This window comes from Gorilla gorilla, chromosome 13 (genome assembly GCF_029281585.2).
Source record: "Gorilla gorilla gorilla isolate KB3781 chromosome 13, NHGRI_mGorGor1-v2.1_pri, whole genome shotgun sequence".
NCBI classification, from domain to species: Eukaryota; Metazoa; Chordata; class Mammalia; order Primates; family Hominidae; genus Gorilla; species Gorilla gorilla.
In genome coordinates, this window is record NC_073237.2 from 22,471,050 (window position 1) to 22,615,228 (window position 144,179).

A 144,179-nucleotide genomic window follows, 5' to 3' on the forward strand; every position below is an offset into this window, starting at 1 on the left:
AGACAGAAGCACTGTCAGAAACTACTTTGTGATATCTGCATTCAAGTCTCAGAGCTGAACATTCCCTTTCGTAGACCAGGTTTGAAACACTCTTTCTGCAGTATGTGGAAGTGGACATTTCGAGCTCTTTCAGGCCTACGGGGAAAAAGGAAGTATCTTCCCATAAAAACGAGAGAGAGGCTTTCTCAGAAACTTCTTTGGGATGTGTGTCCTCAACTAAGACAGTTGAACCTTTCTTTTGATACAGCAGTTTGGAAACACACTTTTTGTAGAATCTGCAAGTGGATATATGGAAAGCTGTGAAGATTTCGTAGGAAACGGGAATATCTTCATGTAAAATCTAGACACAAGCATTCTCAGAAACTTCTTTGGGATGTGTTTCCTCAACTAACAGAGTTAATCCTTTCTTTTGATACAGCAGCTTGGAAAAACTCTTTTTGTAGAATCCTCAGGTGGATATTTGGATAACTCTTAAGATTTCGTTGGAAACGGGAATATCTTCATATAAAATCTAGACACAAGCATTCTCAGAAACTTCTTTGTGATGAGTGTCCTCAAGTAACAGTGTTGAACCCTTCTTTTGATAGAGCAGTTTGGAAACACTCCTTTTGTAGAATCTGCAAGTCGATGTTTGGATAACAGTGAAGATTTCGTTGGAAACGGAATATCTTCATATAAAATGTCGACAGGAGCATTCTCAGAAACTTCTTTGTGATGAGTGTCCTCAATTAACAGAGTTGAACCATTCTATTAGTAGAGCACTTTGGAAACACTTTTTTTGTAGAATCTTCAAGTGGATATTTGGATGACTGTGAAGATTTCATTGGAAACGGTAATATCTTCATATAAAATCTGGACAGAAGCATTCTCAGAAACTTCTTTGTGATGTGTGTCCTCAACTAACAGAGTTCAACATTTCGTTTGCTACAGCAGTTTGGAAACACTCTTTTTGTAGAATCATCAAGTGGATATTTCGATAACTGTGAAGATTTCGTTGGAAATGGGAATATCTTCATATAAAATCTAGGCACAAGCATTCGCAGAAACATCTTTGTGATGAGTGTCCTCAACTAACACAGTTGAAACTTTCTTCTGATAGAGCAGTTTGAAAACACTCTTTTTGTGGAATCTGTAAGTGGATATCTAGATAGTCCTAATGATTTTGTTGGAAACGGGAATATCTTCATCTAAAATCTAGACGGAAGCACTGTCAGAAACTACTTTGCGATATCTGCATTCAAGTCTCAGAGCTGAACATTCCGTTTCATAGAGCAGGTTTGAAACACTCTTTCTGCTGTATCTGATAGTGGACATTTCGAGCGCTCTCAGGCCTACTGTGAAAAAGGTAGTGTCTTCCCGTAAAAACGAAACAGAGGCTTTCTCAGAAACTTATTTGGGATGTGTGTTCTCAACTAAGAGAGCTGAACCTTTCTTTTGATACAGCAGTTTGGAAACAATCTTTTTGTAGAATCTGCAAGTGGATATTTGGAAAGCTGTGAAGATTTCGTAGGAAACGGGAATATCTTCAAGTAAAATCTAGACAGAAACATTCTCAGAAACTTCTTTGTGATGTGTGTCCTCAACTTACAGAATTCAACCTTTCTTCTGATACAGCTATTTGGAAACACTCTTTTTGTAGAATCTGTAAGTGGATATTGGGATAGCTCTGAGGATTTCGTTGTAAACGGGAATATATTCATCTAAAATCTAGACAGAAGAGCTGTCAGAAACCACTTTGTGATATCTGCATTCAAGTCACAGAGTTGAACATTCCCATTCATAGAGTAGGTTTCAAACAGTCTTTCTGTAGTATCCAGAAGTGGACATTTCGAGCGGTTTCCGGCCTATGGTGAAAAAGGAAATATCATCCCATAAAATCTAGACAGAAGCATTCTCAGAAACTTATTTGGGATGTGTTTCCTCAGCTAACAGAGTTGATGCTTTCTTTTGATATAGCGGTTTGGAAACACTCTTTTGTAGAATCTTCAAGTGGATATTTGGATAACTGTGAAGATGTCTTTGGAAAAGGTAATATCTTCATATAAAATCTAGACAGAAGCATTCTCAGCAACTTCTTTGTGATGTGTGTCCTCAACTAACAGAGTTAAACATTTCTTTCACTACAGCAGTTTGGAAACACACTTTTTGTAGAATCTTCAAGTGGATATTTCGATAACAGTGAAGATTTCGGTGGAAACGGGAATATCTTTATATAAAATATAGACAGAAGCATTCTCAGAAACTTCTTTGTGATGACTGCCCTCAACTAACAGAGTTGAACCTTTCTTTTGACTGAGCACTTTGGAAACACTCTTTTTGTACAATCTGTAAGCCCATATCTAGATAGATCTAACGATATCGTTGGAAACGGGAATATCTTCATCTGAAATCTAGACAGAAGCACTCTCAGAAAGCACTTTGTGATATCTGCATTCAATTCACAGAGCTGAACATTCCCTTTCATACAGCAGGTTTGAAACACTCTTTCTGTAGTATCTGGAAGTGGACATTTGGAGCGCTTTCGGGCCTATGGTGAAAAGCGAAATATCTTCCCATAAAATCTAGACAGAAGCAATCTCAGAAACTTATTTGGGATGTGTGTCCTCAACTAACAGAGTTGAACCTTTCTTTTGATAGAGCAGTTTTGAAACACTCTTTCTGTACAATCTGCAAATCGATGTTTGGATAACTGTGAAGATTTCGTTGGAAACGGGAATATCTTCATATAAAATCTCGACAGAAGCATTCTCAGAAAGGTCTTTGTGATGAGTGTCCTCAACTAACAGAGTTGAAACATTCTATTAATAGAGCACTTTGGAAACACTCTTTTTGTAGAATCTTCAAGTGGATATTTGGATAACTGTGAAGATTTCGTTGGAAAAGGTAATATCTTCATATAAAATCTAGACAGAAGCATTCTCAGAAACTTCTTTGTGATGTGTGTCCTCAACTAACAGATTTCAACATTTCTTTTGCTACAGCAGTTTGGAACCACTCTTTTTGTAGAATCTTCAAATGGATATTTAGATAACTGTGAAGATTTCATTGGAAACGGGAATATCTTCATATAAAATCTAGACAGAAGCATTCGCAGAAACTTCTTTGTGATGAGTGTCCTCAACTAACACAGTTGAAACTTTCTCCTGATAGAGCAGTTTGGAAACACTCTTTTTGTGGAATCTGTAAGTGGATATCTAGATAGTCCTAACGATTTCGTTGGAAACGGGAATATCTTCATCTAATATCTAGACAGAAGCACTGTCAGAAACTACTTTGCGATATCTGCATTCAAGTCTCAGAGCTGAACATTCCGTTTCGTAGTGCAGGTCTGAAACACTCTTTCTGCAGAATCTGGAAGTGGACATTTCGAGCGTTTTCAGGCCTACGGTCTAAAAGGTATTATCTTCCCATACAAACCAGACAGAGGCTTTCTCAGAAACTTATTTGGGATGTGTGTCCTCAACTAAGCGAGTTGAAACTTTCTTTTGATAGAGCAGTTTGGAAACACTCTTTTTGTAGAATCTGCAAGTGGATATTTGGAAAGCTGTGAAGATTTCGTAGGAAATGGGAATATCTTCATGTAAAATCTAGACAGAAGCATTCTCAGAAACTTCTTTGTGATGTGTGTCCTCAACTAACAGAGTTCAACCTTTCTTTTGATACAGCAGTTTGGAAACACTTTTTGTAGTATATGTAAGTGGATATTGGGATAGCTCTGAGGATTTCATTGGAAACGGGAATATATTCATTTATAATCTAGACAGAAGCACTGTCAGAAACTAGTTTGCGATATCTGCATTCAAGTCACAGAGTTGAACATTCCCATTCATAGAGTAGGTTTCAAACAGTCTTTCTGTAGTATCTGGAAGTGGACATTTCGAGCGATTTCAGGCCTATGGTGAAAAAGGAAATATCATCCCATAAAATCCATACAGAAGCATTCTCAGAAACTTATTTGGGATGTGCATCCTCAACTAACAGATTTGAACCTTTCTTTTGATAGAGCAGTTTGGAAACACTCTTTTTGTAGAGTCTGCAAATCGATGTTTGAATAACTGTGAAGATTTCATTGGATACGGGAATATCTTCATATAAAATCTCGACAGCAGCATTCTCAGAAACGTCTTTGTGATGAGAGTCCTCAACTAAAAGCGTTGAACCATTCTATTAATAGAGATCTTTGGAAACACTCTTTTTGTAGAATCTGCAAGTGGATATTTGGATAACTGTGAAGATTTCGTTGGAAACGGGAATATCTTCATATAAATTCTAGACAGAAGCATTCTCAGAAACTTCTTTGTGATGTCTGCATTCAAGTCACAGAGCTGAACATTCCCTTTCATAGAGCAGGTTTGAAACACTCTTTCTGTAGTATATGGAAGTGGACATTTGCAGCGCTTTCGGGCCTATGGTGAAAAACGAAATATCTTCCCATAAAATCTAGACAGAAGCATTCTCAGAAACTTATATGGGATGTGTGTCCTCAACTAACAGAGTTGTACCTTTCTTTTGATAGAGCAGTTTGGAAACACTCTTTCTGTAGAATCTGCAATTCGATCTTTGGATAACTGAGAAGATTTCGTTGGAAACGGGAGTATCTTCATATAAAATCTCGACAGAAGCATTCTCAGAAACGTCTTTGTGATGAGTGTCCTCAACTAAGAGAGTTGAAACATTCTATTGATAGAGCACTTTGGAAACACTCTTTTTGTAGAATCTTCCAGTGGATATTTGGACAACTGTGAAGATGTCTTTGGAAAAGGTAATATCTTCATATAAAATCTAGACAGAAGCATTCTCAGCAACTTCTTCGTGATGTGTGTCCTCAACTAACAGAGTTCAACATTTCTTTCACTACAGCAGTTTGGAAACACACTTTTTGTACAATCTTCAAGTGGATATTTCGATAATAGTGAAGATTTCTTTGGAAACGGGAATATCTTCATATAAAATATAGACAGAAGCATTCTCAGAAACTTCTTTGTGATGAGTGCCCTCAACTAACAGAGTGGAACCTTTCTTTTGACAGAGCACTTTGGAAACACTCTTTTTGTAGAATCTGTAAGCCCATATCTAGATAGTTCTAAGGATATCATTGAAAACGGGAATATCTTCATTTGAAATCTAGACAGAAGCACTCTCAGAACCTACTTTGTGATATCTGCATTCAAGTCACAGAGCTGAACATTCCCTTTCATACAGCAGGTTTGAAACAGTGTTTCTGTAGTATCTGGAAGTGGACATTTGGAGCGCATTCGGGCCTATGGTGAAAAGCGAAATATCTTCCCATAAAATCTAGACAGAAGCAATCTCAGAAACTTATTTGGGATGTGTGTCCTCAACTAACAGAGTTGAACCTTTCTTTTGATAGAGCAGTTTTGAAACACACTTTCTGTACAATCTGCAAATCAATGTTTGGATAACTGTGAAGATTTCGTTGGAAACGGGAATATCTTCATATAAAATCTCGAGAGAAGCATTCTCAGTAAGGTCTTTGTGATGAGTGTCCTCAACTAACACAGTTGAAACATTCTATTAATAGAGCACTTTGGAAACACTCTTTTTGTAGAATCTGCAAGTGGATATTTGGATAACTGTGAAGATTTCGTTGGAAACGGGAATATCTTCATATAAAATCTAGACAGAAGCATTCTCAGAAACTTCTTTGTGATGACTGTCCCCAAGTAACAGAGTTGAACCTTTCTTTTGAAAGAGCAGTTTGGAAACACTCCTTTTGTAGATTCTGCAAGTCGATGTTTGGATAACTGTGAAGATTTCGTTGGAAAAGGAATATCTTCATATGAAATGTCTACATAAGCATTCTCAGAAACGTCTTTGTGATGAGTGTCCTTAACTAACAGAGTTGAACCATTCTATTAGTAGAGCACTTTGGAAACACTCTTTCTGTAGAATCTTCAAATGGATATTTGGATAACTGTGAAGATTTCATTGGAAACGGGAATATCTTCATATAAAATATAGACAGAAGCATTCTCAGAAACTTCTTTGTGATGAGTGCCCTCAACTAACAGAGTTGAACCTTTCTTTTGACAGAGCACTTTGGAAACACTCTTTGTGTAGAATCTGTAAGCCCATATCTAGATAGCTCTAAGGATATCGTTGGAAACGGGAACATCTTCATCTGAAATCTAGGCAGAAGCACTCTCAGAACCTACTTTGTGATATCTGCATTCAAGTCACAGAGCTGAACATTCCCTTTCATACAGCAGGTTTGAAACACTCTTTCTGTAGTATCTGGAAGTGGACATTTGGAGCGCTTTCGGGCCTATGGTGAAAAGCGAAATATCTTCCCATAAAATCTAGACAGAAGCAATCTCAGAAACTTATTTGGGATGTGTGTCCTCAACTAACAGAGTTGAACCTTTCTTTTGATAGAGCAGTTTTGAAACACTCTTTCTGTACAATCTGCAAATCGATGTTTGGATAACTGTGAAGATTTCGTTGGAAACGGGAATATCTTCATATAAAATTTCGACAGAAGCATTCTCAGTAAGGTCTTTGTGATGAGTGTCCTCAACTAACACAGTTGAAACATTCTATTAATAGAGCACTTTGGAAACACTCTTTTTGTAGAATCTGCAAGTGGATATTTGGATAACTGTGAAGATTTCGTTGGAAACGGGAATATCTTCATATAAAATCTAGACAGAAGCATTCTCAGAAACTTCTTTGTGATGACTGTCCCCAAGTAACAGAGTTGAACCTTTCTTTTGAAAGAGCAGTTTGGAAACACTCCTTTTGTAGATTCTGCAAGTCGATGTTTGGATAACTGTGAAGATTTCGTTGGAAAAGGAATATCTTCATATGAAATGTCTACATAAGCATTCTCAGAAACGTCTTTGTGATGAGTGTCCTTAACTAACAGAGTTGAACCATTCTATTAGTAGAGCACTTTGGAAACACTCTTTCTGTAGAATCTTCAAGTGGATATTTGGATAACTGTGAAGATTTCATTGGAAACGGGAATATCTTCATATAAAATCTAGACAGAAGCATTCTCAGAAACTTTTTGTGATGACTGTCCTCAACTAACACAGTTGAACTTTTCCTTTCATAGAGCAGTTTCAAAACACTCTTTTTGTGGAATCTGTAAGTGGATATCAAGATAGTCCTAACGATTTCATTGGAAACGGGAATATCTTCATCTGAAATCTAGACAGAAGCACTCTCAGAACCTACTTTGTGATATCTGCATTCAAGTCACAGAGGTGAACATTCCCTTTGATACAGCAGGTTTGAAACACACTTTCTGTAGTATCTGGAAGTGGACATTTCGAGCGCTTTCGGGCCTATGGTGAAAAACGAAATATCTTCCCATAAAATCTAGAGAGAAGCATTCTCGGAAACTTATTTAGGATGTTTGTCCTCAACTGACAGAGTTGAACATTTATTTTGATAGAGCAGTTTGGAAACACACTTTCTGTAGAATCTGCAAATCGATGTTTGGATAACTGTGAAGATTTCGTTGGATACGGAATGTCTTCATATAAAATCTCGACAGAAGCATTCTCAGAAACTTCTTTGTGATGAGAGTCCTCAACTAACAGAGCTGAACCATTCTATTAATAGAGAACTTGGAAACATTCTTTTTGTAGAATCTGCAAGTGGATAATTGGATAACTGTGAAGATTTCATTGGAAACGGGAATATCTTCATATAAAATCTAGACAGAAGCACTCTCAGAAACTTCTTTGTGAAATCTGCATTCAAGTCACAGAGCTGAACATTCCCTATCATAGAGCAGGTTTGAAACACTCTTTCTGTAGTATCTGGAAGTGGACATTTGAAGCGCTTTCGGGCCTATGGTGAAAAATGAAATATCTTCCCATAAAATCTAGACAGAAGCAATCTCAGAAACTTATTTGTGATGTGTGTCCTCAACTAACAGAGGTGCAGCTTTCTTTTGATAGAGCAGTTTGGAAACACTCTTTTTGTAGAATATGCAAGTGGATATTTGGATAACTGTGAAGATTTCGTTGGAAACGGGAATATATTCATATAAAATCTAGACAGAAACATTCTCAGAAACTTCTTTGTGATGTGTGTCCTGAACTTGCAGAGTTCAACATTTCTTTTGCTACTGCAGTTTGCAAACACTCTTTTTGTAGAATCTTCAAGTGGATATTTGGATAACGGTGGAGATTTCGTTGGAAACGGGAATATCTTCATATAAAATCTAGACAGAAGCATTCTCAGAAACTTCTTTGTGATGAGTGTCCTCAACTAACAGAGTTGAACCTTTCTTTTGACAGAGCACTTTGGAAACACTCTTTTTGTAGAATCTGTAAAGCGATATCTAGATTGTTCTAACGATATCGTTGGAAACGGGAATATCTTCATCTGAAATCTAGACAGAAGCACTCTCAGAACCTACTTTGTGATATCTGCATTCAAGTCGCAGAGCTGAACATTCCCTTTCATACAGCAGGTTTGAAACACTCTTTCTGCAGTATCTGGAAGTGGAGATTTCGAGCACTTTCGGTCCTATGGTGAAAAACGAAATATCTTCCCATAAAATCTAGACAGAAGCATTCTCAGAAACTTATTTGGGATGTGTGTCCTCAACTCACAGAGTTGAACATTTCTTTTGATAGAGCAGTTTGGAAACACTCTTTTTGTAGAATCTGTAGGTGGATATCAAGATAGTTCTAACGATTTCTTTGGAAACGGGAATATCTTCAACTAAAATCTAGACAGAAGCACTGTCAGAAACTGCTTTGTGATATCTGCGCTCAAGTCTCAGAGCTGAACATTCCGTTTCATAGAGCAGGTTTGAAACACTCTTTCTGCCGTATCTGGAAGTGGATATGTCAAGCGCTTTCAGGCCTACGGGGAAAAAGGAAGCATCTTCCCATAAAAACGAGAGAGAGGCTTTCTCAGAAACTTCTTTGGGATGTGTGTCCTCAACTCACAGAGTTGAACCTTTCTTTTGATACAGCAGTTTGGAAACACACTTTTTGTACAATCTGCAAGTGGATATATTGAAAGCTGTGAAGATTTCGTAGGAAACGGGAATATCTTCATGTAAAATCTAGACAGAAGCATTCTCAGAAAATTCTTAGTGATGTGTGTCCTCAACTAACAGAGTTCAACCTTTCTTTGGATACAGCTATTTGGAAACACTCTTTCTGTAGAATCTGTAAGTGGATATTGGGATAGCTCTGAGGATTTCGTTGGAAACGGGAATATCTTCATTTAAAATCTAGACAGAAGCATTCTCAGAAACTTCTTTGGATTGTGTGTCCTCAACTAACAGAGTTCAACATTTCTTTCACTTCAGCAGTTTGGCAACACTCTTTTTGTAGAATCTTCAATTGGATATTTTGACAACTGTAAAGATTTCATTGGAAACGGGAATATCTTCATATAAAATATAGACAGAAGCATTCTCAGAATCTTCTTTGTGATGAGTGTCCTCAACTAACAGAGTTGAACCTTTCTTTTGACAGAGCACTTTGGAAACACTCTTCTTGTAAAATCTGTAAGAGGATTTCTAGATAGTTCTAACGATATCATTGGAAACGGGAATATCTTCATCTAAAATCTCGACAGATGCATTCTCAGAAACGTCTTTGTTATGAGTGTCCTCAACTAACAGAGTTGATACATTCTATTAATAGAGCACTTTGGAAACACTCTTTTTGTAGAATCTGCAAGTGGATATTTGGATACCTGTGAAGATTTCGTCGGAAAAGGTAATATCGTCACATAAAATCTATACGGAAGCATTCTCAGAAACTTCTTTGTGATGTGTGTCCTCAAATAACAGAGTTCAACATTTCTTTCACTACAGCAGTTTGGAAACACTCTTTTTGTACAATCTTCAAGTGGATATTTCGATAATAGTGAAGATTTTGTTGGAAATGGGAATATCTTCATATAAAATATAGACAGAAGCATTCTCAGTAACTTCTTTGTGATGAGTGTCCTCAACTTACAGAGTTGAACCTTTCTTTTGACAGAGCACTTTGGAAACAATAATTTTGTAGAATCTGTAAGCCGATATCTAGATATTTCTAACGATATCGTTGGAAACGGGAATATCTTCATCTGAAATCAAGACAGAAGCACTCTCAGAACCTACTTTGTGATATCTGTATTCCAGTTTCAGAGCTGAACATTCCCTTTGATAGAGCAGGCTTAAAACACTCTTTCTGTACTATCTGGAAGTGGACATTTGGTGCGCTTTCTGGCCTATGGTGAAAAGCGAAATATCTTCCCATAAAATCTTGACAGAAGCATTCTCAGAAACTTATTTGGGATGTGTGTCCTCAACTAATAGAGTTGAACCTTTCTTTTGATAGAGCAGTTTGGAAACACTCTTTTTGAAGAATCTGCAAGTCGATGTTTGGATAACTGTGAAGATTTCATTGGATACGGGAATATCTTCATATAAAATCTCGACAGAAGCATTCTCAGAAACTTCTTTGTGATGAGAGTCCTCAACTAACAGCGCTGAACCTTTCTATTAATAGAGATCTTTGGAAACACTCTTTTTGTAGAATCTGCAATGGGATATTTGGATAACTGTGAAGATTTCATTGGAAAAGGTAATATCTTCATATAAAATCTAGACAGAAGCATTCTCTGAAACTTCTTTGTGATGTGTGTCCTCAACTAACTAACGGGAATATCTTCATCTAAAATCCAGACAGAAGCACTGTCAGAAACTACTTTGAGATATCTGCATTCAAGTCACAGAGCTGAACATTCCCTTTCGTAGAGTAGGTTTGAAACAGTCTTTCTGTAGTATCTGGAAGTGGACATTTCAAGCGATTTCAGGCCTATGGTGAAAAAGAAAATATCCCATGAAATCTAGACAGAAGCATTCTCAGAAACTTATTTGGGATGTGTTTCCTCAACTAACAGAGATGATCATTTCTTTTGATATAGCAGTTTGGAAACAATCTTTTTGTAGAATCTGCAAGTGGATATTTGGATAACTGTGAAGATTTCATTGGAAACGGTAATATCTTCATATAAAATCTAGACAGAAGCATTCTCAGAAACTTCTTTGTGATGTGTGTCCTCAACTAACGGAGTTCAACCTTTCTTTTGTTAGAGCAATTTGGAATCACTCTTTTTGTTGAATCTGTAAGTTTATGTTGGGATAGCACTGAGGATTTCGTTGGAAACGGGAATATATTCATGTAAAATCTAGACAGAAGCATGCTGAGAAACTTCTTTCTGATGTGTGTCCTCAACTAACAGAGTTGAACCTTTCTTTGGATAGAGCAGTTTGGAAACATTCTTTTTTGCATAAAGTGTAAGTGGATATCTTGATAGTTCTAATGATATCGTTGGAAACGGGAATATCTTCATCTCAAATCTAGACAGAAGCACTGTCAGAAACTACTCTGTGATATCTGCATTCAAGTCACAGAGCTGGACATTCCCTTTCATAGAGCAAGTTTGAAACCCTCTTTCTGTAGTATCTGGAAGTGGACATTTCGAGCGATTTCGGACCTAAGGTGAAAAACGAAATATCTTCCCACAAAATCTAGACAGAAGCATTCTCAGAAAGTTATTTCAGATGTGTGTCCTCAACTAACGGAGTTGAACCTTTCTTTTGATAGAGCAGTTTGGAAACACTCTTTTTGTAGACTCTGCAAGTCGATGTTTGGATAACTGTGAAGATTTCGTTGGAAACGGGAATATCTTCATATAAAATCTAGACAGAAGCATTCTCAGAAACGTCTTTGTGATTAGTGTCCTCAACTAACAGAGTTGAACCATTCTATTAATAGAGCCGTTTGGAAACACTCTTTTTGTAGAATCTTCAAGTGGATATTTGGATAACAGAGAAGATTTCGTTGGAAACGGGAATATCTTCATATAAAATCTAGACAGAAGCATTCTCAGAAACTTCTTTGTGATGAGTGTCCTCAACTAACAGAGTTGAACCTTTCTTTTTATAAAGGAGTTTGGAAACACTCTTTTTGTAGAATCTGAATGTGGATATCAACATAGTTCTAATGATTTTGTTGGAAACGGGAATATCTTCATCTAAAATCTAGACAGAAGCGCTGTCAGAAACTACTTTGTGATATCTGCATTCAAGTCTCAGAGCTGAACATTCCGTTTCATAGAGCAGGTTTGAAACACTCTTTCTGCAGTATCTGGAAGTGGACATTTCGAGCGCTTTCAGGCCTACGGTGAAAAAGGAAGTATCTTCCCATAAAAACGAGACAGAGTCTTTCTCAGAAACTTATTTGGGATGTGTGTCCTCAACTAAGAGAGTTGAACCTTTCTTTTGATACAGGAGTTTGGCAACACTCTTTTTGTAGAATCTGCAAGTGGTTATTTGGAAAGCTGTGAAGATTTCATAGTAAGCGGGAATATCTTCATGTAAAATCTAGACAGAAGCATTCTTAGAAGCTTCTTTGTGATGTGTGTCATCAACTAACAGAGTTCAACATTTCTTTTGCTACAGCAGTTTCGAAACACTCCTTTTGTAGAATCTTCAAGTGGATATTTGGATAACTGTGAAGATTTCGTTGGAAACGGGAATATCTTCATATAAAATCTAGACAGAAGCATTCTCAGAAAATTCTTTGTGATGTGTGTCCTCAACTAACAGAGGTGAACCATTCTTTAGATAGAGCAGTTTGAAAACACTCTTTTTGTAGAATCTGTAAGTGGATATCTAGATAGTTCTAACGATATCGTTGGAGACTGGAATATCTTCACCTGAAATCTAGACAGAAGCACTGTCAGAAACTACTTTGTGACATCTGCATTCAAGTCACAGAGGTGAACTTTCCCTTTCATAGAGCAGGATTGAAACCCTCTTTCTGTAGTATCTGGAAGTGGATATTTCGAACGCTTTCGGGCCTAAGGTGAAAAACGTAATATCTTCCCACAAAATCTAGACAGAAGCATTCTCAGAAAGTTATTTCAGATGTGTGGCCTCAACTAACAGAGTTGAACCTTTCTTTTGATAGAGCAGTTTGGAAACACACTTTTTGTAGAATCTGCAAGTCGATGATTGGATAACTGTGAATATTTCGTTGGAAACGGGAATATCTTCATCTAAAATCTAGACAGAAGCATTCTCAGAAACTTCTTTGTGATGAGTGTCCTCAACTAACAGAGTTGAACCTTTCTTTAGATAGAGCAGTTTGGAAACACTCTTTTTGTAGAATCTGTATGTGGATATTTGGATAGCTGTGATGATTTCTTTGGAAACGGGAATATCTTCATCTAAAATCTAGACAGAAGCGCTGTCAGAAACTACTTTGTGATATCTGCAATCAAGTCTCATAGCTGAACATTCCGTTTCATAGAGCAGGTTTGAAACACTCTTTCTGCAGTATCTGGAATTGGACATTTCGAGCGCTTTCAGGCCTACGGTGAAAAACGAAGTATCTTCCCATAAAAACGAGACAGAGGGTTTCTCAGAAATTTATTTGGGATGTGTGTCCTCAACTAAGAGAGGTGAACCTTTCTTTTGAAACAGCAGTTTGGAAACACTCTTTTTGAAGAATCTGCAAGTGGATATTTGGAAAGCTATGAAGATTTCATAGTAAACGGGAATATCTTCATGTAAAATCAAGACAGAAGCATTCTCAGAAACTTCTTTGCGATGTGTGTTCTCAACTAACAGAGTTCAACATTTCTTTTGATACAGCAATTTGGAAACACTCTTTTTGTAGAATCTGCAACTCTATGTTTGGATTACTCTGAAGATTTCGTTGGAAACGGGAATATCTTCATATGAAATCTAGACAGAAGCATTCTCAGAAACGTCTTTGTGATGAGCGTCCTCAAGTAACAGAGTTGAACCATTCTGTTAATAGAGCAGTTTGGAAACACTGTTTTTGTAGAATCTTCAAGTGGATATTGGGATAACAGAGAAGATTTCGTTGGAAACGGGAATATGTTCATATAAAATCTAGACAGAAGCATTCTCAGAAACTTCTTTGTGATGAGTGTCCTCAACTAACACAGTTGAACCTTTCTCTTGATAGAGCAGTTTGGAAACACTCTTTTTGTGGAATCTGTAAGTGGATATCTAGATAGTCCTAACCATTTCGTTGGAAACGGGAATATCTTCATCTAAAATCTAGACAGAAGAACTGTCAGAAACTAATTTGCGATATCTGCATTCAAGTCACAGAGCTGAACATTCTCTTTCATAGAGTGGGTTTGAAACAGTCTTTCTGTAGTGTCTGGAAGTGGACTTTTCAAGCGATTTCAGGCCTATGGTGAAAAAGGAAATATCATCCAATAAAATCTAGAGAGAAGCATTCTCAGAAACTTATTTGGGATGTGTTTCCTCAACTAACAGAGTTGATCCTTTCTTTAGATAAAGCAGTTTGGAAGCACTCTTTTTGTGGAATCTGCAAGTGGATATTTGGATAACTGAAGATTTTGCTGCAAACGGGAATATCTTAATATAAAATCTAGACAGAAGCATTCTCAGAAACTTCTTTGTGATGAGTGTCCTCAACTAACGCAGTTGCACCTTTCTTTTGACAGAGCACTTTGGAAACACTCTTTTTGTAGAATCTGTAAGCCAATATCTAGGTAGTTCTAACGATATCGTTGGAAACGGGAATACCTTCATCTGAAATCTAGACAGAAGCACTCTCTGAACCTAGTTTGTGATATCTGCCTTCAAGTCACAGAGCTGAACATTCCCTTTCATAGAGCAGGTTTGAAACACTCTTTCTGTAGTATCTGGAAGTGGACATTTGGAGCGCTTTCGCGCCTTTGGGGAAAACGAAATATCTTCCGATAAAATCTAGACAGAAGCATTCTCAGAAACTTATTTGGGATGTGTGTCCTCAACTAACAGAGTAGAACCTTTCTTTTGATAGAGCATTTTTGAAACAACCTTTTTGTAGAATCTGCAAGTGGATATTTGGGTAACTGTGAAGATTTCGTTGGAAACGGGAATATCTTCATATAAAATCTAGACAGAAGCATTCTCAGAATCTTCTTTGTGATGAGTGTCCTCAACCAACACAGTTGAACCTTTCTATTGATAGAGCAGTTTGGAAACACTCTTTTTGTGGAATCTGTAAGTGAATATCTAGATAGACCTAACGATTTCGTTGGAAATGGGAATATCTTCATCTAAAATCTAGACAGAAGCACTGTCAAAAACTACATTGTGATATCTGCATTCAAGTCACAGAGCTGAACATTTCCTTTCATACAGTAGGTTTGTAACAGTCTTTCTGTGGTGTCTGGAAGTGGACATTTCGCACGATTTCACGCCTACGGAGTAAAAGGAAATATCATCCCATAAAATTTAGAAAGAAGCATTCTCAGAAACTTATTGGGGATGTGTTTCCTCAACTAACAGAGTTGATCCTTTCCTTTGATAGAGCAGCTTGGAAACAATCTTTTTGTAGAATCTGCAAGTGGATATTTGGATAACTGTGAAGATTTCATTGGAAAGAGAAATATCTTCATATAAAATCTAGACAGAAACATTATCAGAAACTTCTTTGTGATGTGTGTCCTCAACTAACAGAGTTCAACATTTCTTTTGCTACAGCAGTTTGGAAACCCTCTTTTTGTAGAATCTTTAAGTGGATATTTGGATAACTGTGAAGATTTCGTTGCAAACGGGAATATCTTCATATAAAATCTAGACAGAAGCATTCTCAGAAACTTCTTTGTGATGAGTGTCCTCAACTAACACAGTTGAACCTTTCTTTTGATAGAGCAGTTTGGAAACACTCTTTTTGTGGAATCTGTAAGTGGATATCTAGATTGTCCTTACGATTTCATTGGAAACGGGAATATCTTCATCTAAAATCTAGACAGAAGCACTGTCAGAAACTACTTTGTGATATCTGCATTCAAGTCTCAGAGCTGAACAATCCGTTTCATAGAGCAGGTTTGAAACACTCTTTCTGCAGTATCTGGAAGTGGACATTTCGTGAACTTTCTGTCCTACGGGGAAAAAGGAAGTATCTTCCCATAAAAACGAGACACAGGCTTTCTCAGAAACTTATTTGGGATGTGTGTCCTCAACTAAGAGAGTTGAAACTTTCTTTTGATAGAGCAGTTTGGAAACAATCCTTTTGTAGAATCTGTAAGTGGATATTGGGATAGATCTGAGGATTTTGTTGGAAACTGGAATATCTTCATATAAAATCTACGCAGAAGCATTCTCAGAAACTTCTTTGTGATGGGTGTCCTCAACTAACAGAGTTCAACCATTCTTTTGATACACCAATTTGGAAACGCTATTTTTGTAGAATCTGAAAGTGGATATTTGGATAGCTCTGAGGATTTCGTTGGAAACGGGAATATCTTCATATAAAATCTAGGCAGAAGCATTCTCAGAAACTTCTTTGTGATGTGTGTCCTCAACTAACAGAGTTGAACCTTTCTTTGGATAGAGCAGTTTGAAAACACACTTTTTGTAGAATCTGTAGGTGGATATTTGGATAACTGAGATGATTTCGTTGGAAACGGGAATATCATCGTGTAAAATCTAGACAGAAGTGCTGTCAGAATCTACTTTGTGATATCTGCATTCAAGTCACAGAGCTGAACATTCCCATTCATAGAGTAGGTTTGAAACACTCTTTCTGTAGTATCTGGAAGTGGACATTTCGAGCGATTTCAGTTCCCTGGTGAAAAAGGAAATATCATCCCATAAAATCTAGACAGAAGCATTCTCAGAAACTTATTTGGGATGTGTTTCCTCTGCTAACAGAGTTGATGCTTTCTTTTGATATAGCAGGTTGGAAACACTCTTTTTGTAGAATCTGCAAGTGGATATTCGGATAAATGTGAAGATTTCCTTGGAAGCGGTAATATCTTCATATAAAATCTAGACAGAAGCATTCTCAGAAACTTCTTTGTGAGAAGTGTCCTCAACTAGCAGAGTTCAACATTTCTTTTGCTACAGCAGTTTGGAAACACTCTTTTTGTAGAATCTTCAAGTGGATATTTGGATAACTGTGAAGATTTCAATGGAAACGGGAATATCTTCATATAAAATCTAGACAGAAGCATTCTAAGAAACTTCTTTGTGATGTGTGTCCTCAACTAACAGAGCTCAACATTTCTTTTGCTACAGCAGTTTGGAAACACTCTTTTTGAAGAATCTTCAAGTGGATATTTGGATAACTGTGAAGATTTCATTGGAAACGGGAATATCTTCATATAAAATCTAGACAGAAGCATTCTCAGAAACTTCTTTGTGATGAGTGTCCTCAACTAACACAGTTGAACCTTTCTTTTGATAGAGCAGTTTGGAAACACTCTTTTTGTGGAATCTGTAAGTGGATATCTGGATTGTCCTAACGATTTCGTTGGAAACGGGAATATCTTCATCTAAAATGTAGACAGAAGCACTGTCAGAAACTACTTTGTGATATCTGCATTCAAGTCTCAGAGCTGAACATTCCGTTTCATAGAGCAGGTTTGAAACACTCTTTCTGCAGTATCTGGAAGTGGACATTTCGAGCGCTTTCAGGCCTACGCGGAAAAAGGAAGTATCTTCCCATAAAAACGAGACAGAGGCTTTCTCAGACACTTATTTGGGATGTGTGTCCTCAACTAAGAGACTTGAACCTTTCTTTTGATACAGCAGTTTGGAAACACTCGTTCGGTAGAATCTGCAAGTGGATATTTGGAAATCTGTGAAGATTACATCGGAAACGGGAATATCTTCATGTAAAATCTAGACAGAAGCATTCTCAGAAACTTCTTTGTGGTGTGTGTCCTCAACTAACAGAGTTCAACCTTTCTTTTGATACAGCAATTTGGAAACACTGTTTTTGAAGAATCTGTAAGTGGATATTGGGATAGCTGTAAGGATTTCGTTGGAAACGGGAATATCTTCATATAAAATCTAGGCAGAAGCATTCTCAGAAACTTCTTTGTGATGTGTGTCCTCAACTAACAGAGTTGAACCTTTCTTTGGATAGAGCAGTTTGGAAACACTCTTTTTGTAGAATCTGTAAGTGGATATTTGGATAGCTCAAATGATTTCGTTGCAAACGTGAATATCTTCATATAAAATCTAGACAGAAGCATTCTGGGAAAGTCTTTTGTGATGAGTGTCCTCAACTAACAGTGTTGAAGCTTTCTTTTGACAGAGCACTTCGGAAACACTCTTTTTGTAGAATCTGTAAGCCGATATCTAGATAGTTCTAACGATATCTTTGGAAACGGGAATATCTTCATCTAAAATCTAGACAGAAGCTCTGACAGAGACTACTTTGTGATATCTGCATTCAAGTCACGGAGGTGAACCTTCCCTTTCATAGCGCAGCTTTGAAACACTCTTTCTGTAGTATCTGGAAGTGGACATTTCGAGCACTTTCAGGCCAACAGTGAAAAAGTATGTATCTTAACAGAAAAAAAGAGACATCAGCATTCTCAGAAACTTATTTGGGATGTGTTTCCTCAACTAAGACACTTGAACCTTTCTTTTGATACAGCAGTTTGGAAACACACTTTTTGTAGAATCTGCAAGTGGATATTTGGAAAGCTGTGAAGATTTCGTAGGAAACGGGAATATCTTCATGTAAAATCTAGACAGAAGCATTCTCAGAAACTTCTTTGTGATGTGTGTCCTCAACTAACAGAGTTCAACCTTTCTTTTGATACAGCAGTTTGGCAACACTCTTTTTGTATAATATGTAAGTGGATGTTGGGATAGCTCTGAGGATTTCATTGGAAACGGGAATATATTCATCCAAAATCTAGACAGAAGCGCTGTTAGAAACTACTTTGCGATATCTGCATTCAAGTCACAGAGTTGAACATTCCCATTCATAGAGGAGGTTTCAAACAGTCTTTCTGTAGTATCTGGAAGTGGACATTTCGAGCGATTTCAGGCCTATGGTGAAAAAGGAAATATCATCCCACAAAATCTAGACAGAAGCATTCTCAGAAACTTATTTGGGATGTGTTTCCTCTACTAACAGAGTTGATCCTTTCTTTTGATATAGCGGATTGGAAACACCCTTTTTGTAGAATCTTCAAGTGGATATTTGGATAACTGTGAAGATTTCGTTGGAAACGGTAATATCTTCATATAAAATCTAGACAGAAGCATGCTCAGAAACTTGTTTGTGATGTGTGTCCTCAACTAACAGAATTCAACATTTCTTTTGCTACCGCAGTTTGGAAACACACTTTTTGTAGAATCTTCAAGAGGATATTTTGATAACTGTGAAGATTTCGTTGGAAACGGGAATATCTTCATATAAAATCTAGACAGAAGCATTCTCATAAACTTCTTTGTGATGAGTGTCCTCAGCTAACAGAGTTGAACCTTTCTTTGGATAGAGCAGTTTGGAAACACTCTTTTTGTATAATGTGTAAGTGAATATTTGGATGACTGTGATGATTTCGTTGGAAACGGGAATATTTTCATCTAAAATCTAGACTGAAGCGCTGTCAGAAACTACTTTGTGATATCTGCATTCAAGTCAGAGCTGAATATTCCCATTCATAGAGCAGGTTTGAAACAGTCTTTCTGTAGTATCTGGAATTGGACATTTCGAGCGATTTCAGGCCTACGGTGAAAAAGGAAATATCATCCCATAAAATCTAGACAGAAGCATTCTCAGAAACTTATTTGGGATGTGTTTCCTCAACTAACGGAGTTGATCCTTTCTTTTGATACAGCAGTTTGGAAACACTCTTTTTGTAGAATCTTCAAGTGGATATTTGGATAACTGTGAAGATTTCGTTGGAAACGGGAATATCTTCATATAAAATCTAGACAGAAGCATTCTCAGAAACTTCTTTGTGATGTGTGTCCTCAACTTGTAGATTTCAACATTTCTTTTGCTACAGCAGTTTGCAAACTCTCTTTTTGTAGAATCTTCAAGTGGATATTTGGATAACTGTGAAGATTTCGTTGGAAACGGGAATATCTTCATATAAAATCTAGACAGAAGCATTCGCAGAAACTTCTTTGTGATGAGTGTCCTCAACTAACACAGTTGAATCTTTCTTCTGATAGAGCAGTTTGGAAACACTCTTTTTGTGGAATCTGTAAGTGGATATCTAGATAGTCCTAACGATTTCGTTGGAAATGGGAATATCTTCATCTAATATCTAGACAGAAGCACTGCCAGAAACTACTTTGCGATATCTGCATTCAAGTCTCAGAGCTGAACATTCCGTTTCATAGAGCAGGTCTGAACCACTCTTTCTGCAGTATCTGGAAGTGGACATTTCGAGCGTTTTCAGGCCTACGGTCTAAAAGGTAGTATCTTCCCGTAAAAACCAGACAGAGGCTTTCTCAGAAACTTATTTGGGATGTGTGTCCTCAACTAAGCGAGTTGAACCTTTCTTTTGATAGAGCAGTTTGGAAAAACTCTTTTTGTAGAATCTGCAAGTGGATATTTGGAAAGCTGTGAAGATTTCGTAGGAAATGGGAATATCTTCATGTAAAATCTAGACAGAAGCATTCTCAGAAACTTCTTTGTGATGTGTGTCCTCAACTAACAGAGTTCAACCTTTCTTTTGATACAGCAGTTTGGAAACACTTTTTGTAGTATATGTAAGTGGATATTGGGATAGCTCTGAGGATTTCATTGGAAACGGGAATATATTCATTTATAATCTAGACAGAAGCGCTGTCAGAAACTAGTTTGCGATATCTGCATTCAAGTCACAGAGTTGAACATTCCCATTCATAGAGTAGGTTTCAAACAGTCTTTCTGTAGTATCTGGAAGTGGACATTTCGAGCGATTTCAGGCCTATGGTGAAAAAGGAAATATCATCCCATAAAATCCATACAGAAGCATTCTCAGAAACTTATTTGGGGTGTGCATCCTCAACTAACAGATTTGAACCTTTCTTTTGATACAGCAGTTTGCAAACACTCTTTTTGTAGAGTCTGCAAATCGATGTTTGAATAACTGTGAAGATTTCCTTGGATACGGGAATATCTTCATATAAAATCTCGACAGCAGCATTCTCAGAAACGTCTTTGTGATGAGAGTCCTCAACTAACAGCGTTGAACCATTCTATTAATAGAGATCTTTGGAAACACTCTTTTTGTAGAATCTGCAAGTGGATATTTGGATAACTGTGAAGATTTCGTTGGAAACGGGAATATCTTCATATAAATTCTAGACAGAAGCATTCTCAGAAACTTCTTTGTGATGTCTGCATTCAAGTCACAGAGCTGAACATTCCCTTTCATAGAGCAGGTTTGAAACACTCTTTCTGTAGTATATGGAAGTGGACATTTGCAGCGCTTTCGGGCCTATGGTGAAAAACGAAATATCTTCCCATAAAATCTAGACAGAAGCATTCTCAGAAACTTATATGGGATGTGTGTCCTCAACTAACAGAGTTGTACCTTTCTTTTGATAGAGCAGTTTGGAAACACTCTTTCTGTAGAATCTGCAATTCGATCTTTGGATAACTGAGAAGATTTCGTTGGAAACGGGAGTATCTTCATATAAAATCTCGACAGAAGCATTCTCAGAAACGTCTTTGTGATGAGTGTCCTCAACTAAGAGAGTTGAAACATTCTATTGATAGAGCACTTTGGAAACACTCTTTTTGTAGAATCTTCAAGTGGATATTTGGATAACTATTAAGATGTCTTTGGAAAAGGTAATATCTTCATATAAAATCTAGACAGAAGCCTTCTCAGCAACTTCTTCGTGATGTGTGTCCTCAACTAACAGAGTTCAACATTTCTTTCACTACAGCAGTTTGGAAACACACTTTTTGTAGAATCTTCAAGTGGATATTTCGATAATAGTGAAGATTTCTTTGGAAACGGGAATATCTTCATATAAAATATAGACAGAAGCATTCTCAGTAACTTCTTTGTGATGAGTGTCCTCAACTTACAGAGTAGAACCTTTCTTTTGACAGAGCACTTTGGAAACAATAATTTTGTAGAATCTGTAAGCCGATATCTAGATATTTCTAACGATATCGTTGGAAACGGGAATATCTTCATCTGAAATCAAGACAGAAGCACTCTCAGAACCTACTTTGTGATATCTGTATTCCAGTTTCAGAGCTGAACCTTCCCTTTGATAGAGCAGGTTTAAAACACTCTTTCTGTACTATCTGGAAGTGGACATTTGGAGCGCTTTCTGGCCTATGGTGAAAAGCGAAATATCTTCCCATAAAATCTTGACAGAAGCATTCTCAGAAACTTATTTGGGATGTGTGTCCTCAACTAATAGAGTTGAACCTTTCTTTTGATAGAGCAGTTTGGAAACACTCTTTTTGAAGAATCTGCAAGTCGATGTTTGGATAACTGTGAAGATTTCATTGGATACGGGAATATCTTCATATAAAATCTCGACAGAAGCATTCTCAGAAACGTCTTTGTGATGAGAGTCCTCAACTAACAGCGCTGAACCTTTCTATTAATAGAGATCTTTGGAAACACTCTTTTTGTAGAATCTGCAATTGGATATTTGGATAACTGTGAAGATTTCATGGGAAAAGGTAATATCTTCATATAAAATCTAGACAGAAGCATTCTCTGAAACTTCTTTGTGATGTGTGTCCTCAACTAACTAACGGGAATATCTTCATCTAAAATCTAGACAGAAGCACTGTCAGAAACTACTTTGCGATATCTGCATTCAAGTCACAGAGCTGAACATTCCCTTTCATAGAGTAGGTTTGAAACAGTCTTTCTGTAGTATCTGGAAGTGGACATTTCAAGCGATTTCAGGCCAATGGTGAAAAAGAATATATCATCCCATGAAATCTAGACAGAAGCATTCTCAGAAACTTATTTGGGATGTGTTTCCTCAACTAACAGAGATGATCCTTTCTTTTGATATAGCAGTTTGGAAACAATCTTTTTGTAGAATCTGCAAGTGGATATTTGGATAACTGTGAAGATTTCGTTGGAAACGGGAATATCTTCAAATAAAATCTCGACAGAATCATTCTCAGAAACTTCTTTGTGATGTGTGTCCTCAACTAACAGAGTTCAACATTTGTTTTGCTACAGCAGTTTGGAAACACTCTTTTTGTAGAATCTGCAAGTCGATGTTTGGATAACTGTGAAGATTTCATTGGAAACGGGATTATCTTCATATAAAATCTACACAGAAGCATTCTCAGAAACGTCTTTGTGATGAGTGTCCTCAACTAACAGAGTTGAACCATTCTATTAATAGAGCACTTTGGAAACACTCTTTTTGTAGAATCTTCAAGTGCATATTTGGATAACAGTGAACATTTCTTTGGAAACGGGAATATCTTCATATAAAATATAGACAGAAGCATTCTCAGAAACTTCTTTGTGATGAGTGTCCTCAACTAACACAGTTGAACCTTTCTCTTGATAGAGCAGTTTGGAAACACTCTTTTTGTGGAATCTGTAAGTGGATATCCAGATAGTCCTAACGATTTCATTGGAAACGGGAATATCTTCATCGAAAATCTAGACTGAAGCGCTGTCAGAAACTACTTTATGATATCTGCATTGAAGTCACAGAGTGGAACATTCCCTTCCATAGAGTAGGTTTGAAACAGTCTTTCTGTAGTATCTGGAAGTGGACATTTCAAGCGATTTCTGGCCTGTGGTGAAAAAGGAAATATCATCCAATAAAATCTAGAGAGAAGTATTCTCAGAAACTTATTTGGGATGTGTTTCCTCAACTAACAGAGTTGATCCTTTCTTTAGATATAGCAGTTTGGAAGCGCTCTTTTTGTAGAATCTGCAAGTGGATATTTGGATAACTGAAGATTTCGTTGGAAACGGGAATATCTTCATATAAAACCTAGACAGAAGCATTCTCAGAAACTTCTTTGTGATGAGTGTCCCCAACTTACAGAGTTGAACCTTTCTGTTTATAGAGCAGTTTGGAAACACTTTTTCTGTAGAATCTGTATGTTGTTATCAAGATAGTTCTAAGGATTTCGTTGGAAACGGGAATATCTTCATCTAAAATCTAGACAGAAGCACTGTCAGAAACTACTTTGTGATATCTACATTCAACTCACGGAGCTGAACATTCCCTTTCATTGAGCAGGTTGGAAACCCTCTTTCTGTAGTGTCTGGAAGTGGACATTTCGAGTGCTCTCAGGCCTATGGTGAAGAAGGAAATATCATCCCATAAAATCTAGACAGAAGCATTCTCAGAAACTTATTTGGGATGTGTTTCCTCAACTAACAGAATTGATCCTGTCTTTTGATACAGCAGTTGGGAAACACTGTGTTTGTAGAATTTGCAACTCGATGTTTAGATAACTGTGAAGATTTCATTGGAAACGGGAATATCTTCATATGAAATCTAGACAGAAGCATTCTGAGAAACGTCTTTGTGATGAGTGTCCTCAACTAACAGAGGTGAACCATTCTATTAAAAGAGCAGTTTGGAAACACTCTTTTTGTAGAATCTTCAAGTGGATGTTTGGATAACAGAGAAGATTTCGTTGGAAACGGGAATACCTTCATATAAAATCTAGACAGAAGCATTCTCAGAAACGTCTTTGTGATGAGTGTCCTCAACTAACACAGTTGAACCTTTCTCTTGATAGAGCAGTTTGGAAAAACTCTTTTTGTGGAATCTGTAGGTGGATATCTAGATTGTCCTAACCATTTCGTTGGAAACGGGAATATCTTCATCTAAAATCTAGACAGAAGCACTGTCAGAAACCTCTTTGCGATATCTTCATTCCAGTCACAGAGCTGAACATTCTCTTTCATAGAGTAGGTTTCAAACAGGCTTTCTGTAGTATCTGGAAGTGAATATTTCAAGCGATTTCAGGCCTATGGTGAAAAAGGAAATATCATCCCGTAAAATTTAGAGAGAAGCATTCTCAAAAACTTATTTGGGATGTGTTTCCTCAACTAACAGGATTGATCCTTTCTTTAGATATAGCAGTTTTGAAACACTCTTTTTGTAGAATCTGCAAGTGGATATTTGGAAAGCTGTGAAGATTTCATAGTAAACGGGAATATCTTCATGTAAAATCTAGACAGAAGCATTCTCAGAAACTTCTTTGTGATGTGAGTCCTCAACTAACAGAGTTCAACCTTTCTTTTGATACAGAAATTTGGAAACACTATTTTTGTAGAATCTGTAAGTGGATATTGGGATAGCTCTTAGGATTTCTTTGGAAACTGGAATATCTTCATATAAAATCTAGGCAGAAGCATTCTCAGAAACCTCTTTGTGATGTGTGTCCTCAACTAACAGAGTTGAACCATTCTTTTGATAGAGCAGTTTGGAAACACTCTTTTTGTAGTATCTGCAAATCGATGTTTGGATAACTGTGAGGATTTCGTTGAATACTGGAATATCTTCCTATAAAATCTCGACAGAAGCATTCTCAGAAACGTCTTTGTGATGAGAGTCCTCAACTAAAAGAGTTGAACCATTCTATTAATAGAGAACTTGGGACACACTCTTTTTGTAGAATCTGCAATTGGATATTTGGATAACTGTGAAGATTTAGTTGGAAACGGGAATATCTTCTTATAAAATCTACACAGAAGCATTCTCAGAAACTTCTTTGTGATGTGTGTCCTGAACTTGCAGAGTTCAACATTTCTCTTGCTATAGCAGTTTGGAAACACTCTTTTTGTAGAATCTTCAAGTGGATATTTGGATAACTGTGAAGATTTCATTGGAAACGGGAATATCTTCATATAAAATCTAGACAGAAGCATTCTCAGAAACTCCTTTGTGATGAGTGTCCTCAATTAACAGAGTTGAACCTTTCTTTTGATAGAGCAGTTTGGAAACACTCTTTTTGTAGAATCTGCAAGTGGATAGTTGAATAACTGTGAAGATTTCGTTGGAAACAGGAATATCTTCATATAAAATATAGTCAGAAGCATTCTCAGAAACTTCTTTGTGATGTGTGTCCTCAACTATCAGAGTTGAACTTTTCTTTTGATAGAGCAGTTTGGAAACACACTTTTTGTAGAATCTGTAAGTGGATATTTGGATAACTGTTATGATTTCGTTGGAAACGGAAATATCTTCATCTAAAATCTAGACAGAAGCACTGTGAGAAACCACTTGGCGATATCTGCATTCAAGTCACAGAGGTGAACCTTCCCTTTCATAGGGCAGGTTTGAAACACCCTTTCTGTAGTATCTGGAGGTGGACATTTTGAGCGCTTTCAGGCCTAAGGTGAAAAAGGTTATATATTCCCATAAAATTTAGACAGAAGCATACTCAAACTTATTTGGGATGAGTTTAGTCAACTAACGGAGTTGATCCTTTCTTTTGATAAAGCAGTTTGTAAACACTCTTTTTGTGGAGTCTGCAAGTGGATATTTGGATAACTGTGAAGATTTCATTGGAAACGGGAATATCTTCATATAAAATCTAGACAGAAGCATTCTCAGAAACTTCTTTGTGATGTGTTTCCTCAACTAACAGAGTTCAACATTTCTTTTGCTAGTGCAGATTGGAAACACTCTTTTGGTAGAATCCGCAAATGGATATTTGAATAACTGTGAAGATTTCGTTGGAAACAGGAATATCTTCATATAAAATCTAAACAGAAGCACTGTCAGAAACTACTTTGTGATATGTGCATTCAAGTCACAGAGCCGAACATTCCCTTCCATAGAGTAGGTTTGAAACACTCTTTCTGCAGTATCTGGAAGTGGACATTTTGAGCGCTTTCAGGCCTATGGTGAAAAAGGAAATATCTTCCCATAAAACCGAGTCAGAGGCTTTCTCAGAAGCTTATTTAGGATGTGTGTCCTCAACTAACAGAGTTGAATGCCTTCTTTTGATACAGCAATTTGGAAACACTCTTTTTGTAGAATCTGTAAGTGGATATTGGGGTAGCTCTTACGATTTCGTTGGAAACGGGAATATCTTCATTTAAAATCTATACAGAAGCATTTTCAGAAACTTCTTTGTGAAGTGTGTCGTAAACTAACAGAGTTCAACCTTTCTTATGATACAGCAGTTTGGAAACACACTTTTTGTAGAATCTGCAAGTGGATATTTGGATAACTGTGAAGATTTCATTGGAAACGGGAATATCTTCATACAAACTCTGGACGGAAGCATTCTCAGAAACTTCTTTCTCATGTGTGTCCTCAACTGACAGAGTTCAACCATTCTTTTGATAGAGCAGTTTGGAAACACTCTTTTTGTAGAATCTGTAAGAGGACATTTGGACAGCTCTAAAGATTTCGTTGCAAACGGGAATATCTTCATGTAAAATCTAGACAGAAGCATTCTGAGAAACTTCTTTGTGATATGTGTCCTCAACTAACAGAGTACAGCCATTCTTTTGATAGAGCAGTTTGGAAAGGCACTTTTCATAGAATCTGTAAGTGGATATTTGAATAGCTCTAACGATTTCATTGGAAACGGGAATATATTCATCTAACATCTAGACAGAAGCACTCTCAGAAACTACTATGTGATATCCGCATTCAAGCCACAGAGGTGAACCTTCCCTTGCATAGGGCAGGTTTGAAACGCTCTTTCTGTAGTATCTGGAAGTGGGCATTTCGAGAGCTTTCAGGCCTTTGGTGAAAAAAGAAATATCATCCGATAAAATCTAGAGAGAAGCATACTCAAACTTATTTGGGATGTTTTTACTCAACTGACAGAGTTCAATATTTCTTTTGATACAGCAGTTTGGAAACACTCTTTTGGTAGAATCTGCAAGTGGATATTTGGAAATCTGCGAAGATTTCGTTGGAAACGGGAGTATCTTCATGTAAAATCTAGACAGAAGCATTCTCAGAAACTCCTTTGTGATGTGTGTAATCAACTAACGGAGTTCAACCTTTCTTTTGATAGAGCAGTTTGGAAACACTCTTTTTGTAGAATCTGTAAGAGGATATTTGGATAGCTCTAATGATCTCTTTGCAAACGGGAATAACTTCACATAAAATCCAGACAGAAGCATTCTCAGAAACTTCTTTGTGATGTGTGCCCTGAGCTAACAGAGTTGCACCTTTCTTTTGATACACCAGTTTGGAAACATTCTTTTTGTAGAATCTGGAAGTGGATATTTGGATAACTGCGAAGATTTCATTGGAAACGGGAATATCTTCATATAAAATCTAGAAAGAAACACTCTCAGAAACTCTTTTGTGATGGGTGTCCTCAACTAACAGAGTTGAACCTTTCTTTTGAGAGAGCAGTTTGGAAACACTCTTTTTGTAGAATCTGTAAGTGGATATTTGGATAGCTCTAACGATTTCGTTGGAAACGGGAATATCTTCATCTAAAATCTAGACAGAAACTCTGTCAGAAACTACTTTGCGATATCTGCATTCATGTCACAGAGGTGAACCTTCCCTTTCATAGGGCAGGTATGAAACACTCTTTCTGTAGTATCTGGAAGTGGACATTTCGAGCGTTTTCAGGCCTATGGTGAAAAAGGAAGTATCTTCCCAGAAAAACGAGACAGAAGTATTCTCAGAAGCTTATTTGGAATGTGGGTCCTCAACTAAGAGAGTTGAACTTCTCTTTTGATAGAACAGTTTGGAAACACTCTTTTTTAGAATCTGCAAGTGGATATTAGAACAACTGTGAAGATTTCATTGGAAACGGGAATATCCTCATATAAAATCTAGACAGAAGCATTCTCAGAAACTTCTTTGTGATGTGTGTCCTCAACTAACAGAGTTCAGCCTTTCTTTTGATAGAGCAGTCTGGAACCACCCTTTTTGTAGAATCTGTACGTGGATATTTGGATAACTGGGATGATTTCGTGGGAAACGGGAATATCTTCATCTAAAATATAGAGAGAAGCACTGTCAGAAACTACCTTGCGATATCTGCATTCAAGTCACAGAGGTGAACCTTCCCTTTCATTGGGCAGGTTTGAAACACTCTTTCTGTAGTGTCTGGAAGTGGACATTTCGAGTGCTCTCAGGCCTATGGTGAAGAAGGAAATATCATCCCATAAAATCTAGACAGAAGCATACTTAGAAACTTATTTGGGATGCGTTTCCTCAACTAACAGAGTTGATCCTTTCTTTTGATATAGCAGTTTGGAAACACTCTTTTTGTAGAACCTGCAAGTGGATATTTGGATAACTGTGAAGATTTCGTTGGAAACGGTAATATCTTCATGTAAAATCTAGACGGAAGCATTCTCAGAAACTCCTTTGTGATGAGTGTCCTCAACTAACAGAGTTGAACCTTTCTTTTGATAGAGCAGTTTGGAAACACTCTTTTTATAGAATCTGTAAGAGGATATTTGGATAGGTCTAATGATTTCGTTGCAAACGGGAATAACTTCACATAAAATCTAGACAGAAGATTTCTCAGAAACTTCTTTGTGATGTGTGCCCTCAACTAACAGAGTTGAACCTTTCTTTTGATACACCAGTTTGGAAACACTCTTTTTGCAGAATCTGGAAGTGGATATTTGGATAACTGTGAAGATTTCATTGGAAACGGGCATATCTTCATATAAAATCTAGACAGAAGCATTCTCAGAAACTCCTTTGTGATGAGTGTCCTCAATTAACAGAGTTGAACCTTTCTTTTGATAGAGCAGTTTGGAAACACTCTTTTTGTAGAATCTGCAAGTGGATAGTTGAATAACTGTGAAGATTTCGTTGGAAACAGGAATATCTTCATATAAAATATAGTCAGAAGCATTCTCAGAAACTTCTTTGTGATGTGTGTCCTCAACTAACAGAGTTGAACTTTTCTTTTGATAGAGCAGTTTGGAAACACACTTTTTGTAGAATCTGTAAGTGGATATTTGGATAACTGTTATGATTTCGTTGGAAACGGAAATATCTTCATCTAAAATCTAGACAGAACACTGTGAGAAACTACTTGGCGATATCTGCATTCAAGTCACAAAGGTGAACCTTCCCTTTCATAGGGTAGGTTCGAAACACCCTTTCTGTAGTATCTGGAAGTGGACATTTCGAGCGCTTTCAGGCCTAAGGTGAAAAAGGATATATATTCCCATAAAATTTAGACAGAAGCATACTCAAACTTATTTAGGATGAGTTTAGTCAACTAACAGAGTTGATCCTTTCTTTTGATAAAGCAGTTTGTAAACACTCTTTTTGTGGAGTCTGCAAGTGGATATTTGGATAACTGTGAAGATTTCATTGGAAACGGGAATATCTTCATATAAAATCTAGACAGAAGCATTCTCAGAAACTTCTTTGTGATGTGTTTCCTCAACTAACAGAGTTCAACATTTCTTTTGCTAGTGCAGATTGGAAACACTCTTTTGGTAGAATCCGCAAATGGATATTTGAATAACTGTGAAGATTTCGTTGGAAACAGGAATATCTTCATATAAAATCTAGACAGAAGCACTGTCAGAAACTACTTTGTGATATCTGCATTCAAGTCACAGAGCTGAACATTCCCTTCCATAGAGCAGGCTTGAAACACTCTTTCTGCAGTATCTGGAAGTGGACATTTTGAGCGCTTTCAGGCCTATGGTGAAAAAGGAAATATCTTCCCATAAAACCGAGTCAGAGGCTTTCTCAGAAGCTTATTTAGGATGTGTGTCCTCAACTAACAGAGTTGAATGCCTTCTTTTGATACAGCAATTTGGAAACACTCTTTTTGTAGAATCTGTAAGTGGATATTGGGGTAGCTCTTACGATTTCATTGGAAACGGGAATATCTTCATTTAAAATCTAGACAGAAGCATTCTCAGAAACTTCTTTGTGAAGTGTGCCGTAAACTAACAGAGTTCAACCTTTCTTATGATACAGCAGTCTGGAAACACACTTTTTGTAGAATCTGCAAGTGGATATTTGGATAACTGTGAAGATTTCATTGGAAACGGGAATGTCTTCATACAAACTCTGGACAGAAGCATTCTCAGAAACTTCTTTCTCATGTGTGTCCTCAACTGACAGAGTTCAACCATTCTTTTGATAGAGCAGTTTGGAAACACTCTTTTTGTAGAATCTGTAAGAGGACATTTGGACAGCTCTAAAGATTTCGTTGCAAACGGGAATATATTCATCTAACATCTAGACAGAAGCACTCTCAGAAACTACTATGTGATATCTGCATTCAAGCCACAGAGGTGAAACTTCCCTTGCATAGGGCAGGTTTGAAACACTCTTTCTGTAGTATCTGGAAGTGGGCATTTCGAGCGCTTTCAGGACTTTGGTGAAAAAAGAAATATCATCCCATAAAATCTAGAGAGAAGCATACTCAAACTTATTTGGGATGTGTTTACTCAACTGACAGAGTTCAATATTTCTTTTCATAAAGCAGTTTGGAAACACTCTTTCTGTAGAATCTGCAAGTGGATATTTGGAAATCTGTGAAGATTTCGTTGGAAATGGGAATATCTTCATGTAAAATCTAGACAGAGGCATTCTCAGAAACTTCTTTGTGATGTGTGTCGTCAACTAACAGAGTTCAACTTTTCTTTTGATACAGCAGGTTGGAAACACTCTTTTTGTAGAATCTGCAAGTGGATATTTGGATAACTGTGAAGATTTCGTTGGAAACGGGAGTATCTTCATATAAAATCTAGACAGAAGCATTCTCAGAAACTCCTTTGTGATGTGTGTAATCAACTAACGGAGTTCAACCTTTCTTTTGATAGAGCAGTTTGGAAACACTCTTTTTGTAGAATCTGTAAGAGGATATTTGGATAGCTCTAATGATTTCATTGCAAACGGGAATAACTTCACATAAAATCTAGACAGAAGCATTCTCAGAAACTTCTTTGTGATGTGTGCCCTGAGCTAACAGAGTTGCACCTTTCTTTTGATACACCAGTTTGGAAACACTCTTTTTGTAGAATCTGGAAGTGGATACTTGGATAACTGTGAGATTTCATTGGAAACGGGAATATCTTCATATAAAATCTAGAAAGAAACATTCTCAGAAACTCTTTTGTGATGGGTGTCCTCAACTAACAGAGTTGAACCTTTCTTTTGAGAGAGCAGTTTGGAAACACTCTTTTTGTAGAATCTGTAAGTGGATATTTGGATAGCTCTAACGATTTCGTTGGAAACGGGAATATCTTCATCTAAAATCTAGACAGAAACTCTGTCAGAAACTACTTTGCGATATCTGCATTCATGTCACAGAGGTGAACCTTCCCTTTCATAGGGCAGGTATGAAACACTCTTTCTGTAGTATCTGGAAGTGGACATTTCGAGCGTTTTCAGGCCTATGGTGAAAAAGGAAGTATCTTCCCAGAAAAACGAGACAGAAGTATTCTCAGAAGCTTATTTGGAATGTGGGTCCTCAACTAAGAGAGTTGAACTTCTCTTTTGATAGAACAGTTTGGAAACACTCTTTTTTAGAATCTGCAAGTGGATATTAGAACAACTGTGAAGATTTCATTGGAAACGGGAATATCCTCATATAAAATCTAGACAGAAGCATTCTCAGAAACTTCTTTGTGATGTGTGTCCTCAACTAACAGAGTTCAGCCTTTCTTTTGATAGAGCAGTCTGGAACCACCCTTTTTGTAGAATCTGTACGTGGATATTTGGATAACTGGGATGATTTCGTGGGAAACGGGAATATCTTCATTTAAAATATAGAGAGAAGCACTGTCAGAAACTACCTTGCGATATCTGCATTCAAGTCACAGAGGTGAACCTTCCCTTTCATTGGGCAGGTTTGAAACACTCTTTCTGTAGTGTCTGGAAGTGGACATTTCGAGTGCTCTCAGGCCTATGGTGAAGAAGGAAATATCATCCCATAAAATCTAGACAGAAGCATACTTAGAAACTTATTTGGGATGCGTTTCCTCAACTAACAGAGTTGATCCTTTCTTTTGATATAGCAGTTTGGAAACACTCTTTTTGTAGAACCTGCAAGTGGATATTTGGATAACTGTGAAGATTTTGTTGGAAACGGTAATATCTTCATGTAAAATCTAGACGGAAGCATTCTCAGAAACTCCTTTGTGATGAGTGTCCTCAACTAACAGAGTTGAACCTTTCTTTTGATAGAGCAGTTTGGAAACACTCTTTTTATAGAATCTGTAAGAGGATATTTGGATAGGTCTAATGATTTCGTTGCAAACGGGAATAACTTCACATAAAATCTAGACAGAAGATTTCTCAGAAACTTCTTTGTGATGTGTGCCCTCAACTAACAGAGTTGAACCTTTCTTTTGATACACCAGTTTGGAAACACTCTTTTTGCAGAATCTGGAAGTGGATATTTGGATAACTGTGAAGATTTCATTGGAAACGGGCATATCTTCATATAAAATCTAGACAGAAGCATTCTCAGAAACTCCTTTGTGATGAGTGTCCTCAATTAACAGAGTTGAACCTTTCTTTTGATAGAGCAGTTTGGAAACACTCTTTTTGTAGAATCTGCAAGTGGATAGTTGAATAACTGTGAAGATTTCGTTGGAAACAGGAATATCTTCATATAAAATATAGTCAGAAGCATTCTCAGAAACTTCTTTGTGATGTGTGTCCTCAACTAACAGAGTTGAACTTTTCTTTTGATAGAGCAGTTTGGAAACACACTTTTTGTAGAATCTGTAAGTGGATATTTGGATAACTGTTATGATTTCGTTGGAAACGGAAATATCTTCATCTAAAATCTAGACAGAACGCTGTGAGAAACTACTTGGCGATATCTGCATTCAAGTCACAAAGGTGAACCTTCCCTTTCATAGGGTAGGTTCGAAACACCCTTTCTGTAGTATCTGGAAGTGGACATTTCGAGCGCTTTCAGGCCTAAGGTGAAAAAGGATATATATTCCCATAAAATTTAGACAGAAGCATACTCAAACTTATTTAGGATGAGTTTAGTCAACTAACAGAGTTGATCCTTTTTTTGATAAAGCAGTTTGTAAACACTCTTTTTGTGGAGTCTGCAAGTGGATATTTGGATAACTGTGAAGATTTCATTGGAAACGGGAATATCTTCATATAAAATCTAGACAGAAGCATTCTCATAAACTTCTTTGTGATGTGTTTCCTCAACTAACAGAGTTCAACATTTCTTTTGCTAGTGCAGATTGGAAACACTCTTTTGGTAGAATCCGCAAATGGATATTTGAATAACTGTGAAGATTTCGTTGGAAACAGGAATATCTTCATATAAAATCTAGACAGAAGCACTGTCAGAAGCTACTTTGTGATATCTGCATTCAAGTCACAGAGCTGAACATTCCCTTCCATAGAGCAGGCTTGAAACACTCTTTCTGCAGTATCTGGAAGTGGACATTTTGAGCGCTTTCAGGCCTATGGTGAAAAAGGAAATATCTTCCCATAAAACCGAGTCAGAGGCTTTCTCAGAAGCTTATTTAGGATGTGTGTCCTCAACTAACAGAGTTGAATGCCTTCTTTTGATACAGCAATTTGGAAACACTCTTTTTGTAGAATCTGTAAGTGGATATTGGGGTAGCTCTTACGATTTCGTTGGAAACGGGAATATCTTCATTTAAAATCTAGACAGAAGCATTCTCAGAAACTTCTTTGTGAAGTGTGCCGTAAACTAACAGAGTTCAACCTTTCTTATGATACAGCAGTCTGGAAACACACTTTTTGTAGAATCTGCAAGTGGATATTTGGATAACTGTGAAGATTTCATTGGAAACGGGAATATCTTCATACAAACTCTGGACAGAAGCATTCTCAGAAACTTCTTTCTCATGTGTGTCCTCAACTGACAGAGTTCAACCATTCTTTTGATAGAGCAGTTTGGAAACACTCTTTTTGTAGAATCTGTAAGAGGACATTTGGACAGCTCTAAAGATTTCGTTGCAAACGGGAATATATTCATCTAACATCTAGACAGAAGCACTCTCAGAAACTACTATGTGATATCTGCATTCAAGCCACAGAGGTGAAACTTCCCTTGCATAGGGCAGGTTTGAAACACTCTTTCTGTAGTATCTGGAAGTGGGCATTTCGAGCGCTTTCAGGCCTTTGGTGAAAAAAGAAATATCATCCCATAAAATCTAGAGAGAAGCATACTCAAACTTATTTGGGATGTGTTTACTCAACTGACAGAGTTCAATATTTCTTTTCATAAAGCAGTTTGGAAACACTCTTTCTGTAGAATCTGCAAGTGGATATTTGGAAATCTGCGAAGATTTCGTTGGAAATGGGAATATCTTCATGTAAAATCTAGACAGAGGCATTCTCAGAAACTTCTTTGTGATGTGTGTCGTCAACTAACAGAGTTCAACTTTTCTTTTGATACAGCAGGTTGGAAACACTCTTTTTGTAGAATCTGCAAGTGGATATTTGGATAACTGTGAAGATTTCGTTGGAAACGGGAGTATCTTCATATAAAATCTAGACAGAAGCATTCTCAGAAACTCCTTTGTGATGTGTGTAATCAACTAACGGAGTTCAACCTTTCTTTTGATAGAGCAGTTTGGAAACACTCTTTTTGTAGAATCTGTAAGAGGATATTTGGATAGCTCTAATGATTTCATTGCAAACGGGAATAACTTCACATAAAATCTAGACAGAAGCATTCTCAGAAACTTCTTTGTGATGTGTGCCCTGAGCTAACAGAGTTGCACCTTTCTTTTGATACACCAGTTTGGAAACACTCTTTTTGTAGAATCTGGAAGTGGATACTTGGATAACTGTGAAGATTTCATTGGAAACGGGAATATCTTCATATAAAATCTAGAAAGAAACATTCTCAGAAACTCTTTTGTGATGGGTGTCCTCAACTAACAGAGTTGAACCTTTCTTTTGAGAGAGCAGTTTGGAAACACTCTTTTTGTGGAATCTGTAAGTGGATATTTGGATAGCTCTAATGATTTCGTTGGATACGGGAATATCTTCATCTAAAATCTAGAGAGAAACTCTGTCAGAAACTACTTTGTGATATCTGCATTCATGTCACAGAGGTGAACCTTCCCTTTCATAGGGCAGGTTTGAAACACTCTTTCTGTAGTATCTGGAAGTGGACATTTGAGCGTTTTCAGGCCTATGGTGAAAAAGGAAGTATCTTCCCAGAAAAACGAGACAGAAGTATTCTCAGAAGCTTATTTGGAATGTGGGTCCTCAACTAAGAGAGTTGAACTTCTCTTTTGATAGAGCAGTTTGGAAACACTCTTTTTTAGAATCTGCAAGTGGATATTAGAATAACTGTGAAGATTTCATTGGAAACGGGAATATCCTCATATAAAATCTAGACAGAAGCATTCTCAGAAACTTCTTTGTGATGTGTGTCCTCAACTAACAGAGTTCAGCCTTTCTTTTGATAGAGCAGTCTGGAAACACCCTTTTTGTAGAATCTGTACGTGGATATTTGGATAACTGGGATGATTTCGTGGGAAACGGGAATATCTTCATCTAAAATCTAGACAGAAGCACTGTCAGAAACCACTTTGCGATATCTTCATTCAAGTCACAGAGCTGAACATTCCCTTTCATGGAGCAGGTTTGAAACACTCTTTCTGTAGTATCTGGAAGTGGACATTTCGAGGGCTTTCGGGCCTGTGGTGAAAAACGAAATATCTTCCCATAAAATCTAGACAGAAGCATTCTCAGAAACTTATTTGGGATGTGTGTCCTCAATTAACGGAGTTGAAACTTTCTTTTGATGCAGCAGTTTGGAAACACACTTTTTGTAGAATCTGCAAGTCGATATTTGGATAACTGTGAAGATTTCGTAGGAAAGGTTAATATCTTCATAAAAAATCTACACAGAAACATTCTCAGAAACTTCTTTGTGATGAGTGTTCTCAACTAACGGAGTTGAATATTTCTATTAATAGAGCAGTTTGGAAACACTCTATTTGTAGAATCTGTAAGTGGATATTTGAATAACTGTGAAGATTTTGTTGGAAACGGAAATATCTTCATATAAAATCTAGACAGAAGCACTGTCAGAAACCACTTTGCGATATCTGCATTCAAGCCACAGAGGTGAACCTTCCCTTTCATAGAGCAGGTTTGAAACACTTTTTCTGTAGTATCTGGAAGTGGGCATTTCGTGCGCTCTTAGGCCTAAGGTGAAGAGGGAAATATCATCACTTAAAATCTGGACAGAAGCATACTCAGAAACTTATTTGGGATTCGTTTCCTCAACTAACAGAGTTGAGCCTTTCTTTTGACATAGCAGTTTGGAAACACTCTTTTTGTAGAATCTGCAAGTGGATATTTGGATAACTGTGAAGAATTCGTTGGAAACGGTAATATCTTCATATAAAATCTAGACTGAAGCATTCTCGGAAACTTCTTTGTGATGTGTGTCCTCAACTAAGAGAGTTCAACATTTCTTTTGATACGGCAGTTTGGAAACACTCTTTTTGTAGAATCTGCAAGTGGATATTTGGAATGCTGTGAAGATTTCGTTGGAAACGGGAATAACTTCACCTAAAATCTAGACAGAATCTCTGTCAGAAATTACTTTGCAATATCTGTATTCAAGTCACTGAGGTGAACCTTTCCTTCCATAGGGCAGGTTTGAAACACTTTTACTGTAGTATCTGGAAGTGGACATTTCGTGCGCTCTCAGGCCTACTGTGAAGAGGGAAATATCATCCATTAAAATCTACACAGAAGCATACTCAGAAACTTATTGGGGATTCGTTTCCTCAACTAACAGAGTTGATCATTTCTTTTGATATAGCAGTTTGGAAACACTCTTTTTGGAGAATCTGCAAGTGAATATTTGGATAACTGTGAAGAATCCGTTGGAAACGGTAATATCTTCATATAAAATCTAGACAGAAGCATTCTCGGAAACTTCTTTGTGATGTGTGTCCTCAACTAAGAGAGTTCAACATTTCTTTTGATACGGCAGTTTGGAAACACTCTTTTTGTAGAATCTGCAAGTGGATATTTGGAATGCTGTGAAGATTTCGTTGGAAACGGGAATGTCTGCATCTAAAATCTAGACAGAAGCTCTGTCAGAAACTACTTTGCAATATCTGCATTCAAGTCACAGAGGTGAACCTTCCCTTTCATAGGGCAGGTTTGAAACACTCTTTCTGTAGTATCTGGAAGTGGACATTTCGAGCGCTTTCAGGCCTATGGTGAAAAAGGGAGTATCTTCCCAAAACAAAGAAAGAGAAGTATTCTCAGAAACTTATTTGGGATGTGTGTCCTCAACTAAGAGAGTTGAAGTTTTCCTTTGATACAGCAGTTTGGAAACACTGGTTTTTAGAATCTGCAAGTGGATATTTGAATAACTGAAGATTTCGTTGGAAACGGGAATATCCTCATATAGAATCTAGTCAGAAGCATTCTCAGAAACTTCTTTGTGATGTGTGTCCTCAACTAACAGAGTTGACCCTTTCTTTTGATAGAGCAGTTTGGAAACACTCTTTTTGTAGAATCTGTAAGTGGATATTTGGATAACTGTGATGATTTCTTTGGAAACGGGAATATCTTCATCTAAAATCTAGACAGAAGCACTGTCAGAGACTACCTTGCGATATCTGCATTCAAGTCACAGAGGTGAACCTTCCCTTCCATAGGGCAGGTTTGAAACACTTTTTCTGTAGTATCTGGAAGTGGACACTTTGTGCGCTCTGAGACCTACGGTGAAGAGGGAAATATCATCCCTTAAAATCTAGACAGAAGCATACTCAGAAACTTATTTGGGATTCGTTTCCTCAACTAACAGAGTTGATCTTTTCTTTTGATATAGCAGTTTGGAAACACTCTTTTTGTAGAATCTGCAAGTGGATATTTGGATAACTGTGAAGAATTCGTAGGAAACGGTAATATCTTCATATAAAATCTAGACAGAAGCATTCTCGGAAACTTCTTTGTGATGTGTGTCCTCAACTATGAGAGTGGAAATTTCTTTTGATACAGCAGTTTTTAAACACTCTTTTTTGTAGAATCTGCATGTGGATATTTGGAATGCTGTGAAGATTTCATTGGAAAAGGGAATATCTTCATATAAAATCTAGACAGAATCACTGTCAGAAACTTCTTTGTGATGTGTGTCCTCAAGTAACAGAGTTCAACCTTTCTTTCGATACAGGAATTTGAAAACACTCTTTTTGTAGAATCTGTAAGTGGATATTTGGTTAGCTCTAATGATTTCCTTGGAAACGGGAATATCTTCGTTTAAAATCTAGACAGAAGCTTTCTCAGAAACTTCTTTGTGAAGTGTGTCCTCAACTAACAGAGTTCAACCATTCTTTTGATACAGCAGTTTGGAAACACTCTTTTTGTGGAATCTGCAAGGGGATATTTGGATAACTGTGAAGATTTCATTGGAAACGGGAATATCTCCATATAAACTCTGGACAGAGGCATTCTCAGAAACCTCTTTCTCATGTGTGTCCTCATCTGACAGAGTTCAACTGTTATTTTGAAGGAGCAATTTGGAAACACTCTTTTCGTAGAATCTGTAAGAAGACATTTGGATAGCTCTAACGATTTCTTGCAAACGGGAATATCTTCATGTAAAATCTAGACAGAAGCATTCTGAGAAACGTCTTTGTGATGTGTGTCCTCAACTAACAGAGTACAACCATTCTTTTGATAGAGCAGTGTGGAAACACACTTTTTGTGGAATCTGTAAGTGGATATATGAATAGCTCTAATGATTTCGTTGGAAACGGGAATATCTTCGTCTAAAATCTAGACAAAAGCACTCTCAGAAACTACTTTTTGATATATGCATTCAAGTCACAGAGCTGAACATTCCCTTTCATAGGGCAGGTTTGAAACACTCTTTCTGTAGTATCTGGAAGTGGACATTTCGAGCGCTTTCAGGCTTATGGTGAAAAAGGAAATATCATCCCATAAAATCTAGGCAGAAGCATTCTCAGAAACTTCTTTGGGATGTGTTTCCTCAACTAACAGAGTTGATCCTTTCTTTTGATATAGCAGTTTGGAAACACTCTTTTTGTAGAATCTGCAAGTGGATATTTGGATAACTGTGAAGATTTCGTTGGAAACGGGAATATCTTCATATAAAATCTAGACAGAAGCATTCTCAGAAACTTCTTTGTGATGAGTGTCCTCAACTAACAGAGTTGAACCTTTGTTTTTATAGAGCAGTTTGGAAACACTCTTCTTGTAGAATCTGTAAGAGGATATCTAGATTGTTCTAACGATATCGTTGGAAACGGGAATATCTTCATCTGAAATCTAGACAGAAGCACTCTCAGAACCTACTTTGTGATATCTGCATTGAAGTCACAGAGCTGAACATTCCCTTTGATACAGCAGGTTTGAAACACTCTTTATGTAGTATCTGGAAGTCGACATTTCGAGCGCTTTCGGGCCTATAGTGAAAAACGAAATATCTTCCCATAAAATCTAGACAGAAGCATTCTCAGAAACTTATTTGGGATGTGTGTCCTCAACTCACAGAGTTGAACATTTCTTTTGATAGAGCAGTTTGGAAACTCTCTTTTTGTAGAATCTGTAGGTGGATAACAAGATAGTTCTAATGATTTCGTTGGAAACGGGAATATCTTCATCTAAAATCTAGACAGAAGCACTGTCAGAAACTACTTTGTGATATCTGCATTGAAGTCTCAGAGCTGAACATTCCGTTTCATAGAGCAGGTTGAAACACTCTTTCTGCAGTATCTGGAAGGGGACATTTCGAGCGATTTCAGGCCTATGGGGAAAAAGAAAGCATCTTCCCATAAAAACGAGACAGAGGCTTTCTCAGAAACTTCTTTGGGATGTGTGTCCTCAACTAAGACAGTTGAACCTTTCTTTTGATACAGCAGTTTGGAAACACACTTTTTGTAGAATCTGCAAGTGGATATATGGAAAGCTGTGAAGATTTCGTAGGAAATGGGAATATCTTCATGAAAAATCTAGACAGAAGCATTCTCAGAAACTTCTTAGTGATGTGTCTCCTCAACTAACAGAGTTCAACCTTTCTTTGGATACAGCCATTTGGAAACACTCTTTTTGTAGAATCTGTAAGTGGATATTGTGATAGCTCTGAGGATTTCATTGGAAACGGGAATATCTTCATTTAAAATCTAGACAGAAGCATTCTCAGAAACGTCTTTGTGATGTGTGTCCTCAACTGACAGATTTGAACCTTTCTTTGGATAGAGCAGTTTGGAAACTCTCTTTTTGTAGAATCTGTAAGTGAATATTTGGATAACTGTGATGATTTCATTGGAAACGGGAATATCTTCATCTAAAATCTAGACTGAAGCACTGTCAGAAACTACGTTGCGATATCTGCATTCACGTCAGTGCTGAATATTACCATTCATAGAGTAGGTTTGAAACAGTCTTTCTGTAGTATCTGGAATTGGACATTTCGAGCTATTTCAGCCCTACGGTGAAAAAGGAAATATCATACCTTAAAACCTAGACTGAAGCATTCTCAGAAACTTATTTGGGATGTGTTTCCTCAACTAACAGAGATGATCCTTTCTTTTGATACAGCAGTTTGGAAACACTCTTTTTGTAGAATCTGCAAGTGGATTTTTGGATAACTGTGAAGATTTCGTTGGAAACAGTAATATCTTCATATAAAATCTAGACAGAGGCATTGTCAGAAACTTCTTTGTGATGAGTGCCCTCAACTAACAGAGTTGAACTTTCTATTCACAGAGGACTTTGGAAACACTCTTTTTGTAGAATCGTAAGCCGACATCTTGATAGTTCTAACGATATCGTTGGAAACGGGAATATAACTTCATCTGAAATCTAGACAGAAGAACTCCCAGAACCTACTTTGTGATATCTGCATTCAAGTCACAGAGCTGAACATTCCCTTTCATAGAGCAGGTTTGAAACACTCTTTCTGTAGTTTCTGGAAGTGGACATTTGGAGCGCTTTCGGGCCTGTGGCGAAAAACGGAATATCTTCCCATAAAATCTAGACAGAAGCATTCTCAGAAACTTGTTTGGGATGTGCGTCCTCAACTAACAGAGTTGAACCTTTTTTTGATAGAGCAATTTGGAAACACTCTTTTTGTAGAATCTGCAAATCGATGTTTGGATAACTGTGAAGATTTCGTTGGAAATGGGAATATCTTCATATAAAATCTCGACAGAAGCATTCTCAGAAACGTCTTTGTGATGAGTGTCCTCAACTAACAGAGTTGAAATATTCTATTAATAGAGCACTTTGGAAACACTCTTTTTGTAGAATCTGCAAGTGGATATTTGGATAACTGTGAAGATTTCGTTGGAAACGGGAAGATCTTCATATAAAATCTAGACAGAAACATTCTCAGAAACTTCTTTGTGATGAGTGTCCTCAACCAACACAGTTGAACCATTCTTCTGATAGAGCAGTTTGGAAACACTCTTTTTGTGGAATCTGTAAGTGTATATCTAGATAGCCCTAACAATTTCGTTGGAAAAGGGAATATCTTCATCTAAAATCTAGAGAGAATCACTGTCAGAATCTACTTTGCGATATCTGCATTCAAGTCACAGAGCTGAACATTTCCTTTCATAGAGTAGGTTTGAAACAGTCTTTCTGTAGTATCTGGAAGTGGACATTTCGAGCGATTTCAGGCCGATGGAGAAAAAGGAAATATCACCCATAAAATCTAGACAGAAGCATTCTCAGAAGCTTATTTGGGATGTGTTTCCTCAACTAACAGAGTTGATCCTTTCTTTTGATATAGCAGTTTGGAAACACTCTTTTTGTAGAAACAGCAAGTGGATATTTGGATAACTGTGAAGATTTCGTTGGATACGGAATGTCTTCATATAAAATCTCGACAGAAGCATTCTCAGAAACTTCTTTGTGATGAGAGTCCTCAACTAACAGAGTTGAACCATTCTATTAATAGAGAACTTGGAAACATTCTTTTTGTAGAATCTGCAAGTGGATAATTGGATAACTGTGAAGATTTCATTGGAAACGGGAATATCTTCATATAAAATCTAGACAGAAGCACTCTCAGAAACTTCTTTGTGAAATCTGCATTCAAGTCACAGAGCTGAACATTCCCTATCATAGAGCAGGATTGAAACACTCTTTCTGTAGTATCTGGAAGTGGACATTTGGAGCGCTTTCGGGCCTATGGTGAAAAATGAAATATCTTCCCATAAAATCTAGACAGAAGCAATCTCAGAAACTTATTTGTGATGTGTGTCCTCAACTAACAGAGTTGCACCTTTCTTTTGATAGAGCAGTTTGGAAACACTCTTTTTGTAGAATATGCAAGTGGATATTTGGATAACTGTGAAGATTTCGTTGGAAACGGGAATATCTTCATATAAAATCTAGACAGAAGCATTCTCAGAAACTTCTTTGTGATGTGTTTCCTCAACTAACAGAGTTCAACATTTCTTTTGCTAGTGCAGATTGGAAACACTCTTTTGGTAGAATCCGCAAATGGATATTTGAATAACTGTGAAGATTTCGTTGGAAACAGGAATATCTTCATATAAAATCTAGACAGAAGCACTGTCAGAAACTACTTTGTGATATCTGCATTCAAGTCACAGAGCTGAACATTCCCTTCCATAGAGCAGGCTTGAAACACTCTTTCTGCAGTATCTGGAAGTGGACATTTTGAGCGCTTTCAGGCCTATGGTGAAAAAGGAAATATCTTCCCATAAAACCGAGTCAGAGGCTTTCTCAGAAGCTTATTTAGGATGTGTGTCCTCAACTAACAGAGTTGAATGCCTTCTTTTGATACAGCAATTTGGAAACACTCTTTTTGTAGAATCTGTAAGTGGATATTGGGGTAGCTCTTACGATTTCATTGGAAACGGGAATATCTTCATTTAAAATCTAGACAGAAGCATTCTCAGAAACTTCTTTGTGAAGTGTGCCGTAAACTAACAGAGTTCAACCTTTCTTATGATACAGCAGTCTGGAAACACACTTTTTGTAGAATGTGCAAGTGGATATTTGGATAACTGTGAAGATTTCATTGGAAACGGGAATGTCTTCATACAAACTCTGGACAGAAGCATTCTCAGAAACTTCTTTCTCATGTGTGTCCTCAACTGACAGAGTTCAACCATTCTTTTGATAGAGCAGTTTGGAAACACTCTTTTTGTAGAATCTGTAAGAGGACATTTGGACAGCTCTAAAGATTTCATTGCAAACGGGAATATATTCATCTAACATCTAGACAGAAGCACTCTCAGAAACTACTATGTGATATCTGCATTCAAGCCACAGAGGTGAACCTTCCCTTGCATAGAGCAGGTTTGAAACACTCTTTCTGTAGTATCTGGAAGTGGGCATTTCGAGCACTTTCAGGCCTTTGGTGAAAAAAGAAATATCATCCCATAAAATCTTGAGAGAAGCATACTCAAACTTATTTGGGATGTGTTTACTCAACTGACAGAGTTCAATATTTCTTTTCATAAAGCAGTTTGGAAACACTCTTTCTGTAGAATCTGCAAGTGGATATTTGGAAATCTGCGAAGATTTCGTTGGAAATGGGAATATCTTCATGTAAAATCTAGACAGAGGCATTCTCAGAAACTTCTTTGTGATGTGTGTCGTCAACTAACAGAGTTCAACTTTTCTTTTGATACAGCAGGTTGGAAACACTCTTTTTGTAGAATCTGCAAGTGGATATTTGGATAACTGTGAAGATTTCGTTGGAAACGGGAGTATCTTCATATAAAATCTAGACAGAAGCATTCTCAGAAACTCCCTTGTGATGTGTGTAATCAACTAACGGAGTTCAACCTTTCTTTTGATAGAGCAGTTTGGAAACACTCTTTTTGTAGAATCTGTAAGAGGATATTTGGATAGCTCTAATGATTTCATTGCAAACGGGAATAACTTCACATAAAATCTAGACAGAAGCATTCTCAGAAACTTCTTTGTGATGTGTGCCCTGAGCTAACAGAGTTGCACCTTTCTTTTGATACACCAGTTTGGAAACACTCTTTTTGTAGAATCTGGAAGTGGATACTTGGATAACTGTGAAGATTTCATTGGAAACGGGAATATCTTCATATAAAATCTAGAAAGAAACATTCTCAGAAACTCTTTTGTGATTGGTGTCCTCAACTAACAGAGTTGAACCTTTCTTTTGAGAGAGCAGTTTGGAAACACTCTTTTTGTAGAATCTGTAAGTGGATATTTGGATAGCTCTAACGATTTCGTTGGAAACGGGAATATCTTCATCTAAAATCTAGACAGAAACTCTGTCAGAAACTACTTTGCGATATCTGCATTCATGTCACAGAGGTGAACCTTCCCTTTCATAGGGCAGGTATGAAACACTCTTTCTGTAGTATCTGGAAGTGGACATTTCGAGCGTTTTCAGGCCTATGGTGAAAAAGGAAGTATCTTCCCAGAAAAACGAGACAGAAGTATTCTCAGAAGCTTATTTGGAATGTGGGTCCTCAACTAAGAGAGTTGAACTTCTCTTTTGATAGAACAGTTTGGAAACACTCTTTTTTAGAATCTGCAAGTGGATATTAGAACAACTGTGAAGATTTCATTGGAAACGGGAATATCCTCATATAAAATCTAGACAGAAGCATTCTCAGAAACTTCTTTGTGATGTGTGTCCTCAACTAACAGAGTTCAGCCTTTCTTTTGATAGAGCAGTCTGGAACCACCCTTTTTGTAGAATCTGTACGTGGATATTTGGATAACTGGGATGATTTCGTGGGAAACGGGAATATCTTCATCTAAAATATAGAGAGAAGCACTGTCAGAAACTACCTTGCGATATCTGCATTCAAGTCACAGAGGTGAACCTTCCCTTTCATTGGGCAGGTTTGAAACACTCTTTCTGTAGTGTCTGGAAGTGGACATTTCGAGTGCTCTCAGGCCTATGGTGAAGAAGGAAATATCATCCCATAAAATCTAGACAGAAGCATACTTAGAAACTTATTTGGGATGCGTTTCCTCAACTAACAGAGTTGATCCTTTCTTTTGATATAGCAGTTTGGAAACACTCTTTTTGTAGAACCTGCAAGTGGATATTTGGATAACTGTGAAGATTTTGTTGGAAACGGTAATATCTTCATGTAAAATCTAGACGGAAGCATTCTCAGAAACTCCTTTGTGATGAGTGTCCTCAACTAACAGAGTTGAACCTTTCTTTTGATAGAGCAGTTTGGAAACACTCTTTTTATAGAATCTGTAAGAGGATATTTGGATAGGTCTAATGATTTCGTTGCAAACGGGAATAACTTCATATAAAATCTAGACAGAAGATTTCTCAGAAACTTCTTTGTGATGTGTGCCCTCAACTAACAGAGTTGAACCTTTCTTTTGATACACCAGTTTGGAAACACTCTTTTTGCAGAATCTGGAAGTGGATATTTGGATAACTGTGAAGATTTCATTGGAAACGGGCATATCTTCATATAAAATCTAGACAGAAGCATTCTCAGAAACTTCTTTGTGATGTGTGTCCTCAACTAACAGAGTTGAACTTTTCTTTTGATAGAGCAGTTTGGAAACACACTTTTTGTAGAATCTGTAAGTGGATATTTGGATAACTGTTATGATTTCGTTGGAAACGGAATTATCTTCATCTAAAATCTAGACAGAACACTGTGAGAAACTACTTGGCGATATCTGCATTCAAGTCACAAAGGTGAACCTTCCCTTTCATAGGGTAGGTTTGAAACACCCTTTCTGTAGTATCTGGAAGTGGACATTTCGAGCGCTTTCAGGCCTAAGGTGAAAAAGGATATATATTCCCATAAAATTTAGACAGAAGCATACTCAAACTTATTTAGGATGAGTTTAGTCAACTAACAGAGTTGATCCTTTTTTTGATAGAGCAGTTTGGAAACACTCTTTTTTAGAATCTGCAAGTGGATATTAGAATAACTGTGAAGATTTCATTGGAAACGGGAATATCCTCATATAAAATCTAGACAGAAGCATTCTCAGCAACTTCTTTGTGATGTGTGTCCTCAACTAACAGAGTTCAGCCTTTCTTTTGATAGAGCAGTCTGGAACCACCCTTTTTGTAGAATCTGTACGTGGATATTTGGATAACTGGGATGATTTCGTGGGAAACGGGAATATCTTCATCTAAAATATAGAGAGAAGCACTGTCAGAAACTACCTTGCGATATCTGCATTCAAGTCACAGAGGTGAACCTTCCCTTTCATTGGGCAGGTTTGAAACACTCTTTCTGTAGTGTCTGGAAGTGGACATTTCGAGTGCTCTCAGGCCTATGGTGAAGAAGGAAATATCATCCCATAAAATCTAGACAGAAGCATACTTAGAAACTTATTTGGGATGCGTTTCCTCAACTAACAGAGTTGATCCTTTCTTTTGATATAGCAGTTTGGAAACACTCTTTTTGTAGAACCTGCAAGTGGATATTTGGATAACTGTGAAGATTTCGTTGGAAACGGTAATATCTTCATGTAAAATCTAGACGGAAGCATTATCAGAAACTCCTTTGTGATGAGTGTCCTCAACTAACAGAGTTGAACCTTTCTTTTGATAGAGCAGTTTGGAAACACTCTTTTTATAGAATCTGTAAGAGGATATTTGGATAGGTCTAATGATTTCGTTGCAAACGGGAATAACTTCACATAAAATCTAGACAGAAGATTTCTCAGAAACTTCTTTGTGATGTGTGCCCTCAACTAACAGAGTTGAAACTTTCTTTTGATACACCAGTTTGGAAACACTCTTTTTGCAGAATCTGGAAGTGGATATTTGGATAACTGTGAAGATTTCATTGGAAACGGGCATATCTTCATATAAAATCTAGACAGAAGCATTCTCAGAAACTCCTTTGTGATGAGTGTCCTCAATTAACAGAGTTGAACCTTTCTTTTGATAGAGCAGTTTGGAAACACTCTTTTTGTAGAATCTGCAAGTGGATAGTTGAATAACTGTGAAGATTTCGTTGGAAACAGGAATATCTTCATATAAAATATAGTCAGAAGCATTCTCAGAAACTTCTTTGTGATGTGTGTCCTCAACTAACAGAGTTGAACTTTTCTTTTGATAGAGCAGTTTGGAAACACACTTTTTGTAGAATCTGTAAGTGGATATTTGGATAACTGTTATGATTTCGTTGGAAACGGAAATATCTTCATCTAAAATCTAGACAGAACACTGTGAGAAACTACTTGGCGATATCTGCATTCAAGTCACAAAGGTGAACCTTCCCTTTCATAGGGTAGGTTCGAAACACCCTTTCTGTAGTATCTGGAAGTGGACATTTCCAGCGCTTTCAGGCCTAAGGTGAAAAAGGATATATATTCCCATAAAATTTAGACAGAAGCATACTCAAACTTATTTAGGATGAGTTTAGTCAACTAACAGAGTTGATCCTTTTTTTGATAAAGCAGTTTGTAAACACTCTTTTTGTGGAGTCTGCAAGTGGATATTTGGATAACTGTGAAGATTTCATTGGAAACGGGAATATCTTCATATAAAATCTAGACAGAAGCATTCTCAGAAACTTCTTTGTGATGTGTTTCCTCAACTAACAGAGTTCAACATTTCTTTTGCTAGTGCAGATTGGAAACACTCTTTTGGTAGAATCCGCAAATGGATATTTGAATAACTGTGAAGATTTCGTTGGAAACAGGAATATCTTCATATAAAATCTAGACAGAAGCACTGTCAGAAACTACTTTGTGATATCTGCATTCAAGTCACAGAGCTGAACATTCCCTTCCATAGAGCAGGCTTGAAACACTCTTTCTGCAGTATCTGGAAGTGGACATTTTGAGCGCTTTCAGGCCTATGGTGAAAAAGGAAATATCTTCCCATAAAACCGAGTCAGAGGCTTTCTCAGAAGCTTATTTAGGATGTGTGTCCTCAACTAACAGAGTTGAATGCCTTCTTTTGATACAGCAATTTGGAAACACTCTTTTTGTAGAATCTGTAAGTGGATATTGGGGTAGCTCTTACGATTTCGTTGGAAACGGGAATATCTTCATTTAAAATCTAGACAGAAGCATTCTCAGAAACTTCTTTGTGAAGTGTGCCGTAAACTAACAGAGTTCAACCTTTCTTATGATACAGCAGTCTGGAAACACACTTTTTGTAGAATCTGCAAGTGGATATTTGGATAACTGTGAAGATTTCATTGGAAACGGGAATATCTTCATACAAACTCTGGACAGAAGCATTCTCAGAAACTTCTTTCTCATGTGTGTCCTCAACTGACAGAGTTCAACCATTCTTTTGATAGAGCAGTTTGGAAACACTCTTTTTGTAGAATCTGTAAGAGGACATTTGGACAGCTCTAAAGATTTCGTTGCAAACGGGAATATATTCATCTAACATCTAGACAGAAGCACTCTCAGAAACTACTATGTGATATCTGCATTCAAGCCACAGAGGTGAAACTTCCCTTGCATAGGGCAGGTTTGAAACACTCTTTCTGTAGTATCTGGAAGTGGGCATTTCGAGCGCTTTCAGGACTTTGGTGAAAAAAGAAATATCATCCCATAAAATCTAGAGAGAAGCATACTCAAACTTATTTGGGATGTGTTTACTCAACTGACAGAGTTCAATATTTCTTTTCATAAAGCAGTTTGGAAACACTCTTTCTGTAGAATCTGCAAGTGGATATTTGGAAATCTGCGAAGATTTCGTTGGAAATGGGAATATCTTCATGTAAAATCTAGACAGAGGCATTCTCAGAAACTTCTTTGTGATGTGTGTCGTCAACTAACAGAGTTCAACTTTTCTTTTGATACAGCAGGTTGGAAACACTCTTCTTGTAGAATCTGCAAGTGGATATTTGGATAACTGTGAAGATTTCGTTGGAAACGGGAGTATCTTCATATAAAATCTAGACAGAAGCATTCTCAGAAACTCCTTTGTGATGTGTGTAATCAACTAACGGAGTTCAACCTTTCTTTTGATAGAGCAGTTTGGAAACACTCTTTTTGTAGAATCTGTAAGAGGATATTTGGATAGCTCTAATGATTTCATTGCAAACGGGAATAACTTCACATAAAATCTAGACAGAAGCATTCTCAGAAACTTCTTTGTGATGTGTGCCCTGAGCTAACAGAGTTGCACCTTTCTTTTGATACACCAGTTTGGAAACACTCTTTTTGTAGAATCTGGAAGTGGATACTTGGATAACTGTGAAGATTTCATTGGAAACGGGAATATCTTCATATAAAATCTAGAAAGAAACATTCTCAGAAACTCTTTTGTAATGGGTGTCCTCAACTAACAGAGTTGAACCTTTCTTTTGAGAGAGCAGTTTGGAAACACTCTTTTTGTAGAATCTGTAAGTGGATATTTGGATAGCTCTAATGATTTCGTTGGATACGGGAATATCTTCATCTAAAATCTAGAGAGAAACTCTGTCAGAAACTACTTTGTGATATCTGCATTCATGTCACAGAGGTGAACCTTCCCTTTCATAGGGCAGGTTTGAAACACTCTTTCTGTAGTATCTGGAAGTGGACATTTCGAGCGTTTTCAGGCCTATGGTGAAAAAGGAAGTATCTTCCCAGAAAAACGAGACAGAAGTATTCTCAGAAGCTTATTTGGAATGTGGGTCCTCAACTAAGAGAGTTGAACTTCTCTTTTGATAGAGCAGTTTGGAAACACTCTTTTTTAGAATCTGCAAGTGGATATTAGAATAACTGTGAAGATTTCATTGGAAACGGGAATATCCTCATATAAAATCTAGACAGAAGCATTCTCAGAAACTTCTTTGTGATGTGTGTCCTCAACTAACAGAGTTCAGCCTTTCTTTTGATAGAGCAGTCTGGAAACACCCTTTTTGTAGAATCTGTACGTGGATATTTGGATAACTGGGATGATTTCGTGGGAAACGGGAATATCTTCATCTAAAATCTAGACAGAAGCACTGTCAGAAACCACTTTGCGATATCTTCATTCAAGTCACAGAGCTGAACATTCCCTTTCATGGAGCAGGTTTGAAACACTCTTTCTGTAGTATCTGGAAGTGGACATTTCGAGGGCTTTCGGGCCTGTGGTGAAAAACGAAATATCTTCCCATAAAATCTAGACAGAAGCATTCTCAGAAACTTATTTGGGATGTGTGTCCTCAATTAACGGAGTTGAAACTTTCTTTTGATGCAGCAGTTTGGAAACACACTTTTTGTAGAATCTGCAAGTCGATATTTGGATAACTGTGAAGATTTCGTAGGAAAGGTTAATATCTTCATAAAAAATCTACACAGAAACATTCTCAGAAACTTCTTTGTGATGAGTGTTCTCAACTAACGGAGTTGAATATTTCTATTAATAGAGCAGTTTGGAAACACTCTATTTGTAGAATCTGTAAGTGGATATTTGAATAACTGTGAAGATTTTGTTGGAAACGGAAATATCTTCATATAAAATCTAGACAGAAGCACTGTCAGAAACCACTTTGCGATATCTGCATTCAAGCCACAGAGGTGAACCTTCCCTTTCATAGAGCAGGTTTGAAACACTTTTTCTGTAGTATCTGGAAGTGGGCATTTCGTGCGCTCTTAGGCCTAAGGTGAAGAGGGAAATATCATCACTTAAAATCTGGACAGAAGCATACTCAGAAACTTATTTGGGATTCGTTTCCTCAACTAACAGAGTTGAGCCTTTCTTTTGACATAGCAGTTTGGAAACACTCTTTTTGTAGAATCTGCAAGTGGATATTTGGATAACTGTGAAGAATTCGTTGGAAACGGTAATATCTTCATATAAAATCTAGACTGAAGCATTCTCGGAAACTTCTTTGTGATGTGTGTCCTCAACTAAGAGAGTTCAACATTTCTTTTGATACGGCAGTTTGGAAACACTCTTTTTGTAGAATCTGCAAGTGGATATTTGGAATGCTGTGAAGATTTCGTTGGAAACGGGAATAACTTCACCTAATATCTAGACAGAATCTCTGTCAGAAATTACTTTGCAATATCTGTATTCAAGTCACTGAGGTGAACCTTTCCTTCCATAGGGCAGGTTTGAAACACTTTTACTGTAGTATCTGGAAGTGGACATTTCGTGCGCTCTCAGGCCTACTGTGAAGAGGGAAATATCATCCATTAAAATCTACACAGAAGCATACTCAGAAACTTATTGGGGATTCGTTTCCTCAACTAACAGAGTTGATCATTTCTTTTGATATAGCAGTTTGGAAACACTCTTTTTGGAGAATCTGCAAGTGAATATTTGGATAACTGTGAAGAATCCGTTGGAAACGGTAATATCTTCATATAAAATCTAGACAGAAGCATTCTCGGAAACTTCTTTGTGATGTGTGTCCTCAACTAAGAGAGTTCAACATTTCTTTTGATACGGCAGTTTGGAAACACTCTTTTTGTAGAATCTGCAAGTGGATATTTGGAATGCTGTGAAGATTTCGTTGGAAACGGGAATGTCTGCATCTAAAATCTAGACAGAAGCTCTGTCAGAAACTACTTTGCAATATCTGCATTCAAGTCACAGAGGTGAACCTTCCCTTTCATAGGGCAGGTTTGAAACACTCTTTCTGTAGTATCTGGAAGTGGACATTTCGAGCGCTTTCAGGCCTATGGTGAAAAAGGGAGTATCTTCCCAAAACAAAGAAAGAGAAGTATTCTCAGAAACTTATTTGGGATGTGTGTCCTCAACTAAGAGAGTTGAAGTTTTCCTTTGATACAGCAGTTTGGAAACACTGGTTTTTAGAATCTGCAAGTGGATATTTGAATAACTGAAGATTTCGTTGGAAACGGGAATATCCTCATATAGAATCTAGTCAGAAGCATTCTCAGAAACTTCTTTGTGATGTGTGTCCTCAACTAACAGAGTTGACCCTTTCTTTTGATAGAGCAGTTTGGAAACACTCTTTTTGTAGAATCTGTAAGTGGATATTTGGATAACTGTGATGATTTCTTTGGAAACGGGAATATCTTCATCTAAAATCTAGACAGAAGCACTGTCAGAGACTACCTTGCGATATCTGCATTCAAGTCACAGAGGTGAACCTTCCCTTCCATAGGGCAGGTTTGAAACACTTTTTCTGTAGTATCTGGAAGTGGACACTTCGTGCGCTCTGAGACCTACGGTGAAGAGGAAAATATCATCCCTTAAAATCTAGACAGAAGCATACTCAGAAACTTATTTGGGATTCGTTTCCTCAACTAACAGAGTTGATCTTTTCTTTTGATATAGCAGTTTGGAAACACTCTTTTTGTAGAATCTGCAAGTGGATATTTGGATAACTGTGAAGAATTCATAGGAAACGGTAATATCTTCATATAAAATCTAGACAGAAGCATTCTCGGAAACTTCTTTGTGATGTGTGTCCTCAACTATGAGAGTGGAAATTTCTTTTGATACAGCAGTTTTTAAACACTCTTTTTTGTAGAATCTGCATGTGGATATTTGGAATGCTGTGAAGATTTCATTGGAAAAGGGAATATCTTCATATAAAATCTAGACAGAATCACTGTCAGAAACTTCTTTGTGATGTGTGTCCTCAAGTAACAGAGTTCAACCTTTCTTTCGATACAGGAATTTGAAAACACTCTTTTTGTAGAATCTGTAAGTGGATATTTGGTTAGCTCTAATGATTTCCTTGGAAACGGGAATATCTTCGTTTAAAATCTAGACAGAAGCTTTCTCAGAAACTTCTTTGTGAAGTGTGTCCTCAACTAACAGAGTTCAACCATTCTTTTGATACAGCAGTTTGGAAACACTCTTTTTGTGGAATCTGCAAGGGTATATTTGGATAACTGTGAAGATTTCATTGGAAACGGGAATATCTCCATATAAACTCTGGACAGAGGCATTCTCAGAAACCTCTTTCTCATGTGTGTCCTCATCTGACAGAGTTCAACTGTTATTTTGAAGGAGCAATTTGGAAACACTCTTTTCGTAGAATCTGTAAGAAGACATTTGGATAGCTCTAACGATTTCTTGCAAACGGGAATATCTTCATGTAAAATCTAGACAGAAGCATTCTGAGAAACGTCTTTGTGATGTGTGTCCTCAACTAACAGAGTACAACCATTCTTTTGATAGAGCAGTGTGGAAACACACTTTTTGTGGAATCTGTAAGTGGATATATGAATAGCTCTAATGATTTCGTTGGAAACGGGAATATCTTCGTCTAAAATCTAGACAAAAGCACTCTCAGAAACTACTTTTTGATATATGCATTCAAGTCACAGAGCTGAACATTCCCTTTCATAGGGCAGGTTTGAAACACTCTTTCTGTAGTATCTGGAAGTGGACATTTCGAGCGCTTTCAGGCTTATGGTGAAAAAGGAAATATCATCCCATAAAATCTAGGCAGAAGCATTCTCAGAAACTTCTTTGGGATGTGTTTCCTCAACTAACAGAGTTGATCATTTCTTTAGATATAGCAGTTTGGAAACACTCTTTTTGTAGAATCTGCAAGTGGATATTTGGATAACTGTGAAGATTTCGTTGGAAACGGGAATATCTTCATATAAAATCTAGACAGAAGCATTCTCAGAAACTTCTTTGTGATGAGTGTCCTCAACTAACAGAGTTGAACCTTTGTTTTTATAGAGCAGTTTGGAAACACTCTTCTTGTAGAATCTGTAAGAGGATATCTAGATTGTTCTAACGATATCGTTGGAAACGGGAATATCTTCATCTGAAATCTAGACAGAAGCACTCTCAGAACCTACTTTGTGATATCTGCATTGAAGTCACAGAGCTGAACATTCCCTTTGATACAGCAGGTTTGAAACACTCTTTATGTAGTATCTGGAAGTCGACATTTCGAGCGCTTTCGGGCCTATAGTGAAAAACGAAATATCTTCCCATAAAATCTAGACAGAAGCATTCTCAGAAACTTATTTGGGATGTGTGTCCTCAACTCACAGAGTTGAACATTTCTTTTGATAGAGCAGTTTGGAAACTCTCTTTTTGTAGAATCTGTAGGTGGATAACAAGATAGTTCTAATGATTTCGTTGGAAACGGGAATATCTTCATCTAAAATCTAGACAGAAGCACTGTCAGAAACTACTTTGTGATATCTGCATTGAAGTCTCAGAGCTGAACATTCCGTTTCATAGAGCAGGTTGAAACACTCTTTCTGCAGTATCTGGAAGGGGACATTTCGAGCGATTTCAGGCCTATGGAGAAAAAGAAAGCATCTTCCCATAAAAACGAGACAGAGGCTTTCTCAGAAACTTCTTTGGGATGTGTGTCCTCAACTAAGACAGTTGAACCTTTCTTTTGATACAGCAGTTTGGAAACACACTTTTTGTAGAATCTGCAAGTGGATATATGGAAAGCTGTGAAGATTTCGTAGGAAATGGGAATATCTTCATGAAAAATCTAGACAGAAGCATTCTCAGAAACTTCTTAGTGATGTGTCTCCTCAACTAACAGAGTTCAACCTTTCTTTGGATACAGCCATTTGGAAACACTCTTTTTGTAGAATCTGTAAGTGGATATTGTGATAGCTCTGAGGATTTCATTGGAAACGGGAATATCTTCATTTAAAATCTAGACAGAAGCATTCTCAGAAACGTCTTTGTGATGTGTGTCCTCAACTGACAGATTTGAACCTTTCTTTGGATAGAGCAGTTTGGAAACTCTCTTTTTGTAGAATCTGTAAGTGAATATTTGGATAACTGTGATGATTTCATTGGAAACGGGAATATCTTCATCTAAAATCTAGACTGAAGCGCTGTCAGAAACTACGTTGCGATATCTGCATTCACGTCAGAGCTGAATATTACCATTCATAGAGTAGGTTTGAAACAGTCTTTCTGTAGTATCTGGAATTGGACATTTCGAGCTATTTCAGCCCTACGGTGAAAAAGGAAATATCATACCTTAAAACCTAGACTGAAGCATTCTCAGAAACTTATTTGGGATGTGTTTCCTCAACTAACAGAGATGATCCTTTCTTTTGATACAGCAGTTTGGAAACACTCTTTTTGTAGAATCTGCAAGTGGATATTTGGATAACTGTGAAGATTTCGTTGGAAACGGTAATATCTTCATATAAAATCTAGACAGAGGCATTGTCAGAAACTTCTTTGTGATGAGTGCCCTCAACTAACAGAGTTGAACTTTCTATTCACAGAGGACTTTGGAAACACTCTTTTTGTAGAATCGTAAGCCGACATCTTGATAGTTCTAACGATATCGTTGGAAACGGGAATATAACTTCATCTGAAATCTAGACAGAAGAACTCCCAGAACCTACTTTGTGATATCTGCATTCAAGTCACAGAGCTGAACATTCCCTTTCATAGAGCAGGTTTGAAACACTCTTTCTGTAGTATCTGGAAGTGGACATTTGGAGCGCTTTCGGGCCTGTGGCGAAAAACGGAATATCTTCCCATAAAATCTAGACAGAAGCATTCTCAGAAACTTGTTTGGGATGTGCGTCCTCAACTAACAGAGTTGAACCTTTTTTTGATAGAGCAATTTGGAAACACTCTTTTTGTAGAATCTGCAAATCGATGTTTGGATAACTGTGAAGATTTCGTTGGAAATGGGAATATCTTCATATAAAATCTCGACAGAAGCATTCTCAGAAACGTCTTTGTGATGAGTGTCCTCAACTAACAGAGTTGAAATATTCTATTAATAGAGCACTTTGGAAACACTCTTTTTGTAGAATCTGCAAGTGGATATTTGGATAACTGTGAAGATTTCGTTGGAAACGGGAAGATCTTCATATAAAATCTAGACAGAAACATTCTCAGAAACTTCTTTGTGATGAGTGTCCTCAACCAACACAGTTGAACCATTCTTCTGATAGAGCAGTTTGGAAACACTCTTTTTGTGGAATCTGTAAGTGTATATCTAGATAGCCCTAACAATTTCGTTGGAAAAGGGAATATCTTCATCTAAAATCTAGACAGAATCACTGTCAGAATCTACTTTGTGATATCTGCATTCAAGTCACAGAGCTGAACATTTCCTTTCATAGAGTAGGTTTGAAACAGTCTTTCTGTAGTATCTGGAAGTGGACATTTCGAGCGATTTCAGGCCGATGGAGAAAAAGGAAATATCACCCATAAAATCTAGACAGAAGCATTCTCAGAAGCTTATTTGGGATGTGTTTCCTCAACTAACAGAGTTGATCCTTTCTTTGGATATAGCAGTTTGGAAACACTCTTTTTGTAGAAACAGCAAGTGGATATTTGGATAACTGTGAAGATTTCATTGGATACGGAATGTCTTCATATAAAATCTCGACAGAAGCATTCTCAGAAACTTCTTTGTGATGAGAGTCCTCAACTAACAGAGTTGAACCATTCTATTAATAGAGAACTTGGAAACATTCTTTTTGTAGAATCTGCAAGTGGATAATTGGATAACTGTGAAGATTTCATTGGAAACGGGAATATCTTCATATAAAATCTAGACAGAAGCACTCTCAGAAACTTCTTTGTAAAATCTGCATTCAAGTCACAGAGCTGAACATTCCCTATCATAGAGCAGGATTGAAACACTCTTTCTGTAGTATCTGGAAGTGGACATTTGGAGCGCTTTCGGGCCTATGGTGAAAAATGAAATATCTTCCCATAAAATCTAGACAGAAGCAATCTCAGAAACTTATTTGTGATGTGTGTCCTCAACTAACAGAGTTGCACCTTTCTTTTGATAGAGCAGTTTGGAAACACTCTTTTTGTAGAATATGCAAGTGGATATTTGGATAACTGTGAAGATTTCGTTGGAAACGGGAATATCTTCATATAAAATCTAGACAGAAGCATTCTCAGAAACTTCTTTGTGATGAGTGTCCTCAACTAACAGAGTTGAACCTTTCTTTTGACAGAGCACTTTGGAAACACTCTTTTTGTAGAATCTGTAAAGCGATATCTAGATAGTTCTAACGAGATCGTTGGAAACGGGAATATCTTCATCTGAAATCTAGACAGAAGCACTCTCAGAACCTACTTTGTGATATCTGCATTCAAGTCACAGAGGTGAACATTCCCTTTGATACAGCAGGTTTGAAAACTCTTTCTGTAGTATCTGGAAGTGGACATTTTGAGCGCTTTCGGGCCTATGGTGAAAAACGAAATATCTTCCCATAAAATCTAGACAGAAGCATTCTCAGAAACTTATTTGGGATGTGTGTCCTCAACTCACAGAGTTGAACATTTCTTTTGATAGAGCAGTTTGGAAACACTCTTTTTGTAGAATCTGTAGGTGGATATCAAGATAGTTCTAATGATTTCGTTGGAAAAGGGAATATCTTCATCTAAAATCTAGACAGAAGCACTGTCAGAAACTACTTTGTGATATATGCATTCAAGTCTCAGAGCTGAACATTCCCTTTCGTAGAGCAGGTTTGAAACACTCTTTCTGCAGTATGTGGAAGTGGACATTTCGAGCTCTTTCAGGCCTACGGGGAAAAAGGAAGTATCTTCCCATAAAAACGAGAGAGAGGCTTTCTCAGAAACTTCTTTGGGATGTGTGTCCTCAACTAAGACAGTTGAACCTTTCTTTTGATACAGCAGTTTGGAAACACACTTTTTGTAGAATCTGCAAGTGGATATATGGAAAGCTGTGAAGATTTCGTAGGAAACGGGAATATCTTCATGTAAAATCTAGACAGAAGCATTCTCAGAAACTTCTTAGTGATGTGTGTCCTCAACTAACAGAGTTCAACCTTTCTTTGGATACAGCTATTTGGAAACACTCTTTTTGTAGAATCTGTAAGTGGATATGGTGATAGCTCTGAGGATTTCGTTGGAAACGGGAATATCTTCATTTGAAATCTAGACAGAAGCATTCTCAGAAACTTCTTTGTGATGTGTGTCCTCAACTAACTGATTTGAACCTTTCTTTGGATAGAGCAGTTTGGAGACACTCTTTTTGTAGAATCTGTAAGTGAATATTTGGATAACTGTGATGATTTCGTTGGAAACGGGAATTTCTTCATCTAAAATCTAGACTGAAGCGCAGTCAGAAACTACTTTGCGATATGTGCATTCAAGTCGGAGCAGAATATTCCCATTCAAAGAGTAGGTTTGAAACAGGATTTCTGTAGTATCTGGAATTGGACATTCCGAGCGATTTCAGGCCTACGGTGAAAAAGGAAATATCATCCCATAAAATCTAGACAGAAGCATTCTCAGAAACTTCTTTGGGATGTGTTTCCTCAACAGACAGAGTTAATCCTTTCTTTTGATACAGCAGCTTGGAAAAACTCTTTTTGTAGAATCCTCAGGTGGATATTTGGATAACTCTTAAGATTTCGTTGGAAACGGGAATATCTTCATATAAAATCTAGACACAAGCATTCTCAGAAACTTCTTTGTGATGAGTGTCCTCAAGTAACAGTGTTGAACCCTTCTTTTGATAGAGCAGTTTGGAAACACTCCTTTTGTAGAATCTGCAAGTCGATGTTTGGATAACAGTGAAGATTTCGTTGGAAACGGAATATCTTCATATAAAATGTCGACAGGAGCATTCTGAGAAACTTCTTTGTGATGAGTGTCCTCAATTAACAGAGTTGAACCATTCTATTTGTAGAGCACCTTGGAAACACTTTTTTTGTAGAATCTTCAAGTGGATATTTTGATGACTGTGAAGATTTCGTTGGAAACGGTAATATCTTCATATAAAATCTGGACAGAAGCATTCTCAGAAACTTCTTTGTGATGTGTGTCCTCAACTAACAGAGTTCAACATTTCGTTTGCTACAGCAGTTTGGAAACACTCTTTTTGTAGAATCATCAAGTGGATATGTCGATAACTGTGAAGATTTCGTTGGAAATGGGAATATCTTCATATAAAATCTAGGCACAAGCATTCGCAGAAACATCTTTGTGATGAGTGTCCTCAACTAACACAGTTGAAACTTTCTTCTGATAGAGCAGTTTGAAAACACTCTTTTTGTGGAATCTGTAAGTGGATATCTAGATAGTCCTAATGATTTTGTTGGAAACGGGAATATCTTCATCTAAAATCTAGACGGAAGCACTGTCAGAAACTACTTTGCGATATCTGCATTCAAGTCTCAGAGCTGAACATTCCGTTTCATAGAGCAGGTTTGAAACACTCTTTCTGCTGTATCTGATAGTGGACATTTCGAGCGCTCTCAGGCCTACTGTGAAAAAGGTAGTGTCTTCCCGTAAACACGAAACAGAGGCTTTCTCAGAAACTTATTTGGGTTGTGTGTTCTCAACTAAGAGAGCTGAACCTTTCTTTTGATACAGCAGTTTGGAAACAATCTTTTTGTAGAATCTGCAAGTGGATATTTGGAAAGCTGTGAAGATTTCGTAGGAAACGGGAATATCTTCAAGTAAAATCTAGACAGAAACATTCTCAGAAACTTCTTTGTGATGTGTGTCCTCAACTTACAGAATTCAACCTTTCTTTTGATACAGCTATTTGGAAACACTCTTTTTGTAGAATCTGTAAGTGGATATTGGGATAGCTCTGAGGATTTCGTTGTAAACGGGAATATATTCATCTAAAATCTAGACAGAAGAGCTGTCAGAAACCACTTTGTGATATCTGCATTCAAGTCACAGAGTTGAACATTCCCATTCATAGAGTAGGTTTCAAACAGTCTTTCTGTAGTATCTGGAAGTGGACATTTCGAGCGATTTCCGGCCTATGGTGAAAAAGGAAATATCATCCCATAAAATCTAGACAGAAGCATTCTCAGAAACTTATTTGGGATGTGTTTCCTCAGCTAACAGAGTTGATGCTTTCTTTTGATATAGCGGTTTGGAAACACTCTTTTGTAGAATCTTCAAGTGGATATTTGGATAACTGTGAAGATGTCTTTGGAAAAGGTAATATCTTCATATAAAATCTAGACAGAAGCATTCTCAGCAACTTCTTTGTGATGTGTGTCCTCAACTAACAGAGTTAAACATTTCTTTCACTACAGCAGTTTGGAAACACACTTTTTGTAGAATCTTCAAGTGGATATTTCGATAACAGTGAAGATTTCGGTGGAAACGGGAATATCTTTATATAAAATATAGACAGAAGCATTCTCAGAAACTTCTTTGTGATGACTGCCCTCAACTAACAGAGTTGAACCTTTCTTTTGACTGAGCACTTTGGAAACACTCTTTTTGTACAATCTGTAAGCCCATATCTAGATAGATCTAACGATATCGTTGGAAACGGGAATATCTTCATCTGAAATCTAGACAGAAGCACTCTCAGAAAGTACTTTGTGATATCTGCATTCAATTCACAGAGCTGAACATTCCCTTTCATACAGCAGGTTTGAAACACTCTTTCTGTAGGATCTGGAAGTGGACATTTGGAGCGCTTTCGGGCCTATGGTGAAAAGCGAAATATCTTCCCATAAAATCTAGACAGAAGGAATCTCAGAAACTTATTTGGGATGTGTGTCCTCAACTAACAGAGTTGAACCTTTCTTTTGATAGAGCAGTTTTGAAACACTCTTTCTGTACAATCTGCAAATCGATGTTTGGATAACTGTGAAGATTTCGTTGGAAAAGGGAATATCTTCATATAAAATCTCGACAGAAGCATTCTCAGAAAGGTCTTTGTGATGAGTGTCCTCAACTAACAGAGTTGAAACATTCTATTAATAGAGCACTTTGGAAACACTCTTTTTGTAGAATCTTCAAGTGGATATTTGGATAACTGTGAAGATTTCGTTGGAAAAGGTAATATCTTCATATAAAATCTAGACAGAAGCATTCTCAGAAACTTCTTTGTGATGTGTGTCCTCAACTAACAGATTTCAACATTTCTTTTGCTACAGCAGTTTGGAAACACTCTTTTTGTAGGATCTTCAAATGGATATTTAGACAACTGTGAAGATTTCATTGGAAACCGGAATATCTTCATATAAAATCTAGACAGAAGCATTCGCAGAAACTTCTTTGTGATGAGTGTCCTCAACTAACACAGTTGAAACTTTCTTCTGATAGAGCAGTTTGGAAACACTCTTTTTGTGGAATCTGTAAGTGGATATCTAGATAGTCCTAACGATTTCGTTGGAAACGGGAATATCTTCATCTAAAATCTAGACCGAAGCACTGTCAGAAACTACTTTGCGATATCTGCATTCAAGTCTCAGAGCTGAACATTCCGTTTCATAGAGCAGGTTTGAAACACTCTTTCTGCAGTATCTGGAAGTGGACATTTCGAGCGCTTTCCGGCCTATGGTGAAAAAGGAAGAATCTTCCCGTAAATACGAGACAGAGGCTTTCTCAGAAACTTTTTTGTGCTGTGTGTTCTCAACTAAGAGAGTTGAACCTTTCTTTTGATACAGCAGTTTGGAAACACTATTTTTGTAGAATCTGTAAGTGGATATTTGGAAAGCTGTGAAGATTTCGTAGGAAACGGGAATATCTTCATATAAAATCTAGACAGAAGCATTCTCAGAAACTTATTTGGGATGTGTGTCCTCAACTAACAGAGTTCAACATTTCTTTTGATACAGCAATTTGGAAACACTCTTTTTGTAGAATCTGCTACTCTATGTTTGGATTACTCTGAAGATTTCGTTGGAAACGGGATTATCTTCATATGAAATCTAGACAGAAGCATTCTCAGAAACGTCTTTTTGATGAGCGTCCTCAAGTAACAGAGTTGAACCATTCTGTTAATAGAGCAGTTTGGAAACACTGTTTTTGTAGAATCTTCAAGTGGATATTGGGATAACAGAGAAGATTTCGTTGGAAACGGGAATATGTTCATATAAAATCTAGACAGAAGCATTCTCAGAAACTTCTTTGTGATGAGTGTCCTCAACTAACACAGTTGAACCTTTCTCTTGATAGAGCAGTTTGGAAACACTCTTTTTGTGGAATCTGTAAGTGGATATCTAGATAGTCCTAACCATTTCGTTGGAAACGGGAATATCTTCATCTAAAATCTAGACAGAAGCACTGTCAGAAACTAATTTGCGATATCTGCATTCAAGTCACAGAGCTGAACATTCTCTTTCATAGAGTGGGTTTGAAACAGTCTTTCTGTAGTGTCTGGAAGTGGACATTTCAAGCGATTTCAGGCCTATGGTGAAAAAGGAAATATCATCCAATAAAATCTAGAGAGAAGCATTCTCAGAAACTTATTTGGGATGTGTTTCCTCAACTAACAGAGTTGATCCTTTCTTTAGATAAAGTAGTTTGGAAGCGCTCTTTTTGTAGAATCTGCAAGTGGATATTTGGATAACTGAAGATTTCGCTGCAAACGGGAATATCTTAATATAAAATCTAGACAGAAGCATTCTCAGAAACTTCTTTGTGATGAGTGTCCTCAACTAACAGACTTGAACCTTTCTGTTTATATAGCAGTTTGGAAACACTCTTTTTGTAGAATCTGTATGTGGATATCAAGATAGTTCTAACGATTTCGTTGGAAACGGGAATATCTTCATCTTAAATCTAGACAGAAGCACTGTCAGAAACTACTTTGTGATATCTGCAATCAAGTCTCAGAGCTGAACATTCCGTTTCATAGAGCAGGTTTGAAACACTCTTTCTGCAGTATGTGGAAGTGGACATTTCGAGCGCTTTCACGCCTACGTTGAAAAAGGTAGTATCTTCCCATAAAAACGAGACAGAGGCTTTCTCAGAAATTTATTTGGGATGTGTGTCCTCAACTAAGAGAGTTGAACCTTTCTTTTGACACAGCAGTTTGGCAACACTCTTTTTGTAGAATCTGCAAGTGGATATTTGGAAAGCTGTGAAGATTTCGTAGAAAACGGTAATATCTTCATGTAAAATCAAGACAGAAGCATTCTCAGAAACTTCTTTGTGATGTGTGTCCTCAACTAACAGAGTTCAAAGTTTCTTTTGATACAGTAATTTGGAAACACACTTTTTGCAGAATCTGTAAGTTGATATTGGTATAGCTCTGAGGATTCCGTTGGAAACGGGAATATCTTCATTTAAAATCTAGACAGAAGCATTCTCAGAAACTTCTTTGTGATCAGTGTCCTCAACTAACAGAGTTTAACGTTTCTTTGGATAGAGCAGTTTGAAAACACTCTCTTTGTTCAATCTGTAAGTGGATATTTGGATAACTGTGATGATTTCGTTGGAAACAGAAATATCTTCATCTAAAATCTAGACAGAAGCGCTGTCAGAAACTACTTTGTGATATCTGCATTCAAGTCACAGAGCTGAACATTCCCATTCATAGAGTAGGTTTGAAACAGTCTTTCTGTAGTATCTTTAAGTGGACATTTCGAGCGATTTCAGGCCTATGGTGAAAAAGGAAATATCATCCCATAAAATCTAGACAGAAGCATTCTCAGAAACTTATTTGGGATGTGTTTTCTCAACTAACGGAGTTGATCCTTTCATTTGATATAGCAGTTTGGAAACACTCTTTTTGTAGAATCTGCAAGTGGATAGTTGGATAACTGTGAAGATTTCGTTGGAAACGGTAATATCTTCATATAAAATCTAGACAGAAGCATGCTCAGAAACTTGTTTGTGATGTGTGTCCTCAACTAACAGAATTCAACATTTCTTTTGCTACCGCAGTTTGGAAACACACTTTTTGTAGAATCTTCAAGAGGATATTTTGATAATTGTGAAGATTTCGTTGGAAACGGGAATATCTTCATATAAAATCTAGACAGAAGCATTCTCAGAAACTTCTTTGTGATGAGTGTCCTCAACTAACGGAGTTGAACCTTTCTTTGGATAGAGCAGTTTGGAAACACTCTTTTTGTATAATGTGTAAGTGAATATTTGGATGACTGTGATGATTTCGTTGGAAACGGGAATATCTTCATCTAAAATCTAGACTGAAGCGCTGTCAGAAACTACTTTGTGATATCTGCATTCAAGTCAGAGCTGAATATTCCCATTCATAGAGTAGGTTTGAAACAGTCTTTCTGTAGTATCTGGAATTGGACATTTCGAGCGATTTCAGGCCTACGATGAAAAAGGAAATATCATCCCATAAAATCTAGACAGAAGCATTCTCAGAAACTTATTTGGGATGTGTTTCCTCAACTAACAGAGTTGATCCTTTCTTTTGATACAGCAGTTTGGAAACACTCTTTTTGTAGAATCTGCAAGTGGATATTTGGATAACTGTGAAGATTTCGTTGGAAACGGTAATATCTTCATATAAAATCTAGACAGAAGCATTCTCATAAACTTCTTTGTGATGTGTGTCATCAACTAACAGAGTTCAACATTTCTTTTGCTATAGCAGTTTGGAAACACTCTTTCTGTAGAATCTTCAAGTGGATATTTGGATAACTGTGAAGATTTCGTTGGAAACGGGAATATATTCATATAAAATCTATACAGAAGCATTCTCAGAAACTTCTTTGTGATGTGTGTCCTCAACATGTAGATTTCAACATTTCTTTTGCTACAGCATTTTGCAAACTCTCTTTTTGTAGAATCTTCAAGTGGATATTTGGATAACTGTGAAGATTTCGTTGGAAACGGGAATATCTTCATATAAAATCTAGACAGACGCATTCGCAGAAACTTCTTTGTGATGAGTGTCCTCAGCTAACACAGTTGAATCTTTCTTCTGATAGAGCAGTTTGAAACACTCTTTTTGTGGAATCTGTAAGTGGATATCTAGATAGTCCTAACGATTTCGTTGGAAACGGGAATATCTTCATCTAATATCTAGACAGAAGCACTGCCAGAAACTGCTTTGCGATATCTGCATTCAAGTCTCAGAGCTGAACATTCCGTTTCATAGAGCAGGTCTGAAACACTCTTTCTGCAGTATCTGGAAGTGGACATTTCGAGCGTTTTCAGGCCTACGGTCTAAAAGGTAGTATCTTCCCGTAAAAACCAGACAGAGGCTTTCTCAGAAACTTATTTGGGATGTGTGTCCTCAACTAAGCGAGTTGAACCTTTCTTTTGATAGAGCAGTTTGGAAAAACTCTTTTTGTAGAATCTGCAAGTGGATATTTGGAAAGCTGTGAAGGTTTCGTAGGAAATGGGAATATCTTCATGTAAATTCTAGACAGAAGCATTCTCAGAAACTTCTTTGTGATGTGTGTCCTCAACTAACAGAGTTCAACCTTTCTTTTGATACAGCAGTTTGGAAACACTTTTTGTAGTATATGTAAGTGGATATTGGGATAGCTCTGAGGATTTCATTGGAAACGTGAATATATTCATTTATAATCTAGACAGAAGCGCTGTCAGAAACTAGTTTGCAATATCTGCATTCAAGTCACAGAGTTGAACATTCCCATTCATAGAGTAGGTTTCAAACAGTCTTTCTGTAGTATCTGGAAGTGGACATTTCGAGCGATTTCAGGCCTATGGTGAAAAAGGAAATATCATCCCATAAAATCCATACAGAAGCATTCTCAGAAACTTATTTGGGATGTGCATCCTCAACTAACAGAGATGATCCTTTCTTTTGATACAGCAGTTTGGAAACACTCTTTTTGTAGAGTCTGCAAATCGATGTTTGAATAACTGTGAAGATTTCATTGGATACGGGAATATCTTCATATAAAATCTCGACAGCAGCATTCTCAGAAACGTCTTTGTGATGAGAGTCCTCAACTAACAGCGTTGAATCATTCTATTAATAGAGATCTTTGGAAACACTCTTTTTGTAGAATCTGCAAGTGGATATTTGGATAACTGTGAAGATTTTGTTGGAAACGGGAATATCTTCATATAAATTCTTGACAGAAGCATTCTCAGAAACTTCTTTGTGATGTCTGCATTCAAGTCACAGAGCTGAACATTCCCTTTCATAGAGCAGGTTTGAAACACTCTTTCTGTAGTATATGGAAGTGGACATTTGCAGCGCTTTCGGGCCTATGGTGAAAAACGAAATATCTTCCCATAAAATCTAGACAGAAGCATTCTCAGAAACTTATATGGGATGTGTGTCCTCAACTAACAGAGTTGTACCTTTCTTTTGATAGAGCAGTTTGGAAACACTCTTTCTGTAGAATCTGCAATTCGATCTTTGGATAACTGAGAAGATTTCGTTGGAAACGGGAGTATCTTCATATAAAATCTCGACAGAAGCATTCTCAGAAACGTCTTTGTGATGAGTGTCCTCAACTAAGAGAGTTGAAACATTCTATTGATAGAGCACTTTGGAAACACTCTTTTTGTAGAATCTTCAAGTGGATATTTGGATAACTGTGAAGATGTCTTTGAAAAAGGTAATATCTTCATATAAAATCTAGACAGAAGCATTCTCAGCAACTTCCTCGTGATGTGTGTCCTCAACTAACAGAGTTCAACATTTCTTTCACTACAGCAGTTTGGAAACACACTTTTTGTAGAATCTTCAAGTGGATATTTCGATAATAGTGAAGATTTCTTTGGAAACGGGAATATCTTCATATAAAATCTAGACAGAAGCATTCTCAGAAACTTCTTTGTGATGAGTGCCCCCAACTAACAGAGTTGAACCTTTCTTTTGATAGAGCAGTTTTGAAACACTCTTTCTGTACAATCTGCAAATCGATGTTTGGATAACTGTGAAGATTTCATTGGAAACGGGAATATCTTCATATAAAATCTCGAGAGAAGCATTCTCAGTAAGGTCTTTGTGATGAGTGTCCTCAACTAACACAGTTGAAACATTCTATTAATAGAGCACTTTGGAAACACTCTTTTTGTAGAATCTGCAAGTGGATATTTGGATAACTGTGAAGATTTCGTTGGAAACGGGAATATCTTCATATAAAATCTAGACAGAAGCATTCTCAGAAACTTCTTTGTGATGACTGTTCCCAAGTAACAGAGTTGAACCTTTCTTTAGGAAGAGCAGTTTGGAAACACTCCTTTTGTAGATTCTGCAAGTCGATGTTTGGATAACTGTGAAGATTTCGTTCGAAAAGGAATATCTTCATATGAAATGTCTACATAAGCATTCTCAGAAACGTCTTTGTGATGAGTGTCCTTAACTAACAGAGTTGAACCATTCTATTAGTAGAGCACTTTGGAAACACTCTTTCTGTAGAATCTTCAAGTGGATATTTGGATAACTGTGAAGATTTCATTGGAAACGGGAATATCTTCATATAAAATCTAGACAGAAGCATTCTCAGAAACTTTTTTGTGATGACTGTCCTCAACTAACACAGTTGAACCTTTCCTTTCATAGAGCAGTTTCGAAACACTCTTTTTGTGGAATCTGTAAGTGGATATCAAGATAGTCCTAACGATTTCATTGGAAACGGGAATATCTTCATCTGAAATCTAGACAGAAGCACTCTCAGAACCTACTTTGTGATATCTGCATTCAAGTCACAGAGGTGAACATTCCCTTTGATACAGCAGGTTTGAAACACTCTTTCTGTAGTATCTGGAAGTGGACATTTCGAGCGCTTTCGGGCCTATGGTGAAAAACGAAATATCTTCCCATAAAATCTAGAGAGAAGCATTCTCGGAAACTTATTTAGGATGTTTGTCCTCAACTGACAGAGTTGAACATTTATTTTGATAGAGCAGTTTGGAAACACACTTTCTGTAGAATCTGCAAATCGATGTTTGGATAACTGTGAAGATTTCGTTGGATACGGAATGTCTTCATATAAAATCTCGACAGAAGCATTCTCAGAAACTTCTTTGTGATGAGAGTCCTCAACTAACAGAGCTGAACCATTCTATTAATAGAGAACTTGGAAACATTCTTTTTGTAGAATCTGCAAGTGGATAATTGGATAACTGTGAAGATTTCATTGGAAACGGGAATATCTTCATATAAAATCTAGACAGAAGCACTCTCAGAAACTTCTTTGTGAAATCTGCATTCAAGTCACAGAGCTGAACATTCCCTATCATAGAGCAGGTTTGAAACACTCTTTCTGTAGTATCTGGAAGTGGACATTTGAAGCGCTTTCGGGCCTATGGTGAAAAATGAAATATCTTCCCATAAAATCTAGACAGAAGCAATCTCAGAAACTTATTTGTGATGTGTGTCCTCAACTAACAGAGTTGCAGCTTTCTTTTGATAGAGCAGTTTGGAAACACTCTTTTTGTAGAATATGCAAGTGGATATTTGGATAACTGTGAAGATTTCGTTGGAAACGGGAATATATTCATATAAAATCTAGACAGAAACATTCTCAGAAACTTCTTTGTGATGAGTGTCCTGAACTTGCAGAGTTCAACATTTCTTTTGCTACTGCAGTTTGCAAACACTCTTTTTGTAGAATCTTCAAGTGGATATTTGGATAACTGTGGAGATTTCGTTGGAAACGGGAATATCTTCATATAAAATCTAGACAGAAGCATTCTCAGAAACTTCTTTGTGATGAGTGTCCTCAGCTAACAGAGTTGAACCTTTCTTTTGACAGAGCACTTTGGAAACACTCTTTTTGTAGAATCTGTAAAGCGATATCTAGATTGGTCTATCGATATCGTTGGAAACGGGAATATCTTCATCTGAAATCTAGACAGAAGCACTCTCAGAACCTACTTTGTGATATCTGCATTCAAGTCGCAGAGCTGAACATTCCCTTTGATACAGCAGGTTTGAAACACTCTTTCTGTAGTATCTGGAAGTGGAGATTTCGAGCACTTTCGGTCCTATGGTGAAAAACGAAATATCTTCCCATAAAATCTAGACAGAAGCATTCTCAGAAACTTATTTGGGATGTGTGTCCTCAACTCACAGAGTTGAACATTTCTTTTGATAGAGCAGTTTGGAAACACTCTTTTTGTAGAATCTGTAGGTGGATATCAAGATAGTTCTAACGATTTCTTTGGAAACGGGAATATCTTCATCTAAAATCTAGACAGAAGCACTGTCAGAAACTACTTTGTGATATCTGCATTCAAGTCTCAGAGCTGAACATTCCGTTTCATAGAGCAGGTTTGAAACACTCTTTCTGCCGTATCTGGAAGTGGACATGTCGAGCGCTTTCATGCCTACGGGGAAAAAGGAAGCATCTTCCCATAAAAACGAGAGAGAGGCTTTCTCAGAAACTTCTTTGGGATGTGTGTCCTCAACTCACAGAGTTGAACCTTTCTTTTGATACAGCAGTTTGGAAACACACCTTTTGTACAATCTGCAAGTGGATATATTGAAAGCTGTGAAGATTTCGTAGGAAACGGGAATATCTTCATGTAAAATCTAGACAGAAGCATTCTCAGAAAATTCTTAGTGATGTGTGTCCTCAACTAACAGAGTTCAACCTTTCTTTGGATACAGCTATTTGGAAAAACTCTTTTTGTAGAATCTGTAAGTGGATATTGGGATAGCTCTGAGGATTTCGTTGGAAACGGGAACATCTTCATTTAAAATCTAGACAGAAGCATTCTCAGAAACTTCTTTGGATTGTGTGTCCTCAACTAACAGAGTTCAACATTTCTTTCACTACAGCAGTTTGGCAACACTCTTTTTGTAGAATCTTCAAGTGGATATTTCGACAACGGTAAAGATTTCATTGGAAACGGGAATATCTTCATATAAAATATAGACAGAAGCATTCTCAGAATCTTCTTTGTGATGAGTGTCCTCAACTAACAGAGTTGAACCTTTCTTTTGACAGAGCACTTTGGAAACACTCTTCTTGTAAAATCTGTAAGAGGATTTCTAGATAGTTCTAACGATATCATTGGAAACGGGAATATCTTCATCTAAAATCTCGACAGTCGCATTCTCAGAAACGTCTTTGTGATGAGTGTCCTCAACTAACAGAGTTGATACATTCTATTAATAGAGCACTTTGGAAACACTCTTTTTGTAGAATCTGCAAGTGGATATTTGGGTAACTGTGAAGATTTCGTCGGAAAAGGTAATATCGTCACATAAAATCTATACAGAAGCATTCTCAGAAACTTCTTTGTGATGTGTGTCCTCAAATAACAGAGTTCAACATTTCTTTCACTACAGCAGTTTGGAAACACTCTTTTTGTACAATCTTCAAGTGGATATTTCGATAATAGTGAAGATTTTGTTGGAAACGGGAATATCTTCATATAAAATATAGACAGAAGCATTCTCAGTAACTTCTTTGTGATGAGTGTCCTCAACTTACAGAGTTGAACCTTTCTTTTGACAGAGCACTTTGGAAACAATAATTTTGTAGAATCTGTAAGCCGATATCTAGATATTTCTAACGATATCGTTGGAAACGGGAATATCTTCATCTGAAATCAAGACAGAAGCACTCTCAGAACCTACTTTGTGATATCTGTATTCCAGTTTCAGAGCTGAACATTCCCTTTGATAGAGCAGGTTTAAAACACTCTTTCTGTACTATCTGGAAGTGGACATTTGGAGCGCATTCTGGCCTATGGTGAAAAGCGAAATATCTTCCCATAAAATCTTGACAGAAGCATTCTCAGAAACTTATTTGGGATGTGTGTCCTCAACTAATGGAGTTGAACCTTTCTTTTGATAGAGCAGTTTGGAAACACTCTTTTTGAAGAATCTGCAAGTCGATGTTTGGATAACTGTGAAGATTTCATTGGATACGGGAATATCTTCATATAAAATCTCGACAGAAGCATTCTCAGAAACGTCTTTGTGATGAGAGTCCTCAACTAACAGCGCTGAACCTTTCTATTAATAGAGATCTTTGGAAACACTCTTTTTGTAGAATCTGCAATTGGATATTTGGATAACTGTGAAGATTTCATGGGAAAAGGTAATATCTTCATATAAAATCTAGACAGAAGCATTCTCTGAAACTTCTTTGTGATGTGTGTCCTCAACTAACTAACGGGAATATCTTCATCTAAAATCTAGACAGAAGCACTGTCAGAAACTACTTTGCGATATCTGCATTCAAGTCACAGAGCTGAACATTCCCTTTCATAGAGTAGGTTTGAAACAGTCTTTCTGTAGTATCTGGAAGTGGACATTTCAAGCGATTTCAGGCCTATGGTGAAAAAGAATATATCATCCCATGAAATCTAGACAGAAGCATTCTCAGAAACTTATTTGGGATGTGTTTCCTCAACTAACAGAGATGATCCTTTCTTTTGATATAGCAGTTTGGAAACAATCTTTTTGTAGAATCTGCAAGTGGATATTTGGATAACTGTGAAGATTTCATTGGAAACGGTAATATCTTCATATAAAATCTAGACAGAAGCATTCTCAGAAACTTCTTTGTGATGTGTGTCCTCAACTAACGGAGTTCAACCTTTCTTTTGTTAGAGCAATTTGGAATCACTCTTTTTGTTGAATCTCTAAGTTTATATTGGGATAGCACTGAGGATTTCGTTGGAAACGGGAATATATTCATGTAAAATCTAGACAGAAGCATGCTGAGAAACTTCTTTCTGATGTGTGTCCTCAACTAACGGAGTTGAACCTTTCTTTGCATAGAGCAGTTTGGAAACATTCTTTTTTGTATAAAGTGTAAGTGGATATCTAGATAGTTCTAACGATATCGTTGGAAACGGGAATATCTTCATCTCAAATCTAGACAGAAGCACTGTCAGAAACTACTTTGTGATATCTGCATTCAAGTCACAGAGCTGGACATTCCCTTTCATAGAGCAAGTTTGAAACCCTCTTTCTGTAGTATCTGGAAGTGGACATTTCGAGCGATTTCGGGCCTAAGGTGAAAAACGAAATATCTTCCCACAAAATCTAGACAGAAGCATTCTCAGAAAGTTATTTCAGATGTGTGTCCTCAACTAACGGAGCTGAACCTTTCTTTTGATAGAGCAGTTTGGAAACACTCTTTTGTAGACTCTGCAAGTCGATGTTTGGATAACTGTGAAGATTTCGTTGGAAACGGGAATATCTTCATATAAAATCTAGACAGAAGCATTCTCAGAAACGTCTTTGTGATTAGTGTCCTCAACTAACAGAGTTGAACCATTCTATTAATAGAGCCGTTTGGAAACACTCTTTTTGTAGAATCTTCAAGTGGATATTTGGATAACAGAGAAGATTTCGTTGGAAACGGGAATATCTTCATATAAAATCTAGACAGAAGCATTCTCAGAAACTTCTTTGTGATGAGTGTCCTCAACTAACACAGTTGAAACTTTCTTTTTATAAAGGAGTTTGGAAACACTCTTTTTGTAGAATCTGTATGTGGATATCAACATAGTTCTAACGATTTCGTTGGAAACGGGAATATCTTCATCTAAAATCTAGACAGAAGTGCTGTCAGAAACTACTTTGTGATATCTGCATTCAAGTCTCAGAGCTGAACATTCCGTTTCATAGAGCAGGTTTGAAACACTCTTTCTGCAGTATCTGGAAGTGGACATTTCGAGCGCTTTCAGGCCTACGGTGAAAAAGGAAGTATCTTCCCATAAAAACGAGACAGAGTCTTTCTCAGAAACTTATTTGGGATGTGTGTCCTCAACTAAGAGAGTTGAACCTTTCTTTTGATACAGGAGTTTGGCAACACTCTTTTTGTAGAATCTGCAAGTGGTTATTTGGAAAGCTGTGAAGATTTCATAGTAAGCGGGAATATCTTCATGTAAAATCTAGACAGAAGCATTCTTAGAAGCTTCTTTGTGATGTGTGTCATCAACTAACAGAGTTCAACATTTCTTTTGCTACAGCAGTTTCGAAACACTCCTTTTGTAGAATCTTCAAGTGGATATTTGGATAACTGTGAAGATTTCATTGGAAACGGGAATATCTTCATATAAAATCTAGACAGAAGCATTCTCAGAAAATTCTTTGTGATGTGTGTCCTCAACTAACAGAGGTGAACCTTTCTTTAGATAGAGCAGTTTGGAAACACTCTTTTTGTAGAATCTGTAAGTGGATATCTAGATAGTTCTAACGATATCGTTGGAGACTGGAATATCTTCATCTGAAATCTAGACAGAAGCACTGTCAGAAACTACTTTGTGACATCTGCATTCAAGTCACAGAGGTGAACTTTCCCTTTCATAGAGCAGGATTGCAACCCTCTTTCTGTAGTATCTGGAAGTGGATATTTCGAACGCTTTCGGGCCTAAGGTGAAAAACGTAATATCTTCCCACAAAATCTAGACAGAAGCATTCTCAGAAAGTTATTTCATATGTGTGGCCTCAACTAACAGAGTTGAACCTTTCTTTTGATAGAGCAGTTTGGAAACACACTTTTTGTAGAATCTGCAAGTCGATGATTGGATAACTGTGAATATTTCGTTGGAAACGGGAATATCTTCATCTAAAATCTAGACAGAAGCATTCTCAGAAACTTCTTTGTGATGAGTGTCCTCAACTAACAGAGTTGAACCTTTCTTTAGATAGAGCAGTTTGGAAACACTCTTTTTGTAGAATCTGTATGTGGATTTCAAGATAGTTCAAAGGATTTTGTTGGAAACGGAAATATCTTCATCTAAAATCTAGACAGAAGCACTGTCAGAAACTACTTTGTGATATCTGCAATCAAGTCTCATAGCTGAACATTCCGTTTCATAGAGCAGGTTTGAAACACTCTTTCTGCAGTATCTGGAATTGGACATTTTGAGCGCTTTCAGGCCTACGGTGAAAAACGAAGTATCTTCCCATAAAAACGAGACAGAGGGTTTCTCAGAAATTTATTTGGGATATGTGTCCTCAACTAAGAGAGGTGAACCTTTCTTTTGAAACAGCAGTTTGGAAACACTCTTTTTGAAGAATCTGCAAGTGGATATTTGGAAAGCTATGAAGATTTCATAGTAAACGGGAATATCTTCATGTAAAATCAAGACAGAAGCATTCTCAGAAACTTCTTTGCGATGTGTGTTCTCAACTAACAGAGTTCAACATTTCTTTTGATACAGCAATTTGGAAACACTCTTTTTGTAGAATCTGCAACTCTATGTTTGGATTACTCTGAAGATTTCGTTGGAAACGGGAATATCTTCATATGAAATCTAGACAGAAGCATTCTCAGAAACTTCTTTGTGATGAGCGTCCTCAAGTAACAGAGTTGAACCATTCTGTTAATAGAGCAGTTTGGAAACACTGTTTTTGTAGAATCTTCAAGTGGATATTGGGATAACAGAGAAGATTTCGTTGGAAACGGGAATATGTTCATATAAAATCTAGACAGAAGCATTCTCAGAAACTTCTTTGTGATGAGTGTCCTCAACTAACACAGTTGAACCTTTCTCTTGATAGAGCAGTTTGGAAACACTCTTTTTGTGGAATCTGTAAGTGGATATCTAGATAGTCCTAACCATTTCGTTGGAAACGGGAATATCTTCATCTAAAATCTAGACAGAAGCACTGTCAGAAACTAATTTGCGATATCTGCATTCAAGTCACAGAGCTGAACATTCTCTTTCATAGAGTGGGTTTGAAACAGTCTTTCTGTAGTGTCTGGAAGGGGACATTTCAAGCGATTTCAGGCCTTTGGTGAAAAAGGAAATATCATCCAATAAAATCTAGAGAGAAGCATTCTCAGAAACTTATTTGGGATGTGTTTCCTCAACTAACAGAGTTGATCCTTTCTTTAGATAAAGCAGTTTGGAAGCGCTCTTTTTGTAGAATCTGCAAGTGGATATTTGGATAACTGAAGATTTCGCTGCAAACGGGAATATCTTAAAATAAAATCTAGACAGAAGCATTCTCAGAAACTTCTTTGTGATGAGTGTCCTCAACTAACAGACTTGAACCTTTCTGTTTATATAGCAGTTTGGAAACACTCTTTTTGTAGAATCTGTATGTGGATATCAAGATAGTTCTAACGATTTCGTTGGAAACGGGAATATCTTCATCTTGAATCTAGACAGAAGCACTGTCAGAAACTACTTTGTGATATCTGCAATCAAGTCTCAGAGCTGAACATTCCGTTTCATAGAGCAGGTTTGAAACACTCTTTCTGCAGTATGTGGAAGTGGACATTTCGAGCGCTTTCACGCCTACGTTGAAAAAGGTAGTATCTTCCCATAAAAACGAGACAGAGGCTTTCTCAGAAATTTATTTGGGATGTGTGTCCTCAACTAAGAGAGTTGAACCTTTCTTTTGACACAGCAGTTTGGCAACACTCTTTTTGTAGAATCTGCAAGTGGATATTTGGAAAGCTGTGAAGATTTCGTAGAAAACGGTAATATCTTCATGTAAAATCAAGACAGAAGCATTCTCAGAAACTTCTTTGTGATGTGTGTCCTCAACTAACAGAGTTCAAAGTTTCTTTTGATACAGTAATTTGGAAACACACTTTTTGCAGAATCTGTAAGTTGATATTGGTATAGCTCTGAGGATTCCGTTGGAAACGGGAATATCTTCATTTAAAATCGAGACAGAAGCATTCTCAGAAACTTCTTTGTGATCAGTGTCCTAAACTAACAGAGTTTAACGTTTCTTTGGATAGAGCAGTTTGAAAACACTCTCTTTGTTCAATCTGTAAGTGGATATTTGGATAACTGTGATGATTTCGTTGGAAACAGAAATATCTTCATCTAAAATCTAGACAGAAGCGCTGTCAGAAACTACTTTGTGATATCTGCATTCAAGTCACAGAGCTGAACATTCCCATTCATAGAGTAGGTTTGAAACAGTCTTTCTGTAGTATCTTTAAGTGGACATTTCGAGCGCTTTCAGGCCTATGGTGAAAAAGGAAATATCATCCCATAAAATCTAGACAGAAGCATTCTCAGAAACTTATTTGGGATGTGTTTCCTCAACTAACAGAGTTGATCCTTTCATTTGATATAGCAGTTTGGAAACACTCTTTTTGTAGAATCTGCAAGTGAATAGTTGGATAACTGTGAAGATTTCGTTGGAAACGGTAATATCATCATATAAAATCTAGACAGAAGCATTCTCAGAAACTTGTTTGTGATGTGTGTCCTCAACTAACAGAATTCAACATTTCTTTTGCTACCGCAGTTTGGAAACACACTTTTTGTAGTATCTTCAAGAGGATATTTTGATAACTGTGAAGATTTCGTTGGAAACGGGAATATCTTCATATAAAATCTAGACAGAAGCATTCTCAGAAACTTCTTTGTGATGAGTGTCCTCAACTAACAGAGTTGAACCTTTCTTTTGACAGAGCACTTTGGAAACAGTCTTTTTGTAGAATCTGTAAGTGGATATCTAGATAGTTCTAACGATATCTTTGGAAACGGGAATATCTTCATCTGAAATCTAGACAGAAGCACTGTCAGAAACTACTTTGTGACATCTGCATTCAAGTCACAGAGCTGAACATTCCCTTTCATAGAGCAGGTTTGAAACCCTCTTTCTGTAGTATCTGGAAGTGGACATTTTGAGCGCTTTTGAGCCTATGGTGAAAAACGAAATATCTTCCCACAAAATCTAGACAGAAGTATTCTCAGAAACTTATTTCAGATGTGTGTCCTCAACTAAGAGAGTTGAACCTTTCTTTTGATACAGCAGTTTGGAAACACTCTTTTTGTAGAATCTGCAAGTGGATATTTGGAAAGATGTGAAGATTTCATAGTAAACGGGAATATCTTCATGTAAAATCGAGACAGAAGCATTCTCAGAAACTTCTTTGTGAAGTGTGTTCTCAACTAACAGAGTTCAACATTTCTTTTGATACAGCAATTTGGAAACACTCTTTTTGTAGAATCTGCAACTCGATGTTTGGATAACTGTGAAGATTTCGTTGGAAACGGGAATATCTTCATATGAAATCTAGACAGAAGCATTCTCAGAAACGTCTTTGTGATGAGTGTCCTCAAGTAACAGAGTTGAGCCATTCTATTAATAGAGCAGTTTGGAAACACTGTTTTTGTAGAATCTTCAAGTGGATATTTGGATAACAGAGAAGATTCCGTTGGAAACGGGAATATCTTCATATAAAATCTAGACAGAAGCATTCTCAGAAACGTCTTTGCGATGAGTGTCCTCAAGTAACAGAGTTGAACCATTCTGTTAATAGAGCAGTTTGGAAACACTTTTTGTAGAATCTTCAAGTGGATATTTGGATAACATAGAAGATTCCACTGGAAACGGGAACATCTTCATATAAAATCCAGACAGAAGCATTCTCAGAAACTTCTTTGTGATGAGTGTCCTCAACTAACACAGTTGAACCTTTCTCTTGATAGAGCAGTTCGGAAACATTCTTTTTGTGGAATCTGTAAGTGGATATCTAGATAGTCCTAACCATTTTGATGGAAACGGGAATATCTTCATCTAAAATCTAGACAGAAGGACTGTCAGAAACTACTTTGCGATATCTTCTTTCATGTCACAGAGCTGAACATTCCCTTTCATAGAGTAGGTTTGAAACAGTCTTTCTGTAGTATCTGGAAGTGGACATTTCAAGCGATTTCAGGCCAATGGTGGAAAATGAAATATCATCCAATAGAATCTAGAGAGAACCATTCTCAGAAACGTATTTGGGATGTGTTTCCTCAACTACCTGGGTTGATCCTTTCTTTTGATATAGCAGTTTTGAAGCACTCTTTTTGAAGAATCTGCAAGTGGATATTTGGATAACTGTGAAGATTTTGTTGGAAACGGGAATATCTTCATATAAAATCTAGACAGAAGCATTCTCAGAAACGTCTTTGTGATGAGTGTCCTCAACTAACAGAGTTGAACCTTTGTTTTTATAGAGCAGTTTGGAAACACTCTTTTTGTAGAATCTGTATCTGGATATCAACATAGTTCTAACGATTTCGTTGTAAACGGGAATATCTTCATCTAAAATCTAGACAGAAGCGCTGTCAGAAACCACTTTGTGATATCTGCATTCAAGTCTCAGAGCTGAACATTCCGTTTCATAGAGCAGGTTTGAAACACTCTTTCTGCAGTATCTGGAAGTGGACATTTCGTGCGCTTTCAGGCCTACGGTGAAAAAGGAAGTATCTTCCCATAAAAACGAGACAGAGGCTTTCTCAGAAACTTATTTGGGATGTGTGTCCTCAACTAAGAGAGTTGAACCTTTCTTTTTTTATACAGGAGTGTGGCAACACTCTTTTTGTAGAATCTGCAAGTGGATATTTGGAAAGCTGTGAAGATTTCATAGTAAACGGGAATATCTTTATGTAAAACCTAGACAGAAGCATTCTCAGAAACTTCTTTGTGATGTGTGTCCTCAACTAACAGAGTTCAACATTTCTTTTGCTACAGCAGTTTCGAGACACTCTTTTTGTAGAATCTTCAAGTGGATATTTGGATAACTGTGAAGATTTCGTTGGAAACGGGAATAACTTCATATAAAATCTAGACAGAAGCATTCTGAGAAACTTCTTTGTGATCAGTGTCCTCAGCTAACAGAGTTGAACCTTTCTTTTGACAGAGCACTTTGGAAACACTCTTTTTGTAGAATCTGTAAGTGGATATCTAGATAGTTCGAACGATATCGTTGGAAACGGGAATTACTTCATCTCAAATCTAGACAGAAGCACTGTCAGAAACTACTTTGTGATATCTGCATTCAAGTCACAGAGCTGAACATTCCCTTTCATAGAGCGAGTTTGAAACCCTCTTTCTGTAGTATCTGGAAGTGGACATTTCGAGCGCTTTCGGGCCTATGGTGAAAAACGAAGTATCTTCCCATAAAATCTAGACAGAAGCATTCTCAGAAACTTATTTCAGATGGGTGTCCTCAACTAACAGAGTTGAACCTTTCTTTTGATAGAGCAGTTTGGAAACACTCTTTTTGTTGAATCTGCAAGTCGATGTTTGGATAACTGTGAAGATTTCGTTGGAAACGGGAATATCTTCATATAAAATCTAGACAGAAGCATTCTCAGAAATGTCTTTGTGACGAGTGTCCTCAACTAACAGAGTTGAACCATTCTATTAATAGAGCACTTTGGAAACACTCTTTTTGTAGAATCTTCAAGTGGATATTTGGATAACTGTGAAGATTTCGTTGGAAACGGGAATATCTTCAAATAAAATCTAGACAGAAGCATTCTCAGAAACTTCTTTCAGATGAGTGTCCTCAACTAACACAGTTGAACCTTTCTTTTGATAGAGCAGTTTGGAAACACTCATTTTTTGGAATCTGTATGTGGATATCTAGATAGTCCTAACCTTTTCATTGGAAACTGGAATATCTTCATATAAAATCTAGACAGAAGCACTGTCAGAAACTACTTTGTGATATCTGCATTCAAGTCACAGAGCTGAACATTCCGTCTCATAGAGTAGGTTTGAAACAGTCTTTCTGTAGTATCTGGAAGTGGACATTTCGAGCGATTTCAGGCCTATGGTGAAAAAGGAAACATCATCCCATAAAATCTAGACAGAAGCATTCTCAGAAACTTATTTGGGATGTGTTTCCTCAACTAACAGAGTTGATCCTTTCTTTTGATAGAGCAGTTTGGAAACACTCTTTTTGTAGAATCTGCAAGTCGGTGTTTGGATAACTGTGAAGATTTCGTTGGAAACGGGATTATCTTCATATAAAATCTACACAGAAGCATTCTCAGAAACGTCTTTGTGATGAGTGTCCTCAACTAACAGAGTTGAACCATTCTATTAATAGAGCAGTTTGGAAACACTCTTTTTGTAGAATCTTCAAGTGGATATTTGGATAACAGTGAACATTTCTTTGGAAACGGGAATATCTTCATATAAAATATAGACAGAAGCATTCTCAGAAACTTCTTTGTGATGAGTGTCCTCAACTAACACAGTTGAACCTTTCTCTTGATAGAGCAGTTTGGAAACACTCTTTTTGTGGAATCTGTAAGTGGATATCCAGATAGTCCTAACGATTTCATTGGAAACGGGAATATCTTCATCGAAAATCTAGACTGAAGCGCTGTCAGTAACTACTTTATGATATCTGCATTGAAGTCACAGAGTGGAACATTCCCTTCCATAGAGTAGGTTTGAAACAGTCTTTCTGTAGTATCTGGAAGTGGACATTTCAAGCGATTTCTGGCCTGTGGTGATAAAGGAAATATCATCCAATAAAATCTAGAGAGAAGTATTCTCAGAAACTTATTTGGGATGTGTTTCCTCAACTAACAGAGTTGATCCTTTCTTTAGATATAGCAGTTTGGAAGTGCTCTTTTTGTAGAATCTGCAAGTGGATATTTGGATAACTGAAGATTTCGTTGGAAACGGGAATATCTTCATATAAAACCTAGACAGAAGCATTCTCAGAAACTTCTTTGTGATGAGTGTCCCCAACTTACAGAGTTGAACCTTTCTGTTTATAGAGCAGTTTGGAAACACTTTTTCTGTAGAATCTGTATGTTGTTATCAAGATAGTTCTAAGGATTTCGTTGGAAACGGGAATATCTTCATCTAAAATCTAGACAGAAGCACTGTCAGAAACTACTTTGTGATATCTGCAATCAAGTCTCAGAGCTGAACATTCCGTTTCATAGAGCAGGTTTGAAACACTCTTTCTGCAGTATCTGGAAGTGGACATTTCGAGCGCTTTCAGGCCTACGGTGAAAAAGGAAGTATCCTCCCATAAAAAGGAGACAGAGACTGCCTGAGAAATTTATTTGGGATGTGTGTCCTCAACAAACAGAGTTGAACCTTACTTTTGATACAGCAGTTTGGAAACACACTTTTTGAATAATCTGCAAGTGGATATTTGGAAAGCTGTGAAGATTTCGTAGGAAACTGGAATATCTTCATGTAAAATCTAGACAGAAGCATTCTCAGAAACTTCTTTGTGATGTGTGTCCTCAACTAACAGAGTTCAACCTTTCTTTTGATACAGCAGTTTGGAAACACTCTTTCTGTAGAATCTGTAAGTGGATATTTGTATAGCTCTGAGGATTCTGTTGGAAACGGGAATATCTTCATCTAAAATCTAGACAGAAGCGCTGTCAGAAACTACTTTGCGATATCTGCATTCAAGTCAGAGAGCTGAAAATTCCCATTCATAGAGTAGGTTTGAAACAGTCTTTCTGTAGTATCTGGAAGTGGACATTTCAAGCGATTTCAGGCCTATGGTGAAAAAGGAAATATCATCCCATAAAATCTAGACAGAAGCATTCTCAGAAACTTATTTGGGATGTGTTTCCTCAACTAACAGAATTGATCCTGTCTTTTGATACAGCAGTTGGGAAACACTGTGTTTGTAGAATTTGCAACTCGATGTTTGGATAACTGTGAAGATTTCGTTGGAAACGGGAATATCTTCATATGAAATCTAGACAGAAGCATTCTGAGAAACGTCTTTGTGATGAGTGTCCTCAACTAACAGAGGTGAACCATTCTATTAATAGAGCAGTTTGGAAACACTCTTTTTGTAGAATCTTCAAGTGGATGTTTGGATAACAGAGAAGATTTCGTTGGAAACGGGAATACCTTCATATAAAATCTAGACAGAAGCTTTCTCAGAAACGTCTTTGTGATGAGTGTCCTCAACTAACACAGTTGAACCTTTCTCTTGATAGAGCAGTTTGGAAAAACTCTTTTTGTGGAATCTGTAGGTGGATATCTAGATTGTCCTAACCATTTCGTTGGAAACGGGAATATCTTCATCTAAAATCTAGACAGAAGCACTGTCAGAAACCACTTTGCGATATCTTCATTCCAGTCACAGAGCTGAACATTCTCTTTTATAGAGTAGGTTTCAAACAGGCTTTCTGTAGTATCTGGAAGTGGACATTTCAAGCGATTTCAGGCCTATGGTGAAAAAGGAAATATCATCCCGTAAAATCTAGAGAGAAGCATTCTCAGAAACTTATTTGGGATGTGTTTCCTCAACTAACAGGATTGATCCTTTCTTTAGATATAGCAGTTTTGAAACACTCTTTTTGTAGAATCTGCAAGTGGATATTTGGAAAGCTGTGAAGATTTCATAGTAAACGGGAATATCTTCATGTAAAATCTAGACAGAAGCATTCTCAGAAACTTCTTTGTGATGTGAGTCCTCAACTAACAGAGTTCAACCTTTCTTTTGATACAGAAATTTGGAAACACTATTTTTGTAGAATCTGTAAGTGGATATTGGGATAGCTCTTAGGATTTCTTTGGAAACTGGAATATCTTCATATAAAATCTAGGCAGAAGCATTCTCAGAAACCTCTTTGTGATGTGTGTCCTCAACTAACAGAGTTGAACCATTCTTTTGATAGAGCAGTTTGGAAACACTCTTTTTGTAGTATCTGCAAATCGATGTTTGGATAACTGTGAGGATTTCGTTGAATACTGGAATATCTTCCTATAAAATCTCGACAGAAGCATTCTCAGAAACGTCTTTGTGATGAGAGTCCTCAACTAACAGAGTTGAACCATTCTATTAATAGAGAACTTGGGACACACTCTTTTTGTAGAATCTGCAATTGGATATTTGGATAACTGTGAAGATTTAGTTGGAAACGGGAATATCTTCTTATAAAATCTACACAGAAGCATTCTCAGAAACTTCTTTGTGATGTGTGTCCTGAACTTGCAGAGTTCAACATTTCTCTTGCTATAGCAGTTTGGAAACACTCTTTTTGTAGAATCTTCAAGTGGATATTTGGATAACTGTGAAGATTTCATTGGAAACGGGAATATCTTCATATAAAATCTAGACAGAAGCATTCTCAGAAACTTCTTTGTGATGAGTGTCCTCAACTAACGCAGTTGCACCTTTCTTTTGACAGAGCACTTTGGAAACACTCTTTTTGTAGAATCTGTAAGCCAATATCTAGGTAGTTCTAACGATATCGTTGGAAACGGGAATACCTTCATCTGAAATCTAGACAGAAGCACTCTCTGAACCTAGTTTGTGATATCTGCCTTCAAGTCACAGAGCTGAACATTCCCTTTCATAGAGCAGGTTTGAAACACTCTTTCTGTAGTATCTGGAAGTGGACATTTGGAGCGCTTTCGCGCTTTTGGGGAAAACGAAATATCTTCCGATAAAATCTAGACAGAAGCATTCTCAGAAACTTATTTGGGATGTGTGTCCTCAACTAACAGAGTAGAACCTTTCTTTTGATAGAGCATTTTTGAAACAACCTTTTTGTAGAATCTGCAAGTGGATATTTGGGTAACTGTGAAGATTTCGTTGGAAACGGGAATATCTTCATATAAAATCTAGACAGAAGCATTCTCAGAATCTTCTTTGTGATGAGTGTCCTCAACCAACACAGTTGAACCTTTCTATTGATAGAGCAGTTTGGAAACACTCTTTTTGTGGAATCTGTAAGTGAATATCTAGATAGACCTAACGATTTCGTTGGAAATGGGAATATCTTCATCTAAAATCTAGACAGAAGCACTGTCAAAAACTACATTGTGATATCTGCATTCAAGTCACAGAGCTGAACATTTCCTTTCATACAGTAGGTTTGAAACAGTCTTTCTGTGGTGTCTGGAAGTGGACATTTCGCACGATTTCACGCCTACGGAGTAAAAGGAAATATCATCCCATAAAATTTAGAAAGAAGCATTCTCAGAAACTTATTGGGGATGTGTTTCCTCAACTAACAGAGTTGATCCTTTCCTTTGATAGAGCAGCTTGGAAACAATCTTTTTGTAGAATCTGCAAGTGGATATTTGGATAACTGTGAAGATTTCATTGGAAAGAGAAATATCTTCATATAAAATCTAGACAGAAACATTATCAGAAACTTCTTTGTGATGTGTGTCCTCAACTAACAGAGTTCAACATTTCTTTTGCTACAGCAGTTTGGAAACACTCTTTTTGTAGAATCTTTAAGTGGATATTTGGATAACTGTGAAGATTTCGTTGCAAACGGGAATATCTTCATATAAAATCTAGACAGAAGCATTCTCAGAAACTTCTTTGTGATGAGTGTCCTCAACTAACACAGTTGAACCTTTCTTTTGATAGAGCAGTTTGGAAACACTCTTTTTGTGGAATCTGTAAGTGGATATCTAGATTGTCCTAACGATTTCATTGGAAACGGGAATATCTTCATCTAAAATCTAGACAGAAGCACTGTCAGAAACTACTTTGTGATATCTGCATTCAAGTCTCAGAGCTGAACAATCCGTTTCATAGAGCAGGTTTGAAACACTCTTTCTGCAGTATCTGGAAGTGGACATTTCGAGAACTTTCTGTCCTACGGGGAAAAAGGAAGTATCTTCCCATAAAAACGAGACACAGGCTTTCTCAGAAACTTATTTGGGATGTGTGTCCTCAACTAAGAGAGTTGAACCTTTCTTTTGATAGAGCAGTTTGGAAACAATCCTTTTGTAGAATCTGTAAGTGGATATTGGGATAGATCTGAGGATTTTGTTGGAAACTGGAATATCTTCATATAAAATCTACGCAGAAGCATTCTCAGAAACTTCTTTGTGATGGGTGTCCTCAACTAACAGAGTTCAACCATTCTTTTGATACACCAATTTGGAAACCCTATTTTTGTAGAATCTGTAAGTGGATATTTGGATAGCTCTGAGGATTTCGTTGGAAACGGGAATATCTTCATATAAAATCTAGGCAGAAGCATTCTCAGAAACTTCTTTGTGATGTGTGTCCTCAACTAACAGAGTTGAACCTTTCTTTGGATAGAGCAGTTTGGAAACACACTTTTTGTAGAATCTGTAGGTGGATATTTGGATAACTGAGATGATTTCGTTGGAAACGGGAATATCATCGTGTAAAATCTAGACAGAAGTGCTGTCAGAATCTACTTTGTGATATCTGCATTCAAGTCACAGAGCTGAACATTCCCATTCATAGAGTAGGTTTGAAACACTCTTTCTGTAGTATCTGGAAGTGGACATTTCGAGCGATTTCAGTTCTCTGGTGAAAAAGGAAATATCATCCCATAAAATCTAGACAGAAGCATTCTCAGAAACTTATTTTGGATGTGTTTCCTCTGCTAACAGAGTTGATGCTTTCTTTTGATATAGCAGGTTGGAAACACTCTTTTTGTAGAATCTGCAAGTGGATATTCGGATAAATGTGAAGATTTCCTTGGAAGTGGTAATATCTTCATATAAAATCTAGACAGAAGCATTCTCAGAAACTTCTTTGTGATAAGTGTCCTCAACTAGCAGAGTTCAACATTTCTTTTGCTACAGCAGTTTGGAAACACTCTTTTTGTAGAATCTTCAAGTGGATATTTGGATAACTGTGAAGATTTCAATGGAAACGGGAATATCTTCATATAAAATCTAGACAGAAGCATTCTAAGAAACTTCTTTGTGATGTGTGTCCTCAACTAACAGAGCTCAACATTTCTTTTGCTACAGCAGTTTGGAAACACTCTTTTTGAAGAATCTTCAAGTGGATATTTGGATAACTGTGAAGATTTCATTGGAAACGGGAATATCTTCATATAAAATCTAGACAGAAGCATTCTCAGAAACTTCTTTGTGATGAGTGTCCTCAACTAACACAGTTGAACCTTTCTTTTGATAGAGCAGTTTGGAAACACTCTTTTTGTGGAATCTGTAAGTGGATATCTGGATTGTCCTAACGATTTCGTTGGAAACGGGAATATCTTCATCTAAAATGTAGACAGAAGCACTGTCAGAAACTACTTTGTGATATCTGCATTCAAGTCTCAGAGCTGAACATTCCGTTTCATAGAGCAGGTTTGAAACACTCTTTCTGCAGTATCTGGAAGTGGACATTTCGAGCGCTTTCAGGCCTACGGGGAAAAAGGAAGTATCTTCCCATAAAAACGAGACAGAGGCTTTCTCAGACACTTATTTGGGATGTGTGTCCTCAACTAAGAGACTTGAACCTTTCTTTTGATACAGCAGTTTGGAAACACTCGTTCGGTAGAATCTGCAAGTGGATATTTGGAAATCTGTGAAGATTACATCGGAAACGGGAATATCTTCATGTAAAATCTAGACAGAAGCATTCTCAGAAACTTCTTTGTGGTGTGTGTCCTCAACTAACAGAGTTCAACCTTTCTTTTGATACAGCAATTTGGAAACACTGTTTTTGGAGAATCTGTAAGTGGATATTGGGATAGCTGTAAGGATTTCGTTGGAAACGGGAATATCTTCATATAAAATCTAGGCAGAAGCATTCTCAGAAACTTCTTTGTGATGTGTGTCCTCAACTAACAGAGTTCAACCTTTCTTTTGATACAGCAATTTGGAAACACTATTTTTGTGGAATCTCTAACTGCATATTGTGATAGCTCTGAGGATTTCGTTGGAAACGGGAATATCTTCATATAAAATCTAGGCAGAAGCATTCTCAGAAACTTCTTTGTAATGTGTGTCCTCAACTAACAGAGTTGAACCTTTCTTTGGATAGAGCAGTTTGGAAACACTCTTTTTGTAGAATCTGTAAGTGGATATTTGGATAGCTCAAATGATTTCGTTGCAAACGTGAATATCTTCATATAAAATCTAGACAGAAGCATTCTGGGAAAGTCTTTTGTGATGAGTGTCCTCAACTAACAGTGTTGAAGGTTTCTTTTGACAGAGCACTTCGGAAACACTCTTTTTGTAGAATCTGTAAGCCGATATCTAGATAGTTCTAACGATATCTTTGGAAACGGGAATATCTTCATCTAAAATCTAGACAGAAGCTCTGACAGAGACTACTTTGTGATATCTGCATTCAAGTCACGGAGATGAACCTTCCCTTTCATAGCGCAGCTTTGAAACACTCTTTCTGTAGTATCTGGAAGTGGACATTTCGAGCACTTTCAGGCCTACAGTGAAAAAGTATGTATCTTAACAGAAAAAAAGAGACATCAGCATTCTCAGAAACTTATTTGGGATGTGTTTCCTCAACTAAGACACTTGGACCTTTCTTTTGATACAGCAGTTTGGAAACACACTTTTTGTAGAATCTGCAAGTGGATATTTGGAAAGCTGTGAAGATTTCGTAGGAAACGGGAATATCTTCATGTAAAATCTAGACAGAAGCATTCTCAGAAACTTCTTTGTGATGTGTGTCCTCAACTAACAGAGTTCAACCTTTCTTTTGATACAGCAGTTTGGCAACACTCTTTTTGTATAATATGTAAGTGGATGTTGGGATAGCTCTGAGGATTTCATTGGAAACGGGAATATATTCATCCAAAATCTAGACAGAAGCGCTGTCAGAAACTACTTTGCGATATCTGCATTCAAGTCACAGAGTTGAACATTCCCATTCATAGAGGAGGTTTCAAACAGTCTTTCTGTAGTATCTGGAAGTGGACATTTCGAGCGATTTCAGGCCTATGGTGAAAAAGGAAATATCATCCCACAAAATCTAGACAGAAGCATTCTCAGAAACTTATTTGGGATGTGTTTCCTCTACTAACAGAGTTGATCCTTTCTTTTGATATAGCGGATTGGAAACACCCTTTTTGTAGAATCTTCAAGTGGATATTTGGATAACTGTGAAGATTTCGTTGGAAACGGTAATATCTTCATATAAAATCTAGACAGAAGCATGCTCAGAAACTTGTTTGTGATGTGTGTCCTCAACTAACAGAATTCAACATTTCTTTTGCTACCGCAGTTTGGAAACACACTTTTTGTAGAATCTTCAAGAGGATATTTTGATAACTGTGAAGATTTCATTGGAAACGGGAATATCTTCATATAAAATCTAGACAGAAGCATTCTCAGAAACTTCTTTGTGATGAGTGTCCTCAACTAACAGAGTTGAACCTTTCTTTGGATAGAGCAGTTTGGAAACACTCTTTTTGTATAATGTGTAAGTGAATATTTCGAGGACTGTGATGATTTCGTTGGAAACGGGAATATCTTCATCTAAAATCTAGACTGAAGAGCTGTCAGAAACTACTTTGTGATATCTGCATTCAAGTCAGAGCTGAATATTCCCATTCATAGAGTAGGTTTGAAACAGTCTTTCTGTAGTATCTGGAATTGGACATTTCGAGCGATTTCAGGCCTACGGTGAAAAAGGAAATATCATCCCATAAAATCTAGACAGAAGCATTCTCAGAAACTTATTTGGGATGTGTTTCCTCAACTAACAGAGTTGATCCTTTCTTTTGATACAGCAGTTTGGAAACACTCTTTTTGTAGAATCTGCAAGTGGATATTTGGATAACTGTGAAGATTTCGTTGGAAACGGTAATATCTTCATATAAATTCTAGACAGAAGCATTCTCATAAACTTCTTTGTGATGTGTGTCATCAACTAACAGAGTTCAACATTTCTTTTGCTATAGCAGTTTGGAAACACTCTTTCTGTAGAATCTTCAAGTGGATATTTGGATAACTGTGAAGATTTCGTTGGAAACGGGAATATATTCATATAAAATCTAGACAGAAGCATTCTCAGAAACTTCTTTGTGATGTGTGTCATCAACTAACAGAGTTCAACATTTCTTTTGCTATAGCAGTTTGGAAACACTCTTTCTGTAGAATCTTCAAGTGGATATTTGGATAACTGTGAAGATTTCGTTGGAAACGGGAATATCTTCATATAAAATCTAGACAGAAGCATTCGCAGAAACTTCTTTGTGATGAGTGTCCTCAACTAACACAGTTGAATCTTTCTTCTGATAGAGCAGTTTGGAAACACTCTTTTTGTGGAATCTGTAAGTGGATATCTAGATAGTCCTAACGATTTCGTTGGAAATGGGAATATCTTCATCTAATATCTAGACAGAAGCACTGCCAGAAACTACTTTGCGATATCTGCATTCAAGTCTCAGAGATGAACATTCCGTTTCATAGAGCAGGTCTGAAACACTCTTTCTGCAGTATCTGGAAGTGGACATTTCGAGCGTTTTCAGGCCTACGGTCTAAAAGGTAGTATCTTCCCGTAAAAACCAGATAGAGGCTTTCTCAGAAACTTATTTGGGATGTGTGTCCTCAACTAAGCGAGTTGAACCTTTCTTTTGATAGAGCAGTTTGGAAAAACTCTTTTTGTAGAATCTGCAAGTGGATATTTGGAAAGCTGTGAAGATTTCGTAGGAAATGGGAATATCTTCATGTAAAATCTAGACAGAAGCATTCTCAGAAACTTCTTTGTGATGTGTGTCCTCAACTAACAGAGTTCAACCTTTCTTTTGATACAGCAGTTTGGAAACACTTTTTGTAGTATATGTAAGTGGATATTGGGATAGCTCTGAGGATTTCATTGGAAACGGGAATATATTCATTTATAATCTAGACAGAAGCGCTGTCAGAAACTAGTTTGCGATATCTGCATTCAAGTCACAGAGTTGAACATTCCCATTCATAGAGTAGGTTTCAAACAGTCTTTCTGTAGTATCTGGAAGTGGACATTTCGAGCGATTTCAGGCCTATGGTGAAAAAGGAAATATCATCCCATAAAATCCATACAGAAGCATTCTCAGAAACTTATTTGGGATGTGCATCCTCAACTAACAGATTTGAACCTTTCTTTTGATAGAGCAGTTTGGAAACACTCTTTTTGTAGAGTCTGCAAATCGATGTTTGAATAACTGTGAAGATTTCATTGGATACGGGAATATCTTCATATAAAACCTTGACAGCAGCATTCTCAGAAACGTCTTTGTGATGAGAGTCCTCAACTAACAGCGTTGAACCATTCTATTAATAGAGATCTTTGGAAACACTCTTTTTGTAGAATCTGCAAGTGGATATTTGGAAAACTGTGAAGATTTCGTTGGAAACGGGAATATCTTCATATAAATTCTAGACAGAAGCATTCTCAGAAACTTCTTTGTGATGTCTGCATTCAAGTCACAGAGCTGAACATTCCCTTTCATAGAGCAGGTTTGAAACACTCTTTCTGTAGTATATGGAAGTGGACATTTGCAGCGCTTTCGGGCCTATGGTGAAAAACGAAATATCTTCCCATAAAATCTAGACAGAAGCATTCTCAGAAACTTATATGGGATGTGTGTCCTCAACTAACAGAGTTGTACCTTTCTTTTGATAGAGCAGTTTGGAAACACTCTTTCTGTAGAATCTGCAATTCGATCTTTGGATAACTGAGAAGATTTCGTTGGAAACGGGAGTATCTTCATATAAAATCTCGACAGAAGCATTCTCAGAAACGTCTTTGTGATGAGTGTCCTCAACTAAGAGAGTTGAAACATTCTATTGATAGAGCACTTTGGAAACACTCTTTTTGTAGAATCTTCAAGTGGATAATTGGATAACTGTGAAGATGTCTTTGGAAAAGGTAATATCTTCATATAAAATCTAGACAGAAGCATTCTCAGCAACTTCTTAGTGATGTGTGTCCTCAACTAACAGAGTTCAAACTTTCTATTGATGCAGCAATTTGGAAACACTCTTTTTGTAGAATCTGTAAGTGGATATTGGTAGAGCTCTGAGGATTCCGTTGGAAACGGGAATATCTTCATTTTAAATGTAGACGGAAGCATTCTCAGAAACTTCTTTGAGATGAGTGTCCTCAACTAACAGAGTTGAAAATTTCTTTGGATAGAGCAGTTTGGAAACACTCTCTTTGTTCAATCTGTAAGTGGATATTTGGATAACTGTGATGATTTCGTTGGAAACAGAAATATCTTCATCTAAAATCTAGACAGAAGCGCTGTCAGAAACTACTTTGTGATATCTGCATTCAAGTCACAGAGCTGAACATTCCCATTCATAGAGTAGGTTTGAAACAGTCTTTCTGTAGTATCTTTAAGTGGACATTTCGAGCGATTTCAGGCCTATGGTGAAAAAGGAAATATCATCCCATAAAATCTAGACAGAAGCATTCTCAGAAACTTATTTGGGATGTGTTTCCTCAACTAACAGAATTGATCCTGTCTTTTGATACAGCAGTTGGGAAACACTGTGTTTGTAGAATTTGCAACTCGATGTTTGGATAACTGTGAAGATTTCGTTGGAAACGGGAATATCTTCACATGAAATCTAGACAGAAGCATTCTCAGAAACGTCTTTGTGATGAGTGTCCTCAACTAACAGAGGTGAACCATTCTATTAATAGAGCAGTTTGGAAACACTCTTTTTGTAGAATCTTCAAGTGGATGTTTGGATAACAGAGAAGAGTTCGTTGGAAACGGGAATACCTTCATATAAAATCTAGACAGAAGCATTCTCAGAAACGTCTTTGTGACGAGTGTCCTCAACTAACAGAGTTGAACCATTCTATTAATAGAGCACTTTGGAAACACTCGTTTTGTAGAATCTTCAAGTGGATATTTGGATAACAGTGAAGATTTCGTTGGAAACGGGAGTATCTTCATCTAAAATCTAGACAGAAGGACTGTCAGAAACTACTTTGCGATATCTTCTTTCATGTCACAGAGCTGAACATTCCCTTTCATAGAGTAGGTTTGAAACAGTCTTTCTGTAGTATCTGGAAGTGGACATTTCAAGCGATTACAGGCTTATGGTGAAAAATGAAATATCATCCAATAAAATCTAGAGAGAAGCATTCTCAGAAACGTATTTGGGATGTGTTTCCTCAACTACCTGGGTTGATCCTTTCTTTTGATATAGCAGTTTTGAAGCACTCTTTTTGAAGAATCTGCAAGTGGATATTTGGATAACTGTGAAGATTTCGTTGGAAACGGGAATATCTTCATATAAAATCTAGACAGAAGCATTCTCAGAAACGTCTTTGTGATGAGTGTCCTCAACTAACAGAGTTGAACCTTTCTTTTTATAGAGCAGTTTGGAAACACTCTTTTTGTAGAATCTGTATCTGGATATCAACATAGTTCTAACGATTTCGTTGTAAACGGGAATATCTTCATCTAAAATCTAGACAGAAGCGCTGTCAGAAACCATTTTGTGATATCTGCTTTCAAGTCTCAGAGCTGAACATTCCGTTTCATAGAGCAGGTTTGAAACACTCTTTCTGCAGTATCTGGAAGTGGACATTTCGTGCGCTTTCAGGCCTACGGTGAAAAAGGAAGTATCTTCCCATAAAAACGAGACAGAGGCTTTCTCAGAAACTTATTTGGGATGTGTGTCCTCAACTAAGAGAGTTGAACCTTTCTTTTTTTATACAGGAGTGTGGCAACACTCTTTTTGTAGAATCTGCAAGTGGATATTTGGAAAGCTGTGAAGATTTCATAGTAAACGGGAATATCTTTATGTAAAACCTAGACAGAAGCATTCTCAGAAACTTCTTTGTGATGTGTGTCCTCAACTAACAGAGTTCAACATTTCTTTTGCTACAGCAGTTTCGAGACACTCTTTTTGTAGAATCTTCAAGTGGATATTTGGATAACTGTGAAGATTTCGTTGGAAACGGGAATAACTTCATATAAAATCTAGACAGAAGCATTCTGAGAAACTTCTTTGTGATCAGTGTCCTCAGCTAACAGAGTTGAACCTTTCTTTTGACAGAGCACTTTGGAAACACTCTTTTTGTAGAATCTGTAAGTGGATATCTAGATAGTTCGAACGATATCATTGGAAACGGGAATTACTTCATCTCAAATCTAGACAGAAGCACTGTCAGAAACTACTTTGTGATATCTGCATTCAAGTCACAGAGCTGAACATTCCCTTTCATAGAGCGAGTTTGAAACCCTCTTTCTGTAGTATCTGGAAGTGGACATTTCGAGCGCTTTCGGGCCTATGGTGAAAAACGAAATATCTTCCCATAAAATCTAGACAGAAGCATTCTCAGAAACTTATTTCAGATGGGTGTCCTCAACTAACAGAGTTGAACCTTTCTTTTGATAGAGCAGTTTGGAAACACTCTTTTTGTTGAATCTGCAAGTCGATGTTTGGATAACTGTGAAGATTTCGTTGGAAACGGGAATATCTTCATATAAAATCTAGACAGAAGCATTCTCAGAAATGTCTTTGTGACGAGTGTCCTCAACTAACAGAGTTGAACCATTCTATTAACAGAGCACTTTGGAAACACTCTTTTTGTAGAATCTTCAAGTGGATATTTGGATAACTGTGAAGATTTCGTTGGAAACGGGAATATCTTCATATAAAATCTAGACAGAAGCATTCTCAGAAACTTCTTTCAGATGAGTGTCCTCAACTAACACAGTTGAACCTTTCTTTTGATAGAGCAGTTTGGAAACACTCATTTTTTGGAATCTGTATGTGGATATCTAGATAGTCCTAACCTTTTCATTGGAAACTGGGATATCTTCATATAAAATCTAGACAGAAGCACTGTCAGAAACTACTTTGTGATATCTGCATTCAAGTCACAGAGCTGAACATTCCGTCTCATAGAGTAGGTTTGAAACAGTCTTTCTGTAGTATCTGGAAGTGGACATTTCGAGCGATTTCAGGCCTATGGTGAAAAAGGAAACATCATCCCATAAAATCTAGACAGAAGCATTCTCAGAAACTTATTTGGGATGTGTTTCCTCAACTAACAGAGTTGATCCTTTCTTTTGATAGAGCAGTTTGGAAACACTCTTTTTGTAGAATCTGCAAGTCGATGTTTGGATAACTGTGAAGATTTCGTTGGAAACGGGATTATCTTCATATAAAATCTACACAGAAGCATTCTCAGAAACGTCTTTGTGATGAGTGTCCTCAACTAACAGAGTTGAACCATTCTATTAATAGAGCAGTTTGGAAACACTCTTTTTGTAGAATCTTCAAGTGGATATTTGGATAACAGTGAACATTTCTTTGGAAACGGGAATATCTTCATATAAAATATAGACGGAAGCATTCTCAGAAACTTCTTTGTGATGAGTGTCCTCAACTAACACAGTTGAACCTTTCTCTTGATAGAGCAGTTTGGAAACACTCTTTTTGTGGAATCTGTAAGTGGATATCCAGATAGTCCTAACGATTTCATTGGAAACGGGAATATCTTCATCTAAAATCTAGACTGAAGCGCTGTCAGAAACTACTTTATGATATCTGCATTGAAGTCACAGAGTGGAACATTCCCTTCCATAGAGTAGGTTTGAAACAGTCTTTCTGTAGTATCTGGAAGTGGACATTTCAAGCGATTTCTGGCCTGTGGTGAAAAAGGAAATATCATCCAATAAAATCTAGAGAGAAGTATTCTCAGAAACTTATTTGGGATGTGTTTCCTCAACTAACAGAGTTGATCCTTTCTTTAGATATAGCAGTTTGGAAGCGCTCTTTTTGTAGAATCTGCAAGTGGATATTTGGATAACTGAAGATTTCGTTGGAAACGGGAATATCTTCATATAAAACCTAGACAGAAGCATTCTCAGAAACTTCTTTGTGATGAGTGTCCCCAACTTACAGAGTTGAACCTTTCTGTTTATAGAGCAGTTTGGAAACACTTTTTCTGTAGAATCTGTATGTTGTTATCAAGATAGTTCTAAGGATTTCGTTGGAAACGGGAATATCTTCATCTAAAATCTAGACAGAAGCACTGTCAGAAACTACTTTGTGATATCTGCAATCAAGTCTCAGAGCTGAACATTCCGTTTCATAGAGCAGGTTTGAAACACTCTTTCTGCAGTATCTGGAAGTGGACATTTCGAGTGCTTTCAGGCCTACGGTGAAAAAGGAAGTATCCTCCCATAAAAACGAGACAGAGACTGCCTGAGAAATTTATTTGGGATGTGTGTCCTCAACAAACAGAGTTGAACCTTACTTTTGGTACAGCAGTTTGGAAACACTCTTTTTGAAGAATCTGCAAGTGGATATTTGGAAAGCTGTGAAGATTTCGTAGGAAACTGGAATATCTTCATGTAAAATCTAGACAGAAGCATTCTCAGAAACTTCTTTGTGATGTGTGTCCTCAACTAACAGAGTTCAACCTTTCTTTTGATACAGCAGTTTGGAAACACTCTTTCTGTAGAATCTGTAAGTGGATATTTTGTATAGCTCTGAGGATTCTGTTGGAAACGGGAATATCTTCATCTAAAATCTAGACAGAAGCGCTGTCAGAAACTACTTTGCGATATCTGCATTCAAGTCAGAGAGCTGAAAATTCCCATTCATAGAGTAGGTTTGAAACAGTCTTTCTGTAGTATCTGGAAGTGGACATTTCAAGCGATTTCAGGCCTATGGTGAAAAAGGAAATATCATCCCATAAAATCTAGACAGAAGCATTCTCAGAAACTTATTTGGGATGTGTTTCCTCAACTAACAGAATTGATCCTGTCTTTTGATACAGCAGTTGGGAAACACTGTGTTTGTAGAATTTGCAACTCGATGTTTGGATAACTGTGAAGATTTCGTTGGAAACGGGAATATCTTCATATGAAATCTAGACAGAAGCATTCTGAGAAACGTCTTTGTGATGAGTGTCCTCAACTAACAGAGGTGAACCATTCTATTAATAGAGCAGTTTGGAAACACTCTTTTTGTAGAATCTTCAAGTGGATGTTTGGATAACAGAGAAGATTTCGTTGGAAACGGGAATACCTTCATATAAAATCTAGACAGAAGCATTCTCAGAAACGTCTTTGTGATGAGTGTCCTCAACTAACACAGTTGAACCTTTCTCTTGATAGAGCAGTTTGGAAAAACTCTTTTTGTGGAATCTGTAGGTGGATATCTAGATTGTCCTAACCATTTCGTTGGAAACGGGAATATCTTCATCTAAAATCTAGACAGAAGGACTGTCAGAAACCACTTTGCGATATCTTCATTCCAGTCACAGAGCTGAACATTCTCTTTCATTGAGTAGGTTTCAAACAGGCTTTCTGTAGTATCTGGAAGTGGACATTTCAAGCGATTTCAGGCCTATGGTGAAAAAGGAAATATCATCCCGTAAAATTTAGAGAGAAGCATTCTCAGAAACTTATTTGGGATGTGTTTCCTCAACTAACAGGATTGATCCTTTCTTTAGATATAGCAGTTTTGAAACACTCTTTTTGTAGAATCTGCAAGTGGATATTTGGAAAGCTGTGAAGATTTCATAGTAAACGGGAATATCTTCATGTAAAATCTAGACAGAAGCATTCTCAGAAACTTCTTTGTGATGTGAGTCCTCAACTAACAGAGTTCAACCTTTCTTTTGATACAGAAATTTGGAAACACTATTTTTGTAGAATCTGTAAGTGGATATTGGGATAGCTCTTAGGATTTCTTTGGAAACTGGAATATCTTCATATAAAATCTAGGCAGAAGCCTTCTCAGAAACCTCTTTGTGATGTGTGTCCTCAACTAACAGAGTTGAACCATTCTTTTGATAGAGCAGTTTGGAAACACTCTTTTTGTAGTATCTGCAAATCGATGTTTGGATAACTGTGAGGATTTCGTTGAATACTGGAATATCTTCCTATAAAATCTCGACAGAAGCATTCTCAGAAACGTCTTTGTGATGAGAGTCCTCAACTAACAGAGTTGAACCATTCTATTAATAGAGAACTTGGGACACACTCTTTTTGTAGAATCTGCAATTGGATATTTGGATAACTGTGAAGATTTAGTTGGAAACGGGAATATCTTCTTATAAAATCTACACAGAAGCATTCTCAGAAACTTCTTTGTGATGTGTGTCCTGAACTTGCAGAGTTCAACATTTCTCTTGCTATAGCAGTTTGGAAACACTCTTTTTGTAGAATCTTCAAGTGGATATTTGGATAACTGTGAAGATTTCATTGGAAACGGGAATATCTTCATATAAAATCTAGACAGAAGCATTCTCAGAAACTTCTTTGTGATGAGTGTCCTCAACTAACGCAGTTGCACCTTTCTTTTGACAGAGCACTTTGGAAACACTCTTTTTGTAGAATCTGTAAGCCAATATCTAGGTAGTTCTAACGATATCGTTGGAAACGGGAATACCTTCATCTGAAATCTAGACAGAAGCACTCTCTGAACCTAGTTTGTGATATCTGCCTTCAAGTCACAGAGCTGAACATTCCCTTTCATAGAGCAGGTTTGAAACACTCTTTCTGTAGTATCTGGAAGTGGACATTTGGAGCGCTTTCGCGCCTTTGGGGTAAACGAAATATCTTCCGATAAAATCTAGACAGAAGCATTCTCAGAAACTTATTTGGGATGTGTGTCCTCAACTAACAGAGTAGAACCTTTCTTTTGATAGAGCATTTTTGAAACAACCTTTTTGTAGAATCTGCAAGTGGATATTTGGGTAACTGTGAAGATTTCGTTGGAAACGGGAATATCTTCATATAAAATCTAGACAGAAGCATTCTCAGAATCTTCTTTGTGATGAGTGTCCTCAACCAACACAGTTGAACCTTTCTATTGATAGAGCAGTTTGGAAACACTCTTTTTGTGGAATCTGTAAGTGAATATCTAGATAGACCTAACGATTTCGTTGGAAATGGGAATATCTTCATCTAAAATCTAGACAGAAGCACTGTCAAAAACTACATTGTGATATCTGCATTCAAGTCACAGAGCTGAACATTTCCTTTCATACAGTAGGTTTGAAACAGTCTTTCTGTGGTGTCTGGAAGTGGACATTTCGCACGATTTCACGCCTACGGAGTAAAAGGAAATATCATCCCATAAAATTTAGAAAGAAGCATTCTCAGAAACTTATTGGGGATGTGTTTCCTCAACTAACAGAGTTGATCCTTTCCTTTGATAGAGCAGCTTGGAAACAATCTTTTTGTAGAATCTGCAAGTGGATATTTGGATAACTGTGAAGATTTCATTGGAAAGAGAAATATCTTCATATAAAATCTAGACAGAAACATTATCAGAAACTTCTTTGTGATGTGTGTCCTCAACTAACAGAGTTCAACATTTCTTTTGCTACAGCAGTTTGGAAACACTCTTTTTGTAGAATCTTTAAGTGGATATTTGGATAACTGTGAAGATTTCGTTGCAAACGGGAATATCTTCATATAAAATCTAGACAGAAGCATTCTCAGAAACTTCTTTGTGATGAGTGTCCTCAACTAACACAGTTGAACCTTTCTTTTGATAGAGCAGTTTGGAAACACTCTTTTTGTGGAATCTGTAAGTGGATATCTAGATTGTCCTAACGATTTCATTGGAAACGGGAATATCTTCATCTAAAATCTAGACAGAAGCACTGTCAGAAACTACTTTGTGATATCTGCATTCAAGTCTCAGAGCTGAACAATCCGTTTCATAGAGCAGGTTTGAAACACTCTTTCTGCAGTATCTGGAAGTGGACATTTCGTGAACTTTCTGTCCTACGGGGAAAAAGGAAGTATCTTCCCATAAAAACGAGACACAGGCTTTCTCAGAAACTTATTTGGGATGTGTGTCCTCAACTAAGAGAGTTGAACCTTTCTTTTGATAGAGCAGTTTGGAAACAATCCTTTTGTAGAATCTGTAAGTGGATATTGGGATAGATCTGAGGATTTTGTTGGAAACTGGAATATCTTCATATAAAATCTACGCAGAAGCATTCTCAGAAACTTCTTTGTGATGGGTGTCCTCAACTAACAGAGTTCAACCATTCTTTTGATACACCAATTTGGAAACCCTATTTTTGTAGAATCTGTAAGTGGATATTTGGATAGCTCTGAGGATTTCGTTGGAAACGGGAATATCTTCATATAAAATCTAGGCAGAAGCATTCTCAGAAACTTCTTTGTGATGTGTGTCCTCAACTAACAGAGTTGAACCTTTCTTTGGATAGAGCAGTTTGGAAACACACTTTTTGTAGAATCTGTAGGTGGATATTTGGATAACTGAGATGATTTCGTTGGAAACGGGAATATCATCGTGTAAAATCTAGACAGAAGCGCTGTCAGAATCTACTTTGTGATATCTGCATTCAAGTCACAGAGCTGAACATTCCCATTCATAGAGTAGGTTTGAAACACTCTTTCTGTAGTATCTGGAAGTGGACATTTCGAGCGATTTCAGTTCTCTGGTGAAAAAGGAAATATCATCCCATAAAATCTAGACAGAAGCATTCTCTGAAACTTATTTTGGATGTGTTTCCTCTGCTAACAGAGTTGATGCTTTCTTTTGATATAGCAGGTTGGAAACACTCTTTTTGTAGAATCTGCAAGTGGATATTCGGATAAATGTCAAGACTTCCTTGGAAGCGGTAATATCTTCATATAAAATCTAGACAGAAGCATTCTCAGAAACTTCTTTGTGATAAGTGTCCTCAACTAGCAGAGTTCAACATTTCTTTTGCTACAGCAGTTTGGAAACACTCTTTTTGTAGAATCTTCAAGTGGATATTTGGATAACTGTGAAGATTTCAATGGAAACGGGAATATCTTCATATAAAATCTAGACAGAAGCATTCTAAGAAACTTCTTTGTGATGTGTGTCCTCAACTAACAGAGCTCAACATTTCTTTTGCTACAGCAGTTTGGAAACACTCTTTTTGAAGAATCTTCAAGTGGATATTTGGATAACTGTGAAGATTTCATTGGAAACGGGAATATCTTCATATAAAATCTAGACAGAAGCATTCTCAGAAACTTCTTTGTGATGAGTGTCCTCAACTAACACAGTTGAACCTTTCTTTTGATAGAGCAGTTTGGAAACACTCTTTTTGTGGAATCTGTAAGTGGATATCTGGATTGTCCTAACGATTTCGTTGGAAACGGGAATATCTTCATCTAAAATGTAGACAGAAGCACTGTCAGAAACTACTTTGTGATATCTGCATTCAAGTCTCAGAGCTGAACATTCCGTTTCATAGAGCAGGTTTGAAACAGTCTTTCTGCAGTATCTGGAAGTGGACATTTCAAGCGCTTTCAGGCCTACGGGGAAAAAGGAAGTATCTTCCCATAAAAACGAGACAGAGGCTTTCTCAGACACTTATTTGGGATGTGTGTCCTCCACTAAGAGACTTGAACCTTTCTTTTGATACAGCAGTTTGGAAACACTCGTTCGGTAGAATCTGCAAGTGGATATTTGGAAATCTGTGAAGATTACATCGGAAACGGGAATATCTTCATGTAAAATCTAGACAGAAGCATTCTCAGAAACTTCTTTGTGGTGTGTGTCCTCAACTAACAGAGTTCAACCTTTCTTTTGATACAGCAATTTGGAAACACTATTTTTGAAGAATCTGTAAGTGGATATTGGGATAGCTGTAAGGATTTCGTTGGAAACGGGAATATCTTCATATAAAATCTAGGCAGAAGCATTCTCAGAAACTTCTTTGTGATGTGTGTCCTCAACTAACAGAGTTCAACCTTTCTTTTGATACAGCAATTTGGAAACACTCTTTTTGTGGAATCTCTAACTGCATATTGTGATAGCTCTGAGGATTTCATTGGAAACGGGAATATCTTCATATAAAATCTAGGCAGAAGCATTCTCAGAAACTTCTTTGTGATGTGTGTCCTCAACTAACAGAGTTGAACCTTTCTTTGGATAGAGCAGTTTGGAAACACTCTTTTTGTAGAATCTGTAAGTGGATATTTGGATAGCTCAAATGATTTCGTTGCAAACGTGAATATCTTCATATAAAATCTAGACAGAAGCATTCTGGGAAAGTCTTTTGTGATGAGTGTCCTCAACTAACAGTGTTGAAGCTTTCTTTTGACAGAGCACTTCGGAAACACTCTTTTTGTAGAATCTGTAAGCCGATATCTAGATAGTTCTAACGATATCTTTGGAAACGGGAATATCTTCATCTAAAATCTAGACAGAAGCTCTGACAGAGACTACTTTGTGATATCTGCATTCAAGTCACGGAGGTGAACCTTCCCTTTCATAGCGCAGCTTTGAAACACTCTTTCTGTAGTATCTGGAAGTGGACATTTCGAGCACTTTCAGGCCTACAGTGAAAAAGTATGTATCTTAACAGAAAAAAAGAGACATCAGCATTCTCAGAAACATATTTGGGATGTGTTTCCTCAACTAAGACACTTGAACCTTTCTTTTGATACAGCAGTTTGGAAACACACTTTTTGTAGAATCTGCAAGTGGATATTCGGAAAGCTGTGAAGATTTCGTAGGAAACGGGAATATCTTCATGTAAAATCTAGACAGAAGCATTCTCAGAAACTTCTTTGTGATGTGTGTCCTCAACTAACAGAGTTCAACCTTTCTTTTGATACAGCAGTTTGGCAACACTCTTTTTGTATAATATGTAAGTGGATGTTGGGATAGCTCTGAGGATTTCATTGGAAACGGGAATATATTCATCCAAAATCTAGACAGAAGCGCTGTCAGAAACTACTTTGCGATATCTGCATTCAAGTCACAGAGTTGAACATTCCCATTCATAGAGGAGGTTTCAAACAGTCTTTCTGTAGTATCTGGAAGTGGACATTTCGAGCGATTTCAGGCCTATGGTGAAAAAGGAAATATCATCCCACAAAATCTAGACAGAAGCATTCTCAGAAACTTATTTGGGATGTGTTTCCTCTACTAACAGAGTTGATCCTTTCTTTTGATATAGCGGATTGGAAACACCCTTTTTGTAGAAACTTCAAGTGGATATTTGGATAACTGTGAAGATTTCGTTGGAAACGGTAATATCTTCATATAAAATCTAGACAGAAGCATGCTCAGAAACTTGTTTGTGATGTGTGTCCTCAACTAACAGAATTCAACATTTCTTTTGCTACCGCAGTTTGGAAACACACTTTTTGTAGAATCTTCAAGAGGATATTTTGATAACTGTGAAGATTTCGTTGGAAACGGGAATATCTTCATATAAAATCTAGACAGAAGCATTCTCAGAAACTTCTTTGTGATGAGTGTCCTCAACTAACAGAGTTGAACCTTTCTTTGGATAGAGCAGTTTGGAAACACTCTTTTTGTATAATGTGTAAGTGAATATTTGGATGACTGTGATGATTTCGTTGGAAACGGGAATATCTTCATCTAAAATCTAGACTGAAGCGCTGTCAGAAACTACTTTGTGATATCTGCATTCAAGTCAGAGCTGAATATTCCCATTCATAGAGTAGGTTTGAAACAGTCTTTCTGTAGTATCTGGAATTGGACATTTCGAGCGATTTCAGGCCTACGGTGAAAAAGGAAATATCATCCCATAAAATCTAGACAGAAGCATTCTCAGAAACTTATTTGGGATGTGTTTCCTCAACTAACAGAGTTGATCCTTTCTTTTGATACAGCAGTTTGGAAACACTCTTTTTGTAGAATCTGCAAGTGGATATTTGGATAACTGTGAAGATTTCGTTGGAAACGGTAATATCTTCATATAAATTCTAGACAGAAGCATTCTCATAAACTTCTTTGTGATGTGTGTCATCAACTAACAGAGTTCAAGATTTCTTTTGCTATAGCAGTTTGGAAACACTCTTTCTGTAGAATCTTCAAGTGGATATTTGGATAACTGTGAAGATTTCATTGGAAACGGGAATATATTCATATGAAATCTAGACAGAAGCATTCTCAGAAACTTCTTTGTGATGTGTGTCATCAACTAACAGAGTTAAACATTTCTTTTGCTATAGCAGTTTGGAAACACTCTTTCTGTAGAATCTGCAAGTGGATATTTGGATAACTGTGAAGATTTCATTGGAAACGGGAATATCTTCATATAAAATCTAGACAGAAGCATTCTCAGAAACTTCTTTCAGATGAGTGTCCTCAACTAACACAGTTGAACCTTTCTTTTGATAGAGCAGTTTGGAAACACTCATTTTTTGGAATCTGTATGTGGATATCTAGATAGTCCTAACCTTTTCATTGGAAACTGGAATATCTTCATATAAAATCTAGACAGAAGCACTGTCAGAAACTACTTTGTGATATCTGCATTCAAGTCACAGAGCTGAACATTCCGTCTCATAGAGTAGGTTTGAAACAGTCTTTCTGTAGTATCTGGAAGTGGACATTTCGAGCGATTTCAGGCCTATGGTGAAAAAGGAAACATCATCCCATAAAATCTAGACAGAAGCATTCTCAGAAACTTATTTGGGATGTGTTTCCTCAACTAACAGAGTTGATCCTTTCTTTTGATAGAGCAGTTTGGAAACACTCTTTTTGTAGAATCTGCAAGTCGATGTTTGGATAACTGTGAAGATTTCGTTGGAAACGGGATTATCTTCATATAAAATCTACACAGAAGCATTCTCAGAAACGTCTTTGTGATGAGTGTCCTCAACTAACAGAGTTGAACCATTCTATTAATAGAGCACTTTGGAAACACTCTTTTTGTAGAATCTTCAAGTGGATATTTGGATAACAGTGAACATTTCTTTGGAAACGGGAATATCTTCATATAAAATATAGACAGAAGCATTCTCAGAAACTTCTTTGTGATGAGTGTCCTCAACTAACACAGTTGAACCTTTCTCTTGATAGAGCAGTTTGGAAACACTCTTTTTGTGGAATCTGTAAGTGGATATCCAGATAGTCCTAACGATTTCATTGGAAACGGGAATATCTTCATCTAAAATCTAGACTGAAGCGCTGTCAGAAACTACTTTATGATATCTGCATTGAAGTCACAGAGTGGAACATTCCCTTCCATAGAGTAGGTTTGAAACAGTCTTTCTGTAGTATCTGGAAGTGGACATTTCAAGCGATTTCTGGCCTGTGGTGAAAAAGGAAATATCATCCAATAAAATCTAGAGAGAAGTATTCTCAGAAACTTATTTGGGATGTGTTTCCTCAACTAACAGAGTTGATCCTTTCTTTAGATATAGCAGTTTGGAAGCGCTCTTTTTGTAGAATCTGCAAGTGGATATTTGGATAACTGAAGATTTCGTTGGAAACGGGAATATCTTCATATAAAACCTAGACAGAAGCATTCTCAGAAACTTCTTTGTGATGAGTGTCCCCAACTTACAGAGTTGAACCTTTCTGTTTATAGAGCAGTTTGGAAACACTTTTTCTGTAGAATCTGTATGTTGTTATCAAGATAGTTCTAAGGATTTCGTTGGAAACGGGAATATCTTCATCTAAAATCTAGACAGAAGCACTGTCAGAAACTACTTTGTGATATCTGCAATCAAGTCTCAGAGCTGAACATTCCGTTTCATAGAGCAGGTTTGAAACACTCTTTCTGCAGTATCTGGAAGTGGACATTTCGAGCGCTTTCAGGCCTACGGTGAAAAAGGAAGTATCCTCCCATAAAAACGAGACAGAGACTGCCTGAGAAATTTATTTGGGATGTGTGTCCTCAACAAACAGAGTTGAACCTTACTTTTGGTACAGCAGTTTGGAAACACTCTTTTTGAAGAATCTGCAAGTGGATATTTGGAAAGCTGTGAAGATTTCGTAGGAAACTGGAATATCTTCATGTAAAATCTAGACAGAAGCATTCTCAGAAACTTCTTTGTGATGTGTGTCCTCAACTAACAGAGTTCAACCTTTCTTTTGATACAGCAGTTTGGAAACACTCTTTCTGTAGAATCTGTAAGTGGATATTTGTATAGCTCTGAGGATTCTGTTGGAAACGGGAATATCTTCATCTAAAATCTAGACAGAAGCACTGTCAGAAACTACTTTGCGATATCTGCATTCAAGTCAGAGAGCTGAAAATTCCCATTCATAGAGTAGGTTTGAAACAGTCTTTCTGTAGTATCTGGAAGTGGACATTTCAAGCGATTTCAGGCCTATGGTGAAAAAGGAAATATCATCCCATAAAATCTAGACAGAAGCATTCTCAGAAACTTATTTGGGATGTGTTTCCTCAACTAACAGAATTGATCCTGTCTTTTGATACAGCAGTTGGGAAACACTGTGTTTGTAGAATTTGCAACTCGATGTTTAGATAACTGTGAAGATTTCATTGGAAACGGGAATATCTTCATATGAAATCTAGACAGAAGCATTCTGAGAAACGTCTTTGTGATGAGTGTCCTCAACTAACAGAGGTGAACCATTCTATTAAAAGAGCAGTTTGGAAACACTCTTTTTGTAGAATCTTCAAGTGGATGTTTGGATAACAGAGAAGATTTCGTTGGAAACGGGAATACCTTCATATAAAATCTAGACAGAAGCATTCTCAGAAACGTCTTTGTGATGAGTGTCCTCAACTAACACAGTTGAACCTTTCTCTTGATAGAGCAGTTTGGAAAAACTCTTTTTGTGGAATCTGTAGGTGGATATCTAGATTGTCCTAACCATTTCGTTGGAAACGGGAATATCTTCATCTAAAATCTAGACAGAAGCACTGTCAGAAACCTCTTTGCGATATCTTCATTCCAGTCACAGAGCTGAACATTCTCTTTCATAGAGTAGGTTTCAAACAGGCTTTCTGTAGTATCTGGAAGTGAATATTTCAAGCGATTTCAGGCCTATGGTGAAAAAGGAAATATCATCCCGTAAAATTTAGAGAGAAGCATTCTCAAAAACTTATTTGGGATGTGTTTCCTCAACTAACAGGATTGATCCTTTCTTTAGATATAGCAGTTTTGAAACACTCTTTTTGTAGAATCTGCAAGTGGATATTTGGAAAGCTGTGAAGATTTCATAGTAAACGGGAATATCTTCATGTAAAATCTAGACAGAAGCATTCTCAGAAACTTCTTTGTGATGTGAGTCCTCAACTAACAGAGTTCAACCTTTCTTTTGATACAGAAATTTGGAAACACTATTTTTGTAGAATCTGTAAGTGGATATTGGGATAGCTCTTAGGATTTCTTTGGAAACTGGAATATCTTCATATAAAATCTAGGCAGAAGCATTCTCAGAAACCTCTTTGTGATGTGTGTCCTCAACTAACAGAGTTGAACCATTCTTTTGATAGAGCAGTTTGGAAACACTCTTTTTGTAGTATCTGCAAATCGATGTTTGGATAACTGTGAGGATTTCGTTGAATACTGGAATATCTTCCTATAAAATCTCGACAGAAGCATTCTCAGAAACGTCTTTGTGATGAGAGTCCTCAACTAAAAGAGTTGAACCATTCTATTAATAGAGAACTTGGGACACACTCTTTTTGTAGAATCTGCAATTGGATATTTGGATAACTGTGAAGATTTAGGTGGAAACAGGAATATCTTCTTATAAAATCTACACAGAAGCATTCTCAGAAACTTCTTTGTGATGTGTGTCCTGAACTTGCAGAGTTCAACATTTCTCTTGCTATAGCAGTTTGGAAACACTCTTTTTGTAGAATCTTCAAGTGGATATTTGGATAACTGTGAAGATTTCATTGGAAACGGGAATATCTTCATATAAAATCTAGACAGAAGCATTCTCAGAAACTCCTTTGTGATGAGTGTCCTCAATTAACAGAGTTGAACCTTTCTTTTGATAGAGCAGTTTGGAAACACTCTTTTTGTAGAATCTGCAAGTGGATAGTTGAATAACTGTGAAGATTTCGTTGGAAACAGGAATATCTTCATATAAAATATAGTCAGAAGCATTCTCAGAAACTTCTTTGTGATGTGTGTCCTCAACTAACAGAGTTGAACTTTTCTTTTGATAGAGCAGTTTGGAAACACACTTTTTGTAGAATCTGTAAGTGGATATTTGGATAACTGTTATGATTTCGTTGGAAACGGAAATATCTTCATCTAAAATCTAGACAGAAGCACTGTGAGAAACTACTTGGCGATATCTGCATTCAAGTCACAGAGGTGAACCTTCCCTTTCATAGGGCAGGTTTGAAACACCCTTTCTGTAGTATCTGGAGGTGGACATTTTGAGCGCTTTCAGGCCTAAGGTGAAAAAGGATATATATTCCCATAAAATTTAGACAGAAGCATACTCAAACTTATTTGGGATGAGTTTAGTCAACTAACGGAGTTGATCCTTTCTTTTGATAAAGCAGTTTGTAAACACTCTTTTTGTGGAGTCTGCAAGTGGATATTTGGATAACTGTGAAGATTTCATTGGAAACGGGAATATCTTCATATAAAATCTAGACAGAAGCATTCTCATAAACTTCTTTGTGATGTGTTTCCTCAACTAACAGAGTTCAACATTTCTTTTGCTAGTGCAGATTGGAAACACTCTTTTGGTAGAATCCGCAAATGGATATTTGAATAACTGTGAAGATTTCGTTGGAAACAGGAATATCTTCATATAAAATCTAAACAGAAGCACTGTCAGAAACTACTTTGTGATATGTGCATTCAAGTCACAGAGCCGAACATTCCCTTCCATAGAGTAGGTTTGAAACACTCTTTCTGCAGTATCTGGAAGTGGACATTTTGAGCGCTTTCAGGCCTATGGTGAAAAAGGAAATATCTTCCCATAAAACCGAGTCAGAGGCTTTCTCAGAAGCTTATTTAGGATGTGTGTCCTCAACTAACAGAGTTGAATGCCTTCTTTTGATACAGCAATTTGGAAACACTCTTTTTGTAGAATCTGTAAGTGGATATTGGGGTAGCTCTTACGATTTCGTTGGAAACGGGAATATCTTCATTTAAAATCTATACAGAAGCATTTTCAGAAACTTCTTTGTGAAGTGTGTCGTAAACTAACAGAGTTCAACCTTTCTTATGATACAGCAGTTTGGAAACACACTTTTTGTAGAATCTGCAAGTGGATATTTGGATAACTGTGAAGATTTCATTGGAAACTGGAATATCTTCATACAAACTCTGGACGGAAGCATTCTCAGAAACTTCTTTCTCATGTGTGTCCTCAACTGACAGAGTTCAACCATTCTTTTGATAGAGCAGTTTGGAAACACTCTTTTTGTAGAATCTGTAAGAGGACATTTGGACAGCTCTAAAGATTTCGTTGCAAACGGGAATATCTTCATGTAAAATCTAGACAGAAGCATTCTGAGAAACTTCTTTGTGATATGTGTCCTCAACTAACAGAGTACAGCCATTCTTTTGATAGAGCAGTTTGGAAAGGCACTTTTCATAGAATCTGTAAGTGGATATTTGAATAGCTCTAACGATTTCATTGGAAACGGGAATATATTCATCTAACATCTAGACAGAAGCACTCTCAGAAACTACTATGTGATATCCGCATTCAAGCCACAGAGGTGAACCTTCCCTTGCATAGGGCAGGTTTGAAACGCTCTTTCTGTAGTATCTGGAAGTGGGCATTTCGAGAGCTTTCAGGCCTTTGGTGAAAAAAGAAATATCATCCGATAAAATCTAGAGAGAAGCATACTCAAACTTATTTGGGATGTTTTTACTCAACTGACAGAGTTCAATATTTCTTTTGATACAGCAGTTTGGAAACACTCTTTTGGTAGAATCTGCAAGTGGATATTTGGAAATCTGCGAAGATTTCGTTGGAAACGGGAGTATCTTCATGTAAAATCTAGACAGAAGCATTCTCAGAAACTCCTTTGTGATGTGTGTAATCAACTAACGGAGTTCAACCTTTCTTTTGATAGAGCAGTTTGGAAACACTCTTTTTGTAGAATCTGTAAGAGGATATTTGGATAGCTCTAATGATCTCTTTGCAAACGGGAATAACTTCACATAAAATCCAGACAGAAGCATTCTCAGAAACTTCTTTGTGATGTGTGCCCTGAGCTAACAGAGTTGCACCTTTCTTTTGATACACCAGTTTGGAAACATTCTTTTTGTAGAATCTGGAAGTGGATATTTGGATAACTGCGAAGATTTCATTGGAAACGGGAATATCTTCATATAAAATCTAGAAAGAAACACTCTCAGAAACTCTTTTGTGATGGGTGTCCTCAACTAACAGAGTTGAACCTTTCTTTTGAGAGAGCAGTTTGGAAACACTCTTTTTGTAGAATCTGTAAGTGGATATTTGGATAGCTCTAACGATTTCGTTGGAAACGGGAATATCTTCATCTAAAATCTAGACAGAAACTCTGTCAGAAACTACTTTGCGATATCTGCATTCATGTCACAGAGGTGAACCTTCCCTTTCATAGGGCAGGTATGAAACACTCTTTCTGTAGTATCTGGAAGTGGACATTTCGAGCGTTTTCAGGCCTATGGTGAAAAAGGAAGTATCTTCCCAGAAAAACGAGACAGAAGTATTCTCAGAAGCTTATTTGGAATGTGGGTCCTCAACTAAGAGAGTTGAACTTCTCTTTTGATAGAACAGTTTGGAAACACTCTTTTTTAGAATCTGCAAGTGGATATTAGAACAACTGTGAAGATTTCATTGGAAACGGGAATATCCTCATATAAAATCTAGACAGAAGCATTCTCAGAAACTTCTTTATGATGTGTGTCCTCAACTAACAGAGTTCAGCCTTTCTTTTGATAGAGCAGTCTGGAACCACCCTTTTTGTAGAATCTGTACGTGGATATTTGGATAACTGGGATGATTTCGTGGGAAACGGGAATATCTTCATCTAAAATATAGAGAGAAGCACTGTCAGAAACTACCTTGCGATATCTGCATTCAAGTCACAGAGGTGAACCTTCCCTTTCATTGGGCAGGTTTGAAACACTCTTTCTGTAGTGTCTGGAAGTGGACATTTCGAGTGCTCTCAGGCCTATGGTGAAGAAGGAAATATCATCCCATAAAATCTAGACAGAAGCATACTTAGAAACTTATTTGGGATGCGTTTCCTCAACTAACAGAGTTGATCCTTTCTTTTGATATAGCAGTTTGGAAACACTCTTTTTGTAGAACCTGCAAGTGGATATTTGGATAACTGTGAAGATTTCGTTGGAAACGGTAATATCTTCATGTAAAATCTAGACGGAAGCATTCTCAGAAACTCCTTTGTGATGAGTGTCCTCAACTAACAGAGTTGAACCTTTCTTTTGATAGAGCAGTTTGGAAACACTCTTTTTATAGAATCTGTAAGAGGATATTTGGATAGGTCTAATGATTTCGTTGCAAACGGGAATAACTTCACATAAAATCTAGACAGAAGATTTCTCAGAAACTTCTTTGTGATGTGTGCCCTCAACTAACAGAGTTGAAACTTTCTTTTGATACACCAGTTTGGAAACACTCTTTTTGCAGAATCTGGAAGTGGATATTTGGATAACTGTGAAGATTTCATTGGAAACGGGCATATCTTCATATAAAATCTAGACAGAAGCATTCTCAGAAACTCCTTTGTGATGAGTGTCCTCAATTAACAGAGTTGAACCTTTCTTTTGATAGAGCAGTTTGGAAACACTCTTTTTGTAGAATCTGCAAGTGGATAGTTGAATAACTGTGAAGATTTCGTTGGAAACAGGAATATCTTCATATAAAATATAGTCAGAAGCATTCTCAGAAACTTCTTTGTGATGTGTGTCCTCAACTAACAGAGTTGAACTTTTCTTTTGATAGAGCAGTTTGGAAACACACTTTTTGTAGAATCTGTAAGTGGATATTTGGATAACTGTTATGATTTCGTTGGAAACGGAAATATCTTCATCTAAAATCTAGACAGAACACTGTGAGAAACTACTTGGCGATATCTGCATTCAAGTCACAAAGGTGAACCTTCCCTTTCATAGGGTAGGTTCGAAACACCCTTTCTGTAGTATCTGGAAGTGGACATTTCGAGCGCTTTCAGGCCTAAGGTGAAAAAGGATATATATTCCCATAAAATTTAGACAGAAGCATACTCAAACTTATTTAGGATGAGTTTAGTCAACTAACAGAGTTGATCCTTTCTTTTGATAAAGCAGTTTGTAAACACTCTTTTTGTGGATTCTGCAAGTGGATATTTGGATAACTGTGAAGATTTCATTGGAAACGGGAATATCTTCATATAAAATCTAGACAGAAGCATTCTCAGAAACTTCTTTGTGATGTGTTTCCTCAACTAACAGAGTTCAACATTTCTTTTGCTAGTGCAGATTGGAAACACTCTTTTGGTAGAATCCGCAAATGGATATTTGAATAACTGTGAAGATTTCGTTGGAAACAGGAATATCTTCATATAAAATCTAGACAGAAGCACTGTCAGAAACTACTTTGTGATATCTGCATTCAAGTCACAGAGCTGAACATTCCCTTCCATAGAGCAGGCTTGAAACACTCTTTCTGCAGTATCTGGAAGTGGACATTTTGAGCGCTTTCAGGCCTATGGTGAAAAAGGAAATATCTTCCCATAAAACCGAGTCAGAGGCTTTCTCAGAAGCTTATTTAGGATGTGTGTCCTCAACTAACAGAGTTGAATGCCTTCTTTTGATACAGCAATTTGGAAACACTCTTTTTGTAGAATCTGTAAGTGGATATTGGGGTAGCTCTTACGATTTCATTGGAAACGGGAATATCTTCATTTAAAATCTAGACAGAAGCATTCTCAGAAACTTCTTTGTGAAGTGTGCCGTAAACTAACAGAGTTCAACCTTTCTTATGATACAGCAGTCTGGAAACACACTTTTTGTAGAATCTGCAAGTGGATATTTGGATAACTGTGAAGATTTCATTGGAAACGGGAATGTCTTCATACAAACTCTGGACAGAAGCATTCTCAGAAACTTCTTTCTCATGTGTGTCCTCAACTGACAGAGTTCAACCATTCTTTTGATAGAGCAGTTTGGAAACACTCTTTTTGTAGAATCTGTAAGAGGACATTTGGACAGCTCTAAAGATTTCGTTGCAAACGGGAATATATTCATCTAACATCTAGACAGAAGCACTCTCAGAAACTACTATGTGATATCTGCATTCAAGCCACAGAGGTGAACCTTCCCTTGCATAGGGCAGGTTTGAAACACTCTTTCTGTAGTATCTGGAAGTGGGCATTTCGAGCACTTTCATCCCTTTGGTGAAAAAAGAAATATCATCCCATAAAATCTAGAGAGAAGCATACTCAAACTTATTTGGGATGTGTTTACTCAACTGACAGAGTTCAATATTTCTTTTCATAAAGCAGTTTGGAAACACTCTTTCTGTAGAATCTGCAAGTGGATATTTGGAAATCTGCGAAGATTTCGTTGGAAATGGGAATATCTTCATGGAAAATCTAGACAGAGGCATTCTCAGAAACTTCTTTGTGATGTGTGTCGTCAACTAACAGAGTTCAACTTTTCTTTTGATACAGCAGGTTGGAAACACTCTTTTTGTAGAATCTGCAAGTGGATATTTGGATAACTGTGAAGATTTCGTTGGAAACGGGAGTATCTTCATATAAAATCTAGACAGAAGCATTCTCAGAAACTCCTTTGTGATGTGTGTAATCAACTAACGGAGTTCAACCTTTCTTTTGATAGAGCAGTTTGGAAACACTCTTTTTGTAGAATCTGTAAGAGGATATTTGGATAGCTCTAATGATTTCATTGCAAACGGGAATAACTTCACATAAAATCTAGACAGAAGCATTCTCAGAAACTTATTTGGGATGTGTGTCCTCAATTAACGGAGTTGAAACTTTCTTTTGATGCAGCAGTTTGGAAACACACTTTTTGTAGAATCTGCAAGTCGATATTTGGATAACTGTGAAGATTTCGTAGGAAAGGTTAATATCTTCATAAAAAATCTACACAGAAACATTCTCAGAAACTTCTTTGTGATGAGTGTTCTCAACTAACGGAGTTGAATATTTCTATTAATAGAGCAGTTTGGAAACACTCTATTTGTAGAATCTGTAAGTGGATATTTGAATAACTGTGAAGATTTTGTTGGAAACGGAAATATCTTCATATAAAATCTAGACAGAAGCACTGTCAGAAACCACTTTTCGATATCTGCATTCAAGCCACAGAGGTGAACCTTCCCTTTCATAGAGCAGGTTTGAAACACTTTTTCTGTAGTATCTGGAAGTGGGCATTTCGTGCGCTCTTAGGCCTAAGGTGAAGAGGGAAATATCATCACTTAAAATCTGGACAGAAGCATACTCAGAAACTTATTTGGGATTCGTTTCCTCAACTAACAGAGTTGAGCCTTTCTTTTGACATAGCAGTTTGGAAACACTCTTTTTGTAGAATCTGCAAGTGGATATTTGGATAACTGTGAAGAATTCGTTGGAAACGGTAATATCTTCATATAAAATCTAGACTGAAGCATTCTCGGAAACTTCTTTGTGATGTGTGTCCTCAACTAAGAGAGTTCAACATTTCTTTTGATACGGCAGTTTGGAAACACTCTTTTTGTAGAATCTGCAAGTGGATATTTGGAATGCTGTGAAGATTTCGTTGGAAACGGGAATAACTTCACCTAAAATCTAGACAGAATCTCTGTCAGAAATTACTTTGCAATATCTGTATTCAAGTCACTGAGGTGAACCTTTCCTTCCATAGGGCAGGTTTGAAACACTTTTACTGTAGTATCTAGAAGTGGACATTTCGTGCGCTCTCAGGCCTACTGTGAAGAGGGAAATATCATCCATTAAAATCTACACAGAAGCATACTCAGAAACTTATTGGGGATTCGTTTCCTCAACTAACAGAGTTGATCATTTCTTTTGATATAGCAGTTTGGAAACACTCTTTTTGGAGAATCTGCAAGTGAATATTTGGATAACTGTGAAGAATCCGTTGGAAACGGTAATATCTTCATATAAAATCTAGACAGAAGCATTCTCGGAAACTTCTTTGTGATGTGTGTCCTCAACTAAGAGAGTTCAACATTTCTTTTGATACGGCAGTTTGGAAACACTCTTTTTGTAGAATCTGCAAGTGGATATTTGGAATGCTGTGAAGATTTCGTTGGAAACGGGAATGTCTGCATCTAAAATCTAGACAGAAGCTCTGTCAGAAACTACTTTGCAATATCTGCATTCAAGTCACAGAGGTGAACCTTCCCTTTCATAGGGAAGGTTTGAAACACTCTTTCTGTAGTATCTGGAAGTGGACATTTCGAGCGCTTTCAGGCCTATGGTGAAAAAGGGAGTATCTTCCCAAAACAAAGAAAGAGAAGTATTCTCAGAAACTTATTTGGGATGTGTGTCCTCAACTAAGAGAGTTGAAGTTTTCCTTTGATACAGCAGTTTGGAAACACTGGTTTTTAGAATCTGCAAGTGGATATTTGAATAACTGAAGATTTCGTTGGAAACGGGAATATCCTCATATAGAATCTAGTCAGAAGCATTCTCAGAAACTTCTTTGTGATGTGTGTCCTCAACTAACAGAGTTGACCCTTTCTTTTGATAGAGCAGTTTGGAAACACTCTTTTTGTAGAATCTGTAAGTGGATATTTGGATAACTGTGATGATTTCTTTGGAAACGGGAATATCTTCATCTAAAATCTAGACAGAAGCACTGTCAGAGACTACCTTGCGATATCTGCATTCAAGTCACAGAGGTGAACCTTCCCTTCCATAGGGCAGGTTTGAAACACTTTTTCTGTAGTATCTGGAAGTGGACACTTCGTGCGCTCTGAGACCTACGGTGAAGAGGGAAATATCATCCCTTAAAATCTAGACAGAAGCATACTCAGAAACTTATTTGGGATTCGTTTCCTCAACTAACAGAGTTGATCTTTTCTTTTGATATAGCAGTTTGGAAACACTCTTTTTGTAGAATCTGCAAGTGGATATTTGGATAACTGTGAAGAATTCGTAGGAAACGGTAATATCTTCATATAAAATCTAGACAGAAGCATTCTCGGAAACTTCTTTGTGATGTGTGTCCTCAACTATGAGAGTGGAAATTTCTTTTGATACAGCAGTTTTTAAACACTCTTTTTTGTAGAATCTGCATGTGGATATTTGGAATGCTGTGAAGATTTCATTGGAAAAGGGAATATCTTCATATAAAATCTAGACAGAAGCATTCTCGGAAACTTCTTTGTGATGTGTGTCCTCAACTATGAGAGTGGAAATTTCTTTTGATACAGCAGTTTTTAAACACTCTTTTTTGTAGAATCTGCATGTGGATATTTGGAATGCTGTGAAGATTTCATTGGAAAAGGGAATATCTTCATATAAAATCTAGACAGAATCACTGTCAGAAACTTCTTTGTGATGTGTGTCCTCAAGTAACAGAGTTCAACCTTTCTTTCGATACAGGAATTTGAAAACACACTTTTTGTAGAATCTGTAAGTGGATATTTGGTTAGCTCTAATGATTTCCTTGGAAACGGGAATATCTTCGTTTAAAATCTAGACAGAAGCTTTCTCAGAAACTTCTTTGTGAAGTGTGTCCTCAACTAACAGAGTTCAACCATTCTTTTGATACAGTAGTTTGGAAACACTCTTTTTGTGGAATCTGCAAGGGTATATTTGGATAACTGTGAAGATTTCATTGGAAACGGGAATATCTCCATATAAACTCTGGACAGAGGCATTCTCAGAAACCTCTTTCTCATGTGTGTCCTCATCTGACAGAGTTCAACTGTTATTTTGAAGGAGCAATTTGGAAACACTCTTTTCATAGAATCTGTAAGAAGACATTTGGATAGCTCTAACGATTTCTTGCAAACGGGAATATCTTCATGTAAAATCTAGACAGAAGCATTCTGAGAAACGTCTTTGTGATGTGTGTCCTCAACTAACAGAGTACAACCATTCTTTTGATAGAGCAGTGTGGAAACACACTTTTTGTGGAATCTGTAAGTGGATATATGAATAGCTCTAATGATTTCGTTGGAAACGGGAATATCTTCGTCTAAAATCTAGACAAAAGCACTCTCAGAAACTACTTTTTGATATATGCATTCAAGTCACAGAGCTGAACATTCCCTTTCATAGGGCAGGTTTGAAACACTCTTTCTGTAGTATCTGGAAGTGGACATTTCGAGAGCTTTCAGGCTTATGGTGAAAAAGGAAATATCATCCCATAAAATCTAGGCAGAAGCATTCTCAGAAACTTATTTGGGATCTGTTTCCTCAACTAACAGAGTTGATCCTTTCTTTTGATATAGCAGTTTGGAAACACTCTTTTTGTAGAATCTGCAAGTGGATATTTGGATAACTGTGAAGATTTCGTTGGAAACGGGAATATCTTCATATAAAATCTAGACAGAAGCATTCTCAGAAACTTCTTTGTGATGAGTGTCCTCAACTAACAGAGTTGAACCTTTGTTTTTATAGAGCAGTTTGGAAACACTCTTCTTGTAGAATCTGTAAGAGGATATCTAGATTGTTCTAACGATATCATTGGAAACGGGAATATCTTCATCTGAAATCTAGACAGAAGCACTCTCAGAACCTACTTTGTGATATCTGCATTGAAGTCACAGAGCTGAACATTCCCTTTGATACAGCAGGTTTGAAACACTCTTTATGTAGTATCTGGAAGTCGACATTTCGAGCGCTTTCGGGCCTATAGTGAAAAACGAAATATCTTCCCATAAAATCTAGACAGAAGCATTCTCAGAAACTTATTTGGGATGTGTGTCCTCAACTCACAGAGTTGAACATTTCTTTTGATAGAGCAGTTTGGAAACTCTCTTTTTGTAGAATCTGTAGGTGGATAACAAGATAGTTCTAATGATTTCGTTGGAAACGGGAATATCTTCATCTAAAATCTAGACAGAAGCACTGTCAGAAACTACTTTGTGATATCTGCATTGAAGTCTCAGAGCTGAACATTCCGTTTCATAGAGCAGGTTGAAACACTCTTTCTGCAGTATCTGGAAGGGGACATTTCGAGCGATTTCAGGCCTATGGGGAAAAAGAAAGCATCTTCCCATAAAAACGAGACAGAGGCTTTCTCAGAAACTTCTTTGGGATGTGTGTCCTCAACTAAGACAGTTGAACCTTCCTTTTGATACAGCAGTTTGGAAACACACTTTTTGTAGAATCTGCAAGTGGATATATGGAAAGCTGTGAAGATTTCGTAGGAAATGGGAATATCTTCATGAAAAATCTAGACAGAAGCATTCTCAGAAACTTCTTAGTGATGTGTCTCCTCAACTAACAGAGTTCAACCTTTCTTTGGATACAGCCATTTGGAAACACTCTTTTTGTAGAATCTGTAAGTGGATATGGTGATAGCTCTGAGGATTTCGTTGGAAACGGGAATATCTTCATTTAAAATCTAGACAGAAGCATTCTCAGAAACGTCTTTGTGATGTGTGTCCTCAACTGACAGATTTGAACCTTTCTTTGGATAGAGCAGTTTGGAGACACTCTTTTTGTAGAATCTGTAAGTGAATATTTGGATAACTGTGATGATTTCATTGGAAACGGGAATATCTTCATCTAAAATCTAGACTGAAGTGCTGTCAGAAACTACTTTGCGATATCTGCATTCACGTCAGAGCTGAATATTACCATTCATAGAGTAGGTTTGAAACAGTCTTTCTGTAGTATCTGGAATTGGACATTTCGAGCTATTTCAGCCCTACGGTGAAAAAGGAAATATCATACCTTAAAACCTAGACTGAAGCATTCTCAGAAACTTATTTGGGATGTGTTTCCTCAACTAACAGAGATGATCTTTTCTTTTGATACAGCAGTTTGGAAACACTCTTTTTGTAGAATCTGCAAGTGGATATTTGGATAACTGTGAAGATTTCGTTGGAAACGGTAATGTCTTCATATAAAATCTAGACAGAGGCATTGTCAGAAACTTCTTTGTGATGAGTGCCCTCAACTAACAGAGTTGAACTTTCTATTCACAGAGGACTTTGGAAACACTCTTTTTGTAGAATCGTAAGCCGACATCTTGATAGTTCTAACGATATCGTTGGAAACGGGAATATATCTTCATCTGAAATCTAGACAGAAGAACTCCCAGAACCTACTTTGTGATATCTGCATTCAAGTCACAGAGCTGAACATTCCCTTTCATAGAGCAGGTTTGAAACACTCTTTCTGTAGTATCTGGAAGTGGACATTTGGAGCGCTTTCGGGCCTGTGGCGAAAAACGGAATATCTTCCCATAAAATCTAGACAGAAGCATTCTCAGAAACTTGTTTGGGATGTGCGTCCTCAACTAACAGAGTTGAACCTTTTTTTGATAGAGCAATTTGGAAACACTCTTTTTGTAGAATCTGCAAATTGATGTTTGGATAACTGTGAAGATTTCGTTGGAAATGGGAATATCTTCATATAAAATCTCGACAGAGGCATTCTCAGAAACGTCTTTGTGATGAGTGTCCTCAACTAACAGAGTTGAAACATTCTATTAATAGAGCACTTTGGAAACACTCTTTTTGTAGAATCTGCAAGTGGATATTTGGATAACTGTGAAGATTTCGTTGGAAACGGAAAGATCTTCATATAAAATCTAGACAGAAACATTCTCAGAAACTTCTTTGTGATGAGTGTCCTCAACCAACACAATTGAACCATTCTTCTGATAGAGCAGTTTGGAAACACTCTTTTTGTGGAATCTGTAAGTGTATATATAGATAGCCCTAACAATTTCGTTGGAAAAGGGAATATCTTCATCTAAAATCTAGACAGAATCACTGTCAGAATCTACTTTGCGATATCTGCATTCAAGTCACAGAGCTGAACATTTCCTTTCATAGAGTAAGTTTGAAACAGTCTTTCTGTAGTATCTGGAAGTGGACATTTCGAGCGATTTCAGGCCGATGGAGAAAAAGGAAATATCACCCATAAAATCTAGACAGAAGCATTCTCAGAAGCTTATTTGGGATGTGTTTCCTCAACTAACAGAGTTGATCCTTTCTTTTGATAGAGCAGTTTGGAAACACTCTTTTTGTAGAATCTGCAAGTGGATATTTGGATAACTGTGAAGATTTCCTTGGAAAAGGTAATATCTTCATATAAAATCTAGACAGAAGCATTCTCAGAAACGTCTTTGTGATGAGAGTCCTCAACTAACTGAGTTGAAGCTTTCTATTAATAGAGCACTTTGGAAACACTCTTTTTGTAGAATCTTCATGTGGATATTTGGATAACTGTGAAGATTTCGTTGGAAACGGGAATATCTTCATATAAAATCTAGACAGAAGCATTCTCAGAAACTTCTTTGTGATGTGTGTCCTCAACGCACAGAGTTGAACCTTTCTTTGGATAGAGCAGTTTGGAAACACACTTTTTGTAGAATCTGCAAGAGGATATTTGGATAACTGTGATGATTTCATTGGAAACGGGAATATCTTCATCTAAAATCTAGACAGAAGCGCTGTCAGAAACTACTTTGTGATATCTGCAATCAAGTCACAGAGCTGAACATTCCCATTCATAGAGTAGGTTTGAAACAGTCTTTCTGTAGTATCAGGAAGTGGACATATCGAGCGATTTCAGGCCTATGGTGAAAAAGGAAATCTCATCCCATAAAATCTAGACAGAAGCATTCTCAGAAACTTATTTGGGATGTGTTTCCTCAACTAACAGAGATGATCCTTTCTTTTGATATAGCAGTTTGGAAACACTCTTTTTGTAGAATCTGCAAGTGGATATTTGGATAACTGTGAAGATTTCATTGGAAACGGTAATATCTTCATATAAAATCTAGACAGAAGCATTCTCTGCAACTTCTTGGTGATGAGTGTCCTCAACTAACAGAGTTGAACCTTTCTTATTATAGAGCAGTTTGGAAACACTCTTTTTGTAGAATCTGTATGTGTATATCTAGATACTTCTAAAGATTTCATTGGAAACGGGAATATCTTCATCTAAAATCTAGACAGAAGCACTGTCAGAAACTACTTTGTGATATCTGCTTTCAACTCTCAGAGCTGAACATTCCGTTTCATGTAGCAGGTTTGAAACACTCTTTCTGCAGTATCTGGAAGTGGACATTTCGAGCGCTTTCAGACCTACGGTGAGAAAGGAAGTATCTTCCAATAAAAACGAGACAGAGGCTTTCTCAGAAACTTATTTGGGATGTGTGTCCTCAACTAAGAGAGTTGAGCCTTTCTTTTGATAGAGCAGTTTGGAAACACACTTTCTGTAGAATCTGCAAGTCGATGTTTGGATAACTCTGAAGATTTCATTGGAAAAGGTAGTATCTTCATATAATATCTAGAGAGAAGCATTCTCAGAAACTTATTTTGGATGTGTGTCCTCAACTAAGAGAGTTGAACCTTTCTTTTGATACAGCAGTTTGGAAACACTCTTTTTGTAGAATCTGCAAGTGGATATTTGGAAAGCTGTGAATATTTCGTAGGAAACGGGAATATCTTCTTGTAAAATCTAGACAGAAGCATTCTCCGAAACTTCTTCATGATGTGTGTCCTCAACTAACATAGTTGAACCTTTCTTTTTATAGAGCAGTTTGGAAACACTCTTTTTGTAGAATCTGTATGTGGATATCAAGATAGTTCAAAGAATTTCGTTGGAAACGGGAATATCTTCATCTAAAATCTAGACAGAAGCACTGTCAGAAACTACTTTGTGATATCTGCAATCAAGTCTCAGAGCTGAACATTCCGTTGCATAGAGAAGGTTTGAAACACTCTTTCTGCAGTATCTGGAAGTGGACATTTCCAGCGCTTTCGGGCCTACGGTGAAAAACGAAATATCTTCCCAGAAAATCTAGACAGAAGCATTCTCAGAAACTTATTTGGGATGTGTGTCCTCAACTAACAGAGTTGAACCATTCTTTTGATACAACAGTTTGGAAACACTCTTTCTGTAGAGTCTGCAAGTCGATGTTTGGATAACTGTGAAGATTTCGTTGGAAAAGGTAATATCTTCATATAAAATTTAGACAGAAGCATTCTCAGAAACGTCTTTGTGATGAGTGTCCTCAACTAACAGAGTTGAACCATTCTATTAATAGAGCACTTTGGAAACACTCTTTTTGTAGAATCTTCAAGTGGATATTTGGATAACAGTGAAGATTTCATTGGAAACGGGAATATCTTCATATAAAATTAAGAGAGAAGCATTCTCAGAAACTTCCTTGTGATGTGTGTCCTCAACTAACAGAGTTGAACCTTTCTTTGGATAGAGCAGTTTGGAAACACACTTTTTGTAGAATCTGCAAGTGGATATTTGGATAACTGTGATGATTTCATTGGAAGCGGGAATATCTTCATCTAAAATCTAGACAGAAGCGCTGTCAGAAACTACTTTGTGATGAGTGTTCTCAACTAACACAGTTGAACCTTTCTTTTGACAGAGCACTTTGGAAACACTCTTTTGTAGAATCTGTAAGTTGATATGTAGATAGTTCTAACGATATCGTTGGAAACAGGAATATCTTCATCTGAAATCTAGACAGAAGCACTGTCAGAAACTACTTTGTGATATCTGCGTTCAAGTCACAGAGCTGAACATTCCCATTCATAGAGTAGCTATGAAACAGTCTCTCTGTAGTATCAGAAAGTGGACATTTCGAGCGATTTCAAGCCTATGGTGAAAAAGGAAATATCATCCCATAAAATCTAGACAGAAGCATTCTCAGAAACTTATTTGGGATGTGTGTCCTCAACTAACAGAGTTCAACATTTCTTTTGCTACAGCAGTTTGGAAACACTCTTTGTGTAGAATCTTCAAGTGGATATTTGGGTAACTGTGAAGATTTCGTTGGAAACGGGAATATCTTCATATAAAATCTAGACAGAAGCATTCTCAGAAACTTCTTTGTGATGAGTGTCCTCAACTAACGGAGTTGAACCATTCTATTAATAGAGCACTTTGGAAACACTCTTTTTGTAGAATCTTCAAGTGGATATTTGGATAACTGTGAAGATTTCGTTGGACACGGGAATATCTTCATATAAAATCTAGACAGAAGCATTCTCAGAAACTTCTTTGTGATATGTGTCCTCAACTAACAGAGTTGAACCTTTCTTTTGATAGAGGAGTTTGGAAACACTCTTTTTGTGGAATCTGTATGTGGATATCTAGATAGTCCTAACGATTTCATTGGAAACGGGAATATCTTCATCTAAAATCTAGACTGAAGCGCTGTCAGAAACTACTTTGTGATATCGGCATTCAAGTCACAGAGCTGAACATTCCCATTCATAGAGTAGGTTTCAAACAGTCTTTCTGCAGTATCTGGAATTGGACATTTCGAGCGCTTTCAGGCCTACGGTGAAAAAGGAAGTATCTTCCTATAAAACCGAGACAGAGGCTTTCTCAGAAATTTATTGGGGATGTGTGTCCTCAACTAAGAGAGTTGAAACTTTCTTTTGATACAGCAGTTTGGAAACACTCTTTTTGTAGAATCTGTAAGTGGATATTTGGAAAGCTGTGAAGATTTCGTAGGAAACGGGAATATTTTCATGTAAAATCTAGACAGAAGCATTCTCAGAAACTTCTTCATGATGTGTGTCCTCAACTGACAGAGTTGAACCTTTCTTTTGCTACAGCAGTTTGGAAACACTCTTTTTATAGAATCCTCAAGTGGATATTTGGATAACTGTGAAGATTTTGTCGGAAACGGGAATATCTTCATATAAAATCTAGACAGAAGCATTCTCAGAAACTTCTTTCTGATGAGTGTCCTCAGCTAACAGAGTAGAACCTTTCTTTTGACAGAGCACTGTGGAAACACTCTTTCGTAGAATCTGTAAGTGGATATCTTGATAGTCCTTACGACTTCGTTGGAAATGGGAATATCTTCAACTAAAATCTAGACAGAAGCACTGTCAGAAACTACTTTGGGATATCTGCATTCAACACACAGAGCTGAGCATTCCCTTTCATTGAGTAGGTTTGAAAAAGTCTTTCTGTAGTATCTGGAAGTGGACATTTCAAGCGATTTCAGGCCTATGGTGAAAAAGGAAATATCATCCCATAAAATCTAGACAGAATCCTTCTCAGAAACTTATTTGGGATGTGTTTTCTCAACTAACAGAGATGATCTTTTCTTTTGATATAGCAGTTTGGAAACACTCTTTTTGTAGAATCTGCAAGTGGATATTTGGATAACTGTGAAGATTTCCTTGGAAACGGTAATATCTTCATATAAAATCTAGACAGAAGCATTCTCAGCAACTTCTTTGTGATGAGTGTCCTCAACTAACAGAGTTGAACCTTTCTTTTTATAGAGCAGTTTGGAAACACTCTTTTTGTAGAATCTGTATGTGGATATCTAGATAGTTCTAACGATTTCGTTGGAAACGGGAATATCTTCATCTAAAATCTAGACAGAAGCACTGTCAGAAACTCCTTTGTGATATCTGCTTTCAAGTCTCAAAGCTGAACATTCCGTTTCATATAGCAGGTTTGAAACACTCTTTCTGCAATATCTGAAAGTGGACATTTCGAGCGCATTCAGGCCTACGGTGAGAAAGGAAGGATCTTCCCATAAAAACGAGGCAGAGGCTTTCTCAGAAACTTATTTGGGATGTGTGTCCTCAGCTAAGAGAGTTGAGCCTTTCTTTTGATAGAGCAGTTTGGAAACACTCTTTCTGTAGAATCTGCAAGTAGATGTTTGGATAACTGCGAAGATTTCTTTGGAAAAGGTAATATCTTCATATAAAATCTAGACAGAAGCATTCTCAGAAACGTCTTTGTGATGAGAGTCCTCAACTAACTGAGTTGAAGCTTTCTATTAATAGAGCACTTTGGAAACACTCTTTTTGTAGAATCTTCATGTGGATATTTGGATAACTGTGAAGATTTCGTTGGAAACGGGAATATCTTCATATAAAATCTAGACAGAAGCATTCTCAGAAACTTCTTTGTGATGTGTGTCCTCAACTAACAGAGTTGAACCTTTCTTTGGATAGAGCAGTTTGGAAACACACTTTTTGTAGAATCTGCAAGAGGATATTTGGATAACTGTGATGATTTCATTGGAAACGGGAATATCTTCATCTAAAATCTAGACAGAAGCGCTGTCAGAAACTACTTTGTGATATCTGCAATCAAGTCACAGAGCTGAACATTCCCATTCATAGAGTAGGTTTGAAACAGTCTTTCTGTAGTATCAGGAAGTGGACATATCGAGCGATTTCAGGCCTATGGTGAAAAAGGAAATCTCATCCCATAAAATCTAGACAGAAGCATTCTCAGAAACTTATTTGGGATGTGTTTCCTCAACTAACAGAGATGATCCTTTCTTTTGATATAGCAGTTTGGAAACACTCTTTTTGTAGAATCTGCAAGTGGATATTTGGATAACTGTGAAGATTTCATTGGAAACGGTAATATCTTCATATAAAATCTAGACAGAAGCATTCTCTGCAACTTCTTGGTGATGAGTGTCCTCAACTAACAGAGTTGAACCTTTCTTATTATAGAGCAGTTTGGAAACACTCTTTTTGTAGAATCTGTATGTGTATATCTAGATACTTCTAAAGATTTCATTGGAAACGGGAATATCTTCATCTAAAATCTAGACAGAAGCACTGTCAGAAACTACTTTGTGATATCTGCTTTCAACTCTCAGAGCTGAACATTCCGTTTCATGTAGCAGGTTTGAAACACTCTTTCTGCAGTATCTGGAAGTGGACATTTCGAGCGCTTTCAGGCCTACGGTGAGAAAGGAAGTATCTTCCAATAAAAACGAGACAGAGGCTTTCTCAGAAACTTATTTGGGATGTGTGTCCTCAACTAAGAGAGTTGAGCCTTTCTTTTGATAGAGCAGTTTGGAAACACACTTTTTGTAGAATCTGCAAGTCGATGTTTGGATAACTCTGAAGATTTCATTGGAAAAGGTAGTATCTTCATATAATATCTAGAGAGAAGCATTCTCAGAAACTTATTTGGGATGTGTGTCCTCAACTAAGAGAGTTGAACCTTTCTTTTGATACAGCAGTTTGGAAACACTCTTTTTGTAGAATCTGCAAGTGGATATTTGGAAAGCTGTGAATATTTCGTAGGAAACGGGAATATCTTCTTGTAAAATCTAGACAGAAGCATTCTCCGAAACTTCTTCATGATGTGTGTCCTCAACTAACATAGTTGAACCTTTCTTTTTATAGAGCAGTTTGGAAACACTCTTTTTGTAGAATCTGTATGTGGATATCAAGATAGTTCAAAGGATTTCGTTGGAAACGGGAATATCTTCATCTAAAATCTAGACAGAAGCACTGTCAGAAACTACTTTGTGATATCTGCAATCAAGTCTCAGAGCTGAACATTCCGTTGCATAGAGAAGGTTTGAAACACTCTTTCTGCAGTATCTGGAAGTGGACATTTCCAGCGCTTTCGGGCCTACGGTGAAAAACGAAATATCTTCCCAGAAAATCTAGACAGAAGCATTCTCAGAAACTTATTTGGGATGTGTGTCCTCAACTAACAGAGTTGAACCATTCTTTTGATACAACAGTTTGGAAACACTCTTTCTGTAGAGTCTGCAAGTCGATGTTTGGATAACTGTGAAGATTTCGTTGGAAAAGGTAATATCTTCATATAAAATTTAGACAGAAGCATTCTCAGAAACGTCTTTGTGATGAGTGTCCTCAACTAACAGAGTTGAACCATTCTATTAATAGAGCACTTTGGAAACACTCTTTTTGTAGAATCTTCAAGTGGATATTTGGATAACAGTGAAGATTTCATTGGAAACGGGAATATCTTCATATAAAATTAAGAGAGAAGCATTCTCAGAAACTTCCTTGTGATGTGTGTCCTCAACTAACAGAGTTGAACCTTTCTTTGGATAGAGCAGTTTGGAAACACACTTTTTGTAGAATCTGCAAGTGGATATTTGGATAACTGTGATGATTTCATTGGAAGCGGGAATATCTTCATCTAAAATCTAGACAGAAGCGCTGTCAGAAACTACATTGTGATATCTGCGTTCAAGTCACAGAGCTGAACATTCCCATTCATAGAGTAGGTATGAAACAGTCTCTCTGTAGTATCAGAAAGTGGACATTTCGAGCGATTTCAGGCCTATGGTGAAAAAGGAAATATCATCCCATAAAATCCAGACAGAAGCATTCTCAGAAACTTATTTGGGATGTGTTTCCTCAACTAACCGAGTTGATCCTTTCTTTTGATATAGCAGTTTGGAAACACTCTTTTTGTAGAATCTGCAAGTCTATATTTGGATAACAGTGAAGATTTCATTGGAAACGGGAATATATTCATATAAAATCTAGACAGAAGCATTCTCAGAAACTTCTTTTTGATGTGTGTCCTCAACTAACAGAGTTCAACATTTCTTTGCTACAGCAGTTTGGAAACACTATTTTTGTAGAATCTTCAATTGGATATTTGGATAACTGTGAAGATTTCGTTGGAAACAGGAATATCTTCATATAAAATCTAGACAGAAGCATTCTCAGAAACTTGTTTCTGATGAGTGTCCTCAACTAACAGAGTTGAACCTTTCTTTTGACAGAGCACTTTGGAAACACTCTTTTGTAGAATCTGTAAGTGGATATCTAGATAGTTCTAACGATATCTTTGGAAACGGGAATATCTTCATCTGAAATCTGGACAGAAGCACTGTCAGAAACTACTTTGTGACATCTGCATTCAAGTCACAGAGCTGAACATTCCCTTTCATAGAGCAGGTTTGAAACCCTCTTTCTGTAGTATCTGGAAGTGGACATTTCGAGCGCTTTCCGGCCTATGGTGAAAAACGAAATATCTTCCCACAAAATCTAGACAGACGCATTCTCAGAAACTTATTTAGATGTGTGTCCTCAACTAACAGAGTTCAACATTTCTTTTGCCACAGCAGTTTGGAAACACTCTTTTTGTAGAATCTGCAACTGGATATTTGGAAAGCTGTGAAGATTTCGTAGGAAACGGGAATATCTTCATATAAAATCTAGACAGAAGCATTCTCAGAACCTTCTTTGTGATGTGTGTCCTCAACTAACAGAGTTCAACGTTTCTTTTGATACAGCAATTTGGAAACACTCTTTTTGTAGAATCTGTAAGTGGATATTGGTATAGCTCTGAGGATTCCGTTCGAAACGGGAATATCTTCATTTAAAATCTAGACAGAAGCATTCTCAGAAACTTCTTTGGGATGAGTGTCCTCAACTAACAGAGTTGAACCTTTCTTTCGACAGAGCAGTTTGGAAACAATCCTTTTGTAGTATCTGTTATGGATATCTAGATAGATCTAACGATATCGTTGGAAACGGGAATATCTTCATCTGAAATCTAGACAGAAGCACTGCCAGAAACTACTTTGTGACATCTGCATTCAAGTCACAGAGCTGAACATTCCCTTACATAGAGCAGGTTTGAAACCCTCTTTCTGTAGTATCTGAAAGTGGACATTTCGAGCGCTTTTGGGCCTTTGGTGAAAAACGAAATATCTTCCCATAAAATCTAGACAGAAGCATTCTCAGAAACTTATTTCGGATGTGTGTCCTCAACTAACAGAGTTGAACCTTTCTTTTGATAGAGCAGTTTGGAAACACACTTTTTGTAGAATCTGCAAGACGATGTTTGGATAACTGTGAAGATTTCGTTGGAAACGGGAATATCTTCATATAAAATCTAGACAGAAGCATTCCCAGAAACGTCTTTGTGATGAGTTTCCTCAACTAACAGAGTTGAACCATTCTATTAATAGAGCACTTTGGAAAAACTCTTTTTGTAGAATCTTCAAGTGGATATTTGGATAACTGTGAAGATTTCGTTGGAAATGGGAATATCTTCATATAAAATCTAGACAGAAGCATTCTCAGAAACTTCTTCATGATGAGTATCCTCAACTAACACAGTTGAACCTTTCTTTTGATAGAGCAGTTTGGAAACACACTTTTTGTGGAATCTGTAAGTGGATATCTAGATAGTCCTAACGATTTCGTTGGAAACGGGAATATCTTCATCTAAAATCTAGACAGAAGCACTGTCAGAAACCACTTTGCGATATCTACATTCAAGTCACAGAGCTGAACATTCCCTTTCATAGAGTAGGTTTGAAACAGTCTTTCTGTAGTATCTGGAAGTGGACATTTCAAGGGATTTCAGGCCTATGGTGAAAAAGGAAACATCATCCCATAAAATCTAGACAGAACCATTCTCAGAAACTTATTTGGGATGTGTTTCCTCAACTAACAGAGTTGATCCTTTCATTTGATATAGCAGTTTGGAAACACTCTTTTTGTAAAATCTGCAAGTGGATATTTGGATAACTGTGAAGATTTTGTTGGAAACGGGAATATCTTCATATAAAATCTAGACAGAAGCATTCTCAGAAACTTCTTTGTGATGAGTGTCCTCAACTAACAGAGTTGAACCTTTCTTTTGACAGAGCACTTTGGAAACACTCTCTTTGTAGAATCTGTAAGTGGATATCTAGATAGTTCTAACGATATCGTTGGAAACGGGAATATCTTCATCTGAAATCTAGACAGAAGCACTGTCAGAAACTACTTTGTGAGATCTGCATTCAAGTCACAGAGCTGAACATTCCCTTTCATAGAGCAGGTTTGAAACCCTCCTTCTGTAGTATCTGGAAGTGGACATTTCGAGTGCTTTCAGGCCTACGGTGAAAAAGGAACTATCTTCCCATAAAAACGGGACAGAGGCTTCCTCAGAAATTTATTTGGGATGTGTGTCCTCAACAAACAGAGTTGAACCTTCTTTTCATACAGCAGTTTGGAAACACTCTTTTTGTAGAATCTGCAAGTGGATATTTGGAAAGCTGTGAAGATTTCGTAGGAAACGGGAATATCTTCATATAAAATCTAGACAGAAGCATTCTCAGAACCTTCTTTGTGATGTGTGTCCTCAACTAACAGACCTCAACGTTTCTTTTGATACAGCAGTTTGGAAACACTCTTTTTGTAGAATCTGTAAGTGGATATTGGTATAGCTCTGAGGATTCCGATGGAAACGGGAATATCTTCATTTAAAATCTAGACAGAAGCATTCTCAGAAACTTCTTTGGGATGAGTGTCCTCAACTAACAGAGTTGAACCTTTCTTTCGACAGAGCAGTTTGGAAACAATCTTTTTGTAGAATCTGTAATGGATATCTAGATAGATCTAACGATATCGTTGGAAACGGGAATATCTTCATCTGAAATCTAGACAGAAGCACTGCCAGAAACTACTTTGTGACATCTGCATTCAAGTCACAGAGCTGAACATTCCCTTTTATAGAGCAGGTTTGAAACCCTCTTTCTGTAGTATCTGGAAGTGGACATTTCGAGCGCTTTCGGGCCTATGGTGAAAAACGAAATATCTTCCCATAAAATGTAGACAGAAGCATTCTCAGAAACTTATTTCGGATGTGTGTCCTCAACTAACAGAGTTGAACCTTTCTTTTGATAGAGCAGTTTGGAAACACTCCTTTTGTGGAATCTGCAAGACGATGTTTGGATAACTGTGAAGATTTCGTTGGAAACGGGAATATCTTCATATAAAATCTAGACTGAAGCATTCCCAGAAACGTCTTTGTGATGAGTTTCCTCAACTAACAGAGTTGAACCATTCTATTAATAGAGCACTTTGGAAACACACTTTTTGTAGAATCTTCAAGTGGATATTTGGATAACTGTGAAGATTTCGTTGGAAACGGGAATATCTTCATATAAAATCTAGACAGAAGCATTCTCAGAATCTTCTTCATGATGAGTGTCCTCAACTAACACAGTTGAACCTTTCTTTTGATAGAGCAGTTTGGAAACACACTTTTTGTGGAATCTGTAAGTGGATATCTAGATAGTCCTAACGATTTCGTTGGAAACGGGAATATCTTCATCTAAAATCTAGACAGAAGCACTGTCAGAAACCACGTTGCGATATCTGCATTCAAGTCACAGAGCTGAACATTCCCTTTCATAGAGTAGGTTTGAAACAGTCTTTCTGTAGTATCTGGAAGTGGACATTTCAAGGGATTTCAGGCCTATGGTGAAAAAGGAAACATCATCCCATAAAATCTAGACAGAACCATTCTCAGAAACTTATTTGGGATGTGTTTCCTCAACTAACAGAGTTGATCCTTTCATTTGATATAGCAGTTTGGAAACACTCTTTTTGTAAAATCTGCAAGTGGATATTTGGATAACTGTGAAGATTTTGTTGGAAACGGGAATATCTTCATATAAAATCTAGACAGAAGCATTCTCGGAAACTTCTTTGTGATGAGTGTCCTCAACTAACAGAGTTGAACCTTTCTTTTGACAGAGCACTTTGGAAACACTCTTTTTGTGGAATCTGTAAGTGGATATCTAGATAGTTCTAACGATATCGTTGGAAACGGGAATATCTTCATCTGAAATCTAGACAGAAGCACTGTCAGAAACTACTTTGTGAGATCTGCATTCAAGTCACAGAGCTGAACATTCCCTTTCATAGAGCAGGTGTGAAACCCTCTTTCTGTAGTATCTGGAAGAGGACATTTCGAACGCTTACGGGCCTATGATGAAAAACGTAATATCTTCCCACAAAATCTAGACAGAAGCATTCTCAGAAACTTATTTCGGATGTGTGTCCTCAACTAACAGAGTTGAACCTTTCTTTTGATAGAGCAGTTTGGAAACACCCTTTTGTAGAATCTGCAATACGATGTTTGGATAACTGTGAAGATTTCTTTGGAAATTGGTATATCTTCATATAAAATCTAGACAGAAGCATTCTCAGAAACCTCTTTGTGATGAGTTTCCTCAACTAACAGAGTTGAACCATTCTATTAATAGAGCACTTTGGAAACACTCTTTTTGTAGAATCTGTATGTGGATATCAAGATAGTTCTAACGATTTCGTTGGAAACTGGAATACCTTCATCTAAAATCTAGACTGAAGCACTGACAGAAACTACTGTGTGATATCTGCATTCAAGTCTCAGAGCTGAACATTCCGTTTCATAGAGCAGGTTTGAAATACTCTTTGTGCAGCATCTGGAAGTGGACATTTCGAGCGCTTTCAGGCCTACCGTGAAAAAGGAAGTATCTTCCCATAAAAACGAGACAGAGGCTTTCTCAGAAACGGATTTGGGATGTGTGTCCTCAACTAAGAGAGTTGAACCTTTCTTTTGATACAGCAGTTTGGAAACCATCTTTTTGTAGAATCTGCAAGTGGATATTTGGAAAACTGTGAAGATTTCGTAGGAAACGGGAATATCTTCATGTAAAACCTAGACAGAAGCATGCTCAGAAACTTCTTTGTGAAGTGTGTCCTCAACTAACAGAGTTCAACATTTCTTTTGATACAGCAATTTGGAAACACTCTTTTTGTAGAATCTGCAAGTGGATATTTTGATACATCTGAGGATTTCGTTGGAAACGGGAATATCATCATTTAAAATCTAGACAGAAGCATTCTCAGAAACTTCTTTGTGATGTGTGTCCTCAACTAACAGAGTTGAACCTTTCTTTGGATGGAGCAGTTTGGAAACACTCTTTTTGTAGAATCTGTAAGTGGATATTTGGATAACTGTGATGATTTCTTTGGAAACGGGAATATTTTCATCTAAAATCTAGACAGAATCGCTGTCAGAAACTGCTTTGCGATATCTGCATTCAAGTCACAGAGCTGAACATTCCCATTCATAGAGTAGGTTTGAAACAGTCTTTCTGTAGTATCTGGAAGTGGACATTTCGAGCGATTTCAGGCCAATGGTGAAAAAGGAAATATCATCCCATAAAATCTAGACTGAAGCCTTCTCAGAAACTTATTTGGGATGTGTTTCCTCAACTAACAGAGTTGATCCTTTCTTTTGATATAGCAGTTTGGAAACACACTTTTTGAAGAATCTGCAAGTGGATATTTGGATAACTGTGAAGATTTCGTTGGAAACAGTAATATCTTCATATAAAATCTAGACAGAAGCATTCTCAGAAACTTCTTTGTGATGTGTGTCCTCAACTAACAGACTTCAACATTTCTTTTGCTACAGCAGTATGGAAACACTCTTTTTGTAGAATCTTCAAGTGGATATTTGGATAACTGTGAAGATTTCGTTGGAAAAGGGAATATCTTAATATAAAATCTAGACAGAAGCATTCTCAGAAACTTCTTTGTGATGAGTGTCCTCAACTAACAGAGTTGAACCTTTCTTTTCACAGAGCACTTTGGAAACACTCTTTTTGAAGAATCTGTAAGTGGATATCTAGATAGTTCTAACGATATCATTGGAAACGGGAATATCTTCATCTCAAATCTAGACAGAAGCACTGTCAGAAACTACTTTGTGATATCTGCATTCAAGTCACAGAGCTGAACATTCCCTTTCATAGAGCATGTTTGAAACCCTCTTTCTGTAGTATCTGGAAGAGGACATTTTGAGCGCTTTCGGGCCTATGGTGAAAAACGAAATATCTTCCCATAAAATCTAGACAGAAGCATTCTCAGAAACTTATTTCGGATGTGTGTCCTCAACTAACAGAGTTGAACCTTTCTTTTGATAGAGCAGTTTGGAAACACTCTTTTTGTTGAATCTGCAAGTCGATGTTTGGATAACTGTGAAGATTTCGTTGGAAACGCGAATATCTTCATATAAAATCTAGACAGAAGCATTCTCAGAAACGTCTTTGTGATGAGTTTCCTCAACTAACAGAGATGAACCATTCTATTAATAGAGCACTTTGGAGACACTCTTTTTGTAGAATCTTCAAGTGGATATTTGTATAACTGTGAAAATTTTGTTGGAAACGGGAATATCTTCATATAAAATCTAGACAGAAGCATTCACAGAAACTTCTTACAGATGAGTGTCCTCAACTAACACAGTTGAAACTTTCTTTTGATAGAGCAGTTTGGAAACACTCTTTTTGTGGAATCTGTAAGTGGATATCTTGATAGTCCTAACGATATCGTTGGAAACGGGAATATCTTCATCTCAAATCTAGACAGAAGCACTGTCAGAAACTACTTTGCGATATCTGCATTCAAGTCACAGAGCTGAACATTCCCTTTCATAGAGTAGGTTTGAAACAGTCTTTCTGTAGTATCTGGACGTGGACATTTCAAGCGATTTCAGGCCTATGGAAAAAAAGGAAATATCATCCCATAAAATCTAGACAGACGCATTCTCAGAAACTTATTTGGGATGTGTTTAATCAACTAACGGAGTTGATCCTTTCTTTTGATATAGCAGTTTGGAAACACACTTTTTGAAGAATCTGCAAGTGGATATTTAGATAACTGTGAAGATTTCATTGGAAACGGTAATATCTTCATATAAAATCTAGACAGAAGCATTCTCAGAAACTTCTTTGTGATATGTGTCCTCAACTAACAGAGTTCAACATTTCTTTTGCCACAGCAGTTTGGAAACACTCTTTTGTAGAATCTTCAAGTGGATATTTGGATAACTGTGAAGATTTCGTTGGAAAAGGGAATATCTTCATATAAAATCTAGACAGAAGCATTCTCAGAAACTTCTTTGTGATGAGTGTCCTCAACTAACAGAGTTGAACCTTTCTTTTGACAGAGCACTTTGGAAACACTCTTTTTGTAGAATCTGTAAGTGGATATCTAGATAGTTCTAACGATATCTTTGGAAACGGTAATATCTTCATCTGAAATCTAGACAGAAGCACTGTCAGAAACGACTTTGTGACATCTGCATTCAAGTCACAGAGCTGAACATTCCCTTTCATAGAGCAGGTTTGAAACCCTCTTTCTGTAGTATCTGGAAGTGGACATTTCAAGCGCTTTCCGGCCTATGGTGAAAAACGAAATATCTTCCCACAAAATCTAGACAGACGCATTCTCAGAAACTTATTTAGATGTGTGTCCTCAACTAACAGAGTTCAACATTTCTTTTGCCACAGCAGTTTGGAAACACTCTTTTTGTAGAATCTGCAAGTGGATATTTGGAAAGCTGTGAAGATTTCGTAGGAAACGGGAATATCTTCATATAAAATCTAGACAGAAGCATTCTCAGAAACTTCTTCGTGATGACTGTCCTCAACTAACACAGTTGAACCTTTCTTTTGATAGAGCAGGTTGGAAACACTCTTTTTGTGGAATCTGTAAGTGGATATCTAGATAGTCCTAACGATTTCGTTGGAAACGGGAATATCTTCATCTAAAATCTAGACAGAAGCACTGTCAGAAACCACTTTGCGATATCTGCATTCAAGTCACAGAGCTGAACATTCCCTTTCACGGAGTAGGTTTGAAACAGTCTTTCTGTAGTATCTGGAAGTGGACATTTCAAGGGATTTCAGGCCTATGATGTAAAAGGAAACATCATCCCATAAAATCTAGACAGAACCATTCTCAGAAACTTATTTGGGATTTGTTTCCTCAACTAACAGAGTTGATCCTTTCATTTGATATAGCAGTTTTGAAACACTCCTTTTGTAAAATCTGCAAGTGGATATTTGGATAACTGTGAAGATTTCTTTGGAAACGGGAATATCTTCATATAAAATCTAGACAGAAGCATTCTCAGAAACTTCTTTCTGATGAGTGTCCTCAACTAACAGAGTTGAACCTTTCTTTTGACAGAGCACTTTGGAAACACTCTTTTTGTAGAATCTGTAAGTGGATATCTAGATAGTTCTAACGATATCGTTGGAAACGGGAATACCTTCATCTGAAATCTAGACAGAAGCACTGTCAGAAACTACTTTGTGAGATCTGCATTCAAGTCACAGAGCTGAACATTCCCTTTCATAGAGCAGGTTTGAAACCCTCTTTCTGTACTCTCTGCAAGTGGACATTTCGAGCGCTTTCGGGCCTATGGTGAAAAACGAAATATCTTCCCACAAAATCTAGACAGAAGCATTCTCAGAAACTTATTTCGGATGTGTGTCCTCAACTAACAGAGTTGAACCTTTCTTTTGATAGAGCAGTTTGGAAACACACTTTTTGTAGAATCTGCAAGACGATGTTTGGATAACTGTGAAGATTTCGTTGGAAACGGGAATATCTTCATATAAAATCTACACAGAATCATTCTCAGAAACTCCTTTGTGATGAGTTTCCTCAACTAACAGAGGTGAACCATTCTATTAATAGAGCACTTTGGAAACACTCTTTTTGTAGAATGTGTATGTGGATATCAAGATAGTTCTGATGATTTCTTTGGAAACGGGAATACCTTCATCTAAAATCTAGACTGAAGCACTGACAGAAACTACTGTGTGATATCTGCATTCAAGTCTCAGAGCTGAACATACCGTTTCATAGAGCAGGTTTGAAATACTCTTTGTGCAGCATCTGGAAGTGCACATTTCGAGCGCTTTCAGGCCTACGGTGAAAAAGGAAGTATCTTCCCATAAAAACGAGACAGAGGCTTGCTCAGAAACTGATTTGGGATGTGTGTCCTCAACTAAGAGAGTTGAACCTTTCTTTTGATACAGCAGTTTGGAAACACTCTTTTTGTAGAATCTGCAAGTGGATATTTGGAAAACTGTGAAGATTTCGTAGGAAACGGCAATATCTTCATGTAAAATCTAGAAAGAAGCATTCTGAGAAACTTCTTTGTGATGTGTGTCCTCAACTAACAGAGTTCAACATTTCTTTTGATACACCAATTTGGAAAGACTCTTTTTGTAGAATCTGTAAGTGGATATTGTGATACCTCTGAGGATTTCATTGGAAACACTAATATAATCATTTAAAATCTAGACAGAAGCATTCTCAGAAACATCTTTGTGATGTGTGACCTCAACTAACAGAGTTGAACCTTTCTTTGGATAGAGCAGTTTGGAAACACTCTTTTTGTAGAATGTGTAAGTGGATATTTGGATAGCTGTGATGATTTCTTTGGAAACGGGAATATCTTCATCTAAAATCTAGACAGAAGCGCTGTCAGAAACTACTTTGCGATATCTGAATTCAAGTCACAGAGCTGAACATTCCCATTCATAGAGTAGGTTTGAAACAGTCTTTCTGTAGTATCTGGAAGAGGACATTTCGAGCGATTTCAGGCCAATGGTGAAAAGGGAAATATCATCCCATAAAATCTAGACAGAAGCATTCTCAGAAACTTATTTGGAATGTGTTTCCTCAACTAACAGAGTTGATCCTTTCTTTTGTTATAGCAGTTTGGAAACACTCCTTTTGTAGAATCTGCAAGTGGATATTTGGATAACTGTGAAGATTTCATTGGAAACGGTAATATCTTCATATAAAATCTAGACAGAAGCATTCTCAGAAACTTCTTTGTGATGTGTGTCCTCAACTAACAGAGTTCAACATTTCTTTTGCTACAGCAGTATGGAAACACCCTTTTGGTAGAATCTTCAAGTGGATGTTTTGATAACTGTGAAGATTTCGTTGGAAACGGGAATATGTTCATATAAAATCTAGACAGAAGCATTCTCAGAAACTTCTTTGTGATGAGTTTCCTCAACTAACAGAGTTGAACCATTCTATTAATAGAGCACTTTGGAAAGACTCTTTTTGTAGAATCCTCAAGTGGATATTTGGATAACTGTGAAGATTTCGTTGGAAACGGAATATCTTCATATAAAATCTAGACAGAAGCATTCTCAGAAACTTCTTTCAGATGAGTGTCCTCAACTAACACAGTTGAACCTTTCTCTTGATAGAGCAGTTTGGAAACACTCTTTTTGTGGAATCTGTAAGTGGATATCTAGATAGTCCTAACAATTTCATTGGAAACGGGAATATCTTCATCTAAAATCTAGACAGAAGCACTGTCAGAAACTACTTTACAATATCTGCATTCAAGTCACGGAGCTGAACATTCCCTTTCATAGAATAGGTTTGAAAGAGTCTTTCTGTAGTATCTGGAAGTGGACATTTCAAGCGATTTCAGGCCTATGGTAAAAAAGGAAATATCATCCCATAAAATCTGGACAGAAGCATTCTCAGAAACATATCTGGGATGTGTTTCCTCAATTAACAGAGTTGATCCTTTCTTTTGATATAGCAGTTTGGAAACACTCTTTTTGTAGAATCTGCAAGTCGGTGTTTGAATAACTGTGAAGATTTCGTTGGAAACGGGAATTTCTTCATATAAAATCTAGACAGAAGCTTTCTCAGAAACTTCTTACAGATGAGTGTCCTCAACTAACACAGTTGAACCTTTCTTTTGATAGAGCAGTTTGGAAACACTCTTTTTGTGGAATCAGTAAGTGGATATCTAGATAGTCCTAAGGATTTCGTTGGAAACGGGAATATCTTCATCTAAAATCTAGACAGAAGCACTGCCAGAAACTACTTTGCGATATCTGCATTCAAGTCACAGAGCTGAACGTTCCCTTTCATAGTGTACGTTTGAAACAGTCTTTCTGTAGTATCTGGAAGTGGACATTTCAAGCGATTTCAGGCGTATGGTGAAAAAGGAAATATCATCCAATAAAATCTAGAGAGAGGCATTCTCAGAAACTGATTTGGAGTCTGTTTCCTCAACTAACAGAGTTGATCCTTTCTTTTGATATAGCAGTTTGGAAGCACTCTTTTTGAAGAATCGGCAAGTGGATATTTGGATAACTGTGAAGATTTCGTTGGAAATGATAATATCATCATATAAAATCTAGACAGAAGTATTCTCAGAAACTTCTTTGTGATGAGTGTCCTCAACTAACAGAGTTGAACCTTTCTTTTTATAGAGCAGTTTGGAAACACTCTTTTTGTAGAATCTGTATGTGGATATCAACATAGTTCTAACGATTTTGTTGGAAACGGGAATATCTTCATCTAAAATCTAGACAGAAGCACTGTCAGAAACTACTTTGTGATATCTGCATTCAAGTCTCAGAGCTGAACATTTCGTTTCATAGAGCAGGTTTGAAACACTCTTTCTGCAGTATCTGGAAGTGGACATTTTGAGTGCTGTCAGGCCTACGGTGAAAAAGGAAGTATCTTCCCATAAAAACGAGACAGAGGCTTTCTCAGAAACTTATTTGGGATGTGTGCCCTCAACTAAGAGAGTTGATCCTTTCTTTTGATACAGGAGTTTGGCAACAATCTTTTTGTAGAATCTGCAAGTGGATATTTGGAAAGCTGTGAAGATTTCATAGTAAACGGGAATATCTTCATGTAAAATCAAGACAGAAGCATTCTCAGAAACTTCTTTGTGATGTGTGTCCTCAACTAACAGAGTTCAACATTTCTTATGCTACAGCAGTTTGGAAACAGTCTTTTTGTAGAATCTTCAAGTGGATATTTGGATAACTGTGAAGATTTCGTTGGAAACGGGAATATCTTCATATAAAATCTAGACAGAAGCATTCTCAGAAACTTCTTTGTCATGTGTGCCCTCAACAAACAGAGTTCAACATTTCTTTTGCTGCAGAAGTTTGGAAACACCCTTTTTGTAGAATCTGTAAGGTGTTATTTGGATAACTGTGAAGATTTCGTTGGAAACGGGAATATCTTCATATAAAATCTAGACAGAAGCATTCACAGAATCTTCTTTGTGATGAGTGTCCTCAACTAACAGAGTTGAACCATTCTATTAATACAGCACTTTGGAAACACTCTTTTTGTAGAATCTGTATGTGGATATCAAGATAGTTCTAAGGATTTCGTTGGAAACGGGAATACCTTCATCTAAAATCTAGACAGAAGCACTGTCAGAAACTACTTTGTGATATCTGCATTCATGTCTCAGAGCTGAACATTCCGTTTCATAGAGCAGGTTTGAAATACTCTTTGTGCAGCATCTGGAAGTGGACATTTTGAGCGCTTTCATGCCTACGGTGAAAATGGAAATATCTTCCCATAAAAACGAGACAGAGGCTTCCAGAGAAACTGATTTGGGATGTGTGTACTCAACTAAGAGATTTGAAGCTCTCTATTGGTACAGCAGTTTGGAAACACTCTTTTTGAAGAATCTGCAAGTGGATATTTGGAAAGATGTGAAGATTTCGTAGGAAACGGGAATATCTTCATGTAAAATCTAGACAGAAGCATTCTCAGAAACTTCTTTGTGATGTGTGTCCTCAACTAACAGAGTTCAACATTTCTTTTGATACAGCAATTGGGAAACACTCTTTTTGTAGAATCTGCAAGTGGTTATTGTGATACCTCTTAGGATTTCGTTGGAAACGGGAATATCATCATTTAAAATCTAGACAGAAGCATTCTCAGAAATTTCTTTGTGATGTGTGTCCTCAACTAACAGAGTTGAACCTTTCTTTGGATAGAGCAGTTTGGAAACACTCTTTTTGTAGAATCTGTAAGTGGATATTTGGATAACTGTGATTATTTCTTTGGAAACGGGAATATCTTCATCTAAAATCTAGACAGAAGCGCTGTCAGAAACTACATTGTGATATCTGCGTTCAAGTCACAGAGCTGAACATTCCCATTCATAGAGTAGGTATGAAACAGTCTCTCTGTAGTATCAGAAAGTGGACATTTCGAGCGATTTCAGGGCTATGGTGAAAAAGGAAATATCATCCCATAAAATCCAGACAGAAGCATTCTCAGAAACTTATTTGGGATGTGTTTCCTCAACTAACCGAGTTGATCCTTTCTTTTGATATAGCAGTTTGGAAACACTCTTTTTGTAGAATCTGCAAGTCAATATTTGGATAACAGTGAAGATTTCATTGGAAACGGGAATATATTCATATAAAATCTAGACAGAAGCATTCTCAGAAACTTCTTTTTGATGTGTGTCCTCAACTAACAGAGTTCAACATTTCTTTGCTACAGCAGTTTGGAAACACTATTTTTGTAGAATCTTCAATTGGATATTTGGATAACTGTGAAGATTTCGTTGGAAGCGGGAATATCTTCATATAAAATCTAGACAGAAGCATTCTCAGAAACTTGTTTCTGATGAGTGTCCTCAACTAACAGAGTTGAACCTTTCTTTTGACAGAGCACTTTGGAAACACTCTTTTGTAGAATCTGTAAGTGGATATCTAGATAGTTCTAACGATATCTTTGGAAACGGGAATATCTTCATCTGAAATCTGGACAGAAGCACTGTCAGAAACTACTTTGTGACATCTGCATTCAAGTCACAGAGCTGAACATTCTCTTTCATAGAGCAGGTTTGAAACCCTCTTTCTGTAGTATCTGGAAATGGACATTTCGAGCGCTTTCCGGCCAATGGTGAAAAACGAAATATCTTCCCACAAAATCTAGACAGACGCATTCTCAGAAACTTATTTAGATGTGTGTCCTCAACTAACAGAGTTCAACATTTCTTTTGCCACAGCAGTTTGGAAACACTCTTTTTGTAGAATCTGCAACTGGATATTTGGAAAGCTGTGAAGATTTCGTAGGAAACGGGAATATCTTCATATAAAATCTAGACAGAAGCATTCTCAGAACCTTCTTTGTGATGTGTGTCCTCAACTAACAGAGTTCAACGTTTCTTTTGATACAGCAATTTGGAAACACTCTTTTTGTAGAATCTGTAAGTGGATATTGGTATAGCTCTGAGGATTCCGTTGGAAACGGGAATATCTTCATTTAAAATCTAGACAGAAGCATTCTCAGAAACTTCTTTGGGATGAGTGTCCTCAACTAACAGAGTTGAACCTTTCTTTCGACAGAGCAGTTTGGAAACAATCCTTTTGTAGTATCTGTTATGGATATCTAGATAGATCTAACGATATCGTTGGAAACGGGAATATCTTCATCTGAAATCTAGACAGAAGCACTGCCAGAAACTACTTTGTGACATCTGCATTCAAGTCACAGAGCTGAACATTCCCTTACATAGAGCAGGTTTGAAACCCTCTTTCTGTAGTATCTGAAAGTGGACATTTCGAGCGCTTTTGGGCCTTTGGTGAAAAACGAAATATCTTCCCATAAAATCTAGACAGAAGCATTCTCAGAAACTTATTTCGGATGTGTGTCCTCAACTAACAGAGTTGAACCTTTCTTTTGATAGAGCAGTTTGGAAACACTCTTTTTGTAGAATCTGCAAGACGATGTTTGGATAACTGTGAAGATTTCGTTGGAAACGGGAATATCTTCATATAAAATCTAGACAGAAGCATTCCCAGAAACGTCTTTGTGATGAGTTTCCTCAACTAACAGAGTTGAACCATTCTATTAATAGAGCACTTTGGAAACACTCTTTTTGTAGAATCTTCAAGTGGATATTTGGATAACTGTGAAGATTTCGTTGGAAATGGGAATATCTTCATATAAAATCTAGACAGAGGCATTCTCAGAAACTTCTTCATGATGAGTATCCTGACCTAACACAGTTGAACCTTTCTTTTGATAGAGCAGTTTGGAAACACTCTTTTTGTTGAATCTGTAAGTGGATATCTAGATAGTCCTAACGATTTCGTTGGAAACGGGAATATCTTCATCTAAAATCTAGACAGAAGCACTGTCAGAAACCACTTTGCGATATCTACATTCAAGTCACAGAGCTGAACATTCCCTTTCATAGAGTAGGTTTGAAACAGTCTTTCTGTAGTATCTGCAAGTGGACATTTCAAGGGATTTCAGGCCTATGGTGAAAAAGGAAACATCATCCCATAAAATCTAGACAGAACCATTCTCAGAAACTTATTTTGGATGTGTTTCCTCAACTAACAGAGTTGATCCTTTCATTTGATATAGCAGTTTGGAAACACTCTTTTTGTAAAATCTGCAAGTGGATATTTGGATAACTGTGAAGATTTTGTTGGGAACGGGAATATCTTCATATAAAATCTAGACAGAAGCATTCTCAGAAACTTCTTTGTGATGAGTGTCCTCAACTAACAGAGTTGAACCTTTCTTTTCACAGAGCACTTTGGAAACACTCTCTTTGTAGAATCTGTAAGTGGATATCTAGATAGTTCTAACGATATCGTTGGAAACGGGAATATCTTCATCTGAAATCTAGACAGAAGCACTGTCAGAAACTACATTGTGAGATCTGCATTCAAGTCACAGAGCTGAACATTTCCTTTCATAGAGCAGGTTTGAAACCCTCCTTCTGTAGTATCTGGAAGTGGACATTTCGAGTGCTTTCAGGCCTACGGTGAAAAAGGAACTATCTTCCCATAAAAACGGGACAGAGGCTTCCTCAGAAATTTATTTGGGATGTGTGTCCTCAACAAACAGAGTTGAACCTTCTTTTCATACAGCAGTTTGGAAACACTCTTTTTGTAGAATCTGCAAGTGGATATTTGGAAAGCTGTGAAGATTTCATAGTAAACGGGAATATCTTCATATAAAATCTAGACAGAAGCATTCTCAGAACCTTCTTTGTGATGTGTGTCCTCAACTAACAGACTTCAACGTTTCTTTTGATACAGCAGTTTTCAAACACTCTTTTTGTAGAATCTGTAAGTGGATATTGGTATAGCTCTGAGGATTCCGATGGAAACGGGAATATCTTCATTTAAAATCTAGACAGAAGCATTCTCAGAAACTTCTTTGGGATGAGTGTCCTCAACTAACAGAGTTGAACCTTTCTTTCGACAGAGCAGTTTGGAAACAATCTTTTTGTAGAATCTGTAATGGATATCTAGATAGATCTAACGATATCGTTGGAAACGGGAATATCTTCATCTGAAATCTAGACAGAAGCACTGCCAGAAACTACTTTGTGACATCTGCATTCAAGTCACAGAGCTGAACATTCCCTTTTATAGAGCAGGTTTGAAACCCTCTTTCTGTAGTATCTGGAAGTGGACATTTCGAGCGCTTTCGGGCCTATGGTGAAAAACGAAATATCTTCCCATAAAATCTAGACAGAAGCATTCTCAGAAACTTATTTCGGATGTGTGTCCTCAACTAACAGAGTTGAACCTTTCTTTTGATAGAGCAGTTTGGAAACACTCTTTTTGTGGAATCTGTAAGTGGATATCTGGATTGTCCTAACGATTTCGTTGGAAACGGGAATATCTTCATCTAAAATGTAGACAGAAGCACTGTCAGAAACTACTTTGTGATATCTGCATTCAAGTCTCAGAGCTGAACATTCCGTTTCATAGAGCAGGTTTGAAACACTCTTTCTGCAGTATCTGGAAGTGGACATTTCAAGCGCTTTCAGGCCTACGGGGAAAAAGGAAGTATCTTCCCATAAAAACGAGACAGAGGCTTTCTCAGACACTTATTTGGGATGTGTGTCCTCCACTAAGAGACTTGAACCTTTCTTTTGATACAGCAGTTTGGAAACACTCGTTCGGTAGAATCTGCAAGTGGATATTTGGAAATCTGTGAAGATTACATCGGAAACGGGAATATCTTCATGTAAAATCTAGACAGAAGCATTCTCAGAAACTTCTTTGTGATGTGTGTCCTCAACTAACAGAGTTCAACCTTTCTTTTGATACAGCAATTTGGAAACACTATTTTTGAAGAATCTGTAAGTGGATATTGGGATAGCTGTAAGGATTTCGTTGGAAACGGGAATATCTTCATATAAAATCTAGGCAGAAGCATTCTCAGAAACTTCTTTGTGATGTGTGTCCTCAACTAACAGAGTTCAACCTTTCTTTTGATACAGCAATTTGGAAACACTCTTTTTGTGGAATCTCTAACTGCATATTGTGATAGCTCTGAGGATTTCATTGGAAACGGGAATATCTTCATATAAAATCTAGGCAGAAGCATTCTCAGAAACTTCTTTGTGATGTGTGTCCTCAACTAACAGAGTTGAACCTTTCTTTGGATAGAGCAGTTTGGAAACACTCTTTTTGTAGAATCTGTAAGTGGATATTTGGATAGCTCAAATGATTTCGTTGCAAACGTGAATATCTTCATATAAAATCTAGACAGAAGCATTCTGGGAAAGTCTTTTGTGATGAGTGTCCTCAACTAACAGTGTTGAAGCTTTCTTTTGACAGAGCACTTCGGAAACACTCTTTTTGTAGAATCTGTAAGCCGATATCTAGATAGTTCTAACGATATCTTTGGAAACGGGAATATCTTCATCTAAAATCTAGACAGAAGCTCTGACAGAGACTACTTTGTGATATCTGCATTCAAGTCACGGAGGTGAACCTTCCCTTTCATAGCGCAGCTTTGAAACACTCTTTCTGTAGTATCTGGAAGTGGACATTTCGAGCACTTTCAGGCCTACAGTGAAAAAGTATGTATCTTAACAGAAAAAAAGAGACATCAGCATTCTCAGAAACTTATTTGGGATGTGTTTCCTCAACTAAGACACTTGAACCTTTCTTTTGATACAGCAGTTTGGAAACACACTTTTTGTAGAATCTGCAAGTGGATATTTGGAAAGCTGTGAAGATTTCGTAGGAAACGGGAATATCTTCATGTAAAATCTAGACAGAAGCATTCTCAGAAACTTCTTTGTGATGTGTGTCCTCAACTAACAGAGTTCAACCTTTCTTTTGATACAGCAGTTTGGCAACACTCTTTTTGTATAATATGTAAGTGGATGTTGGGATAGCTCTGAGGATTTCATTGGAAACGGGAATATATTCATCCAAAATCTAGACAGAAGCGCTGTCAGAAACTACTTTGCGATATCTGCATTCAAGTCACAGAGTTGAACATTCCCATTCATAGAGGAGGTTTCAAACAGTCTTTCTGTAGTATCTGGAAGTGGACATTTCGAGCGATTTCAGGCCTATGGTGAAAAAGGAAATATCATCCCACAAAATCTAGACAGAAGCATTCTCAGAAACTTATTTGGGATGTGTTTCCTCTACTAACAGAGTTGATCCTTTCTTTTGATATAGCGGATTGGAAACACCCTTTTTGTAGAATCTTCAAGTGGATATTTGGATAACTGTGAAGATTTCGTTGGAAACGGTAATATCTTCATATAAAATCTAGACAGAAGCATGCTCAGAAACTTGTTTGTGATGTGTGTCCTCAACTAACAGAATTCAACATTTCTTTTGCTACCGCAGTTTGGAAACACACTTTTT